At 40.2% G+C, this 144179-nt stretch overlaps 7 protein-coding genes across 8 annotated transcripts in view; 3 read left to right on the forward strand and 4 right to left on the reverse strand.

Annotated features, from left to right (window-relative positions):
* The window catches only part of fgf10a (fibroblast growth factor 10a), an 18634-nt gene extending 8003 nt beyond the window's left edge, over window positions 1-10631 (reverse strand). The window contains exon 1 of the mRNA XM_083929903.1: window positions 9960-10631. Within this exon, the coding sequence (XP_083786029.1) occupies window positions 9960-10407 (448 nt within the window). The 5' untranslated portion in view covers window positions 10408-10631. The remainder of the gene's footprint in view (window positions 1-9959) is intronic.
* A 37288-nt stretch (window positions 10632-47919) lies between these two features.
* Window positions 47920-84673, reverse strand: rai14 (retinoic acid induced 14). Of its 2 annotated transcripts, none has more exons than XM_083930183.1 (21): window positions 84463-84673; window positions 82071-82152; window positions 64905-65035; window positions 63308-63396; window positions 62637-62701; window positions 61766-61823; window positions 61332-61402; window positions 57555-57661; window positions 57226-57410; window positions 56512-56537; window positions 56056-56142; window positions 55517-55606; window positions 54988-55125; window positions 54347-54448; window positions 52555-53214; window positions 51513-51985; window positions 51040-51208; window positions 50788-50955; window positions 50496-50654; window positions 50286-50351; window positions 47920-49884 (listed from the first exon to the last, which is right to left on the reverse strand). In XM_083930183.1, exons 2-21 carry the CDS (start codon window positions 82104-82106, stop codon window positions 49798-49800), a joined length of 2967 nt encoding a protein of 988 aa, XP_083786309.1. In that variant the 5' UTR covers window positions 82107-82152; window positions 84463-84673; the 3' UTR covers window positions 47920-49797. The 2 variants fall into 2 exon arrangements, with proteins under 2 accessions (XP_083786309.1, XP_083786308.1); XM_083930182.1 differs by having other exon boundaries at window positions 50283-50351.
* Window positions 84674-87423: 2750 nt separating this feature from the next.
* scarb2c (scavenger receptor class B, member 2c) lies at window positions 87424-98917 on the forward strand. Its single transcript, XM_083929635.1, has 12 exons — window positions 87424-87644; window positions 88797-88954; window positions 89722-89866; window positions 90264-90455; window positions 90607-90698; window positions 91690-91809; window positions 92829-93007; window positions 93171-93289; window positions 94890-94963; window positions 95373-95424; window positions 95599-95751; window positions 96222-98917. Exons 1-12 carry the CDS (start codon window positions 87522-87524, stop codon window positions 96258-96260), a joined length of 1446 nt encoding a protein of 481 aa, XP_083785761.1. The 5' UTR covers window positions 87424-87521; the 3' UTR covers window positions 96261-98917.
* A 4686-nt stretch (window positions 98918-103603) lies between these two features.
* On the forward strand, window positions 103604-113859 carry LOC310958861 (AP-4 complex accessory subunit RUSC2; the record flags this gene model as incomplete). The annotated part of the gene is made up of 10 exons (XM_083929996.1): window positions 103604-103661; window positions 106188-107576; window positions 108416-108707; window positions 108854-109846; window positions 111287-111363; window positions 111725-111899; window positions 112040-112145; window positions 112241-112287; window positions 112980-113628; window positions 113748-113859. The coding sequence occupies exons 2-10, from the start codon at window positions 106230-106232 to the stop codon at window positions 113857-113859; spliced, it is 3798 nt and encodes a 1265-aa protein (XP_083786122.1). The 5' UTR covers window positions 103604-103661; window positions 106188-106229.
* A 2105-nt stretch (window positions 113860-115964) lies between these two features.
* On the reverse strand, window positions 115965-120168 carry cimip2b (ciliary microtubule inner protein 2B). Its single transcript, XM_083929263.1, has 6 exons — window positions 120083-120168; window positions 119179-119378; window positions 118483-118637; window positions 117861-117987; window positions 116189-116401; window positions 115965-116100 (listed from the first exon to the last, which is right to left on the reverse strand). Exons 1-6 carry the CDS (start codon window positions 120145-120147, stop codon window positions 116006-116008), a joined length of 855 nt encoding a protein of 284 aa, XP_083785389.1. The 5' UTR covers window positions 120148-120168; the 3' UTR covers window positions 115965-116005.
* Window positions 120169-122677: 2509 nt separating this feature from the next.
* LOC310958863 (uncharacterized protein) lies at window positions 122678-128701 on the forward strand. The gene is made up of 6 exons (XM_083929998.1): window positions 122678-123371; window positions 126578-126739; window positions 126928-127114; window positions 127243-127328; window positions 127495-127583; window positions 127885-128701. The coding sequence occupies exons 1-6, from the start codon at window positions 122754-122756 to the stop codon at window positions 127970-127972; spliced, it is 1230 nt and encodes a 409-aa protein (XP_083786124.1). The 5' UTR covers window positions 122678-122753; the 3' UTR covers window positions 127973-128701.
* Window positions 128702-129253: 552 nt separating this feature from the next.
* On the reverse strand, window positions 129254-138056 carry rnf208 (ring finger protein 208). The gene is made up of 2 exons (XM_083929940.1): window positions 137360-138056; window positions 129254-131343 (listed from the first exon to the last, which is right to left on the reverse strand). Exon 2 carries the CDS (start codon window positions 130285-130287, stop codon window positions 129511-129513), a length of 777 nt encoding a protein of 258 aa, XP_083786066.1. The 5' UTR covers window positions 130288-131343; window positions 137360-138056; the 3' UTR covers window positions 129254-129510.
* Window positions 138057-144179: the final 6123 nt, after the last annotated feature.

A 144179-nucleotide genomic window follows, 5' to 3' on the forward strand; every position in this document is an offset into this window, starting at 1 on the left:
GAATTCAGAAAGGATAGAATGGACCACCAAATCAGATATCAGTTGAAATATTAAACAGCCTGATACAAAAAAACAAAGAGCAGAACACATGCTAACACGTCTTCTTGGCCGCTGCTGCATTCAGCAAACCTGTGGTTTTGACAGGATTAAATGATTTCTTTTGCATTATTATTTGAAGTCTGAGAGACTATAAACACTTCTCGGTTGTGCAGTTTGTTTGGTGAGTGCTGGTGAAGATATTGGGTTGGAGAGAAAACTGCTGTATATTATGTGTTTTGAGTGTGTTGAAGTATTGGTTTAGACTGATGTGGTTGACAACAGTATCGTCCCGCGCTAAGTGGCCACATCAAAGCCTGCCTGGCCGACGGTTTTGACTAGGGCTGGGAAAACAGGCGTCTGTTTTCATATTTATGACTATGGACACATTTATTTAACAATCTGAATTTTTGGTAAACTGATTTCTTTTTTAAATGTGTTGTGCTTGTATTAATGTTCTGCACCATGAATTGGATTAAACAAATATTGTGCGCCCTTTTGTGCATTACATTGAATGGATTTCTTAAGTGTTTTTTTTATTAGCAGAATTGTTCTATTTGACTGTCACTCAAAATATTGTTAAGCTTGTTCTTACCCCAAAAATGTTTTTATTTCCTCCCAAGAACTGGCGCCGTTGTTTACACACGTTACAACATTAAACCATGGAGAAAAGTGTCTTTCATGGTAAATTAAATGGAAATGATGCTAACAACGTTCCCACCGGTGTTTACTCCAACGTGCATATCTGTTTTGCAGTTTGTTGACACTTTGATTTATTATTTAGACAACAATAAACTGTTCCATTATTGTTAGGACAGCGCTGAGATGAGCCAGAAACTGAGCTGAATGGGGTACAGACTCTTTTTGTGCACAATATTGTGTGGGTTTCTTCTTAAGTATTTTTTTCATTAGCAGAATTGTTCTATTTGACCTGCACTCACTGTCTTATTTAGCTGATTCTTGCCCCCATAATGGTTTTATTTCCGTCCCCGACAGGAACACTCGCATCACTGTCTTTCTTGCTGGACAGAAATAGCTGAAACCGCAAGCTGTTCTTCAAGCTGTATGTAATTTCAAAACTGGCCGGGGTACGAAAAGAAAAACAAACCCAGATTATTCCAAAATCAAACAAAAGGGATCACCTGAGTGAAAACCATCAGTTTAAAATACCAGAGGTCTAGCCAACAGATAGCGTTAAGTTTCTCGTATGCGCTGCTCATCATTCCAGCACCGCATAATTTGAGATCACTTTACCGAGCACAGCAAGACCGCAGCAAGTTATGTCACACACATTTAAGAGCAGCTGGGAGGAAACCAAAAGAAATTCCCAGCGATGTTAATGGTGATTTGATGGAGAGGAGCAAAAAAAAAAAGAAAAAAATCCATAACCACCTGAGATATTGTGATTCCTTTAACACAGTTGACTTTGTAACATGATAAAGTGCCAAAACTGCCAGTTTCTGTCAAAACATTTCACAGGCCTGACACGGCAGGAGTTATGTTTTCATGCAAAGTGCTGCGACGGTCGTCTGCATTTCACACATTTTTCATTTACAGTTCAGCCACCAGTGAGATGTTGCCCAACTGTTGTGGTTGAAGATGTTGGCGTTGGACCTGCAGCTTTAGAAATCCTGTTATTTTACACCACAGACGTAATGCACAGACATGCACAAATATTATTCAGTTTGTCACATGCGACTTTCTGTATTGTTCTCATTTTCTTTGTTTCTCCTCACATGAGTTCATGTTCGTACATATACAGTGCAACACACACACACACACACATACACACACACACACATAAACACATACAGGGTAATTAGCTGGCATTCCTGGCTGCTCTGTTCAAACGTCCAGGCTGTCCAGATGCCTCTCTGGACTCAACTCTCGGCTCTCGGCTCTACCTTTGATGACTTCATTAAGAGCCTCACTTTCATGCAGTGAGTGTGTGTGAGTATGTGCCTGCGTGTGTGTGTGTGCATGTAGCAGGGTGAGAAAGTATGGAGGAGCAGGAACATGAGGGGTGTGGGTATTTGGTGGGGGGCTTCTAGAAGACGTGGTGTCTATATGGCAGCAGCCCTGGATGTGATCTGTCACAGGTGCTATTCTTCACCTCCCGCTGCTTTACTGGCCATCAATTCTGCCTGTTCACATGCACCAGGCAAACACCAAAATGACACATTCAGTACTAGGCTTCCAGTGCAACACAGTTGCTGGTAGAGAATGTATGATAAGAATATATTGCAATACAATTAAGGCTCATTGTTTTTGGTTTTGTGATTTGTGTAAAGGGCTGCCAATTACTATTATTTTCATTGCCGATTAATCTATTACTTTGTTGATTAATTGGTCTTTCTATAAACTTCCCATCCCAATTTCTTAGAGCTAAAGGTAACATCTTCAAATGTTGTGCCCCCTCAACAGTCAAAACCCAAATATATATTTAATATACAATTGAATAAAACAGAGAAAAGCAGTAAATCCTCACGTTGGAGAAGTAGGAACCGGAGAAAGTTTGGTACTTGAGATTAAAAAAAGTAAAATAAATTCTGTTTATTTTCTGTTGACTGCCCGATTAATAATCTACTAATTAAATTACTTTAAATTTTCTCCTGGAAATTAGATTTACATGAGTCAGAAATATGTTCTGTCTCCAGCTACAAGAGGTCACTGTTCAGCCCACTTTACAGTCTAAAGGTCCATCTCCTGTAATTATGATTATGCTGCAGATGCATCAATTAAACTACACATTGTTTGAAATTATTATAATCTGTTTCACAGTTTTTTTCTTTTTCCTCTCTAGACTGAAGTAGTACTGACTTAAATTTTTCTGAGATTAGCATTATAAAATTTAGCCATAGAGAAAAATGTCTTGCTGACATGGCAAATTAGATAAAAAATGATGCTAACAAGGTTTCCCTCCTTGTTTATTCCAACATGAATATTACCATTTGTTTCTGAATGTAATGATTTGTAATTTAGACAACAACAAACTGTTGGATTATTGTTAGGACAGCACTGAGATAAGCTAGAAACTGAGCTAAATGGGCAATATGTTTGCATTCAGACAGCAAATGCATCTCTGTATTGATAATACAGACTCTGTAGTTGTATAAAACTTCAACGATATGCTTCCATACAGATGTATCCAGAACTACCACACAACTTCAAGATGCATATATTGGTAAAGTACAACTTTGCTCATTTTGCAGATTATCTACCACATACCAGCTACAGGGAAATGATGAATCACACTAAATCTTGATAGTTGTTTAGAAATCTGGTTGATTACTGAGAACTAGTTGTAAATCAGAGTATTTAACCCGGTTTCTCTTTCTCTTCCTCTCTCAAGGGTATTCATGATTGTACTCTGCAAGAATCCTCCACATAACATAAACAATGAAAAAGGCCGTCCATCAAAACAAAGATGTCCAATTTAGGATTCTTTCTCTGCGGATAGTAATCGACTCTAGATGTTTGGAGACATTTTCTCTTGAGAGCTGAAATGCTCCAACGCAGTGAAAGATCTTACAGAAACATGATTTGGTGCTGAAAACTTTTGTTTAAGGTGGTGCCTGACTGGTCGGGTTTGTGGCAGGGTCTCCCTCCAGAAATCTGGCTCTTATTTCAGTCACATTGTAGCTGACACATTAATGGACAGGGGAGGGAATTAATGTGAAAATATCAGGCAGCGACGATAGGAAAAAATGTAAACAGTGATGGGAAAATGAGACAGATCCTGTCATTGTCCTCTTGGTAAAAACAATGAGCTTTCAAAAATATGAAAACAGAGCTTTAACAATACAAAAAAATCCTCACAACATCTTTTATTAACTTTGAAGAGTTGTTCTGATTTTTTTCAGCAGGTCATTTTTCTTCCAGTTTCAAATCCACATCCAAAAGCATGAAGCATGACACACATGCTCCGTAAATTACCCTCTTTGTGTGGTTATGGGGTCAAAGGGCGCTCATACAGCTGGACCTCTGAACCTTCACATTCACCCCCGTGTGGGAGATGGAAAATAGTGCTGACTAAGGTTGGTAGGGATAAGTTTTACTTATCTTGCCTTAGCCAGAATATATATATATTAAATCAGTATTAACATCTATTGCAGATTTACAAAAGATAAGCTTTTTAGATTAACTTATAAGTTACTCAACTGTCTTGTTATTACTATAACATCACTTGCAGTCACGAGGAGATGAAAATGCCAAACACCAATGAGCGCTGCATATCTTGCCACAATACGGGCCAGAGAAGTTCTTGCATAACTCATATTGGAGCCTTTGAAAGTTTCCAAAGTCTGAGACTGTCTAATAAAAGCAAGTTGTACATTTCATTAGAAGGTAAACTTAGCAAGACTTAGGACCTCACAGCCTTTGTTTCACCTGTACATCAGAACATGCAGGTTTTGTCAATGAAAAAGTAGATATGGACGGCCTGGTTATGATTTGTAAAATTAGATTATGTAATCATTTGAGTCCCATTAATCTTCCAATGAATACCAGTAAATGGCTTGTTAATCCATCTTTCTTAGTCTACAACAATATTATCAATGCTTTGTCTCGGTTTTAAAAGAACCTTGTTCTTACATAAGATAATCAATATTGCGTAATGTTTATTGCAGGATGGTTACGGCGTTTGCTCCGTAGATTCCAGCAAAAGGAGTCATGATTCAGAAATTAGATTGATTTTATCCAGACAATCACTGCAGACATCATCATAAAGAGTGGCATGTGAAAATGAATTGATGATTTGCTTGTCCACACAAGCAAATTGCAGCTCATGAGCTGATATAAAGTGATCAAGTAAAAGAGCCTAACTATTTTCATCCTTTCATCTTGAATGGTTTTACATTAGTTTTGTTTACAACCTATCAGGAGCCCTTCCTATGTTTTTCAGTCATTAGCAAAATGTGTAGTTGTAGTTTGTCAGTGTAGTTTGTGGGAGGATCAGACGCAGTATATGTCTTTTGTATGTTTTCAGAGTACAGCTGAATGTAATTGTTGATGTTAAAACTTGGCTGTGGCAGCTTCAGGAGTATTGATGACAGGTCCCGTATTTCCTGAACAAGCTTGTGCATGGACATTTGCCACCGCTGTTATTTATGGCTGTTGGACAGAAGAGTCCATGAATATGTCGAAGTAACTTTGAATAGAAAGCAACACTGACACTAAAGTCTGGTGCGTACAGTACCTTCTCATAACTCTCTTTTATGGGCCACAATGTTACCTTTTCCCATGAGAACCCTAAACAAGCTCATCAAGCAGAGCACTGGGAGAAAAGAACCAAAATGAAGACGTACAGAAACTGAAGAAAGGGGAAAAGTCTGGGACTCATTTTAAGATGCTCAGGAAGAGCAAGCACGTGCCTCATTTTTGTTTTGCGTTAACCTTGCTGAGTCATCGGCGTTTCATGGATGCAGAGAAGGATGAAGAAGTGCTTGTGGTTTTGAAGACCTCATTCAAATGTCCCCTAAACACACATTTATATTACACTAGTTTTAAAAGAGAAAGAAACTGATAAGAGCGTTTCTTGGTGCTTTTTGCTTCTTGCTTTTTTTGTGATATGGAGTTTAACTGTACAAATCACCATCTCACAAAGTCATTTTTATAATTCTTAATAGGCAAGTAAAAAGTAGAAACTGAAGGGCACTCAGCCAACACAAGCCCTATCTCCCAATGCATGTGAGTTTTCCCAGAGGGGAACTAATGTTTGTGATCATTTCGACACCATATGAAGGCAGCACAAATGCTATATCTCGCAATCTTAACCAAAATAAGAACATAATGAGTGTATCTGCCCTGTGATTCGGATCCGCTCCAAATCCGCTCCCATTCAATGGGTTCTTCCTTCGCCTGTGCTACACCTTTCCTCCAAGTTTCATGAAAATCTGGCCAGTTGTTTTTCAGTAATCCTGCTGACAGACAAACTAACCACTAAAAAATGATAACAGCTGTTTTTTCTGTCCTGGATCAGTCATTAAAGATGATGATTTTGATGATGATGATCTTTATATTGCTAGTATACAGATGAGATGCTTTGCTGCGACTATATAGCTGGCGGTGGTGGCTCTTAACTATCTTATTGTGTCTTGTTCCAAGATACTGACACTTGCAAACACTTCTTGAATTATATTATATTAAGGAAATAAAACCTTTAATCCAATTATGGGCTAAATTATTGCCGAGCTGATTTTTGATGTAAAGATAATATTGGAAATCTAAATGTTTTGTAGTCTTGCATGCAGAATGTCAAACATGCATCCTCCAGCGACACCACATCACTAACAATGGCAGAGTAACAGGGCAGCCACAAGTGATGCACTATGTGAAGCGTTGACCTTTGCATTAACAAAGCTTCCTGACTGGGGTCAATAGGTAAAGGTCAAACCAGAGGGGGCAGACCTGCGTAATGAGTCTGGACATGGAATAACCTCTGCTAAATCAGAATAATGTCCAGTATTAGAGTCTCCATAAATTGATTCATTCATGTCAGTGGGTAATGTGTCTACTGTGATTTATGTGAACAATAAGTATGTGTGGCAGCTTTTACAATCCGGGTGGCCACAGTGAGAATCAAAGCTCCAACTGCGGTCAAGTTGGCATCATTCGATACTAATTGAGCTACACACGACCACATGTTTGTGGTCCGAGTGCAAACACATGTCCATTTGTTTCATTGCTTTATTTGTTTCATTGCTTTATTTGTTTCATTGCTTTGTTTGTAAACAAGATGTGACAGTTTGAAGAGGACATCGAGAGACGAAAACACGGACAGTTTTGTTGCTTACGGTCAGTGGCGGGATCAGTGCTAATCACGACTGCCTAGTCTATATTTACACGAGAAGCGCTTTTTTTTGAAGGCCTTATGAGGTGATATGGAGAGAAGGGTACTGATCACATGACCACAAGTGGACAAACCTTGACGTGCACCAGTGGGCACACATTCATAATCCAGGCCCTAAACCCTGAATGATGTACCGTCCCCAGCTTTGACAAGATGATTAGAAAGGCTCGGCTGTGGAGGAGAGCCTCGACCCCGGAGCTGAGGCTAAAACTTCTTCATCACCTCTGACACCATCTAATGACGCTCATTTACAACCTGACCTCCTGAACATTACCAGACTACTAGACCATGATAACAACACTAACTGCCACCTCGCTAGTTTTCGATTTGATGCTTTCCTAAATGAGTGGTCATTTTTTGACATAAGATCTTGGGTCAACTTATAGATGTGCAACACATAAGTTTGCACATTGTAGAAATGTTCTAACACTGTGTTATGTAGGTATATTATATGATATAGTATGTTCTATGTAGAGGATTTTTGCATGTGTGTTTAATGAGCACATAAAGGCCAGAAAACCTGCATCAAAGACCTAATTTGTCCAAACGTCTCGTCAGCTTCCAAGAAGTTGTTTTGGTTCTTTCAGCTCTACGACGATAAACTATAAATGGACAATGTTATGATCTTTAGCATATAGAAAATACACAGTGTATTGGAACTTCTGAGAAGGAATGATCATGCAAAAATGATCTAGTATGTCAAATACTGCATCCATGTTCTCAGTTATGGGAGGAGAATTTAAACATGTTTTGTTTGGTTTAGTTTGAAGGGTACAATTTGTTCTCTGCTGATTTGAGAGTCCACACAAAATAGCAGGAGGTGGCACATCTCTCTAGTTTATCACCAAATGTCCACTCATTTTCTTTTAATCTGAAACATGTTGCACATCTGCACTTGACGTCAGGTAGATTTGACTTGATAAAATTGCCCGCTAAATATACTGCCAAGACAACCCTTCATGGCCAAGTCCTCATATTTAAGATTTTCCTTTTCCTCTGGGAAGTTCTCACCTGTTTCCCCCCACAATGAAGCTGTTGAAATTGATGGATTGTGCTTCTAATGCCATGACCTGATGGTGTGTGTGTGTGTGTGTGTGTGTGTGTGTGTGTGTGTGTGTGTGTGTGTGTGTGTGTGTGTGTGTGTGTGTGTGTGTGTGTGTGTGTGTGTGTGTGTGTGTGTGTGTGTGTGTGTGTGTGTGTGTGTGTGTGTGTGTGTCACAGAGGACTGCAGGCAAGGGGAGGGAGGAAGAGACGCTAATTGAAATTCCTTCAGCCATGTCTGGCAGAGCCTTGGTGTCTGAATGGCACACACACACACACACACATGCACACACATATTCACACTGGCCCTGGCCCTAATAAAAGTGGGCTTTGCCATATGGAGGCCATGTGCAAGACTGGCCTCTCTGTGCTCAAGAGTGTGTGTGTGCGCTCTTAGCAGGAGAGGCTTGTACAGACCCACAGACAGATGCATACAAACCTGTGACATGTGTATGAAGTTGTAAGAGTGATAAAGAGCCATTTGTGAAGATTACATTCCCATACGCACGCACGCTTGACATGCTGTGACAGATTCAAATGCATACAGTAGACGTAATGCAGCAAGAGCTTGTCGTATAATCTTAAAGAAATTAGCTTGTGTTTTGGACGTCACCCATCTTAATTTGGTGAGCTGGCAGGGAAAATCTGGGCAGGTAGATGTGGGAGTAATGTTCTGTTCTCCCTCAACAACTACTGTCAGTGTGCCCTTAGGCGGTGTGAGACCAGAAGACTGTGGCAGTCCTGGAGAACTTCCAGATGTGTTTAACTAGAAGATAAAACTGTGGACTACAGAATGATAACAGCTGATTTTCTGTTCTGGATCAGTCATAAACGATGATGATGACCTCTACAAGAATATATATATTTGCTAGTGTACAGATGAAATGCTTTGCTACTACTATATAGCTATTGTGGTGCAGTTTGGTTTTTAAGTGTGATAATTGTATAATAATACACACTCTACCTCGCCTCTAACGTGCATCTTCAGTTCTATCATTTTACCAGAGATTCCACAAAACGTGTGCATTTAACATTCATCATGTAATCGTATTGTTTCCTCACTCAAAAACAAAAGTTAAGGTAACTCAAGGAGCCTTAAAGGTGCCGGTGGAGCCCTCATTGCCCCACAGTGGAGGACAAGGACCTGGGAGTTCACGCTGTGTGAAAGAGTGTGACTGTGTGAATGTAAAGGCTGAGTGGTGCTGACAAAACAGCATGTGTGTTCAGTGACCCTTCTCAGGATAAATAAAGGTTAAAATCATACTTCACAGCCCTAAAAATGCACAACCAGAAAAAGGAGCATGGAATCAAAGGTTATTACGTCTTACGTCTTCTGAATTATTACAACTGAGTTTGTGTAACCTCATACTTAGCATGCACCCACCACCATTATAGCTGCAGCACAATTTCAGCAAGGAGTAAGTGGACTTGTCATTCTCTCCAGGGGTTTGGTAATGGCTGTGTTTTAGATATTTCCTCAAAGATTCCTCAAAGAAGAACTTTCTCTGGGCCATTTCTAATTGGTTCCAGTGGATCATCTCTCTTTTTTATCTTCTTGGCTTACTCATTTTGTTTTTTCCTCTCCCACTGTCATGCTCCCCCTTCCCTAACTCTCTGTAGTCTGGCCTTTATCTACACATGGTAAAAAGGCTGAGAAGCACGCAGCTCTGTTATTTGTTCTTTTGCCCAATCACCTGGCTCAGTCTGCTCGGTTGCCCAGGGTGGAAAACCATCTCACACATCAAACATCTCTATACACAGATCAACACACAAGACACAGTGGGACAGAACCTGTCCATAATTTCTCTGGCAGATATGGGCATACAGATGAAACAAACTTTTCTTTGCACTTTTCTATCAATTTGTAGTGCAACTAAAAATAAATGAATTAGCTCACTATTCTGTAAAAGCTTATGTAAACCCAAGATAACCTTCTCATTCTCACAAGTTGCTTTCGCCATGTTGATATACATCTCAATATATATAAAAAACAATTAAATATATTTTTAAAAAAGTAACAAAGTTGACTTACTGTATGGATCATCCTCAGTTTTGGTACCATTAACTTTTCCCTTCTTGTCAATGCGAAGGAAGAATTTCTGGAAGGAGAACAGTTTCCTCCTGCGCACATCTCCTTGTAGATGGTTGTAGCTGCTCCGCACGTGGCGCCCGATGACCGTCGCGGAGTAGGATGACACATTGGTTGCCCGCGGCAACCTTGCAGAGGATGCGTGCAACGGTGCGGGCGACGAAGAAGGTGGCGGGTGTGAGATGAAGATGAGAGGAGGAGTCCGTCGCAGTGCATTGTGGTTCTTTTCAGAGTCTGACGATGCAGCAGACAGAGGCGAGGATGAGGAGGGTCCGAGCAGGAGTAGCAGCAGAAGGAAGACGAGAGAGAGGATGAGTGAAGGAGGTCTGAAGTAAGGGCAGGTGGAGAACCAGGCGACCGGTGCACCTTGTGTCACTGTCCATCTACACATGGTAGTGGAGCTGGGAGAGCTGTGGATGTGCTCAGGGGCTGGTGCATGCTGAGCTGGGTGCAGGGAGAGGGAGCGAGAGTGGGAGAAACTCCCCCTGAATGACCGACTGCACCTCCTCTGTCCGGTGACCCAGAACCTCACCTGTAGAATAACTGACTGCGTTAGATGTGATGTAGCGTTATTGGTAATATTGACGATGATGCTGGTGCAGCTGCCGGTGGGGATGAAGCCTACAGTGTTGCTGCCGACTCCGCTGTAGTTCCCCGGTGCTGTTTATTCCTCAGCAGCGCCGCAGGAATGCGTCAACATCCATAACTCAGATCACCTCGCAACGGGAACAACTGGGGGTTTCGCCTCAAAGACCTTTCACCACCTCCTCCCTCCCTTCCCAAAACTGCTGCTCTTTGCTCCGGGTCGCTCTCTCACACACACGCACACACACTCAAAATCCTGTTTTAAAGTTTAAGTGTACACTAACACTTTCACATCCAACGACAAAAAACACAGTTCATTCATATACACTGCTAAATCTACTCCACACACATGTCCCAAACCACTGATCTTCTCCAGTCCAGGGAGGTGGATAGTAGGAAGGGGGAGGAGGTCTGGGTAAAAGATGTCAAACTGCTCAGTACAAAAAAGAAAAGAAAGAATAAATAAAAACAGGAAGTAAAAAAAGGGATTAATGCTGCTTCTCATAAAATGTTCTGAGAAATCCAAACAAGGCAGGCCACAAAAAAGAGTCTCAGAATCCAGACTTTCTTCTTTTCTTCTTTCTCTGTTTCTCTTAGGTTTGTTGGAGCTGGTTTGAAGTCACTTGAGTATAACTGAGCCCGGGAGCTCTCGTCTTTCTCCCCTCTCTTGTTGCGCGTCTTGTCAGTGAGCTGAGCTCCCTATCTCTCCTCTGTCCTCTTGGAGTCTGAGCGTTGAAGCAGTGCGTTGCCTCTCTTCTTTCCTCCTGTGTGTGGCTCCCTCTCCTTTGGCCCCCTCCCTCTTTCCTTGCCTCTCCCTCTCTCCTATCTGTATCAGTGGTGCGGCTGTCTGGTTATCTGGAGTTTCTCTGAGGTGACTGAATCTTGTCTTTCCTTTCACCTTATTTATCTGTTGCAGTTCCCCAGATGTCATCTCTTAGTGTAATTGGATGTCTATGAAAACCACTTGGCTTTGAAGAGCAGCGTGCATTTATGTTTGCGTGCATGTGTGTCTGCACATGTACATGTGTGTTTGTGCGTGTGTGCAGGGAGGGGGTGGGGGGGTCTGTCCCAACCCATTTTCTCTTTCCCTCCCTCTCCCTCTTTTCTCTGTCTCCTCCCCTTCCCAGACAAAACTCCACCAGTTGAGCACAGCAGGTCCAACGGAAAACCATTCTTTATATGTCCATTTTTCTAATATTTCTGTAGTTTGAAAATGTTCAGTACTACTGCTGATAAGGCATCTGAGTTTTGGTACTTACAGTTAAGACGGCAACTGTTTTCATTTCCAGATTAATTGTTGCTCTATAAAATGCCAATCCCAGCTTCCTGATGATGATGTCTTTTAAATGTTTTGTTTTGTCAGTCAATTTGCAAGAAAAGCATGAAATCATCATGTTTGATAAGCAGAAAACACCATTTTCTGCTATTGTTGCATGAAAAAGGATTAATTTAACAATTATCAAAATGGTTGGCATCTTACGAGCAATTGACCACTGCAGTCTATTTACGGTAGGCCTACCACAATAGCACAGTCTTATTTGTGAAATGCATACATTGTTTCTACGTTCTGAAATGTTAAATGTGCGTTACAAGAATAATGCCTAAATACAACTGTGAGCATCCATCCAATGATATCTTTGGATGTTTTTTTTAATTCTCTAGGCTGGACTAGGGCGTATTTTGATCAGTACCAAAACAATAGTGACACATATCATAGTCTCTACTAGTTTTCAGTACATATTAGTTACTGGGGAGGTAACTTAAATAAATGCAACTCTAAATAAAAGATGAAGCGTAGCGTCAGTTCAGGCAGAAAGCTGAAGTCGCTCTTGCATTAGCTGATTGGCGTCAGCTGCTTCATTCATGCTTCACAATCACTGGCTCATTCAAAGCTCTGCGGCTACCAGCTGACTTGTAACATCCAGTCATATTTATGCATGCGCACACAGCAGCCATTATTAACCTGACACCTCACACTATTACTTCCATCACAGATCCAACCTCTTCCTTAATATTTTGGAATTGTTGATGTTTAATTTTAAGAGGCTACCTCAATATCTTGAGCCATCTCTATAAATGCTGTCTCTGACTTACATTCCGGATTTTTTTTTCTTCTCTAGTTGAAGAGATGATCATTAGTAAAATTACCTCCTGTGTTTGTGATGGCATTAAAAACCTATAAATCCTCCATCCTCCATAGCTACATATCTCTGATAATGGCTAAAGGCTTCGTCTCTGTGAAGATGCACAGGCCAGTTTTGAGCTGATTCAAGTCCCCCTCAGCTATTTTGACAGATACTATAAAGTGATTTCTTTACTTGGACCTTAATCTTTAGATAAACATCACTGTTAAGTTCAAGTTATACATTACGTGTGTTGCTGCGTTTCACCTTTCAAGAATCTAGGTCTACTGTCTGGTTTCAGAATTGTTTAATTTCCTTTTCACATTGTCAGACAACAGCCATATCTCCACCCTTCCTTCTTCTCTTCTCTTCTCTTCTCTTCTCTTCTCTCATAAGTTTGTCAGTTATTACTGGACCTACTGACTCCTGTCAGAGGTATGCAGCAGATAGATTTGAGTTATCACGTTCTTCTGTCTTCCTTCCTGTAGCCCCTGCTGTCAATCCATTAGTACATCAGGATTTTAAAATAAATCCTTTTGGCGGTGCACCAACAGCACAGCAATAACTATGTCAAAAGAAAAACATGCACAGGATTAAAGGTGGTTAACTCTCACTGAGATTAAACATCTTTATGTATGCTGCCAACAATCTGTCATTCATGTCAACTTCTACCAAACATTTTGTGCTTCCAGCTTTTTAATTGTGAAGATTCGTTTTCCTCTCTCATGTGTTCATAAACTGAATTTCTTTGAGTTTTTGACTGTTGGTTTGACAAAACAAGCAATGTAAAAGTCACCTCAGGCTCCACTGCTTTTCTTTTCTATTTTATAAAGCAATTATTAACATAGAAAATCATTTTTTCAAATACACACACACACACCTGCAAACCTATATCAGCACTACGGACAGCACTTTAACGATGTAGGTCTTTTGTATGTAATTAAAGATTTACGGCTTGTATATCGTAAACTTTGTGTGGTGTCTTAGCAAGCTTTTAAACATTATTTGGACTGAGTGTGCTGCAAGATAATTCTCTAAAGCAAAAATGTACAGACAGGATTTCATCTAAAGAAGAAACTAGCAGTGTTGATACATTGGCGCTCATTTATCAAACGAATGTACGGCAGAAAAACGGCCTACGGCCATTTCCTGGCAAACTTTGGCATTTATCAATTTGGACTTGAGCGGGAGCTACGATCAAATCTCACGTCTGGTCTGAGATCGTGTACGCACATTTCAGCCTGTGTATTTGTGGTGCAGCACAGCAAAATCTGGCTGAAAATAATTAACAAACAGTCACATATTAAGAACAAATCAAAACGGATTCTTAAAACAAATTAAAAAAAATAAAGCAATTGATTGTACTCATGTGCGTCTGAAGGCACCATCCATGAATGATTACGCATTCATCAATCGCCAAATTACCACTCGATAAATGTACAGGTGATCTGTGATGCCAAGCTATCGCTTTTAAACATGGTGGCCAGGTGTCCAGGGACACACACACACACACACACACACACACACACACACACACACACACAATTCTTTTATATTTCAAAACAGCTCGGCTCCAGCCCCCCGCGACCCCGACAGGGACAAGCGGTTGAATATGAATGAGTGAATGAATGTGTTGGCGTGCGGCTGCAGGAATGCGCACTGCAGAGCCAAAGTCATCTCCTCGGTAAGTGGCTACCCTCGATAAATTGCATTAAATCAAACAAGGTATCAGATGATTAACATTTTGGTATGGTTCTTCTAGGTGACAAAGGTTATCCCCTAACAGAATACCTAATAACCCTGATGGCAAACCCCACTACAGAGCAGGAGCGCAGGTTCAGCAGTGCGCACACATGCACAGGCGCACACGGGTCACAGTGGAGCGCTGCTTCGGGTTGACTGCCTCCGTTATTCTTTTCCATACAGCGTTTTTATGGGCCCCTTTTATTCCACTCTTAGGACTGCCAAAAAGCACATCTTTATTTGGCTCCATCGTGGATGTCAGGATGCCGATCTGTGTGTCGGAAAAGTTTCTTTTCTCACCAGCGTTTCTCCTCTACATGTTTGACCTCAGAGGGCGAGGCCTTCGAACCAGGGATATTTAAGGGCGTAACATGTTAATGACGATCGAATTTAGCCGCCGCATTTATCAAGGCCCGCTCATTCATACGCTGAGATTGGTCAGATACGAATGTTTCATAAATGACACGTGGGTCCTTTCCTACGACCAATTCTGCGCTCAGATCTGCGCCCGTTTCCACGCAAGATTGATAAATGAGGTCCATTGCGACACGTAGAAAAACAAGATTTTTAGTGTGATACAGATTTCTCTTTCACATTCAAGCGGCATGATCTTTTGTGGTCAAATTTGATAAATGGGCATAAAGGCAGAACACTGAATGAATGAATGAATGAATGAATGAATGAATGAATGAATGGGAACTTGTGAAGCAATAAAAAGGGAAACTCAGGAAAAGAACAAAGGAGTGAGAAGAAGAGACCGAATATTGCCAAGAGATAGAGTGAGGAGAGAATAAACATCTGGTCAGTGGCTCTGTGGCTTGAATTTCGAATGTAGAATGACATCACTCACACACATGGACAAACACAAAAACAAATACAAAAAGTATGTCTTTGACCCTTTTATTGCAGGGAAATTAATTGAAAACAGTTTAATCAATGCTATGTTATAATAAGCACGGATCACCATTGAACTAATTATCAGTTGCTGATCAATTACTGTCTGATCTCTTCATTGCCTGCCCGGCAGCCTTGTTGTTCTCTGTAACAGTTCTAACAAGACTCAGATGTTGGAAGTCAGTCGTCCGTGAGAGAAAAAAATATTTCGTCACACCAGAAAACAATTTGCTGGATGCAGTGATCACCACATATTCGTATTTTTTCCCCTGAGAGGGCTGTAGGGGCTTCCCTCTCTTGGAAGGATTGAAATTCAAATATTGTTTACTTTACTATAAGCTACACCCAGCTCAAAATGATTTATAATACATGATTTTAATATTATTTTTATTTTCAAGCAATTTCAGTTTATGGTTTGTCCCATTTGAACCGACTTCTGAGGTAAATGGAATGCAGCACAAGGTCTCATCGATAGACAAGTCAAAATAATTCGGAATACAGGCACTGCCATCTTGAATTTTTGCAGCCAGAGTCTGCACTATTTTTGTATTTACAAAATATACATGAAGTGATTGCACTTGCCTTAGTAATATAGACCATTGCATTAGGAAATACACAGACAAGTACTTTAAGTATATTTTAAAGCAGGTGCTTTCTTTCTTTTACTGAAGTGGGAAGGTTGGTGTAATACTTCATCTTTTACTAGTGCGCCTGTGTATTTGTACTTTTACTTAAGTGTGTTTGAGTACTTCCTTTACCATATATATATATATATATATATATATATATATATATATATATATATATATATAAAATAAAAATATTAGTCAGTTTCATTGGCTTAAACTATTGTTGCAATTTGAGGCCAAACTTAAAGTCAACCAGAGTGGATGTGCTGATCCATGGTCAGCACCCAAAGAAAATGGCTATGATCTTTTTTATTCCCAAAAAGTGACGCAGATTTTAGATCAGAAAATGTGAGCAGCTTTGCGGATTTCTGCCCAGGTGAGCTGACGCAGGATTCCCTCTGGCTCTGCTGGTCATGCCTTGGATAAGTCTTGATTGCTCATGCCTAGGAGGAGAACGCCATTAGGGACCAGCAGTTCGACTCAGTGATTCTAATTGTTTCATTGCGGTTGAGCTGGTGGCTTTGAACGCATTATGGTCTTCAAACCATCTCTGCAGAAATGGCCCTGGCAGTTAACTGTAATTAGAGACACATTAAAGCACTTATAGACAAAAGGGAGGTCTTGCGATAACGTACAGATACATTACAGTTACGGTCAAGCTGCTGAATAGATCAAACTCAGTGAATGCAAAACATCAGTGACAGTCTTAATAATGCAGAGCACTCTGATTACGATCTGCTTTGAATAAGCTTTTCAACTCAGAGTCATGATTTTAAATTAATCAACACAGTCCTTTTAAAGCTCTCTGTTGTTCCTCTTCCCACTGAGCGTATTATTTTTGTCATTTCATTGGAATGTACCGTACTACAAGTACTCAAAATGGAAATGATCATGGATCAGCGTGTTAACTGCAGCAATAAGAGAAACACGAGTAAACACCTCCTTTTTCAGGCAGCCTCAGAAGGTATGCCAGACTCATGAGCGAAAAGACACAACCTTTAGTTTGCATTATGCATGCACATCTTCTGAGACGGTGACATAAAACAATAAGACTGGTGCTTTGGTTTAAGGGTATTTTATGATTCACACACTGCAGTATTTCTGATGGTCTCCTCATGCTGATTTTCTAAAAAAAACAAGGCAATGTTATTATTACGATCACGCATCTTTTAAACTACAAATGACATCAGGCAGCACTGTCTTCACACAATAATGTCAGTTCGCGTCATGATCATCCCATATTAGAGTCTGGTTTATGTCATTGACAGGAATGTATTATTGTTTTGAAATTATATCATGCAACATCATATGAGACAAACAAGTGTTTCCTTTGGGGTGAGCATTTTACAGGGCTGATCTAGATGATTATTGGATAAAGATACTAGGGAATTCTTGAAATGGACTGTCTGATCCATCCAATGCACCTGCAGGTCAGAGGGCTAAAGCAGGGCTGTCAAACTAATTTTAGTTCATGGGCCAAATACAGCCCAATTTGGGCCGGACCAGTAAAACCATTGCATAATAACCGATAAATTACAACAGCTGCAAATTTGTCCCTTTCTTTTAGAGTAAAGAACTACATTCTGAAAATGTCTACAATTAATGAACAATCTATTCACAAAACAGATGCTGAATGGCCTGAGCAATTTGCAATTTCAACACTGTCCTTTTCTCCTTTTCAACAAAGACATTTTCTACCGGCGACTCCTGCGTGAATAGTAGCCTACGCTTGAGTGTCACCTGTACACAAGCAAGTGACATCTATATTAGTGTTTCCAGCAGAGGGCCTGCTTCTCTTATTAGGACAGCATGAAAATATTGAAAAACGGAAATGGATAAGGCACAGAGGCTAGAACCTCTGGACTTAAGGGTCAACACAACACAAGGGACAGACAAAGAGAGCAGTCTGATGCAGGCCTCCTGTTCTTCATCCACAACTGTCATCTAAAATCCACAGTGAGAAGGAAGTTTATTTCTTATTAAGGTCATGCTGAAAATTATGACTCAATATGAAGTCATAACGGACTTAATTATACATTTGAAGGAAAGTGCTGCCATACTTTGGTTTTTAGACACCAAACTTTGCATCTGTGAAACAGACACAACCTTCTGACATCTGCCTTACAGATACATGCATACACCAACAGCACTGATGCCACAATGAGCTATACAGTCAAATAAGTAACAGTTGGACACACAGACTTCACAGAGCACATAAGAAGTGTGTGCAACAGGTGTTGATTTTATTAATGGCTGTGGACCTCCTAAATCGGAAATATTTGTTGCAGCTTTTGTGTGTTGGCTCTGTAACTCAGTTTAAACTAACATTAACACGAGTGCTGGATGTGTTTTTTTTTTAGAGAATTACGGTCAGTGGAAACAGCACCAACAAGGCAGTCTTAGAATTAAGATGGATGAAACTGGTTTCTTATGGCACAAGTGGAGAAGCAGTAAATCCTATGTTAAGGCGAAGAGTACATTAGATCAGTTCAAAGTCTGACATCTTGAAACCTCATCGGATCCGTCTGCAGCCAGTTTCGTACTTACTTTGTCAACTAATGGCTTAAATTACAAACTGTGATTCCTCATATCAGATGATGCCGCTTCTACGGCTGAGTTTACATTTTGAAATGTAAACCTAAAGTTTTGAAATGGTGCCCGATGCACCACTGACAGCTTCTTCTAACAGTGCTTGTACAAGCTGAGATAGCTTCCATACTTTAATAACTACATGGAAGTAATTACTGTGTCGCCCATGCAGGAGTCTAAATAGCTGAAATGTTAAACACAACTGCCACTGGAATGCTAAATCTCATGATACATATGCCGATAACAAATTACATTTCACCAAGGCTATGATAATTTCCATCACTTGGCTGGCTGTTAACTTACTGGCAACCACAGAGTTGATGAAATGAACTCACTGACCTGGAGTGATATGATATATATGAATCTGTTGCTGGAAATGTCTTCTTTACCTTAGACCAATAACAGAATTTCAAACTTTGATACAATACTTGTACTACATGTACAATTCTGCACATAGTTTACCTTTCACAGCCGCCAAAATCTCACAATTGTCTTCAGATCGAAAGTGAGCCGGCCAATCAGCATCCTGTCGGTAAGTTTTCTCTCTCCTCCTAAGTGACTTTGGCATGAGTTTGATAGACAGATGTATCAACCAATCACCTGCCAGGTATGTTTTGAAAGTGCCTGCCCTTTGCCAATCAGTTTCCAATTACGCCTTCTCAGATGGTTCTGTGAAACATTGTTTCATCTGTACAGCCTCGGGTTGAAAATCTGACTGTAGAACTGCTTTCTTTTCATAGATTTGGTACTTTTGATACCATTGAATGTGGATATTGTATCATTTTGAAACACGTGGTATTGACATTATCAATACGTACACGTACGTACGTAAGACAAATTTACGTAAGACTTGCGTAAGACACATTTTTAAAAAATATCTTTAAGACCCACTTAGCCCAATAGAGTAGATATCATCTCATACAATTGGAAAAATGTAGTCATAAAGGTACATTATAGTTGGATATTTAAAGCATTTATTAATGTACACTCGCTCATGAATGCTAAATAGGGGGACTTAAAGGGAAGTGTCATCTCTGGGCATATGTAAACCTCATTTACAGAACATATAATTCAGAAAAAGATATGTAGGGGGATTTAGTAATGGTGTCATATTGCTTATTATTTTATTTATTTAAATGTTAAACAATTGACACTGAAAATGTTTATTTAGCCATTTATTTAATTTTTATTTATTTATTTTCTCAGTGTTCCTTTCTAGAATTGATTGACAATATAATACATTGAATATATAATGTATAATAATATTAAATATTATTTAAGTTATTTGCTTATGAAAAAAGCCTTCTGAGTAACAAGAATCATATTGGTGCAAAATCTACAGCTATCTCTCAATCTACAAAAAATGTACTATATATAGGCCAACATATTGGTAAATTTCTACCCTCTTTAATCGGTATCGGTCTCAAAAATCCCATAATGGTCGGGCCAGCATCCACATCTCATCATGCTGTCCAGTGGAGGTACATGGTCTTCACTGAAATATTGATGAAGGGACTGGGAGTGTTGGTTCCGGGTAAATAATGCAACAGGTGGATAAGTTCTTGTTTCAGAGAAAGCGAGCGGATGGATGGATAAATTAATGATTAAAGCTCCTTCCATCCACCTCTTTGAAAGAATTAAAAGCAAAAAGGGGGAGATAGAGAAGAAGAGAAAAATCCTAGTCCGACATCACAGAAACAAAAAAAACGCCTACCTTTGAAATTCAGAGAAACTCTTCAAAATATAAAGGTTTTGCGGGTTAAATATTTATGACAAATTCAAGGTATTTTGTGTTTTTGCTGCCAGTTTGGGCCCTGCAGCTTTATTTGAAGGCATATACTAACACGACTCATCCTTGGCCCTTTTGTTGTTGTTAATCTACACTTAAATCTATTGTAGTCTAAAGCCAAGCAATCATTCGCTACATTACATTTAACAGACTTAAGTGAGCACCTTTTACGTGACCATAATGAAGTTTGACATTAAGCATAAACGGGCACATCTGTCACAGTCCAGACATGTGTGTAGCTAAAGAGAGACTAAATAAAGATATACAGCATGAGTGAGAAAGGGGGAGGTTTGAGGGGGATTAAGGGAGAGGGAGAGAGGGGGAAAGAGAGAGATAATTGTCTTTGATGACTGATGATTCTCGCGGCTTTCTTGTTTATTTCACCAGGCAGGAGGTTGAAAGCAGAGTAGGCCTGTGACCAATCAGTGGTCATCATTAAAAGTGGGATGAAAGCCAGAACCAATCAGAGGCTGGTTCCTTGGAAGGTGGGACAAGTGTGAGGCAGAAATGTTGTCTGTAGAGGGGTGTTTAAGTCTGTTAAACTCTTTTTAAACTCTTTACGTGCTACATTACCATGTCGAATGCATTAGTGATACACTACTAAAAGCAGGCGCCGCCATCAGGAAGTTCGGGAATTTTCCAGTAGAGCTGGTCTTGTGAGGGCCATGTCTGTTTTCCCCAACCCTGGCTTTAGCCTATATTGCAGATCAGTCCTCTTAGCTGCAGTGACACAGCTGGGGCAATCCAAGATAGCAGGAAGCAGTTACCATTACAGCTGAGACTGAAAGTTTCTAGCATTCCTATGTTGCAATCGTCAAACCATGGATAAATGGAGAAGGCTGGCAGTGCAGAGGTGTGCCAAAAAAGGCTTTGTTGGCTGATGCAGAAAAGTGTGCTAAGTAATGTTAGTTTATTTTAGCACTTTATAAATTAGGTGCCAGGTAATCATTACATTAATTCAACTTTTTAGCCTCTCCGGGAACCATCACCTTATCGTGGTGGAGAGGTTTGTTTGTCCCTGTGAACCTGAGGGCTGTGTTGTCTGGAGCCTAGTGCTCCTGGTAGGGTCTCCCATGGCAAAGTGGTCTCAGGCGAGGGGCCGGACTAAGAATGGTTCACAAAGACTCAATGGACAAACTAGGAAGAGGAAGAGAGACCCTGCCCGGAGGAAGCCCGGGGCCCCCGTCTGGAGCCAGGCCCAGACGGAGGGCTCGCCCGCGAGCGCCTGGTGGCCGGTTTTGCCACGGAGCCCGGCCGGGCACAGCCAGAAAAAGTGATGTGGCACCTCCTTCCTCTCCATCCTATGGGCCCACCACTCGCAGGAGGAACCACTTGGGTCGGGTGCGCTGCTAAACGGGTGGCAGTGAAGGTGAGGTGCCTCGACGGACAAGACACGGGCAGCAGAAGCTGGCTCTTGGGACGTGGAATGTCACCTCTCTGTCGGGGAAGGAGCCGGAGCTTGTGCGGGAGGTGGAGCGCTACCAGTTAGATCTGGTGGGGCTTACCTCCACACACAGTCTCGGTTCTGGAACCGTACTCCTGGATAGGGGTTGGCCCCTATTCTTCTCTGGAGTTGCCCAGGGTGTGAGGCGCCGGGCGAGTGTGGGGATACTCACAAATCCCTGTCTAGGCGCAACGGTGTTGGAGTTCACCCCGGTGGACGAGAGGGTCGCCTCCTTACGCCTGCGGGTGATAGGGGGGAAAACTCTGACGGTTGTTTGTGCATATGCACCCAACAGCAGTTCAGAGTATTCTGCCTTCTTGGAGACCCTGAATGGAGTCCTGCATGGGGCTCTGGTAGGGGACTCCATAGTTCTGCTGGAAGACTTCAACGCCCACATGGGCAATGATGGAGACACCTGGAGAGGCTTGATTGGGAGGAACGGCCTCCCTGATCTAAATCCGAGTGGTCGTCAGTTAGACTTCTGTGCTAGTCAGGGATTATCTATAACTAACACCATGTTCGACCATAAGGATGCTCATAAGTGTACGTGGTACCAGAGCACCTTAGGCCAAAGGTCGATGATCGATTTTGTAATCGTATCATCTGATCTGAGGCCGTTTGTTTTGGACACTCGAGTGAAGAGAGGGGCAGAGCTGTCAATTGATCACCATCTGGTGATGAGTTGGATCAGAGGATGGGGGAAGATTCTGGACAGACCAGGTAAATCCAAACGAGTAGTGCAGGTGAACTGGGAACATCTGGAGGAGGCCGCTGTCCGAGAGATCTTCAACTCACACCTCCGGCGGAGCTTTTCTGGCATCCCTGTGGAGGTTGGGGGCATTGAACCGGAGTGGGCAATGTTCAAAGCTTCCATTGCTGAAGCTGCAGCGGTGAGCTGTGGCCTCAAGGTCTTAGGTGCCTCAAGGGGCAGTAACCCTCGAACACTGTGGTGGACACCGGTGGTCCGACTGAAGAAGGAGGCCTTCCGGGATATGTATGTCTCCCTTAGAGATAGGGTGAGAAGTTCAGCCATCCATGAGGGACTCGGAGTAGAGCCGCTGCTCCTTTGAAGGGAGCCAGTTGAGATGGTTCGGGCATCTAGTAAGGATGTGTTCCAGGCACGTCCAGCTGGGAGGAGGCCTCGGGGAATACCCAGGACTAGGTGGAGAGATTATATCTCCACGCTGGCCTGGGAACACCTCGGGATCCCCCAGTTAGAGCTGGTTAATGTGGCCCGGGAAAGGGAAGTTTGGGGTCCCCTGCTAAAGCTGCTGCCCCCGCGACCTGCCCCCGCGACCTGCCCCCGGATAAGCGGATGAAGATGAGATGAGATGAACTTTTTACTTTTGCATTCCATTAATTATTTGTTGATTGACAAACATGTCAGTTTGAATTTGACTATAAGCCTTATAATCTGTAAGGTTTTTAATAACTTAGTCTGCTAAGTTCCTATCTATCAAAGAGTGAGCTAAAACAATGGTGATCATATGAAGCACTGATGAAAATGCTTGTACTTGCCTTTCTGCCAAGTATTCCAATCTGTTTATCTGCGGCGACATTCCCTCCTTATTCAAATGCGCCGCCATGCTAGTGATGCTGCCGACAGCGGTTTGTCTGCCAGTGGGGCTTGCCACTGCCGGTTATGCTGCGTTTCATTGTAATCAGGAATCCTTAACTTTCAACTTCTGAGTCAGGCTTGAAGTGAGGGCAGAAGGGTAATAGGAACGTGTGTGCGTGCGTGCGTGCGTGCGTGCGTGCGTGTGTGTGTGTGCATAAGATGAGTGGTTACAGAACTGAAATAATGATGGACTACTGTCGGCATGGGACAATAATAATTTGTTTTAGCATTGTTTGGCGAGATTGTTGAGGCATCAGTAAGAGTAAAGCTGTTAAGAGGGTAACATATAGGGGACGGAGTGGAAGTAGAGAGGTGAATGTTTTTCAATAAAGTTTACAAAAGAGCATAAAGAAAGTCATAGTCAACAGGCATATCGACCTCAAACGTGACAAGATGGAGGGCTCTGAAAGAACAGGCTCTCCTGCAATTACATCTTAAAGCCAAAGAGGCTGCTAGAAACAAGGTATCTCAATTCTTATGGATTATGACGTTAACACCTTTTAATGTGTATATTTTCAGCCATGGCTCTGTGGGTGGCAATGACAGTCTGACGTTAGCATTAAGCTGACTAAAGTGCAGCCTCGCAGAGCTGTATCCTGTCTTGTGTCTCTCTGCTAATATCTGCGGTAATCACACATAATCAAAAATATAATCAAGCAATTGATAATGTAACAATAATCTATAATCTAATTACACATTTAAAAAAAATGTAATCTGGGCTGATAATATCTACTTATTTTTTGTAATCAGTTACGATCCAACACTGCAAACATGAGAAAAATTCATAAAATCCTAATTTTAGAAGCTGGTACCAGGGAATTGGTTCGGCACTTTTGCTTAAAACATTACTAATATTAATAATCGATTTTTTAAATAGTTGCTGATTAGGTTCCTGTCAATTAACTAAGTGATTAAACGCCTAATTGTCGCAGCTCTTGCTTTCACAAATACATCCAGTTCTATGATATTTGTCTCTTCTGGTTTGATCAATGTCACCATGCTTAAACCAAAGTCACCAAAGTTCACTTGAGAAAAATCCTCTGTAGAGCTACATCTACGGAGCGGCTGCCATGACCTGCTGGATTGCGTCAGGCAGGAGGTAAAATGGAGGCCAGGTGTGCCTGCGTGGGCGGAGGCTCGAGAGTTATTTGACCAAAATGCTCCCAGATCTTTCAATCGTGAAGAGCATCCTGCTTTACACATCACAGTGCGGCAGTCTGCTTTGTTTCAAAGATAGCTTTCACTGCTCCCTTGACCTTGATGCTGCCAGAAATGCAAGCACCTCGAACCTTACACACTCACTGACACAGACATTTGCGTAAAGTTCAGCTAAGGGTGAGAGGTCAGGGGAAAGAGTGAGACATGGGAAGATCCATCAACTCCTTCCTAATGTTAACGAGGAGCTTCTCACATCAGGCCCTAACAAACAGACACGCACACACGCACACACACACGCACACACACACACGCACACACACACACACACACTACCCACAGCCACTCACGTCCATTACTTTGGTCATAGTTGGAACCAGACACCTGTCCGGTTCCATGTCCTGAGGTTGAATTTCAGGTATCAGGTTTAAGTGGGCCAATAACCCCTTCTCCCCCCTTTCCTAACCTATCTGCACACGTTCAGTTAGCAGGTGACCAGCGTACTCTTATCCTCTACTTACATTCCACCTCCCCTGCACGACACATTAGTGAGGAGAAGAGAGGACGACATGAGTTGAAAGGCAATTATGTCTGGTCGCTGATGAGAGAACAAACTCAGGCAGACAAAGCCCTGTGATGTGGTGAAGCCATCCAGCCGTCCCCAGATACACAGGTAGACAATAGACAGCCAACTCAAAGCCCCGCAAAATGCATTCTGTCTAGACACGCAAGCAAACCAAAGCAAAAGAAGTCCATACAGAGAAGAAAAGATATTCGTTAGTAGTTGAGACAACATCAAAAAATAGTTGAGCTGAAAAAGCTTTGAATGTACTTTGAAGCACTTGAAATGCACTTGAACTAACCTGTTAAGCAGAAGATCAATCAAGAAAGATATTGTATGTTTTGAGTAGGTATTTCAAAGAGCACCCAAAACCATTAACGTGACTCAAGTGAGCACCTTTTACCTGACCGTAATGACGTTTGACATTCAGTATAAACTGGCACATCTGTCACTGTCCAGACATGTACGTAGCTAAAGAGAGACAGCATGCATGAGAAGAGGGGAGGTTTTAGGGTGACTAAAGAGAGAGAGAGAATGAGACTTCTTTCTTGTAGGGGTGTGCACGTCTCGCTTATAAGACAAACGGATACGTACCTAGATACAGTACATAGGCTACGATACGATTCAGGGACATTATATTTGAATATAGAACAATTCAGTTCAATTCAATGTTGAATCGATTCAGTGTTATACAATTCAGTTAATATTTGTTATATAAACACATTCATTTTCCATTATGAATTAAAGTAAGCCAGGGAATGATACTTTGTAATATATAACGATTCGCTGCGATTCTATTCAATATGATAAAAGTTCTCAACATTTGTTTAATGAAGAAATTCATTCTCTATTATGAATTAAAATAAGCCAATTCTATAGAAGTGCCTTGTTGCTTATCTTCAAATAGGTATATTTCATGAAAGTATTTTTGTTCCTTTACATTATGGCATGGGAATAAAATGAAAGACAAAAGTCTCATTTCAGAATAACAAGTCATTATGTTTATTACTTTTCCAATAAACACAGGTAGACAAAAACGGTTAGCCTACTGTATGAACGAACAAACTAACGTATTTACCATGACACCAAAGACATGACTTTAATTCCACTGTAAGGGCTTCGGTTTTGAGCAATAAAACGGCTATAGATGCTTTGATTACCTTAGAACTTGCACAATTGTGCCTTGAAACTCGTCTTTGTCTTGCGTATTCTTGCTTGTGCTTGCTGTAATGTTACTAGCATCCACATAATCTTCGTCACCCGCAAAGCTTCCCTTTTGTCGCTCAGTGAAGTGGAGATGCTGTGTAGAAGCAGCAAAGCTTCAGTCAACAGATTCATAACTTCATAATCGCGCCATTCACCGGTTCATGGTACATTTTTATTGGACCACGGGTCCACGTATCGATGTAGTTGCATCTTTAATGTTTAAACCGGTTACGTTTGGAACATTGCTGCCTAGTGTAGGTAGATTGGGGAATGTGGAGAATTCACTGCAAGACTGCTGTCTTGAGCCTCTCTATCTCTAAATCAACATAGCGGATGCAAATTACACAGCAAGTTGGGCTGCCAGTCAAAAACTTGTACATATTGAAAGTAGAGCTGCAACGAATCGTTCATTTTTGACACACAAAAATAACCAAGAGTCGATTAATTAAGTTGTCATTTGTCTGTTATAATTGTGTTGGAAGTTTTTACAAGGCCAGCGTGAACACCTGCAATCGTGCTCTAACACTTTGATTCAACACTGGGGCTCCCAACAACAAATGCATGTACAGCATTAGAAGAAGCACTGCTACCAGAAATGGCTTGCACAGACACACACGCAACACACAAACACACACACACACACGCAACACACAAACACACACACACACACACACACACACACACACACACACACACACACACACACACACACACACACACACACACACACACACACACACAATGACCTGTGTTTTTTTAGAACCACAACAAACACTTACTACAGGACTAATCCCATGTCTGTATAGTTTGTTTTCACCTGTTTACACTCTCCAGTAATGACAGGGCCATTAGACATGAGACTTGTTCTCACATAAAAGGGATCATCACGCTTCATCATCACAACGGTCTGTTGCCTGTAATGAGGACAGTAAGGGCTTCGCCTTGTCTAGCTGCTGATGTCTTTACTCATGGGTTACCCAAACGGTTGTCCCTCACATGTACTGACTGAAGGTAAACCTTGCTATACCCTAGCTCAGTGTTTCTCAACCTAGAGTACAAGAGCCCCACAAGGGACCACAGGATCAATCTGAAACATCAGTTGCTTTCATATTGTGATTTGTTTATTTTTGGCATCGACGTGCTACCAAAGTATTGTTCCTTGTGACATCCCTAGTCATGGGATCACCAATGTCAGCATAGGGACCATGAATGTCTGTACAAAGTTCCAATACATCCAGTAGTTAACCAACCAACAGGCCAGCATTGCCATCCCTATAGAGCCATGCTGCAAGCATAGTTATAAATAATTTATTACGTTTATCTCTGTAACTGTTTTTGTGCCACAGACCACCTAGGAAAGTCTGAATGCTTTGAGTGACGGACTTATGCATTATTGGTTTTAGTCTCTTTTTTGGAATTTGTTGACAATAAAAATAAATGTAGAATAACTCCAGCCTTATTCTTTAGAGAAAGACTGAATAGTCTTTCTTTTGAGTACACGTGTCGACCCCCACCCCCTGTGGGCTTTAAAGATGACTGTGAAAAGTCTGTAGCTTGCTCTTTCACAGAGGATAGCAGCTGTAGTCAGCTTGGATTCACAACAGTGAACGATGTATTTAAATTCAGATCTGCATGCACATTCTCTTACAGATACGACAGTGACATACAGTGTTTGGAGGTCAAACATATCTGTAGATTTCAAAGGATTTTTTTTCATATGGTGGCCAGTGCAACTGGCATTCTGACTTCTCCATCATCGCCATCATATGTGTCAACTTTGGCCAAATAACTCATATGGCGGCAACATAACATAACGTCATAAACAACATTGTCCTCTCTCTGGGGTCCGCTGCCTCTCTCTCACACCCACACACAGTCTGTAATACCCTTTTGTAGTAAAAGAAAGTAAGAGAAGTGTCTGCTGACGCCAACTCCCTCATATGGAGGCAACAACACATCTTTGATGTTTTGGATGCAGACCTAACTGAGTCCACATGTTTCCCATAGAGACGATTAATGACTAATAGAACAGAAAAGGATTAACCGCAATACAGGTCATGAACTTTATACACTACAAACAAACATGTCATGTCACATTTGTTTGTACAGTGGTTTTGATTGTTAGTCTTGTCTGAGATGTTGAATGAGTGATGAGGCAACATAGGAGCTTCCAGAGAGACAAACCGCAGTGTTTGCTCATGTAACACACATATGCAAGCTTTCCTGTCCAAACTTAGGTAACTCACATCACTGCTGGGGCTATGGCCTACTTACTCAAACCAGAAATACATTACCCTGCACCTGTAACTAATTTTTATTTAACAAAATGACAGAAATCCTTTTTAGGACTAATAGGCTACATGAATTACTATCAAGCTTTCATTTATACCCTTGCAATTCTTGATCATCTTCACAGAAACAGGGATTATTGAGGAATTTTAATTTCCTTTTATTCTCAAACTGCACTGCAGACGAACAGACGGCAGCGCATGTACAGCAGCAAGTATCTGATTTTTATATATAATAAAAGATTAGGCACTTTTCAGCTTTGCACTTTTTATTGATTGATTGATTGATTGATTGATTGATTGTCAGTAAATACATGCTACAACTCCTCAAGACATAAGCCAAGTTCCTCTATCTTGTTTGCAACTCGCTAATTACAGTGAAAGGGGTTATCCCTAAAGTGAGCGCCAACATCGGCCTTGGCCCGCTGACTTATGTCTACTAACTCCCTCACTGAAACCGACAACCACAAAGTTCTATGCAAATAATTGCTTGATGACGCCACCAGTATGCAAACCATAGTCTTGCCTCAGTCTCCTACATCAGCTCAACACATTCTGTTAAGATGTGGCAGGATAATAATAAAACAACACAGAGATTGGACAGAGTCAGCAGAGTATCTTTGATGTGATCTGTCAAGCATCTGGTGTAAGTAAGGCATATCTTGAGCTGACTAACGAGCTAGCCTTAGCTTAGGATCTTTGTTAGCCATGTGGACTGACAAACCCAGACAGCTGAGCAGGCTACAAAATGAAACTGTGTCATCAGACACACATTAACCACCTGCTGCTGTCGCGGACACATCCTTTCTTCAACAACAAACTCTGCACAAGTGGTTTCCTTCTCTATAAAATGTCTCAATCTCTCCATGTTGGTTCTGTAATTTTCTAGCAGCTCAGCTGACTCACTGGGGACACTTGTAATCTTGCTGCCTGGAGGCTTTGCATTTTCACACCTGCAGTAGGCCTCTTCTCTACTGAAGGCAGTATTTCCTGCAAATGTGCAAGCAAGGTGTGTGTTCCTGAGAAAGGTCAATGTCTGGTTTAGTTGTTTTGGTTTTTTTACGGATTTTAGGAAAAACATAGTAGCTATTTGCTTGTCATGTGTATTTTCATAAACCTTGAACTAACTCTATTTGAAGGAGAGGTATATCGGTCTTTATCTGTCTGACTCTCTCCTGTTGTCTTTATTTTCTAACCATGGCTTGAATTCTTTACTGATCAATCACTTCCATTCAACTAAAGAGACCACACAAAACACACTTGATTGTCGTTTTCTGATGGCGGACATCAACATTTTCTTCTAGAATATGAACATATTAACTGATTTCATTAACTGTAAATCGTTAAGATAGACTTTTAGAAGCTGAAATTTATAATGATCCTTGACAGACAACATTTATCTGGCGAAAGGCAACAAACTAATCTGAGAAATTACATTATTGGAAGCCATTTCCCACTGAGCCTAAAACAAACACACATGATTCAATGACTACTCAACCTTTCACTGTTGGGGATTACAGTACTTTGTCCCAGTGGGTTGCTGGTTTGAAACCTCATTATATCATGTCTGATTATGGATTTAATCCTGAACCTGACATCGACTGGTCCACTGGACCGAGACAAGACATCCGCTCACTCAACAGGAGGGACCTGGATCATGGTGCACTGAAACTCCACTCTCGAACTCACACATCTTTGACCCATCACGGTGATAGACAGCCATGCTGCTGATTAAATTAATTAGCATAACACATTTTTAGCAAGAACGCATGAAATTCTTTAAAGTGATCATAATGTTTTACCACGTATAGAACAAACTGTAAATTCAGCCCAAAGACGGCGGCCTCAAGGGTTTGCAGTGAACCCAAGTGTAACATTGGTAAATCAGGCATTCATGAAGAGAGGTTAAAGCAGAAAAGTGGAGACAGTGGAAGAGGCTGGCTGAGGAAAAATCCTTCTGGACTTTTGCACAAGAGTTTACCTCTTTCTGGCACAAATTACACAAAAACATTCCCTTTGTGCACAGGATATTACATAACAAGTCTTCATGCGCACCACTTGATGTCTCTGTAGTGCAATGACACTCTCACGGCATGGGCTGAAAGGTTCAACACTGAACTTAGAGTGCCGATACTGAAAACTCGTCTGGGACATTCGGCAATCGAACGTTGTTGAGACTGTTCTTCCAAGAAAAATGACAGAATCAGTTGTTTCAGCAAATGCCCCCAATACACCATCTGCTTGCCCTGTCGGACCCTAGAGTTTATTTGCTCTGTCAGGAGAAAAAGCACTGTAGTCCGCAGAATTTGACATGGGAGTCAACCGTTCATCTGCCGTTTCCTTCTGACAGTCAACATTTGGTTTCTTGTTACCATGACCAAGATTGTTCCCTGACCTTAATCAAGTGGTTATTTTTCTAACCATGACGACAAAGTTCCCCTAACTTTAACAAAGTTGTAATATGAACCCACTAACCAGAATGTCTACTCAACCACATCCAACCAAACCTCAAATATAACTGTCAACCATGAAAACGCTTTTATTCTCGCCGAATTGTACCGGTTTTGGAAGGCACAGACAATTGATGCCATCCTGCTGATGTGTGCATCAAACACATGCGCTCAAGTGGTTGTACTGTAGGTGTCAGCTAAATTTAGTAAGTTTAGTAGTTTTGTAAAGTCATTGTACTTTAACTACTGACGTCTCATGAAGGGGGAAATGTGCCTTTTTAACATTTTTGGTAGCTGCATTGGCTGTCATTAATTGGTGCCAGTCATGACCAAACCTCTTTCACATGCAGCTGCATTGCAAGATGTGCTTGGTTTTGATTTCTGAACCTCATTTGTCCAAAGTGGGTAGTCCTACCAGATCCTAAAACCAGCTGTTTCCTTGTGAAGGTGGATCTGTCTGATCCCATAGTTTATTGTTAGTTACATAATATAACAATATTCATGTTTTCTCCAGCAGCACTTTGTTTTACTTTGTTGTTGTTTTTATGGTAACCATAAATCTAGTGTAGTCTTCTCCATGAATGTTTGTTGAGAAACATTGAAACATTGTTCCCTTTTTTAACATTCGAGAGTAATCTTGAATCGAATCTTGTGCCTGAAGAAGCACACTTTGAGAATGGATATATGCATATATCTATTCATCTAATATATAAATATCTATCTATATCTAATTTAAAAATATGCTGTAAGGTTTGGGGGGAAAAAGAAACCTTTCAAAGCAGCTGCCAAATCAATGTATTTACATGTCCAATCTTTTTTTTTTTTTTTTGATTAATAATAATGAAACCATTTGTTTGGCCTGTGTGGAGCCTATTAAAGCCGTCTGATATTCAGTGTCTGTTCAGAATGTAGGAACCTCCAGCAGTGGGTCAATAGGAAAGGGTTACCCACATTTTTGTCTGTTTTTTTGCTTATAGTGTATCTTTGTAAGCCCGCTTCCCAGTCTTTTCTGCTCTTTTGTTCTTTTTCTCATTCATGCATATGCAAACACACGCATAAAAACAAACACATCATTGGCATTTTCTGTTATGGTTTCTGAAAAGTGACAACAATCTTAATGCACTGAAATAGTGTGATTCTGTCAAATTATGAAGTCAAACCAGTCCAGAACTCCAGTTCCCAGCATGCTCATCTGTTCCACTGTTAACCCAGCAGATGCAGTGATCCTAACAGTGGTAAATCTGTCAGTATGTCTGACGTTATATACTTCTGTCCCTCACATCTAGCATATCCAGCCACTAGCGTGAAATCAAGAGGAGTCTTCTTGATGTTGGGAGGTTGAAAAATGGTACCTGTCAGTGATACAAAATACTTGTGAAGAAGGAAAACTATGTGCATGTTTTTAAAAGGAATATGAACTCAGATTAAAAATGTGTTTTATACAAAAGTCTGGGTAATCAAATTGTGAAACATTTTATGTTTAAATACTCTGCTTCATGAAAACAGGGACCATCCCAAAGAGTGGTGAGAAAGATGATGGCTGGTGATAAACTAAGCAAATGAGCTAAAGCTTTTAGGGATGTGGGTTGGGAGGGGGAGTGTTGAGAAAGAGTGGGTGGGCTGTGATATATGTAACAAGCAATGATGTCATGAGAACAATTTGTCTGGGAGATAAAGACAAGTGGTGAAGTTGTTATCTAAGAAAGATGGAGAGACAGAGAGACACAGAGAGAGGTTAAATGCAACAAAATATATCACCACTAAGATAGATGACAAGATAAACCAGAGCCAGTATTTGCACTAGTTATATTTCAGTTCAGATAGGCTTGTAATGCATCATAAAAAGCAATAAAAAACCTACCTAGTTTAAATTCTTGTTATCGATATTATTTTTTATCATTATTATTATTTATAGTTGCCATCTGGTGGGGTTATGGGAGCTTAAAATATTGTGCATCAGCAAATTTCTACTGGCAAGACGTTTCTCTACTGTTGCAACACTGCACCGCTCTTTCACTTCTTCCTTTGTCACTCCCTTGCGGAGAAGAGAGATCTTGTAAAAGTCCAGCTGTGAAGACAAATTCCAGAGCTTCCAGGAAAAAATGCTATCAGACAGCATTAGCCCAAATAACATTGTTGATTAATCATTTACTAACAGGCTCTGACGTTGCTTCATGTGAGAGACATCCAAAGGCTAAGGCATTACTCACACCGCCTGGTGTTTCTGGTCACACGCTGACACACACACACACACATACACACACACACACACACACACACACACACACACACACACACACACACACACACACACACGTAGAGAAAAACGAATGCATGCCCTCATGAACAAAAATACCACTTAGAGCTTGTACATGTGTGCATACCGCTCTCAGGCTCCTTTGGCCTGTTACCTGACCGTAGCTCACAGACCAAGTTTGGTTTGTAATTCAACCCCTCTATCCTCTGATAATTTGACAAGCAAAGCTCCAGCAGGTGACAGAGACAGAGAGCATGACATGGAGGAAAAGCTGGTGTTTTGTTTTGTGTTTTTTTTTTCTTGGTTTTTTTCCCAGGGAGAAGTTAACCTTACCCAGATAAACGGTGATTAATATAACTGATTAGAAACACATGGTTAAACTGCTGTAAGGCCCTGATGAGAAGTGAGTCTAAGGGCCAGATATTCCAGATCTAATTCATTACTGTAAGTACATGTAGATTTATGGCCTCAGCTACAGCAATGAATCAAAGCAATATCAGCAGATTGGATTACTGAACTTACAGTCATGATGATTACTTTTTACAACAACGGAGAGGGAAAGAGGTAGGGGGAGATTAAAAAAAAGAATGATATCTCTTTCTCAGTAATTCTTTGTGCGATGACAACATTATTTTCAAGTTGGTGTCTCCCTCATTACAGTAAACCAGAACATATGTACGTGGTGTCGTTTGTTTGTGCTTGTAATTAAAGACCCGTCACTTAGAGACATTTAGGTCTCCCTAAGCCAGGACACACACAAAGAGAGATGTCTGTTCTGTCATAAAACAAAATGAATCATTGTAATTATTGTCAGACGGGTGCTAGGAGGGAATACCTCAGAGGCCAATATTATAGCGATGCACGTTAGCACGAAAGTGTCGCTCATTCCCCGGCTGCAGCGATGGTGCAGAGACGCAGAGAGCGCAGATGCCGAAGACCTGGAAACGCTGACCAATCACAGCAGAATGATTGGTAGGGATGGATAAAGAGGCAGGCACTAAAACAGCGTTACAAACAGAGGGTTAATATAGATACATTTAGACAAATGGTATGAGAAAAATGTAAAATTACAATGGTGAAACTGAAAATGAACATAAGGGACTAAACTGAGTGTGTGTGTATGTGGTCAAAGAAACGCAATTAAGAAGTGAAGCTCTCAATGCAGTTGACAAGAAAATGGCAAATACAGAATATTATGAACAGTAATTATTCTCATAATATGCACAGTGCTCCAAGAAAGTCTCTAGATATTTAATGGAATACCTGCTAACGTATCATTACACGAGACAAATGGTTTAAACAGCGCTGAAATACTCTTTCAAATATGGAAAAAGACACATAAGCGCCGCGGGCCAAGTTGATTCAGCTACAAATGATATTTTCATTTTCATATTTTGGTGCTGTGGTTGGGTAAAATCCCTCAACACAACTGCTGCAAAACCATCTGTCCAACAAGAGGGTAATCAGTATCAGGTGAAATAACATGGATGGACCATGAATCACTGGAAAAGTTCTAATGTTGATTAAAATCTGTATTGTAAATCTTAAGCAATGCTTTGAACAGCTCTTTTGAGAGCCCTGAAGTCAGCCATTTCTTTGGTTTTCCAGGATTTTAACTTTACTGCTCTTGCTGATGTGACCTGCCACTGTGTGCCGTGTCCCATAGAGCAGAACAGTTGAAAGGTCTAACACCTGGAGTTATTTGACTCACTGTTTTCTACCTCCCAGAGTGCATAAGCATAAGCATAAAAGTGTTTCACATTTTGGCAATGGATATGAATTATATGTTATTTCAACCATAAATTTGTAACTGTGCTTATTTGTGTGTTGCATTTGTGGTTTCAAAGGGTTGTGATTTGAATGATTTGTGAGGACACAATTTGTTCAGTAAAGAGTTTAAATTCCATTACATTATTAATCTGCTGTGGGAGAGCTGAGCGATGCAAACTTTCCTCACTGGTCCACAGAAAGACTGCAGCAGTACAGAGTCTTTTGTCCCAACATCTTTACACTTCAATGCTATGAATGTCACTGTAAAAACCTCAGCTAAAGTAAACACAACAACAACTGATCTAGCTGGGGAACATAGTGGAGCATTCAGTGCCTTGAAAAACAGATAATTCTCTCAGGAGTTGGCCGAGGCCGAAACCTGGATGTGTAAATAGACAACTGTTGCTAACAAATTGCCATCTCAACTTTAATAGGTGATTTCATCGGCCAAAAAATTGGTTATTGCAAGTTTAAGTATCAAATACCCATTATGCTGAATGGACCCATAGCTGTAGGTTATACCGTATACATCTAATACAAATTGTAGTATTAGAATATTGTTATTGATGCATCAACATGTAAGCAGCATATTAGCATTTTTGTGGAATCATTTTATTACAAAACTTCTGGCAAAGTCACATAGTAATCTGTAGAAAATCTTTTTCAGAAAGTGAAAAGAAAAAAAACAGCAAGCGTGCATCTGCTTCTCCCTTCTGATTATTTTATCACATGCCATTATTTTGCCAAGAAGCCATGTCACATTTTTCAAACATCAAAACATAATATTTTAAGCAAGGAAGCCAAGAACTTCTGAAAAAATAAACAAATGCATACTTGGAAAGAGCAAACTAGTGAATGTTGTAACAAAAAGTACCGCTGTGGTTCCTCAGGCTGCTGCAGTGGGTCCTTTTGCCATGGAGACTCATCAAAGCATTATTATCAACTCTACTGAGCAGAAAATCTTGTATCTCTGATTTTCATTACTGCAATTTATATTATCTTTGATGGGTTCTTCCCAAAACCTGTTGGATAAACAGAAATACGCATCATACGATCATCACCCCAAAAACACAGATGTTTGTCTTGGTCTCTAAAAAGTTTAGTTATTGGAGATGTGAGGTTTTCAGGGATATCGGAGAATGTGAATCCGTCTACTCTGGCTCTGGAGTGTTTAGTCTGAGAGCTGCACTCCTACATCTGCTATACAGCTGCCTGTTGAAGGGGGTAATTAGAACAATGATAATGTCCAATCATCTATGCTACATAAAGCTAACATCTAACACAGCCAATCAGGAGGTCAGGGAGCACGAGGCTTCAAAGCTCATGAGAGGAGCCGTTACTGTCAAAGAGTTAAATGAATCATCGGTTAAGGTTTGTAACATTTTGTCTGCTAATGTTGACCGAGTAACCAATAGGAAAGTTTTGTATGGAATAATAAAGAGCAGTAGCCCGATTGCTCATAAATAATGATGACCAGTAGATACTTTATTGAGCTTGTTTGGTGTGTGATGTGCGCACATGACAAGTCTGAGGCTATTCAAGTATCTGGCAACTCAAATAAAGTCTAAACTAGTGCTGAAATTATTACATGTTTCATCAGTTAGTTGATCAACAGACAGTTGATTTACAGCAATTTTGATAATTGGTTGTCATTTATTAAATGACAAGGTTAAAGGTATACAGACACCCTATACATGCATCTACTGATTTCATTCTATGTACAAAAACTACATTTTTACCCATATTACCACAAAAAAACAAGACTAATAATCTAAAGGTGCTTTGAGCTAAATGCTAATGCCAGCATACTAACATGTTGATGTGTAGCAGGTATAATGTTTACCATGTTCACCATATTAGTTTGTTTTTTTTAGAACGCTAACATTTGCTAATTAGCTCTTAACACAAAGTACAGCTGATGGGAATTTAGTCAGATTTGCGGTTATTTGGTCATGAACTCAAGTATTTGACAAATAAAAAAATTGACCTGATGATGGCGCTAGAGGAAAAGAACAAGAAACATTTGGAACATTAATATCAGCAAACATTCGCTAGATTAAGATAGTGGGCTAATGGTGTCCCGACCAGAGAAGTCACTTTCCATCTGTGTGTGTTGTAATCTGAGTTTCTCTTCTGTTTGTTTTGATAGCGTGTGCGTGTGTGTGTGTGTGTGTGTGTGTGTGTGTGTGTGTGTGTGTGTGTGTGTGTGTGTGTGTGTGTGTGTGTGTGTGTGTGTGTGTGTGTGTGTGTGTGTGTGTGTGTGTGTGTGTGTGTGTGTGTGTGTGTGTGTGTGTGTGTGTGTGTGTGTCTATGCAGTGCTGCGTGGTCACCCATCTGGCTACTGACTGAGTTCTAATTTCTCATCTGATCTTATTAAAAGTATTATTGTTATAACATAAATGGGTTTTGTTTGTATCTTTCTTTGATCATAGCTGACGGTATATTTAGAACTGCAGTTTCACTTTCGCTGTGTAGGACTGATGGCACACCCGAAATTAGCCGATAATTTATTGATTTCACTGAAACACTGCGGCCTGTGTTGGAGTCACACACGGACAAACTGGTCTATGGCTAATGGCTAATGATGCACCATTCACACCTACGGGCAATTTTAGAGTCATCAATTAACCTAACACGTGCACGTCTTTGGACTGTGGGAGGAAACTGGGGAACCCGGAGAAAACCCAGAAGACACGGGGAGAACATGCAAACGCCACAGATTATTACTATTATTTCTTTAAACGTACATTGTGTAGTTCCCTGCTGCTAGGAGTTTCACTAACACATTTGTGCCATACATCCAGTGGATTTTAAGATATTTGACTGGAAAAATCAAATTGGGTAAAGTCGATAAGACTCATCCTATGGGCACCATGAATGTTTACCAGATTTCCAATACATGTAATGGATTTTTCAGTCAAGACCAAAGTGACAGCCTGAACTTTGTGGCTTCCATCCCATCCCTTGACACATCTTCTCTTACTCGGTCTCCTCATTTTCCTTTACTTTTCCTCTTCAGAGCATCTCAAAATCATTGCTATATCCCCTACAATGCCCTCCCCCGAGTTCTGCCCTTTCCCTGCTATTCCCATGAGGCCTCGACATCAGTTACAGTATCTTTTCTACTTCTTCCTCCTCCTCCTCCTCCTCCTCCTCTTCCTCTTCATCATCTCTCACTCCCATGCCCCTCAGCTCTGACACCAGCCTCTCTTTGAAGTCCTCTTTTAAGAGCACAATTAACCCCCTCCTCCAGACACTGCACTCACTTCTCACCTTTTTAATAAGGCACTCATAGACAAGTGTCAGACCGTTTTTTTTCTTTCTTTCACTCACACACACTTTGTCACACACTCACATGCATACTTAGATCTACAGGTCCTTACAACGCCTGTAAATTCTTTGTCACTTGGCTGCAAACTCATAGACCCCTTCCTGTGTATATGCAGTGGCTGTGTGTGTGTTTGTGTGTGTGTGTTGTGTGTGTGTGTGTGTGTGTGTGTGTGTGTGTGTGTGTGTGTGTGTGTGTGTGTGTGTGTGTGTGTGTGTGTGTGTGTGTGTGTGTGTGTGTGTGTGTGTGTGTGTGTGTGTGTGTGTGTGTGTGTGTCAGATAAAAGAGAAAGACAGAGGTGTTTTCTGGCGGTTTGACTCGGCCTAAATGTTTAGTTTCCGGTACTTGGATACAAAGTGAATCACTGGTGACTGGGGGGTGAAAAAAGCCATTAAACCAGAAGACCACCTAATTGTCGCTCAGCATGTGTACAATACCTGCGCAGTTCAGTTCAAGAGGAATTATTTGTCCAAGTATTGCAATGACGTGTGTGTGGACACCCAAGCCTTATCAAGACTTATGTTATTCTGTTAGCACGATTTTTCACCTTCACCTATCATCTTAAAAGAGAAGAGGTTGCATCCATTCTCTCGTAATTCAGGCCCCATACTTCCAGGTTTTGTAAATGCTCAGTGTTTCCTGCGCTGGCTGGATACCTGGCCTCAGGCTCCCGGAGTAATTCAGTGCAGGGAAATACAGCCTTTGTGACTCAGTCTGTAGCACAAGGATGTTTTCCTTGTAATTCCGCTTCAGGGTGCTGATGAATATCGCCTGATAGCAGTAGACATAAGGTAATAATAATGAAATCTCTTCTTTTTTCTTGTTTTCATCTTTACAGGAGATAAAACTGCCTAAGATGGTGCAGTTCCAATACGGATACCGCCTAAAATGCAGGTACGGGTATCAACTATTACACAATATATACACGGATCGGATATTATTTATATACATTTACAGCATTAAAGGTTCATTATTAAGCTTATTTCAAGGTTCATACTTGTATTTTGGTTAGTACTATAACATGTTTAGAAGCTTAATGCTCAAAAATTGTATTGTTTCTCTCATACAGTTTGTCTGAATATTACTGTATTCCCCCTCTGTCTGAAACTCTCTGTTTTAGCTCCTGTCTCTTAAAGCCCCATCCTGAAAAAGCTTAGTCTGCTCTGATTGGTCAGCGTTTCTGGGTCTTATGTATCTGCGCTCTCTGCATCTCTGCACCATCAATGCAACCGGGGAATGACTGTTACTGCACTGTAGTGGTTTGTTTAAATGCACAGTTTCTGAGGCTTTCTTCAGGCTGTGCGTTTCTCTGTGGATTGAGTGTTTTGATACTTTCACAGATACATATAGCACCTCAAACTGCTTTTATAATTTAAAAAAAAGGCTCTTTATAGTATCTTTAAAGTAGTCAAAACAGTGCTCCCATTCAGCCACAGGATCATTAGTGAGGTTGAAGCTGATGCTGGGTGTTAAGAGCTGCTCTCACAAAGATGAGTGGTCAACAGCTATTGGGTTTAGTGCTGTTGAAACAGAGAGCGCACAGTTAAGTAATATTTTTGAAATATCATTTGAAGCTGTAATATTAAGATCAGCCTTAATTACACTACACTAAACTGAAAAACAGTCCCGGATCAAAAGTACACAAAAGGGGAGTCCACATATTTTTAGGCATCATGTATGCATGAGGCTCCACAGTTCAGTGGCTTTAAGAGGAGTGACATGGGGCTAAGCCGGCTGAGTATTGAGTTAGATTGAGAGGATATTCCATATGCAAACACAGACGTGCCGCCTTCCTATAATAACTTCCTCAGAAGCAACGGCAGCTCAGCGTTGAGCTATTTAAGACCAGCAAGCCTTTGAGGAGGGAGGATTTTCCTTCCCCACTTTGCTTTCTCTCCCTCCCTCTGTCTCTCTCTTTTCTGTCATTAATAATATGATATTGTCCCATCTGTCGGGGGAGCCAGCGTGGAGCACGTGTTTCCAGTTAGGCTCATCAGAACCTGATGTGGGGAGGCCGGAGTGAACGCGAGGGACTGACACTGGGAAGCCTGGCCTAGAGTGGGAACGCCGGCACAGGGCAAGCTAATCAAATCACAGGGTCTCCACTATTTCAGAGCACAGGTATACACTTCAGTGATATATAAAAACTCAGAAAATCTGTTTGGAATAAGAAGGACTCTTGGGAAAGATAGTGTGAGCTGCAAAACGTTACATTATTCAGCGTGAACAATAAATAGTCAAATAAAGATGTTTTTGCTGACCTCTTTCTCATGTTCTGACACAAAACATTTTCCCTCCCAGGTTCTGTAGTCTCATGCTCACATGCACATGTTTTTCACAATATACAAATGATCATATAATTAGGTTGTCTTAGATTGATTGGTTTACAAAGTAAAGTGCCCTGGGACACAAGTAAGTTGACATCACTATTAACATATTTGTAAGATACCATAATGTAAAATACAAATAAGAAAATAGCCTGATCAAAGGCCTTGTTCTTCCCACTGTTCTTACCCCAACCTCCAGACAGTATTGCTGCAATCATTCTGTGCTAAATCACATGCAGAAATAAACATCTCTGGGGTTTGGATCTGTAGCCAAGACTGGCTCAGATCAGGGATCTCATCCAACTATCCCACATCTAGACAGAGGAAAAGAGCACTTCTAATCTGGGACGCAGTTCATGACAATGCATTATTGAATATCATCAATACACATGCAAAAAAATTGTATACACTGAGGAAAGAAGTCGCTGGTTCATGAAACTGCTGAACTGAATCATGTTTAGGAACAAGAGGAATAATGAAAACACTTAGTCTCTAAATTCCCTCCGTCCTAAATCAACACACAGACAGACAGGCCCAGTCACAACCTATTTGTATTTATATGATCAAAACCATGGCTCTTACTGCTTTTCACAATACACCACTTGCAGTGTTTCTGTGGGGGACTTTACTGGTGAACTTCTCTGTGGTCTGCTGTGTTGTGGTCTCACAGTTGTGAGTGTAACTGTATCTCAGTGACCTGGGTTACCGCCGCCAGCAGCTCAGTGATGTCAGGGAATGCACCAGCGGTGCCCAGAGATGGTGTAGTGGTTGAGGGGAATACCCCCTCAATTTAAGAAATCACATCTGCTATCATCGTAGCACCGTCAAATCTCTTTTGTTAAGGGGAACCAAATAGCGAGAAACCGGAGAGCTGAGGATGTAATCTGTGAGGTCATCCTGGTGCGTCGCCCAGAGCGTCAATCAAGATGAGACTGAATTTTGTGATCTTTTACTGATGTTCAATTTGAGTCATAAAATGTACATTTTCCCGGAGGAAATGTTCCAGCGTACAGTTACAGTCATCTATTCCAACTTTTACAATTGATTCTCTATGGACCTTTGCATTACTCACAGATTATTTATCGTTTGACTGCATTAAATGTTCACATACATTATATGGCTTCAGCAAGTCTAGAAATATTGTAATGGTGTAATTCAGAGGAACTCGCTTTGTGACATCAGCGCTATCATATCTAAGATCGTATCAGGCCTGAGTTTCTCCCCTGTCTCTCTACCCTCTGATCACTCCCGTCATTTTTATTCAGTAATGCTTAATGGACTCTACATAAGAGCCAAATGTAGATCACTCCAAAGCATCTTTGCATTAATATCATCTTTTATCCATTAGACTTTGGTTCAAAGGCCGCCTTATGATGCCTTTAGGAAACGAAACCCGTAGATTTTTTAATCATTTCGATTTGGTTTGATTCCATTTGGTTTGCTTCAGAGAGAAGGACGTTTTGAATGTTCTCCAGAAAATTATAGCCTTGTAGTAGAATTAAAACCTTGTTTTTCACTGGCAAACAAACAAAAAATGTGTCTATGAAGTTTGGGCCCATGCCTTGAGCAACAAATCGTACCATGTTGTAATTTAGTAAAACACTTAAAGCAATTTGTGTTTTCTTTACTGCATATGCGTGTACACATGTCTGATTGTGTGTTTGTGTGCTTTTTTTTTCATACACATGCTTTCATGTGTATGGATGTGTGCTAGAGTATTTGTGGGCCACAGTAGGCTGCAGGCGAGGTTACATCTTGCAGCAATTAAGCTGCATACGTCTCTTACACCCCTCCATTCGTCTACTGCAGGGTCTTGTTTCAAGGCCAGCCTGCATTAGACCAACTGAGAACATTTGACGGCTTGGTGGCTTGATGGTTGAGCACAACAACAACATGTTGCACACATCAGTTAATTACTTGACAATAAAATGTGGTCATATTAGATGGAACATAAGCATGACAAACCATAAAGATGTGCAGCAGAAGGAAGAGATGAAAAGAAAGAAAGGAGGAGGAGGAGGAAAGAAAGAAAGCAAAAGAGAGTAAAGAGTGAGAGGTTAGGTGAAGGCTGTAATGCAATGACAGTTGCTGAAAAATAGTCACCAGGAACGAATATTTCAATTTGGAAATGTGTCAAGCCGGTTTTATTTTCTCGCGTTCATTTCAAGAATTTACTGTCAGACCTCCCATAAAAATACATATGTAAACATACAATGTCCTGCCAAGGAGAGAGCCACGGAGCCGTGATACTTAAAAGTTCCCCGATGACAACATGAACTGTAACCACGCAAGTAGTTACCGTGGCAGAGATTACTGACATACCAACCCCCCTCCGTTTATAGGAGCCTGGATGCCAAAAGCCAATTGTCCTGAGCATTGCTAAGAGGCACTTAGCACAGCTAAATGTAACAATTTAATTAATTTCAACTGTTGTTCAACAGATAGTCAACAAATTATTGTAGATGTAGACTTGCATAAGTATTATGTAGACAGTGTGTACAGGAAAAGGCCTGGGTCAGCTCTGTGCGGTTTTGCAGTAGACGTAGATCATTCTACACTGCCCTTCTTTTCACTCATCCATCCCCCGTTAACTTCACTACATGGTCAAAAGTGTGTGGACGCCTAAAGATTACACAACATGTGATTGTTAAATATCTGAGGTTAAAACATGGGCGTTAATATGCAGCAACCACTTTTCTGCGAAGGCTTTCCAAAGGATCGGTCAGGCACTGATGTTGGGAGAGTGAGGCCTGGTTCCAAAGGAGGCGCCAGAGATTTCTTGCTGGGGCTTGTCATTGGTGGGGTTGTGGAATTTTTCTTGAATAAACAAATAAATGTGGCCAGGCGTGGACGTATTCAGAATGATTAAATGCCTTCTACAAAACTTTAAAATGATATTAATAAATAGCCACTCTAATTAGAGTGGTAGATAGGCGCTGACAGACTTGAGTAAATACATGTTGTGTGCTGTGAGTACTCGCCCATGTGGTTTTAGTGCACAGGAGCTTATTATGGCAGTTGAGGTAGGAAAGTTAAGGAAATCAATTATTTTATGGTAAATATCTGGTACTTCACTTTCTAAGTGGAGCTACAGTCCCAGGAACACCTTAGCACCTTGCATGCCTTGCTTGCACCCGTAAGGTGTTTGATAGGGCTGAGGTCAGGTGTCTGAACAGTCCATTCCAGTTCTTCAGAAAACTAGCGCCAGACCAAAATTACATTAAATACAGAAAGGGTTGTCTGCATACTTTTGGTCATATACTGCAAGTTTAAATGCTCTTTTTTTAAATCTGAATATACTACTCATCATGATGTAGCACATATACAATGACATTCTGTGCACATTTTCACATAATGTCAGACTAATCTACCATCCAATCAGAGGAAAAATCTGACATATTAGCACTGTGACACACATGTTGGCGAGTGCACATATTTTTATGCACAGATGACGATCTGTATATTTGCCGGGGTGGGAGGAAAATGCAAACCACAGTGAAGTGATGCTCTTTAACATTCTTTTTGATCTTTTTTTATACACTGCGTTTTAATGTGGGTACAACACACCACCAGTTTGATCAGTGGTGGTGTTCAGATGCAGCCCAGATACTGTATGTCAAAGGTTGTCACCAGGCAGAACAAAACTCTCAGCTCAAGTTTTACAACTCGTTGGCACATTAGAAATACATGTTAATAACCATCTCTGTAAATATGTGATGGTTAGCTAAGATATTCCCTTTCCAGATGTCTTAGAATAGCAGACAAAAACATTAGGAAATACTTAATTAAAGCAACAGCAGAAACAACACTTACTGGCAGATACAAGTACCAACACTTGAGCAGATAACGCAGGCCTGCTCACTGAGACCACGCATACGTCTTATGACGCACATTAGTGAGAAGTCATTCAACAATATTTACTGAGCCCACAAACCTTGATTAGAAGGAAATACACAGTATAAACAAATAGTTAGCAAAGACACATAGAAAATGTTAAAAAATGTTTTTAAAGTGGTGAGTTGGCAGCTGAAACTGCTCTCTACTTCATCGCTGCCACGCCTGGTCTCTCACTAGTGAGGTATAGTCACAAACACTAACTAGAGAAGTCACCTCTTCATCAGCAACTTCCCCTTCTCCCCCTCAGCCTGTTCCTCTCGTGCTTCTGGCAGCTTATACAGATTTGTAGGCCACTTCAGAGGAGTCTCTTAGTGGCAGATTAGTCATCCTTCCAGTGATTCAACATATACACTTGTCCCTCTACTGATCTGCTATTCCTGCTTCTCCATGTTTTTTTTCTTGGCCACAACCTCTTCTCATTTCCTCCCCTGAATGGGCGCCTTCAGCCGCAATCTTCCTCTCCTGGGCTTTGAACTTCTGCTATGACTTCTTAACATCGTCTAAACTCTCCACTCTTCATTTCTGAACTATTTCTTTCGACGCAGAATTATCTCAAATCAGTTCACCTTTTTTGGCATTTATATGTCATAAGTTGTGTTTCTTTATCATTTTTGTAGGAATTGCGTCAGTCACAAAATACCTTATTTCTGCTCCGGGGTTCCTCATGGTTTATTTTCGGCTCCCCTCATTGTTTGCTGTCTTTTAGCCTTCAATGGTCTAAATTCACCATTACAATGGATGTATTTTAAATTGTAGTCCAGATCTGCAAATGTCCAAACTAAGAAACCTAATGCTGGGTTACAGAGGTGTCAAATTAAGTGCAAAATCGATTGGATGTTAGCTCGTATTAATCACATCTGTTTTAATATTTAAATCAAGAAAATAATGCTTTGAAGTAGGGCAGCCACTTATGATTATTTACATTGCAGATTAATGGGCAGATTATTTTCTCAGTAAATCATTATTTATTTTATTTGTGAAATGCTTATATAGATCATAGTCTTCTGACATTTTCCCAGAGCCAAAGGTAACGATCAACAGTCCCTATAAAATGTCAATCTTATAAGATAAAGAAAAGCTACAACCAGATATTTTTTCTTTAAATTTTTGCTTGCAAAGGGATTTAAACAATTGATCATTAAAGGTTTATGTTCATCAATAATCCATTAATTGGCCGATTGTTTTAGTTCTACTTTTATCGGAACACGCAGATAAAAACATTGTGTTAAAAACGTTTCTTACTTTGAGCCACTTTAAAGACATTAGACACTGATGGAAAACACTGAAAGGTTGATTTATTTTTAGTTAAAGTTCAATAATCAAAAGAAATATTAAAATGATGATGAGACAGTCCCATTTTTGAACACCCTCATCAAATAACGTCAAATTGAACATTTCCGTTTAGCCAAGGAGAGTTCGTCCTGCCACTCTGAGATTCTTGACAAATATGGGTCCTAGATCTCTCTCCACTAACCCCCGAGGCCTGAGGGCAGAACGTGTGGGAAAGCAAGATTGACAGGAAGTTGTCGTGTAAAGGCAGAGGTGTGTGTGTGTGTGTGTGTGTGTGTGTGTGTGTGTGTGTGTGTGTGTGTGTGTGTGTGTGTGTGTGTGTGTGTGTGTGTGTGTGTGTGTGTGTGTGTGTGTGTGTGTGTGTGTGTGTGTGTGTGTGTGTGTTTGCCCAGCGGGCAGAACACAGGGCCAGGGCAGGAAACGAAGTGGTTGTGCCACCGGTTAGAGGAAACCGAACGGCAGATAAATTACCCAGAGTCGGGCTGGCAGGACTTCTAAGAGCCAAAGCTGAGTGGACACTGAAGGAGGACAGAGTGTTGACATGGAGGATGGTGTGCCTAACCCAACAGGAAGATAAACAATACATCTAATTTTTCTTTATTTTATTTGCCCAGTATTTCAAACTCAAAGTCGATATTTCTTGCTATGATCCTGGAGGAGGTTAGAGTAAATACAGAACAAAAACTCCACATTAGATGTCATGTGTATGCATATTTTAACAAATTAAAGAAAAAAACACCTAAAACCGTCTCTTCAACTTTACTGAAGGGACAAAACACCATTCTCGATAGATATTTTATTAAGTGGTTAGGTGGTGGTGGAGAATCTTAACATTTAAGTAAAAAATATCAGCAAGTTTGAGATCTGGTGACCATGAAGACCCCATCTTCACACTTCTCAAAATAATTTAATGTCTTTCATTAAGCTTTTTCCCACAATGTTTCAACCATCTGCAAAGTGTGGGAGCAGGAAGGCCCCTATGGAGGAAATAAGTGATCCACTTTTGGCAAAGTCTGCCATCTAGTGTTCATATACTGCCCGTTCAGTATTACTGCTCTTGTTCTTCACCAAACACTTGCCACAAGTTTGTTTAGAAACATCTGATTTCACTCGATGTAACCTATCTACTATCTATAATGCACAAAGAAACATTGTGGCCCATTTTGGGGTAACAGAGTAACAGGTTCGGTTGTTGTTGAATGAAATGCTGGAAAGCCCTGAATGATTTGTTGCATCTCCTTATCTAGAAGCCAAGGGTCTTTATTGGTGCACTGTTGAGAATTGGTATTGTTTCTGTGGTGTTTAAATTCAGGAGGAAAGGTCATGTGATTTGGGAGAAATGTCTCATTATCTTGTGCTGGACATACATTATAAATAATAATAATAAACAAGACAGTTGCTTAGGTTTGATGTTTGAGGTTTTAAAATGGCTAATATTTTGCCAAAAGCTTGGAAAATAAGGCAGTGTTGTTGTGTTGTTTTAAAATGTATATGCATCATTCTCAATTTGGCTTATATGTATCTGCAGTGGCTTGTAAACTCATCGAGGCAGGGCGTACTGTAGTTTAATGCATAAGACAATGATGAAAACCTAATTTTAATCACTTCCCATTTTATGCTTAAATGTTACGGCTTCAAATGAAGTTTCTCACAGCATTCTTTGTTTAGTTTATATGAAAAGGGACAGTGCTGATGAATAAATACACATGGTATAAATTGAATTAGCCAGGAGGCTATTTTTCATCCGTAGTCCACAGCCAAGGTGTTATAAAAGGTCCATGCAGTTTAAAAGACTGCCTAAAATACACCGAAGCAAAGACTACGTATATTAGCATAAAGTTTAAAGATTAGAAAAGTTAATAATGTGGTAATTCCCACATGATATGATATATAGGACATGGGAAACACCAAGCTGACACACAATGGTACAGTATCTTGAAAATGTATTTATGTGGGCAAAGCAGTTGGCATACAAGTATTTCTTCACGTCACTACAAAACAGTCAGTGAAGAAAAAACCAGCAGAACAGTTTTTATGTTTGTGTCTGTTTTTTTTTTTCCCTTTCTTGTTACAAAACATTTCTCAAAAGGCCTAGAGAGAAAACGAAAGATTGGTTGTTCGTGATGTTCTACAACCTATGAAATAAAGCTAAAGCTGTCCTCAGGGCCTTACAAATCTCAGTCAATTGGAAATCATGTTCGATAAAAAAAAAAACAAAGTTCCTGAGTGAGAAATAAGGGCAGGAGCTTCAGTCAGTCACAAATGAATTTAATCTGACTAAAGCGTAACACCGTTAGTGTTTGGTGTGTTTCTAAGTGCGAATGGCTCTAAGTACAGTACGAAGGCAAAGGAGTGTGATGTAAAAGCAGTTCAGAAGCCTCTAGAAGACACGTTCAAAGAAAGTCATTTGAAATGTATTCTGTATGGCGTATATCCGTACCTACAAAGAAACACTGAAACAACCTCAAAAATGAAAAAAACAAACAAACATCCTGGTAATAAATTAATAAGGAATTACAAGGGAAACTGGTGAAATTGGCATCAACGGCAATTGCGAATTACTGAATATGACGGTAATTCTTAGTTGAAAGTACTGCAGAGCCGTAAAAATACTGTCTGATTACAGTCATGTGACAGTGGACTCAACCATTTGCTTTCGGCCAACACATTTTGCATGCTTTTCAAGTAAGGAATTACTGAACAAAAGACTAAAGTGTAAACCAAGTATAAGATGAGATAACTTTCCTGTCAGTTAAGCCCATACTGTTAGACATTTGTTACAATTGAAATGTTAAGGTGTTTTTTTTTGTTACAGTAAACAATCCTATTCAACCCCATATATGTAAAATATGAATAATATCAGGACATGAAACTAACTTAGGTGTCACTAGTCCAAATAGTGCATTATAGTAGGAAAAGGATTTTCATTCACACACAACAAACAAAACAAGGCCATCAAAAATACAGCTATCAAACCTCTTCATTAAAGTACAGTATCTTAGAAAACATGGCATGGTAATACAATTCAGTATAATACATGTGTATAAAGGTTTGTGCTAATAGGAAAATAGCAATACAAACAGTATCATGCTTTTTCTTCATAGAAGTGCGGCCAAAAAAAAACATTTCTATGAGATTTTTTGGGCTGGTGTTGAGCATAGTCATGCATCTTTAAGAGGGCACAAATAATTTAGGTTTTATCAGGAACATGTTGACAAGCATGAAACCTTTAGACAATAAGTAAAATAATACTAACACTGTTGTATCATAAAATAGATACTAGCAACAGCAGCGCCGACTGAGTCTTTTACTTCTCTAAGCGCACATTGTAACAGAAACAAACCGCATCAGTCACGGTTTTCAGTGGACTGATTAGTGCCGACATACATCTATGTTTATGTCAGTACAGATATGTTTGCATGATCACACTTGTCCAGCTGCATGTGATTTAAGGTTACTGTACATTGACAGTGTAGTGTTAACGTACACATACTGAAGCTTGGCTGGAAACACTTGGTTCACTCATTTAAATGGTCACTTGGCTGATGTATGGTATCTGTATGCTGGGCTGGGGTTTCCCAAAAACATCTTCCATCAGAAGATTGCTGACTTTTAGATCTTTGTTGGTCAAAATGACAATACCAAAGGCAATGAACAAGGTTGTAAACCTATTCCTCATTAATAACTACTCAAGGTTTATCCAGAGGCACCATGTGTCGGCCTTGCTTTTAATCTGCACAAGAGACTGTGTATGAATTTGGGACGGGAGGACGTGGGCTGACAGCAGCAGTTCACTTCACTTTCGTTCACAATGTGTTTTTGGGAAACCAGTGCATCTTAGCAGGCCTCCTTGGCTTGGCTTGGCATCTTGCACATCATCAGAATCTGCTTCAAGGCTTTCTGGACATCCTCATCCATCTGACCCTAAAGGCACACAGCAAAAGTTCAGCAAACTAACTAAAATAAATGAGCCGCCAACTCCTTATAAACACCAAAAGTACTACGGGATTTAAAATGCCGGTTCACCCTAATTAAAAACTGAACTTCTGGGTTAATTTGTAAAGATTTTGAGATGTCTGATCTCTGTTTCCAAACCCAATAAAATGGAGGACCTCAATTTGAACAGCTTTCAATGGAACTAAGCGCAAAGAAATTATCCCATATGCTGTAGAATATTTTAGTATTTTTTTTTTAGGTTAAAACCGTGGCAAATCAAACCAAAACTATTTATATGGCTTGATAACACAACTGGTAAGTGAGAAAAAAACATTTCTTCATAATTTGGGTGAAGAATTCCTTTAAAATTTGAGTAGAAAACTTACTACCTGGACAGCGTAGAGGAGGTGCATCCTGTAGACAGACACAATCTCATGGTGCTGCTTCTTTGACTCCTACAGAGAAAACACAAGGTAAATATAAAAAAAATGTCACCTTTACATTTAAAGATTAAAAGTATATTGTTGTACGCTTGTTTCGAAATGGAAATGATCATGTGTTCAGCCTAAAAATAAATAACTATGTTGACCAAATCTTACAGCTAGCTGGTACTGTAGTTGTTTGATTTGTTGCTGCATCGTCTCCAGCTGCTGGTTTTGCTGCAGTCTCTTTGAGGGCGAACCAGAGCTGTAGGAGAGCTGTGATAGGCTGTTTAAGGCATCCTTCAGCTTCCCCACCTCCCTTGACAGGTCATCTATCTGCGAGGGGAAACATGCAGTCAACGACAACTCACTTTAAAAAGAGATTGACTCATGCCTGAAATTACATCACAAGCAATTTGTAAGTTCAGTGTTAGACAAACACACTGTTATGATGGTAGTTATTACTGACCCTCTTGTTCTTCTCCCTCTCTGAGAACACGTGGTTCTCCACCAGCTGTTTAAGCTGACACACAGCATCCTGGGACTCAGCCAGCCTGGTGGTCAGCGTCTGGTTCTCCTTCTCCTTCGACATCACCAGCTCCTGCAGGGCCTCTCGCTCTGCACCATTCTCCCGTGCCTGATGGGTGGATAGGTACATTTTTTTAAGGAAAATATGGGATGGATCATTTTGAAAGTCATTTTTATCCTCCTTTCTTCTCACCTTCTGCCATGCATCAGCAGCCTCCAGAGCCATCTCATCTTGCTTCCTGAGGGCCCCCTGGAGGAGCTGCGTCAGGTGGTTCACCTCGCCCTCCAGTTGCTCTCGCATGGTCTCATGCTCCACGCAGGAGACTGAATCGTCTGGGGTGACATCTTTCTCTGCTGTCAGCCTTTTTGTAACATAGACACAAGAATCCCATGATGACAACTGATGCATGCTCAGCTTGATCAGCCTATTATTTCAGGAGAAGCCTAAATCGCCTTTTTAGCCCCCATACACGTGATTGTAAACAAATTATGAAGTTAAGAAAAAGCAAAAAAATGAATATACTAAGTAAAGTATATGTACATACCTCAACGTTACAAAATACAGTATTTAAGTTAATGTATTCATTTACGTTCCTCCACTGTTTTCTAATTGCAGAAACAGATACATCTATCAACCACATGTGACATCATAGTTTTCTTTCTCACCTGTTTTGAAGAGCCTCCACCTGCAAGGTCTTCTGGTGCAGGTGTTCTTTCAGGGCCTCTGACTGGCTTTCCAACTCTTTGATGGCATTTCCCAGAGATGACATCACCTGCGTGTGGTCAGAGAGGGACACAGAGCTCTGAGCCTGAGCTTCTGCCTCCTGCCTCAGCAGTGAAATGTCCTCTTGAGCAGCTGAGTGCTTCTTCTCCGTCTCAGCTAGCAGCACCTGCAGCTCCTCAACCTTGCTGTTTAACACTTGGACCTGCTGTTGTTGTTCTGAGGAAGGAGATGAGGCTGCACTGCTCTCAACCAGCTGTTTCTGTGCAGCACTTAGCTGACTCTTGGTTTCACTGTAGGAGTGTGAAAGTTCCAGCAAGCGGCGCTGCAGCCCAGCAATTACCTCGTTTAGCTCGGTCTTCATTTCTTCAAAGTCTTTGGCTGCAGCTTCAACTGGCACTGTGCCTCTCAGAGCCTCCTAAACAACAAGGAGGGACAAGTAGAAAACATGTCATTCAATTCAAGAAGTAAGTGATATACAGTAACTAGTGTAACAGAAAGAATGACTGAAAGAAAATTAATATGGATGAATCTATTTTTAAGCAGTTTCATCTGTGCTCTTCTATACTGTATGTCTAAAAAGTCATAGTATAGTATGTCATTAAGAAAATTCCTATTTTGTTGAAAAACAAATACACATTAGATGTCAGAAAGTCAGAAAAAACTCAGTATAATGTAGAATAAAAATTGTTTGCAAAAAAATGTCATAGTGCAGTCAAAGAGTGCTCCACCATGCTCCACATGTTGCACTCATGATGAACTCCCAGATACGTTTCCTATTTAAACGTCTCTTGTTCAACCCCAACTGACTCAAGTGACATAACTTAAGTCAATTTATCAGACTTCACACAGCCCTCTGGAGCTACAAAATACTTTTTTCACATAACATATTCCCCCGAGATCTGTAAACAGACTTTGATGTGTACAAAGGTTAATTTCCTTTTCAGTCTTACAGAAGTTCAGAAATAGAAAGAGGCCCATATTCACCTGGAGCATCCTAATCTCCTCTTGTGCCTCCTTGAACAGCTCCCCAATCTGTGCAGTCCTCTCTTCTTTCTCCTTTACACTCCGTCTTTCCTCCTCCAGCTGTTTGATTTGTTGAGCTGCTTTCTCTTGCTCGGATCCCGACTGGACGAGCAGGGCCCTCAGCTCTTTTACTTCATGCTCAAGTGCTGACGGTGAACGTTTCTCCATCGGCTCACCTCCGCCCAATCCCATCTGCCCCCTCAGCTCTTCCACCTCCTCCACAGCCTGGTGGTATCTCTCCTGAGTGTCTGTCAGCTTCGCCTGAAGCTCCGCCAGACTCTCCATCAACTCTTCCTCTCTTCCTTTCTCGCTCACGCTCTCATGCTCCTCCCTTCCTGTGCCTCGCTCAGGTTTCAGCTGGGCCTGAAGCGAGCGGTTTTCCTTTCTGGTTTCTAGCAGTTTCACTTGAACGCTCTCTAGCGCCTGTCTCAATAGTCTCATCTCCTCTTTGCGCTCTTCTTCCTCCTTTATGATGGAATCAACGCCTGAACCGTCTTCCCCTACCACTTGTGACAGCGACTCAAACTCATCCTGCGTGGAGTGGAAGGAGGAGTTGGAGGCCATGCTGTTTGGACGACTGGTGTCCCCCAGGTCCTCGTTTCCTTGGAGGGATGGATGTTTCTGTTAGGGATTGGAAAATTAAAATCTCACTAACAAAGCACGGCCCACTTATGAGTTAACATTTTGTGTCTGAAGTCTGTCATTACATGGAGGGGACCAAGAAATGCAGCAAATACTCACATTCAGTTTGGCATTTCCGACTCTTGACTGGTTCTCAGAAATAGTTTTCAACTAATTTCTGTTGATCAGCTAATCTATTCATCCACTAATGGTTGCAGCACTTATGAAATGTAATTTACTACATATGTCAGTGAAAGGACAATTGGGATATAACTTTGACTGATGATTCAATTGATACATTTTCCAATATTAACAATTTTTACATTTAAAGAGTGCAGGGCGGAACGGCCGGTAGAACATTGGTTAGAGCAGTCACCCCATGTAAAGAGGCTGAAGGTCCTCAAGGCAGCAGCCGCAGGCTCGACTCTGACTTTCTGCATGTCTCCCCATCTCTCTCTCTCATTCCATTTCCTGTCTGTCCTATCCAATAAAAGGCTTGAAAACTGCCCAAAGTAAATCTCTAAAATGGGTCAGGGCTAATTTGTTAAAATATGGGAGCAACTATTACACAGTTAGTACATAATTTGTTAATGTGATTGTTTGTTGTTATAAATATTAAATTTGCTACATCAAAGTTCGACTATTTTTTTCTTCCTTAATTAATAGACAGGTTATAATCAGCACTGTAATAAAGTCTGGCAAAATAAAGACTACTGTAGTTCATAGTTAGTCCATTGACAGAAAATTATTTTGCAACCATTTTAATTTTCGTCATTTTTCAAAATGTATTTTTTTCATATATGATATTAAACAGAATATCTTTAGGTTGTACTCAATATTGTAATAAATTAAGGGTAAATTCTGTTCTAAAATCACAGCAACTTTGGAAGATCCCGTTGATTTGACTACCTCAATCGTACTCTTATTTATTATTTTAATTTGCTATTATTAAACATTATACATTGCCTTGTTATATTTAAATAAAATAACGTCTTCTGCTATAGTTCAGGTTCTAAACCTGTGCAGCTACTGCTTATGTTAAAGTATATATACAGTGTGCTGCCCTTACCTTGACTATGTTCATTCATTGCATTATGGTTAACTCTTGAACGTGAATGGAGGGGTTACATACCTTGAGTTTGCTTGCAAGTTGCTGATTCTCCAAAGTAAGAGCTGTAATTTTGGCTTGCAGAGCAGAAACCAGAGCTGCAGATGCTGTAAAACTGTGATCGACCTGTCAACACACACACACACACACACACACACACACACACACACACACACACACACACACACAGACACACACACAGAGAGAGAGAGAGCGCAATGTTAAGGACCACTGGCAATCTACTGCAAAACAAAACGAGTTGTGACCTGTCTAAAGCTTAAGTTAGACCTCCTTCAAGAATGCCCAAGGTGAAAAGGTTCAACAGTACACAGCTGCCTGTTGTCAGAGTATAGTATTACACTTACAAAAGCAGTGAGGATTTAAGATTTTAAGAATCAGAAGGATTAGAAAAAAAGGTTTAAAGTGAATCAGAATAGCCAGTATGTCAAAATATCCATCTATATCTAAACGTTTTTGAATTCTCTTCATCCAACTATAAAGAAAGTTAGATTGGGTTAGAAGATTCATTTACATTATGTGTATACACCTATAATTTAATACAATGCTGTACTTTTCACACTAAAAGTCTGACGTCATTTACTTGTACTGTTTGAGTCACCACATCTGTTTTCAAGTGTGCTGATCTGTAATATAAAGTTAATCACCTTTGTATCCGTTTCGGGACCAGTCGCCGTCTGCTCCACCGACTGCTTCAGGTCTTCGATTGTCTCCAGCAACATGTTTCTCTCCTCATGGAGCTTTTCAACCTCCTCTCTCAGTATCGTTCCTTTAACCTCATCCTCCTTTGAGAAAAAGGAGGAGTGGCGGGAAAGAGAAGTGGGAGGGGACAAGAGCAAAAAGATGGATAAGGAGAAGAAAGAGAGTGAAGGTGAGGAAAGGTATAAGGGTTGAAGACAGGAATTTGGCTAATTGGCAAATGAGATTCAATAGTATCATAAATCATAAGTTATGTAAAAAACGTCCCTCTGGAGTTGAAATGTAAGAATGTTGCATATTTGATGTAATTTGTGTTAATGCAGTTTTATTCAGGGATGTTAATGCTGCTTTCCATCTGTTTTTATCTGCCTAATACTCAGCAGTTAGGAGTAGCTAACGTCATAACTAACTGTACATTACCTTACTCAAGTTATTGTATTTGTTTTGTTTATTGTTGTTTTATATGCATTATATAACCTTGTAGTTGAATCTTTTGGGGGTGTCACTTTTGTTGGATCCAGGGGTTCCAGCGGAGGTAAGGACTGAAGGAGAGGAGGGTCCAGAGGTCTGAAGAAGGAGAAACTTGATCAGTTTTTGGATTTGTTTTCCTCAAACTCATAAAAAGTCAAAATATACAACAGACAAATGAGTTCAGTATGTTTATAAGAAGTTGGTACAGAAACCCCAGGGACTAAGATTCATAATTTTGTCCTTTAAATCATCTAGGTGCCCTAGATGTTCGAATTAAGTACTTTAAAAAAAACTAACCTCTGGAAAACAAAAAGCAGATTAGTACATACATCAAATGAAAATACTACGAGTGACATACTTTGCCAAACCATAAACCAATGAGAGACTGACTGACAGAGAACAATAATATAACAGATTATATGTACACAGACCAGACGCATAGAGGTCTGACTACTCGTTTCCTGAATATACCGCAGACATGCATTAATATAAAGAGTGGCATACTGATACAAGCAGACAGATACAAAAGAGAGACATGCATTTACCTGCAGTGGGCTAATAGGAGGTGGAGGTGCTTTTCGTTTTTTGGGAGTTGTGATCCGTTCATCACTTAGTTTAGCTACTTGATCATGCTGAGGAGCCAGCAAAGAGAGAACAGAAGAGAGGAAGGCAATGGAAAGAGAGAAAAAGAAAGGAGGGATTCAGTGCTGGTTAGTAAGAGGAGGGCCAATCAATGAGGGCTACAGTAAGACTTAACTTTTGTTTTCCAAAAACAAAAAGTTGTTGGGTTTTTTTGCAAGCTGAGGAGTTTATCGACACATAAATACTAAACTACATTCCATGAGTTGTAGCTACACTATGAATGACATTGTGGTAGTAAAAACTAATTTAGACTCTCACTATTAACAGTGGATTGGTTGTTGTGAGTGCAGGTGTCTTAGTAACTGCCTGTTTTTGAGGACCTCGAAAGAAAAGCATTAAAAACAAGACCGGTGTGTTACCTGAGGACTTCTAGAAGACTTTGTATCTGTCAAAAAGGAGACAAGAAGAACATCAAAATGGACACGGAAAATCAAATAGAAGTGATCATTTCTCTTTAGATCGTTTACATTTTTCTAATACAGGTTACATCGCATTAATTGAGAGGCGCTTTAACCAAATGTGTAAAGAAAAAACTATACTAACGGGAGCTATCCTCCAGATGGCAGTGTTGACTTTGTGTTGAAACCAGAGCAGTACCAATCACTTCCACAAAGAGGCAATACACTTGTGTGTGTATGTGTATTGATTCTATTGTGGGGACAAATATCTAAAAACAGTAACATGAGAACTCAGCATATGAGAAAGGCATCATTGAAAACTGATTGGTAAAGGGCAGGCACTTTCAAAACATACAACATGGAAATCTACCTTTTTCACAGGGGTCAGATCTGAGGTTAGGGTTATGGTTAACCTCAGTAAGAAGTAAATGCAATGTCCTTAAGTCACAAAGCAAGTGTGTGTATGTGTGAAAAGCAGGCGTTTGATCTTAAAAAAGTTATTCAAATAATGTAAATACACACCAACAATTGCTTTTTCTGTCTCAATGCTAACACAGTGTGTGTGTGTGTGTGTGTGTGTGTGTGTGTGTGTGTGTGTGTGTGTGTGTGTGTGTGTGTGTGTGTGTGTGTGTGTGTGTGTGTGTGTGTGTGAGAGAGACTTAGCATAACTCTTACCTGAGACATGTTGTCTGTTCAGGGCGGCGGTGAGAGAAGTTTTGACCTCAGAGTTGCCCGACAGCTTGGCGTAGTGTGCGACATCGTGGCCTTGTGAATCTACAGCCGACAGATCTACTCCTCGCTGAACCAAGACTTCAACAACAGAAACAGCTTGGGACTCGCTGGCAAGCATCAAGGCTGTCCTGCCACACAGAATAGAACAAATACTGATCATCAATGTAACATCTAGCCAATATCCAAAATCTTGGACTTGAATCAGCCATCAATACTGTAACACTCATTTCTGAATCGTGTGTGTGTGCGCGTGTGTGCGTGTGCGTGTGTACCTGCCGCTGTTGTCAGAAGTGTTTATTTCAGCACCACAGTCCAGCAAAGCGCTGCACACCTCAGCATGAGCGTGTTTGGCCGACAACAGCAAAGGGGTGAACCCGTCCTTTGGGACAAATAGAGATTGTAAACATTAGATACGATTGAAACAATCCAATGGAGGGTCCACAAACCAACACAACTACATAACTTATCTCTTGTGACATCAGGACGTGGGCCTCAACATGTAGTATGCTAAGTGTCTGTGTGGTGAGAGAAATCTCAGATCCATGTGAAAGGGAGCTGATGTCTCCTACATGAATTTCCCAGCAGATAAACAGGACAGCCAAAGTTGTTCCACTTTGTGGAGAGGCGCAGATTTCGGGAAAGTCCCTGAAATTATATATTGACAGTTCTAAATGAATGGGCTGACTCAGTAGAGTTTATTGCCCTGAGTTCAGCAACTGAGGCAGTATTTCTTGAAACGTAATCCAACATTTTTCATCTGGACTGACAGATCCTAACCCCATGCAAGCCTTTTAACCTAACCTTAACCCTCTATGACCTAAATCTAACCTAAACATTTGATTGGCTGGGCAGGTGGGGGGGTCAGCCTGGAAAGAGCTACTGCCTAGAAGGCTGAGTTCAGTGCAAGAACTGAGGACAATAAGGAACTCAATATTAAACTGTATGAATGGACATTTCCGCAGGTCATTTATATCGTTACAAAGTGAAACAGGGAAAATAAATCCAAAGTCATGTCCAACTGGGAAAAAGAAGAATGTCAAGAATCAGAAAGAGTGTGAGCATAGCTTTGTGTTTTATATTACAAGGCTGCTCTTCTACACACCACAGAGAACAAAACTATGTTGTGGGTTCCTCTGAGCTCTGCTAAAGACTTTAACAGCCCTGTGTCTGCGCTGCTCAGTCTGTCTTTCTACTGAACTGTTCCTCTTGGGAATCTACAAGACAGAATTTTTTACTTCTGTTTTTCTTCTCTGATAGATTCAGTGTCTGTGTGTATGAATGTGAGAATGTAGGTGTAGAATTGTTTGTCTACACTTGGTATTTGCGTTATGTTTACAATTTGCTACCATCTTGCCAGTGTAAAGATTGGGCAGAGCTGACGTAGAGTCGCAGCTGTCACAGCTAAGTGTTATAATTTGAGAGGCCTGTCAATCAAAGGAAACACACTTTGTGTGTGTTTCCATGCCCCTGTTTAAAGCTTAATACACTCTTAATGGGACAATGATAATCAAAATTGCCACCAAAACACACATTAAAGGAATTGAAACTGTAAGTTACTAGAGATAAAATAGACAACTGAATTTCAAGAGAGAAGAAGCATAATATCTTTAACTCTCTGTGGTGTTTGCTACTTTACATAGACATGTGTACAAACAGTACATGTTTGTGTGTGTAACAGCCATGTGAATTTATATTTAGTAAGTACAATATTTGACAGACTACTTTCCTAAGGGGAAATGAAAGCCCTTGTTGTGCTGGCTCTATCAGTTTATGTGCTGCTAAAAACTCCATCCTAGACCTGACTGTTTTACCATACTGTCTAGAATACACGTGCATACCGTCATTTTTTCTCGTAGAACTCTTGAGGGCTATGATTTAAAATCAGCACACTGCCAACTGTTATCAAAATGAATGAACCTATGAAATCAACACTCCCACAGAGCTTTACTTTTATTGAAGAGATATTTTGCTGATTTATATCTGTAGGTCAGTGTGTGCACATGAACAGTGTTTGGTTTCCCTCTGTGGTTCGCAGAGAGGCTGACGAAATCTGTTGGATATCACCCCGATCCGCCTGACCACTGATCTGCGGGAATAGAGGGTAGCCAAACACCATTCATCTGCACTCACTGCCATGACCCAGAATGGATTTAAAAATCGGGAATGTATCCCTTTAAGATGTTTATCTCTGTATAAAAGTTGTCTGTATTTAATCAGCTACAGGGCTCTTTTCTGGGATGAAGAAGGAGGAGTAGGATCATGTTTGTAGCAGTCATTTTTATTTGTGAGCCCATATGTTTTGGGTTTATGACTTACTTTACATGGTTAGGTGAGAAAAATATTTTTTTTTATTTATAGTGCTCTCTTATACTATTATTGACTTACTGATAATTATAATTGTGTTGCAGGTGTCTGATTAGTTAGTTAATACAGGAAGACACCAGTGCACAGTTTTTCAACCAATCGAGGAGTGATCTCAGTTTGGTGTGGAAAGTGTGTTGGAATCTCTCCTCGGCATCTAAAAGTGGAAATTGTGGCAATTAGAAGCCAATACAATGTTTAATCCAAATGGTCCCTTCTGTAGTCTTCCAAGCCTCTTTGACCCTTTCAAACCAAACACATGGATATTTGTGAATTGTGTCAAATATGTGCTTAAGTTACTGAGAAATATATTTCTTTCCAACTGAAAACATAAGGAAACTTTTACACTACATAATACCACTGACTCTGAGCAGAATTTAAGTTTACATTCGCTTGATTTTCTATAAACATTCTCTGTCCGACATATGTGGGATCTGGCAGATGTTTCTCTGTTTCTTTCTATATCTTGCTGTGTGTTTATTTAAGTCAAATATAGATCAGGTATAGATATTTGTTACAGCCATGATGTATGCCTGAGGCTAACAAGCTGGCATGTTCTGCTCGGCACAGAAACGGCAATATGTTCCAGACGACTGTGGTTCTCGGTCTATATGTCCGCTAACAGCAAACAGAGCTCCTCACATCTCTCACACATATTTCCAGATGTTTATAGCTGGAAAAGTAAATGATCACATTTCGTCTTCCTGTCAACTAAAGCATCGCCTTTCTCAACTACAAAAACATGCTTTACTATTTCTGGATTGATTAGGAAGAAATGTTTGAAGAACACATGTAAATGTCAAAAAAAAGAGGTTGGGCCTGCTCCAATTTTAACAGGATTACAGAAACACTATACTTTAGCTTTAAAAAACCTTACAGTCTGTGGTACAAGGCATTAACTTGTTTGAAAAGCCACAACATACAACGTGTGAAAGGCTTAAACAAGCATGAGGTGGCAATACATTTTAATTAGAAATAAACACAACATCTTTGTGTGAGTGCGTGCATGCGTTTATCTCCAACATGCCAGCTGTGGCGTGATAAGAGGGAAATAAATGGGAAACACAGTCTTGTCTCTATTTCTTTTCTCTCACTTGCTCTTTCGACACATACACCGAAAAAATCATGCTCACGCAAAGCACTGGTAAAAACCACAGGCATGGAACGTCACTGCAATGGAGACCACATGTCTGTGGCTTCAGTGCAGAGTTCCCACAGTACACTGACCCCCCAATGTCACAAACGCGCACATGCACACACACAATGTACAATATCAATCAATCTTTAAACAGAGGACACAAACAAGAGGAGATGTCAGTAAATGAGGATCCTTCGTATTGTGGATTTAAAACTGTGAGTGACGACTGCAGTTAACTCAAAACAATACTGTTTTACCACTCAAACAATAAAGGGATGGAGCTCAAATATGACTAGGAAGATATGTGACAGCAGATAAATACAAAAGCATTGTGTTGCACACACAGGACCAATGGACAGGTAAATCAAAGAAAATCCAAAGCGAACAAACACATTCCTCTCTGGAAATAATATCGTAGAAAGTGATACGAACGAGACTGGAAGGAGCATTTCTGTGGTCTCTATCCTGTTGCAGAGCCCCCTTACTATCCTGCCAGGAAAAATAAGTCTGGGAAAGAAAAGAAAATGGAAGCAATAATGAAAGTACATACTGCATCTTTCAGATTGACGGGACTTTTGTGTTCACACAGCAGCTGGACGGTCTGGATGTTCCCGCTGGCAGCTGAGGAGAAAATCAAACAGTCAGAAAGTCAGTCATGAAAAGAAGATCGCAAAACATTATTTTTAGAGACAAAGTAGAAGATTCCTGAAAAAACTGAGGTATGCGAGTCTGTGAGAATCTTCCCATCACTCTGACAGTGTTTGAATAAAAACCTACAATAGTGTTACGGGAACTTTTGATTAGAACAAATTGGGCTGAAATCACATTTAATCGCTTAATTCCAAATGGGGTAAAGGATTTTATCCAATAAAATCAGAGCTAAAAATTTATCCCACAAGAATTTTTCCCAAGTTCTTGTCGAAGCAGACTAATCTTAGATAAAAGCACGTTTGTTTCATTAACTCTGAGGACACAGACACTTACCAGCGTGATGCAGAGCCAACTTCCCTGAGCTGTCCACAGCATCGATGGGACATTTACTCTGGACAAGAAAAAGAAACATATCACACTTGCAAATTCAATAGTAAAACATGAATTATGAATGATTATAAAAGGTAAAGTTTGATTGTTAAAAATATTTTTACATTTTGGCCCTTAGAGTCAGTTTGTGACATGCAAAACATTTCAGTGCATATTATGTGATAAACTGCTGTGTTTACATTTAGCCTCCGCTCTCCATCAACCTGTTTACTGCAAATTTGGTGAATTCTTACATTCTTCTGAATGACTTTGAAAACTTTACAGAAAAGGTGAAATCTGCAAAAGTCAAAATGTTGGCAACTTCATCTCTAGTGAAGACACATAGTTGTGTCAGAATGTTACAGTAAAAGCAGTTTGGGCCAAAGGGCAAACAGTGTTTTAAAATTGTTGCCGTGTGTACCAGCAGACTTGTATGGATGTTTAACCAGTAGGTGTGTGTGTGTAGCTGAGATGCTACAGACTGTCATGGGATAGTTAGATCAGCAGATCAGAGCAGGAAAAGTGTGTTTAAAAGTCTGTGTGTGTGTGTGTGTGTGTGTGTGTGTGTGTGTGTCTGTCTCCTCCTGCTGAGATCTGCTTATCTGCACACACACACACGCAAACTCAGCAGACTGAAGAAATGAAGCAGTGAAACTGCCTGGCTTCAGACATCTTAACAGAATAGTGATACTAGTGTACAGGAGGTTTCATAAGGTTTGTGCTGCTTTCACACATTCCTCATTGACTACACTACTACAAAGTTATGTATGACAAAATTATTTTATAGATCAAATCACAATTTATTACTTGTTAGAAAAGTCTCTATCCACCTTACCTGAATGAGTTTTTTGCAGCACTCTATGTGATTGTTTTTGGCAGCCAGGTGTAACGGATTGAAACCTGAACATAAATCAAGAAAGTCCTGAAGTTAAGATCTTCATTAAGCCAATGACTTGAAACTATAAAGCAGGGCTGGGCAATATGGCCATCATTTTCTATCTAGATATGATACATATGATACATATCTTGACATCAATTATATGTATATAACAATAAAGCATGTTTTCTGGTAATTAATAAATTAATATGAAATGAGTCTATACGAAATAACCGCATGGTAAAACCTAGTTCTGTGTGAATTCAAATTACTGAATACTTTCTAGATTCAGTAAGAACTTAAGTGAAAAAGTAACATAACGTCTGAGGGTCAGAACATCAAGCGTCGTCCAAATGATGTACATATTGCTGTGACGCAGTTTGGCCGCTGGTTTTTCAACATCTTGATAGAAACTATATCGAAAAATACATACAAAAGACATTTTTGTGTTGTTTTGACAATACATATCTTTATATCACCAAGCCCAACCAAAAAGTATGTGGACACAACATTATGCTTTTCTACTTCCAGGATTTATTGCGAAAAAAAAGATTGAATTTATGCAGAAATAAAGATTCAAAACAATCCCTACATGTTATATCACTGCTGTATATAACTACGCTACATACCTGCAGCATCAGTGATTGACAGGTCAGCTCCATGGGCCAGGATGACAGATAGGCAGTCTGTCTGTCCACGTGCAGCTGCCACATGAAGACTGTACACAAACACAAAGCAAAGAACAAGTAAGATGTGCAGTAATTGTGAGTGCTTATAAAATCACAACAGCAGAGATGTTTGTTAGACAGCTGTTTTACATATTTGCTATTTTTTTCCAGAGTTGAGATCATGATGTGTGGCCTTGAACTTCCGTGAAAACTGCTACTTTGCAAAATAGTGCATATAGCCACTTTGAAACCAAAACTTTTAATTCTTGCACTTTATTGTCTGTTAGTGCATGTGTGTGTGTGTGTGTGTGTGTGTGTGTGTGTGTGTGTGTGTGCAGTAGGCAATCAATACAACCCCTGCTTTTCCAGCTCAACGAGCAGAATGAAAAAGAACACTACGCATGCCCAGCATTCCCTGTGTAGGATACACACTTGCACACTCTTACACACTCCGCACAACTATGCCCACATGCCTTTCAATCAGGTTTTATCACCATAGAGATACTGCAGACTCCTCCTTTGTGCGTCCTGAAAAGATTGGAGTGTTGAGATCCCAAACCGCCACATTCATCATGATTTACAAAGGCTGGAAAGTATGCATCTGTGTGTTTGTTTCAGCACATGGGAATCTGCATATGCGTTTCTCCTTGTATTTTTTCCTGTGTTTTGATGTTCCTGGCTCTGCGTGAGCTGCTCAACACATTGAGGTCAGCGGGTGTTGTGTTTCAGAAAAAGAAAGGAGGTCAAATATTAACACTGAGCCTCTGTGTTATCAACAATCTCTACTGGTGGTGAGGCAGCGAGCTTCACCGCCTCTACAGAAGTGAATAGGCTCTCAAAACACTGAACGTCAGGGAGGCTGAATGAGCGGTTGAAAATGTCGACCTTTCAGCAACTAAGAAAAACAGTTGTATTTTTAGATTGGTCATTCATTTTTAACAAAGTGCTGTGGAGCATGAAAGTAGTTTCATAAGCCCAAGGCTTGAGAATTTGAGCATATGCGGTAGCGATGCGTAATCCTAAAACTGAAGAGAAAACGCAGGTAATACTGGATGTTTCCCTGAAAATTATTAGAATCACTTTCATTTTACCACAGTCACACCATTTTTTAGCACACCTTTGTTATTAAAGTGTGAGCCAAGTCCCAGAGAGTGCTTGAATAGCTGCACTTGTATTTACAAAATGTATTCTACTAAGGTTTTTTGTTTGCAACCTTGTCAGTATAGCAGATGAGTCAAAAGCCCCTTTCAAACAGCCTGCTCCTTTCAATACTGTCTAAAAATCACGCACTGGGGAAGCACTATGCCAGTGTCAGTTTAAAAAAAGCCAAGCTGGCATAATGACAGATCTTTTTTGCAGCAGTATTGTGGAATATGCGTGTAAATAGAGGCTATCGTAAAGCTGCTCCCCCCAGCTCATACAGTGTGCATCCCAAAGAAGCCAGTGCAGACTATTGTCTATGTCATTCATCACTATTCAGGAGTAATTTTGTGCTAAAAACTGAATTTCCTTGATTGCTAAATCTTTGTTCTTTGTAGGTTATTGTAAGAAGGCTTACGCTGATTTGCCCTCGCTGTCCAGCTTCACAGCACTGGCACCTTTCTTGGCAAGAAGGGATGCCACCTTCTCCACCTCGCCATGCTCCACCGCAGCAAGCAGGCGCTCGTCATTTTTGTTCCACTCATTGACCTAAGGGGAATGGTTTGTAAAAAGGGAGAGAAAGATAAAAAACACCATCAAACACCATCATCAAGACATTTGACAAACTTTAAGCTAAATTGTTATTATTGTGATGTATGTTTCCATGGCTTTAATTATAAGAAAGTATATTATAGCAGTCATTTACTTTGACGTGGATCATTAGACATTAACAGATACGTTAGAAAAATCGTACTCTGCAGCCCAAATGGCTGAGATGCCCTTAATGTGAGTAATGTTTCTCAGAAGGAGAGAAGGTTTTTGCACACACACCCCAAATGGCCCCACAGCTGACAGGCTGTTCAGATACAGAGATGTAAGCGATTCATGCAGAGGCTGGGTACACTGCAGTCTGACAACATTTACCTCTGGTGAAAAAACTTTCATTAAGAAAACACAACCATATAAAAACACATGACTATAAAACAACAATGGACTCAAAATAATCAACCGAAATTCGGAATATCAAACTAGGAAAGAAGAAGCCACTTGTTTGAAGGAGTACTTATTATATTAAAGACAGATTTGAAAATGTATTTAAAGAAATTGTTGTTAAAGGATCATGTTGTAAATGAATTAGTTGCCTTATCTTGATAAACAGAGTGAGGGGCCGAACTAACCCCAAACAAGTTGGCAGCACAAGTTGATTAGTCAGCTCTCCCTGCAACCATCTGTGCATATGAGGATGCCACACAGTATTAGATTTGACCCGATAGCCCACTGACCTACACGTGATAAGGTGGTGAACTCTCTGACTCCAGAAATACTGGTGGTGGCAAACTGTACCCTATTTTGAGAGCGCAATAAGCCAACATAGCAATACATGGTGTAAATAGCCTCCGTGGCAAACAACCAAATGCAATCACTGCAATACATTTTGCACAGCTGATGGAAAAATGCTGAGCTATAAAAATCTATCAACCAAAATTCGGAATATCAAACTAGGAAAGAAGTAGCCACTTGTTTGAAGGAGAACTTATTATATTAAAGACAGATTTGAAAATGTATTTTAAGAAATTGTTGTTAAAGGATCATGTTGAAAATGAATTAGTTGCCTTATCTTGATAAACAGAGTAAGAGGCCGAACTATCCCAAACAAGTTGGCAGCACAAGTTGATTAGTCAGCTCTCACTGCAACCATCTGTGCATATGAGGATGCCACACAGTATTAGATTTGACCCGATAGCCCACTGACCTACACGTGATAAGGTGGTGAACTCTCTGACTCCAGAAATACTTGTGGTGGCAAACTGTACCCTATTTTGAGAGCGCAATAAGCCAACATTGCATTTGGTTGTTTGCCTCGGAGGCTATTTACACCATGTATTGCTATCACTGCAATACATTTTGCGCAGCTGATGGAAAAATGCTGAGCTATAAAAATAGCTTCTGTCAGTGAAACAGCTAGGATGACCAGACCACTGTGCTTTGCAGCTTAAGCCACAGAATCATTGATCTGGACCAGTGAGGCGATTAAAAATACAAAATGTTTGGTGTTTTGTAAATTGAAAATAAAGTCTAAAATGACAGAGCGGAGTAATATTCTTGCATTTCTGGCATGGAGCTCTAGAAAACTGTTGTATACCCACAATCCAGGCCTCAAACCCTAAGAGGTGAGATACTATTTGGGAAGTGGTGTAAGACGAGTAAGTTCTCTGGCAGACTGGAAATAACAGATTGGATATTAAAAACACACAGCTATGCACTGACAGACATGTGAAAAAGATATATGAATCCACCAGGTGCCCTTTCATGTCTGTGGTGAGCAGTGATGGGCATACCTCACCAAGTATAGAGTGCAGCAGGCATGACGTATTTTTGTAGGTCGACCCGGAAGTTAGCATCGCCCTGGGTGCCCTTGACAAAAAGTCAATGGAATTTCTCCATTGGATTTTGGACTTTTGCAGGAAATAAGTTCTGTGGCGAACAAAAGTTTTGATACTTATACATTTTGTTTAGCATTATAATCTTCAAAAATGAACACTGTTTCTATGATTTTTGAAATGTTAACCAACTCTGCAAACAACACTTTTATAAAATTCAATGAGTTTAGCAAATGTTTATGACCTCGGTGGCTTACTACCTCTGCTTAACTATTTCTTGGGAGAAATCCCTGTGGTGCAAAGCTAAACATTGACAAAAGGGTAAGTGAAAGTGGCACAGAGAAGACAGAAAGCGTGCATCTGTCATCGTGATGACTGATGTGCAGTGAAACATGACACAGCAGGAGATAACTAAAGCTATGATGGACACATATCACATGTGGTGCAGTGTTTAGGATTTCTTGTTTTCAAAGAGGTGGGCTGGATTCGCCTCCCAGGTCTGAGAAGTCTCATGATTTTCACACAGACAGTCATGTGTTGTTCAAGTAGCATGCAGGGCACTGAAGCGAACAAAATACTAAACATAGGGAAACTTAAGAGCTGGTAGAAGAACTGAAAAGAAAAAGATGAAAATACATAACTCTGGCATAGCTGAAGAAAGTGGAAAGAAATATGTATGCACGAATGTACCATGTTTCTTTTGAGTTTCAAAGAGATGTAAAAGGAACTTGGAGAGTGGGTTGTTTATATAATTCAACACGGTACAGTACTCTTCTTATCATGTTTTGTGGACATCAGGAAGGGTGGTACTTGCTTCTGTAAGTGAGTGCCTTTATGATCCAGAAACATCAGCAAAACAAACAGACTCCTATACTGTACATGACAGATTGAATAACAGCAGCGGTCACATTTTTCAGACGCTGAGGCGTTACTTAATGGGACTTAATTCAGACTGCTACAGTTGAATTTCAGCCTAACTTGTACCTAGCGTGTATATTGTACACATGGATTATTCACAAACTTTCAAACTCTAAAAAACAAACAAAAAGAAAATGGTTTACTGCATATTGTCACTCATATTGTCATTTGCATGAAAGTTCTTCCAACTAAGTTGATTAAAATAGATGGATCTGAATTTTCTTATTTAACTGAACTTGCTTGAATTAGACTCTTCTCCATGATATCTGGGTTTCTGGTTTCCACTCAGGCAGCAAATATTTAACTCCTGGTATGAAATGATTTTCAGAGGTGCTTAACCGGAGCAGCATGTCACAAATGACAGAATGCCACCACAAAATAATGGTACAGTGCAAAGATGTTGGAAAGTATCTCACAGAAAAGAGACACATGCTTTTAAATGCACAATGCATTGAAACTACTACCAATGGTAATCCTCTAAAATGTACCCACCCAGGATTTAAAGAAAACCCCAGTGGAGACTGAGAAGAGATGCCATGAAAGATGGTCAACCGCATGAACCTGTTTAACCTAAGAGGCCAGTAAGAGGAGTAACCTGGAAATTAGTAAGTTTAGAGTGTGGTTTTACTGAGAGAGAAAACCAAAAAGAAAGGTATGAGCTAGTGCAGAGTTTTAAAACTAAGGTCCAGAGATCTAGGTACTGTATATTTTCATGGTTCAGTGCTTTCTGCTATCGTTAAAAAAACTGCCAGTAACACTAGACAGCCAGCTCTCTGTATATTCGCTTGCTTCAGTAAAGATTTGTTTATGCTGTGGTTGGTTGTCAGTTGCTTTGAATCAAGAAACTGCACAACATTTAGTTAAAAAAAAGAAAATGGCAGAAAGCCCCACTACCCTGTGTTTTCTAACAACTGCCTTAGAGGCAAACGTTTCACTCTAAAAGTATGCAACTCTACAAAAGCTTTTTTGGAGTTACCTCATCTGAACCTCCACTATATCTACCGAGTAGATTCAGCACTCCTTTATTCTTTCAAACTGAAATATGAACTGTATTTATTGTTAGTGTGCCATTTATTATTACTCAAAGAGTTGATATGACAGAGAAAGCAGTACTACAATATCTACAGTTTGGGTACTTTTCACACATTTGTGTCTCAGAAGTGCACAATTTCCAGTGTTCACCTTTCATTTCACTTGGTTCATATTGATCAGGACTTCCTCTTTGTGCACTGAAGCATCATGCTGGTCACGCTTGAACAAATGTTTTGGTCTATCGATGAATCGGCTCACTGCAGTTGTACAAATATCCATACTGTAATTAAAAAATGGGTAGGTGACTTTTTTGGTCAAGGTAAATCGTTTGTGAGTTCCTTTTATTTTGATTATTGAACACTATATTGCTGTAAAAGAAACAGCTTTCTAATATCATTTAAAACCTGACTAGTATACAGATGATATTTGCAGTGAACGTTTCTATCGTCAGGGCTGTAGTCAAGACCAGCTCATTTGAGTCAGTAAGTTAAGTCCAAGACCAGGTCAAGACAGAGTCCAGAGCAAATGCAGTCCTTTTAAGGACCATAGTAGTCAATAGTGTCTTTCCAATGCTAATATAGTGTGTAAGGGGTTAGTATGTATCTATACACAGGATTAAACTGTCTTTTAACGTCAAACAAAGCAATGCATAGAATTAAGCCAACATTCTGTACATCTGATCTTGAATCAGCAGCCAGGAACAACTTGACCAACAAAAGCACTAGATCAAGAGAAGTGCAAGAATTCAGAAAAGTGGCCTTGAGGCCGAGACCGGAAACAAAGTTCTACAGCCCTGCCTACCGTGATTTGTGGTCTCATTTACAAGAATTGCATGTGGGAGAAAAACTTTAATGGACTTTGAATTCCTAAATACACAAATACCCCATACCAACCTGCACTAATATAAAAAATTGCAGGGGAAACACTGATGTACTGTATCGCATAATCCTGCCTAATGGTCTCTGTGATTTTAATAGGCTGGGCAAAAAATGAAGGGCAGTCACAACGGAGCAGCATGACACCGATAGCATTAGACTTTAGTACATTGTAATGGACAGGTTTAAGTGGAGCGGAATGCACTGCTCCAGTTTCAGCCACATACACAAATAGTGTCATCACAGGGGGGCTGATGAAATAGTCATGTGCTGGCAGAAATGGTGCAAAATCACTACAGGCTTGGCTCCAATAAAAAAGTGATGGAACAAAGTTTACTTAAGAGATTTTTTTTAACCAAAAAGGGGCCTAATGAAGGAATAATTGCCTGTTGTAAGAGAGTGAACCACAAACTTGCAGTGCAGCAATAGAAAAAATATCTTCATGGCCTGATAGTAAATTACAATTTGTAGTGCTTTCTTGTATATATCAAAGTTTCCACGATACCAGCATTTTGAACTTTGATACACTACAAAAAAGCAAATATAGTAAAAAATTTGCCACTACCTGGCAAGTAAGTAATAATTGCTGAACAAACAATTAGTCATATAATTGCGATAACAAGGCTATGGGAGTGGTGAGAGTAAACCTAAACAGTACATATGTGTGCTGAACAGCTAAACAATGAGCTGAAACTTGCTATAAAGCTCAGTAAAGCAGAGAGGACCTGCTAATTCAGGTGATAATTATCTGTAGCTTCATACAGTGTTATTATATAAAGCCACTCTCAATAAAACAATTGTGAGCTGCAACCCTACCCCTCACAATGTGTTATCTGAACACAACACAGAGAAGAGACAGTCAAATACATTACAATAATTGCATGTATTGAATTGTGTTGGCTTAGCCTACATTGGTATGCACTAGGCAGCATGGGTTTAGCCCACATCGGTTAGCACCAGCAGTAAGTCATGGGTCACTAATCCTGTGATTATAAACCAGCAAGATCACCGTGTGGTGAATGTACCTCCAGGAAGTGAAAAGGATCACACTTCAACTCTTGCTTTCAGTTCTGCCCCCCTCCTCCAGCTATGTCTGTTCGCCTATCTTTCAGCTTCTCCCTCTCTTTCTGTTTCGATAAGTGTGTTTACAGTGGGATCAGGGTGTGGACGGTAGTGCGTGTTCTCTCTCTGTCTTTAGCCTGTCTCATTAAGACACACAAAGAGTCGGCTGATAACACTAAGTGTTTCCTGTTTGTCCAGGCCTGAGGCTGGCTGCAAGGGCAAGGGCAAGAGAACAAGGAGCAAGAAAGCAGAAGGAGGTGAGGTAAATAGAATTTATAAACAATTAATAAATTGGTAGAGACATGCTGAGAGATAAAAAGAAAGAGAGAGACATTGGACTGGGATAGATCAGAATTTGTATTAATGTTCTGTGTATTGCTTTACAGTTTTAATATGACTGTATTATACTATATACTGTCACTGTCCCCTCCTCTCCTTACATGTCTCACAGGTGTTCATTTCTCTCTATTTGTGAAGTCAAATTACGGAATCAAGACTTCAAACATCCGGTGTTTACTACAGTTTTAGAATAAATTGCAAAGAAAGCAGATGCCCATCGAGTGTGTGGGACTGTTTGTTAACCTAATGGTTTCTTCATAAACATGTCTGCTCAGTGTTTTTTCTGTTTCTCTGAACTTCCTCAGTTCTCTGAAGGAAAAACAAACAGTAATTCCTACATCACATTCTGTATGTTTGTAGAGTTCAGCAGCTAAGAGCCGCTGGAGTTTAGCCGAAAAACGTTTACTTTAGAAAACCTTTAGTATTTCCCTCCAACGCAGACAAAATAACATGTTTGTAGATCTATGGATAAAAAGGTGTGTGTTTTTGTTTGATTTTCTGGATAGTTGTTAGCCACCTTCACCATAGGCTATTTCAATGCAGCTGCTTTACTTCCACATAGAAAACGCTTCAAAAATGTATATGTTTTCTGTGTTATTTCTCCCAATGCTTTTAATGTATTATGTGAAGCACTTTGAATTGCCTTGTTGTTGAATTGTACTATACAAATAAACTTGCCTTGCCTTGCTTATAAAACTAAGTTAAGCCTGACTTGTCAAGCAAAGAGCCCGTGTGAACCCAGGTGACACTGAAATAGAAAACAAAGCAAATCCTTTCCCCAGGAATCTAAAAATTGGGGGGGAAACTGTGAAAGGCAAAATGAGGACTACGCATATCCACAGCAAATTTCATAGAAATCCAGAAATTACTATTCCAGATGCCTTGTTATGTTGTTTAAGGGAAATCTCGCCTGACGGTGGCACCAATATCACTCGTAGTCATACTCTGGGGATGAAAAATAACCCGAACAAATTTCACGGTGATCTGGGCAGTAATTGTCAGGAAATCTTACTCTGGACTTAAGTGCTGGACAGACGGACCAACAAAAACTAAAAACTTTGAGAGAAAAACAGAGTGGACTGAGTGAGGAAGTATTCTTTTAAAGATGATTCAAACAGAGACCAATTTAAGCATGCAGAGGAAACATGGAAAGAAAATGGAAAGTGAAAAAAAACAAAAAAAAAAACAACCTAAGCAGATTATTAGGATGAAAATATGAAAGTACTTTCTTTTCACAGGTTCTCAGCGAGGTGACTGAACATGAATATACAACACCATTCACTGTTCCAATTCACACACTGAACCAGATTCGTCTCTCATGTAAATGAGAATTATGTTGTTTGTGGAATACCATGCAGAGATTAAAGATAAAGCTAAATAAATGCAGAGAGAAAAGTAGGTTAGCTGGGAGGTAAGACACACAAGCAACATGGACTTAACTCCAGAGGGGAATAACATTTATAAAGGTTACAAAAATGTCCTTTGTTTGAGAGACCGGTTGAGAGACAGAGGAGGGCAGTACAGGAAGTAGAAGAGAGGATGGAAGAGTGAACAATGTACAGAACAAAAAGGAAAAGACACACTGAAGGAACAACAGAGATTGACACATCTACAATAATAATCTCTGCCCTTTGATCAGTAGTGGCTGTTAACTTCAAACCCCTTATCTGCAACAAAGCAGATGCTCAAATGTCCTCAAACAATACATCCTTTATTTCGGGCCACAGCTGAAACCGCTTACTGCCCTCTGTCACATACAAGCGCACAAACACACACACACGCACACACACGCACACACACGCGCACACACGCGCACACACGCACACACACACACACACACGGTCACGCACACACACACACAATAGTTTACTAGACTCTGAAACTCAAATCCAGAATAAGAGAGTTAGTAGACAGAAACAAAGTTAAACAAAATGTTTAACAAAGACCAGATGGTTGTGCTCAGGATGAAAGATGCTGCTGTGTATTTCACAATACTGCCCAATCTAGACAGCATATTTAGATAATGAAACAAATTTACATCATGAGAACAGTTTTCTGATTTGGCAACTTTGTTTTGGATTAACTGCAATTTTACTGGAACAACCCTCCCCTAAAGTCTAAATGTCTTTTACCACGATAACTATAGTAAACTTTGGTCGCGTTGATATATTGTCCATATATTAACATTCGCCGATGGTGTAGGAAAGAGTACTCTGTTGATTTAGCATTCAGCTCCTATAGCACTGTCAATCTGATGGTGGACAGTTTGAAGAAAATGATCAAAACTGATGCATCAGAACCAGCAAAAGATTTATTTATTTATTCTTCTTCATTCACAACCTGGCACCTACGTTACCCACAATGCAACCAGCGACAGATGGTTTGGAAATTCAGGTGTGGTACGCTTGTAGGGACTAATGTAGCTTTTATAGAACTTTTACCACATATCAATAGTTAAAGTAGTATTCACCAAGATCTGTAAACAGACTTTGATGTGGAAAATCGGTGGAGTTCCCCTTTAGAGACACTAGTAGCAGCCAAGTTGAATGGCACCACTATTAACAGTGAATGTCGGCCAAGAGTGCTTATTTGCACCAATTTTGCCAGCATCCGAGACTGCCAAGGAGAATATCTGTGCCCGAGACACACTGATGATTAATATATTTTTTAAAAGGAATACATTTTCATTCAATTTATCTTAGATCATCATCTCTTATATGATCATTAGTAAATGGTAAATGCAGTGTCGTGGAGACTTTCAAATAGAAAAATAAGCACTGTTTATGCTTCACACATATAGTATTACAAAGAAGTCTGCTCTGTCCTCCTTAAAGTGGTAAAACTTCATTGGAATACCATTGTATTTGTTTTCTAACCAATAACGTAAAGATATGATGTGATCTTGTTATTGTTTTAAGTCTCTTTCTTTCTCTCTCTCAGCCTTTCCACTGATGACATGACATCAACAGAAAGGAACACAAAATTGTCATCACGTCATTCATCAGCCCCCCTTACCCTTTCTTCTCATCACGTCACTTCAGCGTTGAAACTTGAAAAACTCCCATTAGTCAGCGTTTCTCTTTGACCTCTATAATTACTCCTTATGTTACTGTTGTTTCCTGTGTTCCTCTCATAAACAACTTGTGTAGTTACATGACTACAGACCAGCGTGCCTATAGGAACTGAATTGTGACAGTATAAAGTACTATGTTTTGCTTAATGCATTATAGGCTGTCACAAAGAAACAAGAATATTACATGTACATGATTTTACTGCTAGAAATCTTTACATACAAATTATGGCACAGCCTTTTCATAATAGTACTTATTTTAAAGCTGAAGGATTGATGCAGAAGTCCAGGGCAGGACATTTATGGGTGCAAGAAAACCACTAGTAAAACATAGCCCTCATGCAACACTTCCTCTTGACACAAATAGCCTTTCCTGCCCTATAAATAAACACTGCTGGACTTGGAAAGCAACCAGCCTCATTAAGCTTGAGGGTTTCTCATAAAGTCAGTGGAGTAGGGCAAAAATATACTATATCCCTTACTTCAGTCAGGATAGAGTAGTTCATGCACACAGACATCACGTCAGCGTAAAAAGAGTCAAAGTAGAGTCAAATAAAAAAATACATAAGTTGCACAGTCTCACTGATCATTCTGTTGAGCTCCAAGGACAAAATGTTGGGCAACAGAACTAAAACAGAAAACCGTGTTTGCCTGGCTACACAACTTTAAAGTTGTATTCATAAAAAAACTGTCATGTCTCATCACTTAAGTCATTAGACAGAACTAAAAACACATCTTGCAAATGTTTGTGAGAAAAAACAGCTCCTGGAAGTACAATGCAAATCAAAGCAGTGCAATGCCACAACTCGCTCATGAAGGAAAGTTCTCAAAGTTTTTTCGGGTGAACTGAGTCTAACCCTCCCTCCATTCATCTCCTAAGCATGGATATTGTTCCAGTTGTTCGGCACAGGCCAAACTAAACAACCCATCTGAACCCCACTGAAGGCGAGGAGCCGGACAGCCTTTCTTGCACATATAGAGTTTCTCTTCTCTCCTGTTCACATACTTCTCCATCATCCCCAATCGTTCCTCCTTTATATAGTTTTTGTTCCTCATTATTCCCTCATCTCTGTCTCCCTTGTTATTATTCTTGACAACTCCTCCCTCTTTTCCACAACCTTTCAACTGAACTCCCATCATCCACCTTATCTGCTTTTGTCTATCTCTCTGGTGCCGCCATCATTATCAGTGATTAGTTATGTCTCGCACCATTACTTCATCTACATGTAATTCTGAACCATGTCAACAGTCAGTCTTGTGAGTCATGCTACACTGGATGTACAGCCACAATTTTCTCAAGAACTTGAAACTCACATTGACGGATATACCTTCACAAACAAATCCTCATAAACATAAACACACAAAGCAGCAGAAATGCACCTTGGATCATTTCCTCACACCCACACCAGACAACAAACAAGCCGATGCTCAAACACACACCCACACATAAATGAGCATGCAAACACATGCACAGACAGCTTTTACCATGCTTGGTGCTTCATGTATTTGCTGACGAGCAGGTTTCCTGGCTGTATGACTGTAGTTCATGTGCACAGGGGATAAGGAATAAAGAGGTACCATAGGCAGTTCCTGCTTTAATTGGATCCATGTTTAAACAGGCTCTGAGCCATTTTCCTCAGCTCGTCCGTGGATTAATTCTGTATTTTTTAACACTCATTTACAAGCCCTTGGGATCAAAGTTAAGGGTGCAACTTAAGGACAAGACCACAGTAATCAACAACTAACTAGCCATGCCATGGAGAGCATACAATTGGTGGGACTGGCCAGCTGCATGCTACATACAGTAAGCTACTGTAAACAACAGAACCACTATCATAGACTATCAAGCCAGTTCCACAAAGGAGACATAAATAATTATTTTTCTGCTTACACCTTATGTCAAGATTGACATATCGTACTCATGACAACGATGGCTCAAATACCTTTGAATGTGCTGCATGAAGTTGAGAATCTTATGATTCAAGGCCGGTGGTTCGATCCCTGGCACCTGCGGTCTACATGTCGATGTAGCAGCTTTTGCCACTAGTGTATGAAAGTGCGTTAATAGGGGAATGCTGGCTTGTGTGGTAAAGCTTTGAGTGGTTGCTTAGACTAAAAAAGCGCTATATAAATGCAGTCGATTCCCCATCTAGTTAACCCGTATGAGCCTTCATTTACCTTCCCTGCATTGTTTACAAATGTATTTTTATAATCAATGTTGACACTTTCTGTTGGATGCAGACAGAATCTAAATGCACTGTATATTCAGAAATGAAAAGTGTGAACAGGGCCATAGTTATCCCTTGGACCCGTGCTGACAACTGACAACACATCTACACAGACACACTCCCTTCCTCCACCTCATCTCCCAGATTAATGCTGGGCTGTCCCTGAAGTCTTACTGTCACTCCCAGTACTAATACCCTTTCACTACACCCAGCCAGAACAAACCATTCCATGCCAAACCCAACAGATCCAAGTGGTGGTGCTTCAGTTCAAAAAAAATTAACGTGTTCCTATATAATGTGTTTTATTTTGTGACTGCAGTATGTTTTAACTTTCATGGAAAAAGTAGGGTGTAACATTTTTTCCTCAATGTACTAAAGAAGGAGGGGAAATATTATGGTTTAATGTTTTCAACCACACCGTTTTTTCCCCAGATGATCAGCATGTCATTTTCTTTGCAGCGCTGCTCCAGTTAATACAGTACACACATTTCATAACTCCTGATAAGGACTCCATTCCTACATAGCCAACCTTCGATTCTATAGATTTAGACAAAAAAGTGCCAAAAATTATAACAGAGATGAATTGAAGCCATAAAACAGCTGTGTGGAGTGAGAGGAGACAACATAATCCACACATCAATTAGACACAGAGAGACGGGCTGATAAAGGGAGGGTGGGTGGGTGTGTGTGTGTGTGTGTGTGTGTGTGTGTGTGTGTGTGTGTGTGTTTGTGCATATGCTGTGGATACTGGTCCATGCACATGGATGTGAAAGTTTGTGTGTGTGAAAGCCTCAAGTAATCCTGCTTAGTCTAGCAGCTGGGGGAGCAGGTTTAAGTAGTGTGACAGTCTGAAGGGCTGGGTGAGGGTTTAATACTAGAACCACGGTCGACAATAGAATACACACATAATAACAAACAGATTGCGTACATGCACGCAAAACAGCACAGCCAGTGAGTCATGTGCTTGGGGGATGGTAGTAAGGGGCTGAGAGTAAGATAACAGTGTAAGTAAATTAACTAATTTAGAGCAGCTCTGCTCAAACAGCAGGGGCAGAGTTGTTAATGTGGTCTCAAAGGGTCGACGCACACTACAAGATTTAATTAAGATCTCTCTCACTAATTACTTGTTCTAAAATTAAGGTTGTTCCAAAAAGGTTGTTTATAGATCGCTTTTATACTTTAAAGTGTTTTTATTTTTGCATTGTTTTACTCTATGTAAAGTATTGCAGAGTATTCAGGGCTCAATACCTCAACCTCAACCTCAATAACTTCTCAACCAAAATGTGTCTGTAGCACAAAGTATTGAGAAGTACAAAAAGCTGAAAATGAATCTTTGTGCAGATCTGTAGTTTTGTTAACATCATTTTATTTGATTCTTGTTCCTTAGACTGGCAAAGATCTTGTACAGCTTAAGATATGGAAACATTATACTTCACAGTGTTTCAGAAAATAGACTAGATTAAATCAGTAAGCATTTTGGTGTCAGTGCCGAAACTTAGATATAGTTTGGCAATAGCACTGAAAAGTTTCAAACAATATCCAGCCCTAGTTACACTGAACTAAGCTAAATCTTGGTCTTGTTTTTTTCAAATTTAACATTACATAAATCAGACCAAGACTGAACACAACAAAGAGAAACATTCATATTGATACTGGCGGTGCAGGTCACAGCCAACCCATCTCTGACAGCTGATTGTTCAAACATGGCTGAAGCAAAATGCCTGTAAGTCTCTCTGTGGGCGATCGCCAGCTACATTCCCAGAAACCAGATTACAGCGTCTGCTTGTTTTAAACACCCTCACTGACCCTCATTATACTGACTGTTAGGCCAAATAGGATTAGCCCAAATGATCAAAAAAAAAAAAAAGAATCCCAAAATGTCAACAATATATTCCAAACAAATATTCAGGCAGACACAGACAAACAGAAACAACATTCAAATGCAGACACATACATGGACACACATACACACACACTTAAAAGAATTCCTCTGATTCACTTTGACCTTGCATAACTGCACACCTGCTGATAAAGCAACACTGGTGTTACTCCCTTTTAGGTACTGGCATGCGCAGCATTTTGATGGACACATTTAGTGTGGAAAAAGTCAGACTACACCCCAGCAACGACGATCTCAGTGCAGAAATACTATTATTACCGCTGCTATATAATCTGTGAGAAAAATCACACATTCAGTTCTCAGTTAATCTTTATTAAGGTTGGTAATGCATAAGTGTAGGCAGTATTTCCACTTAGCCTAACAATGCATTCACAGTGTAGCATTTGAGAAAACCGATCTACTTGACCTGGTGACCCATTCTGCTGAGTCTGCCTGGCTGGCTGGCTGTGCAGTTTTGAGGTCGTTTTTATAGTCTTTCTGCAGCCAAACATAGTTTTGTAAAACAATAAAATATACTGAAAGGTCAAACAATTATTAATTAACATGGTAAGAAAGGTCTGTTTTCATCATCTTTAAAAGTGGAGGAAGCAGGAAGGTTATTCAAGCACAGCTTTAAAGCCAGTTCCATTTCAGCGATGACCAGTCTGGGAATGAAATTTGCACTCTACGGACTACTTCCTCAATCATCGCAAGACAAACATTAAGTGAACCAGCACAGTACAATGGCAATGCATGTATGGTGTGCATTTTTTTCAGAATAAGTGTGTGTGTAGTCTCAGAGGACTTCACTTATCTTCACAGAAACTGACCTTCACATCTTTCCTATCAGCAATAAACACATTTATGTCTGTGGCTGACACAATCTGGTACAGCAGGCTAATCAATAAAATAGCACCTCACAACATAAAGTATAGCGTAGGGCAAGTGTTAACCTTAAAACACACACACACACACACACACACACACACACACACACACACACACACACACACACACACACACACACACACACACACACACACACACACACACACACACACACACACACACACACACACACACACACACACACACACACATTAAAGAAAAAAACAAAAAATGGCCACTAGACAAAAAATACATAATAAAAAGTGCAACAAAGTAAAGAGCATGGGCTTGTGTTAAGTTGTTCATTAGCTAATGGTATAAATGGAAGTCTGTGTTGTATGCATATATTCTCTATCTCACTTTATATTGAGTTAAGTATTCAAACCCCAAGATATAATTTATGGCTGAACTACTTCATCAAATCGAAAGTTCTAGATATTTTCCGGTTCGTCCATCAAGGTTTTATTATCAGGCTATATCATCCAGCTCACCATGTAGTATATGTTTGAGTAAAGGTTTGGCTGTCCTGATGCATTCAGTTTACTGGGCTGGAAGTGGCTCCCCAAAGTGTAGCATTTAGAAAAGATTTGACACCAAAGCACAGATTCCATTACACGTTTTCTGGAAATGTCTTTACTTCATATTAAAGCTATTTACGAAGTCATTGAGTTTCTGTTATTTTGTTCAAAAAATGCAGGGCTAGTTTTGGGTTTGAGGGGAACATTCCTGAGAAATCTCACACAGCCTAAAATAGAATCCAGGAGATACTTTATTTCTATTACAGTTGTTCAGGGTTTCTATAAAAAGCAATGGAATGACTTTTGGCTCAGAGGATAAACATGCTGGCCTGTGAAACATTTTTCCGCATATCTTAATCATGACCATTAATTTTAATCACCAAGTGTGTGCACTACAATACTGGCACTGTTTTGCCCAGGATCCCTCAGCATAAAAGAAAGTTGTGTTTTTTAAAGTATATATATACTGTATATATGGATCTGTCGTTTAAATAAAAAAAAAAACATTTTTGTACTGTATTTCACAATATTTACAAGGGAAAATCATCCAAACACAGAATATAGTTGATTTTTAAAAAGAACATGAGTTTGCAGTCATATCATTATTATATAGTGTGTGCAGCTTGAGTGCAAGAGAACTGGTACATGAATCAAAACTGCCCTAGGTGTTTGTATATGACTAGTACAGCATAAACATTCAATTGTCCCTTTCCCGAACAGTATCATATCAATGCACAAATATGAAAATGAGGATTTATTAAGAGAAAAACTGAAAAATGATCGGACGTCAATGTGATCATAGTGCGACAATGTGTGTGGGTGTGAGGTCTGCAGAGGCATGCATCGCTGCAAATGGCTTCAGTCGTGTTTCTAAGCAACATTCACATCCACTGCTCTTCCCTTTCTTCTCTCTTTCCGCCTACGACTAGCTATTTCAGTGAGGACGAGCATTCAAGTCCAAAAGACTCTAGCTCAAACATTTTACAACTCTTACTGCAACAATACAGGTTTGGACTGGAAAAAACACCCAGTAAAGGTGAGACAGCACACTAAGGGGGGAACAACTGTGACCTTGCTACCCAATGCTGGACTCAACATTTTCTTGAACAATGGACACTATTGTACTCCCCCACATAGCGACTCAATTTGCAATAATTTACTAATATTAGGCTGTGGACCCATGTAAAATTGCAGGCTGTTAAAGATCAAATCAGACACTGGAAATACATTGCTGTTTTTGACATTTTCTATTGATATGTTGTATCTGTATTCCTTAACTTTACATTTGAATGTTCTTCCAGATGATCTTTGGGTAGATGGGTCTCTGGTGGCTCGATTTTGCTCTCCACAAGCAGACGTCTTGCTCTCCACACACACACACATCCATGAACTAGTTGTGGCTTGCAGTATGTTGTGGCTATAATTGAGTAAGAGCAGGGATGTACTCCACCTAATTCTTCCCCTGTGGGACAGTCTCTCTCTCTCAACAGAGCATGCCATTTACCCAGAGCTCACCATCCTGCCCTCTTAATCTCCTGGAAACTGTCTATGTAAACCAAGTATCTCATTAAGTAGGCATTCTTCTCTCTGTTCGCCAACTTCTCGACTTCTGACACTCCCTCTCATTCCCTAAAATGTGTCTCATTCATCCTGCAACGCTGCAGCTTTTTCCTGTCTGGCATTTGGCCCTGTGTCATTACGGTCACTGTGACAACAGATGAGTCAGACGCTGTGGAGACGCCGCACTTCCTGTGAGAGTAGGATATCTTCGACTGTGACCGAATGAATGACTGAACCAACATGGAGAAATCCCTCCCTAAACACTGATTCATAGTCAGCAGAATTAAATCCTCATCTGGGGCGGTGCAGAGTCATAGTATCTGAGGAAATTTCTGGTCTTAGGATAAAACGAAAAATATGCATCACATCCCACAGACAGGCACCTTCCAAAGAGACTCAACATGTCTGCATAAAAATTGTCGTTGTATTGCTAACGCCATAAATCATGGTTTCTCCAACTCATCTTTAGATCCTAAAATTCTCATGACACCCGCAATTAGATCTGACAAGCTGCCATATGACACTGAGCATAGCATACTTTTTCTGTTTACAAGAGCACAGAGAAAGCTTTACATGGATAACACGGACATTATGATTAAAATCTATTTATTTTATTTCTCCTATTTTTTTTCTTAAATAGCAAAATATCAACAAGCTGTAGGGTTCTGTGCTGCTGCTGACCCCAAGGTTGAGAAAATCTGCCATTAATCACCCGCAACTGCTCAAGGCATACATACACAGACACTGACTCAGCCATGCAGACATACACATGTGCACACATGGTTGCATGTACACACCCTTTAAACAGCCATGAACACATGTTTCAGTACTTACATCAGTTTTTCTAAACTTCGCTTTGAGGCTCTTCATGTTCAGTCCGTTCCATGCAGTCACTCAATCAATCACTCAGTCAAGGCTGTGAAGAAAAAAAGACACAGATGTTGGAACTCAGCCGCAGTGATGTTTGCCTGCATTTCAAATGTGATTAAGTGTTTCTGAAAGACTACACTACCTGATTTATCGGCTATTTTGTGACACTACATCCACACATTTTACAGCCAATATGAGGGGCAAATGTGTAGTGCAGCAGCAGAGATTTACTGTACAGTGGCAATAATCTACAGCCTTAATAAATGTGCTATTTCCTCAATGGGAGTTTGACTTGAAGTACAACAGGAAGTGACAAAAGTAAATGTGTACAAACTGAAACTAATTTTCAGAATGAGTTTGATCACAGCACTCTATACTCAAGCTTTAACAAAACTGAAGCACTTGTACAATCTCTCTTCCGCTCCAATCAATGGGTAGTTGTAGGAATGGACTTTGAGTACCACATGCAATTCTAATTTAAACCTGTTGCTCGAAATGATATCCGGCTTTCTATTGTTTCCGATAAGGATGTTTTAAATCACAACAGAACCCTTGGGGATATCTGGTAACTGTATTTTTGTGGCTTGAGACCTCAGGCTGAGTTTTGGAGATAGAGGGAAGCTATTGGTGTTACACAAAACTAGATGACCTGAGGAGTCCATTGGTAGCTTGTTGGGACGGGGCTTAACAAATTGTGTCTGATTGGAAACCTGAAGCTCTTGTGGATTCAATGAGCCCAGTTGTATTCATGTGTGACGTTGCCATTTAATTGTAGAGACCATTTTTTAAAACTTGAGCTCACTGTATAAAATGAGCTGTTGTGTCCTCTAGGATAATCACAGCCTCATGAAACGTAACAACCACAAACTAGAGACTTAGAGTATAAGGAAGATGGATGTCTTTCCTAGGCATACTGACAATAAGGGAGTTTCTGAGCTGTTTCTAGAACAGAAGTGAAAATTGAAATTCTTGCAGAAATCTCCCAATGTCAAGTTTTTGATACCAAATCACATTCCAGGAGGTCTAGGAGTCTTAATGTGGTATTTAGGAGGTATTTTTGACCATTTTTATCAATTCTCGAGTGGTTAAAAATGGTTAAATTTAGCACCAAATCTGTGAAACAAATGGTATCAACCCAAAAAACTGCTGCAACAACTTTTAGTGAGCATGGAAATGGCTTCCATGTATTTAAATCTTATCGTAGCAAGCCCATATACACTTTGAAAATATATTCATAAAATTAATCATTTATTCATGTTTTCATTTTTTATTTATGACTAGAAAACCTTGGCACACAGTGCTAAGCCTCACCTCAAATTAATCTTCAGGTTTCCAGCGTTCAGATGCTGCACACCACTTCTATGTGGTATCTACTATTGACCTGCCATCTCCCCCTGAACATCCCGTCTCCCACCATAGAGGGCTTAACTGCCTTAAGCAAGTTCTAATTTTCATGCCTGAAATAACCTCTTCGTGATTTACTCCCAAAATATAATTTTGTGCATTTCAGTCAAAATTAGTCTACTCACTTACTTCATTATTAAAATTCCCAGGCTCCTTTGTATGCTTCTATTTCAACCAAGAGCACCATGTGAACACTTTGTGCCTCTTTGCAGTGGTAACTGGCAATTAGGTATTGAATGATATTAACAAATGTATGCAATCATAAAGGCTTTGCAGACACAAAGCATGAGTTAGGAAGGGTTATTACGATTTCAAAGAGTCTTTACGTGAGCAGATACTGATGTGGAGCCTAGGTGGGTGCATCAAGGACAGCCATGTCTGGGCTCCTCTGGCAGCATTCAAGCCACAAATGAGCATTTGCCTACCACATTTATAGGGGAAATCTTAATTGTATGTAAATATATAAGCAACCCATCAGTGACCAATGGGTTGAAAACAACAATTAGGAAGTGTTGGTAGATTGTGAAGCTCAGAAGCTCATTTATAAAACATCAAGAGGGAGATTGCCTACAACAAATGTGTTGTCTCACTGGCCGTGGACAGCAAACTTAACTAAATCCATTGTCAAACTTTCTGTTGGAGCACCGCTACTAACACACATATCAGACCGCAGTTTCTCAACTAGCTACCTGCGCATATTTGCATACTGCCCCTAAAACAATGGAAAAGTTATGCATGCATACACGCGCACTCGTTTAGCACACAAAAAGTATAAAATGCGCGCGACGTGCATCAATGTACACAAACAATCACATCGGACGCTTTGTAACGGCAGCTGTACGCGTTTCATTCCCCACCGAGACTTACAGCAAGTTATGAGGCTTTGTAAAAATGACTAGGCATCATTTCGACCAACAACTTACATGATATGAAGATTAGTGGACACACTTACCCAGTTATGAGTCGCAGGAGGGCTGGACACATAAAGGAACTGACACACAACCGCTTTTTGTGCCAAAAAACCGACTATCTACCGAACCGGTGAGAAAAACAGCGAACCGTTGGTGAGCTAAGGAGTCGAGCAGGAGGATGCATAAAGGAGGAGAAGACTGTGCGACCCGACACACACTGGCCCGACTCGGCCCGCATACATTAAAAGTTGTTCACGGATTCCTGCCTCTCTCTCTCTCTCTCTCTCTCTCTCTCTCTCTCTCTCTCTCTCTCTCTCTCTCTCTCTCTCTCTCTCTCTCTCTCTCTCCCCCTCTCTCGCCGTTGCCCGATTTAGGAAAGTGACGTCACTCGCAGTGCTCTCGTGACCGCGGTGAGCGAGCCCTCGTCTTCTGTTCTCCATTGCGCCCCATTCATATTCTGGTTAAAGGGGTATTTCCCACAAAACCTGTGTGACACCCTCCCTTAGTGTAGAGCGGGGGTCCCCTACCACATAATGTAGCCTATACACATACCTTTTTCTGATGCATACAATACTAAACTATTACAATGTAATATATTACATTTTCATCTATTTAAACCTCATGTTTTATGTTAAACACAGGCCTACATGTGGAAGGCAGTGTGAATTCTTAAGATTAACCATTTAATGGCTATACCTAAAGGTCAGTGAGCCTTTCATCAATGGTGTGTAAATTGAATGTTTCTTATTTCTTTCTTATCAAATTATATGTTGGATTCATGTTAATGCATAATTTATAAAAAACATTTTAAAAAGTGACCAAACCATATTTTGGCAGACCCCCATGGAGCAACTCTGAGGACGGGTTCAGGGCTAAATGAGTCAATATGTGTATTTGCTTAAAGGGGTATTCAAGTATTATTAATATTATTATTACACCTCCATAATTTGGGAAGTGGCAAGAGACATGCTTTAAGAAGAAAAGTCAACATTAAAGCAACAGGGGCCAAAATATTCTAATTTTTAGTCCCTATAGCAGCCAAGCTCCAAAACATTGGATCATACATTTCCCATAATGCATCTCAGACCTGACAAAAGACACTTCAACTGTTTTTATATGCTGTGTTAACTGATCTTCACATGTAAAATTAGTGTTTATCATCTCTACGGTTGAGAAAGTGCCAGTCAAACAAGTCAGGTTGACGATATGGGCCCTGTCGCAACAGCACTGCGATGAAACTTATTAAAACAGGTAAGAACGTGTCTGAGCTGCAAGGTTGTAATGTTGATGTTATTTGGTAAGATGAGATAATGCTACCTGGGCTACCTCCCTGTGTCTTTCAAAGTAAATGTTTCAATATATAATTCATACAATCTGTGAGTATAAGCAGTATCTTTGAAATTATGGAGTTTGGGAATTTCTGTCTCAATAATCAGAGAAATAAAAGCAAGAGAAAAAGGAGACAGTGTGACACAGAAACGCAGACGCCTGCTCATCGGTTATTCAGCTTGAGCTTAGCCAAGGTGTGGCCCCTTTTATTATGAAATTTGGACTCAACAGGTACTTTGACTCCAAATTATAGACCAACAAAGTATGTAAGCAGCGGCATGAAGTTTTAAAATACCCAGACAGTGACATCTAGTGGAGAGATATTTACAACATTATTGTTCTGTATCACTATTTAATAACAAATAATAGGTGAATGTTTTTCTAAAAATATAGCTAAAATTGATCGCCACACAAAAGAGTCATACAAAACATTAAACAAAGGCTATTTTGCATATGTGATGAGTTTTTAGCCTAACCATAACAAATCTGGTGGAGCTGTCTTTTCTTCTAGATCCTCTCTGAACCCTTTAGGTGTAGGCTAGGCCTCAATGATAGGTAGGAAATTAGTTATTAAGTCAAGACATTATTATAGGCAATTACGTTGCTTGCTCAAGGGTATATAAGCACTGAAAACGTAGGGATGCCAATGTCAATAGCTTTTTTTATATTCTAATGCAAATATTCCTTCTCTATGTGGACTGTGCACTGATTTAATATGACTTTGCAATATATTATTATACTATAATTATTGATATATTAATATGTATCACTTCAATATTGCAGCTGATAAGGTGGAGCTTATTGTATCTACTTTGTATACTGCTCTGTAGCCTAATCTAATCATCTGATGATAATATTTTGCATAAATAATCTGAATCTGTAAAGTAACTAGAAACTAAAGTTACCAAATAAATGCAGTTGAGTAAAAAGTACAATTTTTGCTTTGAAGTGTAGTGGAGTAGCATAAAATTTAATTACCCAAGTACAGTACTTGGGTAAATCTACTATATATTAGACAGATAGTTAACCTACATTACATTTGGCCTTTTAACAACCAGCTTATGTGGAGAAACATTATGTAATCTACCATCTAATTAAAAGCCAGTGGTGGAAAGTAACTAAGTACATTTAGTTAAGTACTGTACAATTTTGAGGTACTTGTACTTTACTTGAGTAATACCATTTTAAACTACTTTATTGCCTAGTCTTACTTCTACTCCACACATTACATTTTGTATATATTAAACAACACAACAGTATTCAAAGTAAATACAATTAGCCTCAGCTGCAACATTAAAGTGATTTTACATCAATTATAATACTAAATTCTTAAATGGCCCGTCTGCATAATAAGTTATTTTACTTTTTCTACATTTTGATGCTATTACTTTTGCACTTTTACTTAAGTAACATTTTGAGTGCAGGACTACAGATTAATTCTACAGTGTGGTATTACTACTTTCATTTAAGTGAAATAACTGAGTGCTACTTCCAACACTGGTTAGAGCGCTGTCACATTTTAGCATTATAACAATGTACATTAAAAAGGGTTTTTTTAAATACATCACTGTTTTGGTCACGGCTGCACGCTCCGCGCCGCCGACTGTCGAAGAAGGCGGAAGTGGTCACAGGGAATTATGTCGTTCCGGATGTTGTGTGCGCTGTACCGAGAAAGTTCCTGGGAGTGTCAAAACAAAAACAACAGAACAGACTGTTGCTAATTTTTCAGCGAGGGCAATACTGCCGTGAGACCCCAGGCTGCTGTTTGACCATGCTGCTGAAATCATGTTGCATTTACAGCATCGGAGTTTTTTCTATACTGCTTTTGATCTTTGGTATTTCTCTGGTCTTGTCCGGCGTGTTTACACATTTCCTTCACTCGGTGGTCGAAAAGGTAAACATCTTATTCTGGTTATAACAGGCGTTAAATAAGACAATGTTAGACATTTTGGAGACTGTTAATGTTGGCCAGCGTTATTTGACAAAACTGCTAACAACAACAACAACAACAACAGTCTGCTGTGTTTCGATTTCGCCACTTGGCTTTCTTTTTTCAGAACAGCTTTATGTCTTTGACGTTAGCTCGCGTCTAAAGTTGAATGTTTCACTGATGAATCACATTTAGTAATGTAATTTACAACTGCTCTTGGTAGAAATGCTGTGACAGCTTATGGCAAGCGGCTTTAACATTTAATAGCTAGACTGGTTATGTTTTGCAGATATATGCAATTCAATTCTTTATATTTAATTTCAGATATCCACATTAAAACTATTACTCTTGATATTCATGTGTGTTGGGCTTTCAGTTCTCGATATCTAGACAGAGCTTTCTGGATATCTGAAATGTAATTCTTACCAGGAAAAATCAGTCAGAATTTGAATTTCAGATATCCTAAATGAAAAAAATCATTCCAGGTATCCATAATGTAATTTTGACTATCCAAAATTCTGACTAGTAAAAATGAGATTACGGACATTTGCAACTGCAATTTAACTAGTAGGAATTACATTACAGTTATATATAATGTTCATTCTAGATATCTAAAATGTAATTGTGGATATCTGAAATGACAAATGTAGTTAGGAAGAATGTAAATGTGGATTTATAGAAATGATCATTCTCACTAGTAAGAATTCAATTTTGATTAGGAGAAAAGGTATTATGGATATCTAAAATGTAGTTGCAGACAGGAGTGTGATTCGATTAAAAGTTTAAACCACTTGCCATTGACAGCCAGCTTCTGCCAATTTTGAGATAGACAAGTAACGTGATTCATCCACTTTAATACAAGCGTTTAACTGTTTTGCGCTGGTGGGTGTAGGCTAAATATTATGTCAGTTAAAACTTTGAGATGCATTTTTGTATGTCACTGGCATATGATTATTATAAACTCCTCATGTTTTAAATATCAAAGTATGTAACGTATAGCTGGCAGTTAGTCAATTCCTGTTTTGTGATTTGTGACATACAGCAGCATTTGTCATGTGATGTGAGGACAGTTTAGTCAGCACAAACTATGTTTTTACTGCTCTTTGTCCCACATAGGAAGTGGTTTTGAAGAATGGTACAGCGGCGTTTGAGGCCTGGGAGAATCCACCGGCCCCTATTTACATGCAGTTTTACTTCTTCAATGTGACCAACCCTCTGGAGGTGCTGGATGGGGATCGGCCTGCTGTGGTTGAGATCGGACCATATACATACAGGTGAGAAAGACTGGACTCTGAATCCTCTAGTCATCTGTGCAGTAGAACAGAATTGCAGTTGTCGCAGTAAAAACAGCTTCACAGATCTAAAGGAGAGGGATGCAAACACCATTGCGACAAGATGCCTCCTTCTCCTAACACCATGTGTAGAAATAAACAGAAGAAGCCACATTTTCAAGTCAGTAAGACATTTCCAAACTGAATACAGCTCATACAATGGAAACAAAGTCTGTCATCCTTCAAGGGAGAAAGACGCCCAAAATCTGATGATTCGATTAACTTGGACACAAACAAAGGACCCGTATAAACACAATAAAAGCAGAAAATTGAATTCTTCAGTAAGACAGAGTATCTACTGTAAATAGTGGACAAAATATAATATGTGTGTCTGTCACAGTAGCTCTGTACAGCTGCCAATCAGTCCAGCTAGGAAATAAGAATTGCAACACTGACATATTTGAATGTTTTCTTCCTCATTTTCTGTTAGAAAAAGCACTTCACATCTATAACATAATAGTAGCAAAGTAGTTTGATTTGCCAACCCATTACCTGAAATAACCCTGTGATTTTTCCAGAAATTGCATCACAATAAAAGTCACTATTTGTGGCAGAAAGCCTTACTTCTCCCATGTGCCACTATTGCACAAAAACTGCAAAGACACGTTTCCTCTTTTGTTGACAACCACATGAAATTGAGTCATGAAGGAAACTGACTTCCAAGGAAACCCCTTCTTTCAACCTTAACCCAGTTGTGTATTCCTACACAGAGAGTACCGGCCCATGGAGCAAGTGGACTTCCAGGATAATGGCACTAAAGTAGCCGCTGTCAGCACCAAGACGTACATATTCCAGCGTAACATGTCCCGAGGGCCGGAGAGTGACCTCATCAGGACGGTCAATGTCCCTGCAATGGTGAGCCACAGAAATGGGTGAACTACTAGTTAGGCATGGTATGATATGAAAATGTCATGTCACAACTATTCTGGCCGGAATAATTGTGATTTGCAATATTATACCGATAAGCCTCAAATATGCTTAAAAATCTTTAAATGGCACTAAAACCCACTGTAATCACTTGACCTTACATTTGGTTTAGAAACACATATGTTTATTGTATCCCAGTTAGGACACATCTTTTTTTAGTGAAAAGCACAGAGATTGATAATATGTTTTGTAATGTGAAGTCTCATAGAGATTAAAAAGAATATATTTCAGTAAATGATTCATTTCATTACGTAGTTTTGTTTATGGAACTTTTGCAATCTAGCGCTCAAAGCAACACGTTGTCTTCCCTTCTTTCTCCCGGTAGACGGTGATGGAGCATTTCAAAGACACTGCTTGGGTGGCCAGTATGATATCCTCCTACATGAAGGAGTACAATGAAGGCCTATTTACAACCCGCACAGTTGGAGAGCTGCTGTGGGGATATGAAGACGCCCTGCTCAAAGCCTTACAACTTGTACAACCCGACCTGGATGATGTTTTCGGACTCTTCTATAAGGTCTAATTCAAGCATATGAATAACTTATTGTACACTCTGTACAGACTAGAGTGTGGTCATTCCTAAAACTGTATTAAATGTATCAGATAACTGCACAGAAATGTGTGAGAGCTGCTTGTTGAAAGTATTCCTCTTTTTTTTCTCCTCACAGAACAATGCTTCTAACGACGGTGACTATGTCTTCTTCACCGGCCAGAAGAACTACAAGGACTTTGCCAGGGTGGATACATGGAACGGTGCAAGGTAATTGTCTCCACTCACCTCCAGCAAAACAATGACAATGAGTTACAATAATCTCTTGTTCAGTAAATTCAATCAGTGATTACATTCAGTAACATTCAGAGAGAATGAATACACAAGTGTTTGTATCAGCAGCAGACAGGCAGATGATCAAGGCCTGTTTCACCCCGTTTGATAACATTAAGGCAAATTTCCTTTTGTTGTTGTGTCATAACTGATATGTGTCTTTCATCAAAGTTAATCATGTCAAAAAGCCACGCCTATGTCAATCCTCTCTGTTGCACTTTGAGATTTTCTTTCATTTTTTAAAACCTAACTGTTTCATACTCTTCTGTTGTGTCTGTCAGTTAGGTGTAGAGCTTCAACGGTTATTATCTACAGATATATTAATTATATATTTGTAGATCGACACAAGTTAATTGGCAACTGTTTTGATAATCAAATAATTGTTTCAGTGATTTTTTTTTAAAGCAGAAAAAACAAACAGTTTGCTTGTTTCATGTTTCTAAAATGTGAGAATGTGATGCGTCTCTTTGTCTTACATGGTAATAAACTGAATAGATTTGGATTTTTGGACTGTTGGTCAGATGAAACATACAATTTGAAGATGTCACTTTGGCCACTGGGAAATTAAACAAGCCTCTTTTTTACTATTTTCTGAAATTTGATTGACAAAACAATTCATTTGGAAAATACCGGGCAGAATAATCAATAATGAAAATAATCGTTAGTTGTAGCCATAGTAACTTGGTATAACAACCATCTTCCATAGTGTACTTACTAACCAGCTAGCGCAGTATAGATTTGGATGAGAAGATCGATGCCACTCTCTTATCTGTCAGCTAAATACAACATTACAGTCAGGAGATGGTTAGCTTACCACGGAAATCAAACTGTTCCTCAAACACCCAAATGACTGCTGTTTAGGGAAAGCAGCAGCAGCCTTTTCTAAAATTTTCTAAATCCTTTCATTTTTGTGTGTGTATGCATGTAGCACGCTGAATTGGTGGACATCTGATGAGTGCAATATGATCAATGGAACCAATGGAGCCTCTTTCCATCCAGTCATCACCAAGAATGAGCTGCTTTACATGTTCTCTTCTGACCTGTGCAGGTGAGTACGCTGCAAGGTGTTTTACAGACCATGCTGCTACAGACATGTCCCCGAACATAATTGGGCATGCATCAAATCATTATATATATATATATATATATATATGAATACAGCTTGAGGGGGAAAGATGAAAAGATTTTGGGTTACATTTTTTATGTTATTCATTTTCTTTGCCCATTGAGCACAGTTGTCCATTTCTGCTTTAGGTAATATGAAATTAATTTGAATAAATTGTGGTTTTCTGCTTCCACATGCTGAGTCATTTCTTTTTTTTTTTTTTTATCTGCCTGTTTTGAGTCGGCTAGTGAAATGACTCAGCCCTAAATCATCCTAAGAATGTCCTTAACCTTTCCCTCACCACTATCGGTGTCTGGATATGGATTATAATTACCAGTTTAGCCTGATTGGTTGCATAGCTAGTCAGTGTTGGCCTCTTGAATGAGGTCACCGTTAGCTTACTGCTTATTTAGTGCTGCTTAAAACAACTAATAATGGCTCTCTTTGACTGTTTATGCGTCAGCACTGAGAGTGCACTGACTAACAGAGAGCAGTAACATGTTAGACCAGTACAACATTTCGGGGGCGGCAGTAGCTCAGTCCATAACTTTGTAACCGAAAGGTTAGTCCCTCATACGAACAAAGTATAGAGCCTGGACTGGTAGCTGGAGTGGTGGCAGTTTACCTTCTTGGCATTGCTGGGGTGCCCTTGAGCAAGGCATCAGACTGTTCCCCAACTGTTCTGGGCATTTTTCTATTGGGCAGCCCCCTTGCTCTGATATCTCTCCTTTCATGTATATAGGTCCTGTTTGTGCATATGTGTATTTTGGGCCTTTGTGTGACTAATGAATACATTTTATAAAACACTCTTGGGAAAGCTTGCTTGAGCTGTGCAGGTTTTCAGTAAATCAGCTTACCACACCATGTACAATGTTTGTGCAAACCCCTGTCCTTGGTTACACTTCCAGGTTTACAGAATGTATTTTTGTGCCTGCAAAGATTAACAAGCGTCTGTTTCAAAGGTCTCTGTACGCTGCATACGAGGAGGATGTGACAGTGAAGGGGATCCCTGGTTATCGTTTCAGTCCCACAAGCGAGGTGTTTGCCAATCATACCGTGAACCCAGCCAACGCAGGCTTCTGTACCCCTGCTGGAAATTGCCTTGGTTCTGGCGTTCTGAATGTCAGCACATGTAAACAAGGTGGGAAGTGCATTAAGCAGCTGGTTTGTATGAAAACTGATTTGTGTTATATAGGGAAATATTCTTTAGAAAGCTGTTTCATCTTGAACTGTTTTTTAATGAATCTGCTCTGCTAAATATGATGAACATGATGGTATTCTGACTGAATCTTTTGTGTACGTAGGAGCTCCCATCGTGATGTCTTCACCACACTTCTACCAGGCAGATGAGAAATTTGTTCAAGATGTATTTGGCATGAGGCCTAAGAAGGAGCAGCACCAGACTGCGATTGATATCCATCCGGTAGGAATTTCAACTTAAATTCTAAAAGATCCCCTCCAGACATGTTTTAAGACATATGAAAATATTCTGTGTGGATGGAGTAATAATTAGTGTACGGTATTTTGTTTTTAACCTAAAAGCACACTGAATGTCAAAGATCCAAGAGAAAACACAGAGCAGAGGGTGACATAAAGATGGTCATTTTTGTAGACATGATTCATTTTTCCATGTGGAAAAATAAGGTTCAATATAAAAATGCTAATATGAAAACTTAGGGCATATCATTTTTCTCAAAGAGAAGTGATTTTCATGTTTACCACTGGATGGTGAACTATCTCAGCTCTGTGACTGCTACCCAATGGTTTTCCCACAATGCAGTGGTAAACTGTGGTTAAAGATTAAAGCAGAGGTACATAGAACGGAGCTGTCACCAAAGATAAGCTCCAACAGCTCTTATCATGTGTAATACTTTAATAATTTGATTGGGCCTGTGGTAAATCGATAGTTAAGGGAAGCAGACTAAAAGAAAACACTTCCAGGAGCACAATGTGGACTTTTTAATACAGAGCCATACTTCAGTGCAAGATCTGAATACTTCCTTGCAGGTTTTTTTTTGTCTAGTGGTATTTGGTAGCACCTAAACATTAAAATCCATAAGAGATGTTGCCAACAATACAATATTTTACAGATAGACCCCAGGAAGAAAACAAGGAAAGATGTACCGTAATTAACTATACTAATACACAGTCTTAAAAATATATAAATATAAATTGCTCATAGTGATTAATCCTTGTCACAACTCATTTTTTTCTGGTTCTGTATAAAACAATAATTGGATTCCTGCAAAGTGGATTAAATTGACATAAACAGTTAACGCATAAATAACATAACAAGTGTGAGTCTTTCTTCAGATTGTTATCTCTCTTTGCTGTGTTTTCTTTACCGGCCTGATTGATAAAAATTTAAATGTATTAACTTTTTTTATTAAAGCTAAGTTTTAGATAAGCAAAATGAAAATGGATTGTGAATATATATATATATATATATATATATGTGTGGACATTTAGGCGATTTGCCTATTGGGACGCGTGTACACTTTCACCACATACAAATTTTCGTACACCTCATTTGCACCCATGTGTGAGGTGGTGGCATTGTAAACTAAAATCAGTCTTTGAACCTAGTAAACAAGCTACTGTATTGTCTGTTTATCCTCCTTCTTATGCTGTAATCTTCACTGTGCCACAGCATGAGATTGGTCAAAGTCCTGCGACCTCTGGGTTGCCGTGCCCTGCACAACTTGTAGGGCAGAGCAAACCAAGTCTCCTGCCAGCATCAGGGCTGGGATTTTCATTTCGAGCCACCTACAATAAAGATGTATATGTGTAAGTTGGCGTGTTACCTCTCAGATCTTTTTCTGCCCACCAGACTGATAAAGTACATTTACTCAAAAATGTGTGCAGCATAAAGATCTTGAACATAATGTGACTTGGCAACATGTGGCTTTGGTGCTAAATATGCTCTAATGAGGCATACAAGTTCATCAGCAGTGACAGGTGTGAGTGTGCGTCTGCATACAGGACAGTTTTTCTCTTAAACAAAGATTAAATCTGTTTTGCAGCTAACTGGAATCATCCTGCAAGCAGCAAAGCGGCTCCAGGTCAACGTGTATGTGGAGCAAATCCCCACCTTCAGGTAATCAGCTGATTGCCTTCATCAGACTCTTGTTATTGCACCTTTTGTCATAAACCCCGCTGTCACCATGTTGGCTCGAATGAAACTCTAATAGATGTATGACTACTTTTGTCTAGGATAAGATAACTGTAAAGCAGTTATGCCACCATCATCGTTAAGAGTGGACTTTTGGACAGTCGTGGCTCACTTGTTGTGTATCTATTTGGCATCTGAAGGATCTTGATACTATCATGAGTCCAGACCTACAGTTTAGTAACAGATGCAAATGTTGTCAAACTATATGTACACAAATAAAATGTGTACTACATATATAAACAGAATGCCCAGAAATATTTGAGTTGTTTAAATGTCTAAAAATAAAAGCTTAATTATGACAGTAGGTAAAATATTCATTTATTTTTTCTTTCAGTCAAACAGGAAACGTGAGGACAGTAATGTTTCCTGTGGTATATATCAATGAGGTACACACACACACACACACACACACACACACGGACACGCACACACACACACAGTTTTGTGATTTCGTCAGAAATTACAGGCATGGAATGGCAGAATAACAAAGTATGTTTACTCTAATAGATCTACCTCTGGCACTGCCCTCCTCTAATCTCGCTCTCCCACCATCTCCTCAGAGCGTTGTCATCGACGACACGTCCGCCATGAAGCTGAAGAAGATTATCGTCGAGCAGAACGTCGTGGTGAACATTCCGTTCATGTTCATTGGTCTAGGCATCATTCTAGGAGGAGTCTTCATGTTCCTGATGTGTCGACAGAAGGTCCCCGAGGTGAGTGTTTTAGACATACATTGATGCGTTTGCGTGGTCATTAGAGCTGCATCCAAAGAGGATTTTCGTTATCGATCGATTTGTTCAGGTTTCTCTTTAACTGATTAATTGTTTCATCTATGGAATGTCACAATACATGTTTTTGTCTAACTTAAAGTCCCAAGCTCAAATATAATGAAATTAAAATCACATAAAACAAAACTGTGGCTGAGAAACTGGGCCAGGCAATATTGGCCATTTCTACTTGACTAAATACTGTAATGATTATGTAATCGATTCATTGAATAATGATTGGCAAATATCTAAAACATTTATTAATATTTTTTAGTTATAATGGCAAATAAATATGGCCAATGATAAATCTGTATTATTGTACATTAAATATGTTAGATATTCATGTCAATGAATAGACTGAATGTTCTTCGGCAATGTCTTAAGGTGACATTTTTGTGTCTGGTTTCATTTTTCAGAGCACTGCAGCAGAACGACAGCCCCTGCTCTCATCATAGCACCAAACAGTATGTAAACAGGAAGAGGATGGGCATATTTACTGTATAATACCACATTTCATTTGTACAATTGATCTGCAACCGTTACCATTAACCCCGAGTAATGATTCCCATTAATACCCACAATTCTACCTTTTTAATCCGTTTTTTTAATCAAATGATTTTAGGAAACAAAGTGAAGATGCATGTTGCAGGGTTGGGGTTAAAAGTCAGTTCTAATGATGAAATCCCTTCTTTTTTAATTTATTAAATCTTAAAAAAAAAAATATTTTTTACTTCTCAATATGAGATGTTGAATTGAGTGAAAATATCCTTTGTCATTCTTGAATAATAGCCCATTTTGTGGTGTGTGTGTGTGTGTGTGTGTGTGTGTCTGTGTGTGTGTCTGTGTGTGTGTGTGTGTGTGTGTGTGTGTGTGTGTGTATGTGTGTGTGTGGGTGTGTGTGTGTGTGCGCGTGCGTGCGTGCGTGCGTGCGTGTGTGCGTGTGTGTGTGTGTAAGATGAGTGGCTACAGAACTGAAATAATGATGGAGGAATACTGTCGGCATGGGAAAATAATAATTTGTTTTAGCATCGTCTGGCGAGATTGTTGAGGCATCAGTAGCTGTTATTTTGTTAATCAGCTGTTTTAATGCAAGAGAGTGATCCTTTCTTTTTTCACATCAACATTTCACATTTTTGCATGGCGGCAAAGCATAAGCCAAGTGAATGACAGAGTCAAGCTGCGCAAAATGACCGCCAACATAATGTTTTCTTCTTCGTGTCGTGAAAGTGAACTGAGCTTCCTTTTAGAACCATGTACTCTGTTGTAACCTTGAGTGGAAATCCACTAATCCACAATACATGCAGACAGTATAATGTGGAATCACATCCAAATAGTATTACTTCAATAATAGCAGCATAAAGGGAAGGTTTTTGTCTGGTGCGCAGTACGGTGTCTCGATGGTGTGAAGTGCAGTGCAATACCTTTTCCCCCTAATACCAAGACCTTGCCATGAATGTGTGATTTTGAATTGTTCTACTGATATTATGCAAAAATCAGTGTATAACAGCTTAATGCTAGTGACACCGCTGATGAATATTTCCCAAATAGAAAATTGTGTTTTTCCATTTGACCACTAGGAATTGTTGATACTTTTATGGTTAAATTCTCCACTTTTTAGTATCAGATAATTGTAACTTTGTTTTATTTATTTTTTTCGGAAAAGACATAAGGCCTTATTCAAAAATATGTGTGTAGAAATGTTCTTTGCACAAAATAAGTGTGCACACAAAATTACTGTTGTGCAAAAAGGCCAATTTTGCTCTTACCGCCTCACACATCATCATTACTATTCTAAACAGGTGCATGCCTACTATTTTCATTCATTCAAACTTTTATTTATGCTTTGACAATCATTGAGGTGTAAATGAAATAGAATATTATAAATAGTTTCATAAAAGCAGAAATTACTAAGTGAAAGCAGCTGCACACTGAAGTGGTTTGAGGTGGTTGTCTTGAATTGTCCAGAGTAGAGAGAGTGTCCATCTTAAGAGTGTGTTGTGGATAATTGCATGTGTTGGATCGGTTTATGTAAAAAAAAAATCTGAGCTTTTGCTGCAATTAGTTGATGAGATTTTCAATATGATGATTATATGTAAATGATTCGTCAAACCAAGTACCCAGATATTTATACTCTGTGAATTTCTCAATATTGCTACCATTCAGCAGCAATATAAGTGTTAGCAACTTAAATCAGTAGATGAACTTTGCTTTGCTTGCATTAAGTAATAGGTTAAGATGGACATTTTGTGCATTTTGAAGGGCATTTAAGTAGATTTGTAAGTAGTCAGAGTGCTGTCACACTCCATTACTCTATATAAGTGTGTCATGGAGAAAGCGGTGACGTTTTTGTGCGAGAGAATTTCATTACTGAAGAGAATAGAACAATAGTGCTCGAGGTGAAAGCCAAAAAGGAGAATGAAAGCTAAAACTGTCCACATTGAAATGTGGGCTGCAACACTTGCTTTTTATAGTTGAATATTTCAGTTATGAGGATGAAAAGGCATCAATGTCATAGTTATGTCATACATGTGGCCAGTCCCTTAGGAAATTAATGGTTTTAAATGTTGTCTATTAAAGACTTTTTTTAATGAATGTAGTTTTAATATGCTAAACATTTAGTTAAAACGTGTGTGTTTACATTTTCTAAGCCTTCATCATCTGTGCGTGCGCATGATCTAATGTAGTTTATTCATTTGTTCTCAGCGTACACAAATATTGATAAATCCCAGATTTGTGCGTAAAACGTTCTTACACATTGTTTATGAATGAGGCCCCATGTTTTTTAATGTGCTACATGTGATTAGATCAAAATATATAGTTTTTCTGTCCAGAAATATGTATAAAGTCACTATAATGTGTAATGTGCTATCTGAATAACCACTGTTACTGACACATATTACTGAGGCTGTCTTGTTATCATTTAGCAAGATGTCAAAAATCATTGTTTTGGTCTTTGTTTAATTTGTAACCGATATTATTGTTCACACTACTGCTCATATATAGTAAAATCCATATGTATTCACTGTTTACATACTCTCAATAGGTCACATATCTAACAATTTTCACATTGTTACACAATGCTACAACTTTAATAAACCTTGTGTGCTTCAAATTCCCTCTGAAGGCGTGTGCATATTTCCTCCTTCACACATTGCAAAATGATTTGATAGTGTCGAATAGAAGTAGTAAAGAGGTCACCAGTAAAGCATGACAAACTTCAGGCGTTGGTCTGACTAATTTATTATTTGCAGATGTTGAAAGTTGGTGTTGAAACGTTTCTAATTATAGGTGCACTTAGCGCACACACACACACACACACACACACACACACACACACACGCCTCTCTTGATTTCCACAGATGGGTATTCAATTAAATTCAATTCAAAAAACTTTATTTGTCCCCGGGGGGCAATTCAGGGCACACAGAGCAGCAAATAACGACAGTGCAACCACACAAAAACATTTTAACCTATCAACAAGAGTAAAGTGTAAGTAAGTAAGGGTATATGAATGGCATCAGCTGACAGGACGTTATCAAGGACCAAGGCTGTTGTCTAGCAATGGAATTCCATTAAAAAAAGGTCTGTAGACAGATTTTTTCCATGTCAACACCTGACATTACCTAGAATGCAATTCAACTGGCTGTTGAGTTGGTGATGTGACAGAGGGGTGCTAATAGAAGCTAATGTAGCCTCTTAAAGTGTTAGCTAGCTAGTCTTTAGCCCCAAACTAACGCTGCCTCAAATTTATTTGACACTTAACTAGTGTACATTATAGTTAGAGTAAGAGTTAGAGTTTGAAATGTAACATTAATTGATTATAGCATAAAGACAGGTAAAAGCAGGTGGGAAAAGCTTACTGGCTCTCTCTAGAGTTTAACAAATCTACTTACCAGCACAAATAAAGCTCCCTAATCAGTCCTTAATATCCATGAAAATGTTATACGTGGAGATACACGCTGAAAGTGTTTCTTGGAAGTCACTGCTTGGCCAAGAAATATTTCCAGCAGGTAACTTCAAATAAGATGACAATGTGCCATTTATAAAGACATAACATGTTAATAAACAAGCTTTAAACATGCAGGTTCGACTTTTTTTTAATTATTTTTTTTATTTTTTGCCCCTACCCCATTCCCTCAAGAGGCTATACCGTTTTCTAGGCTGCCATTATAAACAATAATTTCTTCTTAATGACTTGCCTGGTGAAATGATGAAATGATTAAATAAACGCAAATTTTTATCACTTTGGACTGAGCCAATGTTGCCTGCTAGCTTTAGCTTCAAATGTCAGTCATTCTCAGGGACCAGACTAGCTGAGGACCATATATGTATCTGCAGAGCGGTGGCTAAGTGGTGAGCAGTCACTTCTCAGTGTGAAGTTTCAGGTCTGTTTCTTTCTGTGTTCACATGGATTTCCTTCAGTTTCCTCCCACAGTCCAATTCAGTTCAGATCAATTGGAGACTCCAGGGGTTAAATAAATAGATGGATGGAGACATTTCTATAGTCTATGATGCCTGTTAAGGTTTCACTTAGATACCTCCGACGTGGAATTGTCCTCAATTACAGGGTTCAATTTTACCTTGACTCCCTGCAGATAAACTTTGACTTTGGCTGTCATTATAAAACTGATAAGTGCCTCCGTTCAAAGAGATTTGTTGGTTGTCCGCTGGCTCAGACTTGAGATCAGCTTCTCTGCCAAACCTTAACCTTAGTCATTGAAGTAGCAATTTGGAGAATGACCCTTTCATATCTGTCAAACTCCTCCCAACCCAATTAATGCCTTTAATACAAGTGGCATGGGACAACACACCAGCTCCACCTCAGAACTGCTTCTGTCTTGAACTGGATCTGCAAACAGCATGAGGACTCTTCATGAAAAAATCATTCTTCTCTCAGTTCTGTCTGTGATCTGTGCCATTCAGGTGAGTTAAGCACCCTTCTGCAACTGTTTATTTCCTGTGAGTTTGCTTTATCTCTATTTGTGCTAATAAAGAACATCAAGTCTTTTGATTTTTAGTGGGATTTTTATCACCATAAATCATGAGGGTCATCACAGTTCTTAAGGGATGTCTTTTGCCTCCACAGGTGGAATCGATGCCTGTACCAGACAACTGGATTGGTTTGGTCCAGCGGACCAAACGGTCACTCCTGTGGCGGTGGAACAGCATGAAGCCTGTGGGTGCCAGCTGCAGGGATGACTTGGAGTGTGGCACAAAGTACTGCAGGTACAGTAGAGTATTCAGACATTTGGCAGATTTAGGGAACAAACATTTCTTCTGCTGCTTTGGGGACTTTCACCAATAATATCTGCATCTTTTAATGTTATGTCATTGATGTGAAATCAGATATGTTCCTCCAAATGACTTTCCATGGTAATGAATGGACATAATGTTCCTTTTTGTATTTTTTTATGCGATGATATCTCTGTAATGTATTCGCGTAGTGTGTAGTTTTGTCCACGTGTATTTTGCATGCCATGGACAAAGTCAGGAGGTAATGGCACTGCAATAAAGTTGCTTCTTATCTTTACAGGAAAAGTATGTGTTCCTTCTGGATGCCACCTGAAGAGAAGATATACAAACAAAACTCCATTACGGTGACATAACAAACGTCTGCTTTATGGAACAGAGTTGCCTGTCTCAAAATGAACCCTGTATGAAACTACTGCTGTGCTATTCTGGCCTGAACTGAAGACCTGCTTGCACTTTATCAGACTCTATTTTTCTCTATATTTAGTAAAAGTAATCTGATCTGGTATTGCACTGCAGCAAAACAAAGCTGTAAATGCTGCATTTACGTGAACGATCGAATGGCTCCATCTAGAGTGATATTGATTTTTATAATTGAATTAGTCTAAAATGCTTTCAAGACACCAGACTGTATGAAATGTTTTAAGAAAATATAAATATTCATGCACCGTTTGAGACACTGAGTTGATTTGTCCATGTTATTATTATATATTTATTTGTACATATTGTAAACAATGTGGATATTCAACATTTTTTAAAGAAGTTGTATTGCCCAAATTTTGTTTGTCAAGTTCAGAACAAATTAAAATACTCCCCACAGTTCTTTCTGGAAGACAATGGTTGGGATTTTTAAAAATTGAAATTAAATATTTCTGTATTTATTCATTGACCATGTTCCACAAGATGGTGATACTGAACCAATGGACAATCTTTGTCTCACTGCTTTTTACATGTTTTTAATTATTATTAATTATTTATGACCTTTTTCCTAAACCCAAGCTCTTGCAATGAATTACCAAAATATTTAAATTTGGATAAATATGCTTAAATATTGCCCATTTCTGTGAAAAATGACGGGATATTTTTATTATTAATAATAAAATATTTTATTTTCTGAAAATGGTCCTAGTTTAAATTCACAACATAGCTCTAGGGATGTTACACTGCTAAAGGCAGTTATCAGTAAATGGTGTGTGGTTGTATCCTAGCAAAATTAATTATTACTTAAAATGATCATTTCATGACTGAATGTCATCAGCAACAAACCTATCAATAGTACTAGCAAGACGGATGATCGTCCCCATTGTGCTTACTGTAGATGTATGTAATACCAGGAGCAATGAAAATGGTACAACGTACTGAATTAACTAAACTGATGTGAAAGTGTATTTACTCTTAGTGTGTCAAAGGTCCTGAATTGGGAATTTTGAGGATATTTTTGACCGTGTTGATGTATAAAATTCTGTGTAGCGTGTGTGTGGTCTTGTCCACTGCTGTAGGAATGTCTGAGGCTCAGTCCAGCACTTAAACAAGTTAGCACAGTAGACCTAGTAAGGCCTCCTCTCTCTAACCGTGCAGTCATATATGCTCACAGTTGGATGTTTTTATGTCCCATGTTGGCTATTTGCACCCAACTACGTGTTATAACAGACAACCCCTTGTTTAACTACGAAATATATTGTAAGAGAGGAAACCACTTGCCACATTGTACAACCGTCTCTGAAAATGTTGGTTATGCCTCAATAGCTGAACACGGACTGTGATCATTTTCTCCACTGGAGGGCGATGTGAGCCAGGTTTAGTGAGATGAATATACCACCTGCACATTTGTGTTGATTTGACCAACACACTGTAGTATTTTATAAAGTAATTCTTTAAAAAACCTTCAATTGTTTGGTTTAGAGTTACACTATTATCCACACACATGCTCAAATGATTTGTTACTGATGTGGGATTATTTCTTCTTATTATTATATTTTTGATGTTGATGATTATTTAAAGTGATGCTAATTTTAGATAAGAAAGGGGTGAAAACAGGAACGAGGTCTCCCATAATCAATACAATGGCCACAAGCTTCCATATGTGTGATGTGACTCATCATCATTATGAGACACACAATCATAATTTCAGACACTGTGTTATTTAAAGCCTAGAGTCGAGGTGTCTATTATAAAAATAGCATACATAATAAATCACATGCTTTCATAATGAACTCTTTGCTCTTTCGTTGGGGTCTCGGATGCTTTGAGTGGCAGAGCCCTTCTCTCTCTTCATTGGTTAAAACCTCTGTGACGTAACATGTCTGTCGGGCTGCGGTGCTGAAGCGAAGCGGCGGCGTGGGGACCGGACTGCCTGTCCGGACCTTAACGTCAGACCGGTTTCATATTACGCTCCAACATAGTTATAAATTCCCGGTGCAGCCCCTTAATTTGAATCAGGGATATCAGGTAACACAGCCGGGTAATAATCGCTTTGTTATGCGTTTTTGACGTCAGAGACGCGTCGAGCGCTCCTGTGAATTTCTAAAGAATTGTTTGTGTTTTGGATGTTGAGATCACCTGGACGAAGAGGATGAGCTTCACCGTTGACTGACTACAGTGATCAAGTAGGTGATAGTAATAAAGGGGGATCGTCGGGGATGGCGCAAACGCACGAGCGCTTGTCTAATTTTATGTGCTTTTATTGACTTTGCTTTGAAGTCAATGAATCAGCTGTATTGATCTAATCTTTGTCCTAGGCTACTTTCTTTGGGGTTTCAGCCTCTGTATGTGTGTGTGTGTGTGTGTGTGTGTGTGTGTGACAGTAGGCCTATGTGTGGGAAGACAGAGGGAGAAGCTACTTCTGTCATGCGTGGTTCTTTTGGCACGTGTGCATCTCCTTTTGTCTGTATCATGTCCTACTTAAGTCCTATATATATATATATACTGTATATAGCCTATATACAGCAGAGCTACTCTTTAGATGCAGGTCACAGATGTTAACCTATTATTATTGACTTCTTACTGAAACTTTTCCTTACAGCTGTAATGATGTCTTATTATCAGAGAGACGTCCCTGATAACAAGCAGCATTACCATCTGGTTCTGTTTCCAAGCCCCCCAACAACAACAACAACGACAACAACCACGACAACAATGACAGTGTCTCTCAGACTCTTTGCTTCCACAGAACCACACAGTCCCATTTCTCATATGAGATGGCTGACTTGACGTGACCTGACAGACATTTCCAGTGAAATAATCACAACCGTCAGTGTGCCCAGAGGACAGAGCTGCTAGTTAGTGGAACTCCAACAGTGATGATATGCTAGACTTGTATCCACTTTGCATTGAAATTGTTAGTCCTCTGCAGACAACTAGTCAGTCACACTGGCCTACTTTCCTGTGGTTTTGAACCATTGAACTGTTGAAAATAAGCAGGGACAGGACAAATCAAGATTCGATGCAATGCGGCCCCCTCAAGTATTATATTGTCCCACATATTTCCAAACACCATTGTTCATAGACCCTCGGATACACTGGGGGTATTCAGTACCTTGTTCAAGGTGATACTTTCACAGTATTTATAGAGCTCAGGCCTATGTGCACTACCTCCACGAGCATTGCATTGAGTCATATAAAAAGGTCCCAAAACAGTAGTCCTTGTTTTCTTGTTTTTTTGAAAAGCTTAATGGCTAGCCACTCTTAAATATTCAAATTCAAATGTATTATATGGCACCATATCAAATGAGAGCAGTTCAGTTCTTTACATAAAAACACAATAATAGCAGAAATGTGCAAATAAACATACATATCCTCATACGCATACACATAAACAAACTTTAGCAATATGGTGTGTTCAGTTTAAGAAAATGCAAGAAAAAGGACGGTCTTCATATGAATATTGAAAATATGGAAAATACTGGATGAGAAAAAGACAAGAAGAAGAAAACAATAAGAAATATTTGCAATACATGTGTGTGCCAAAATAAAAACCTGACTCTGGTGTTGTAGAACATAATTGTAAGTCTTCTATAAATGTTATTTAAAAAAAAATAAAAGCTATGGTTCTGATACTCCCTCATCCAAGACACATCAACTTTTCAAATAGATCAGATTGATATTCATGCCTATGAGTATATTTTGATCTGTTTACTATTTCCTGATATGGATGTTATTGTAGCTATGTGATGACAAAGAGGATTACCTCTTCTCTGTCATCTGCAACAGATGTTGTTTGTTTACACAGTAGCACAGCAAAGCCCCAAACAATGTCTTCAGAATGAGGATGTTGCATCTAAAATATTTTATTTTCTGAAAATGGTCCTAGTTTAAATTCACAACATAGCTCTAGGGATGTTACACTGCTAAAGGCAGTTATCAGTAAATGGTGTGTGGTTGTATCCTAGCAAAATGAATTATTTCTTAAAATAATCCTTCATGACTGAATGTCATCAGCAACAAACTTATCAATAGTACTAGCAAGATGGAGGATGGTCCCCATTGTGCTTACTGTAGATGTATGTAATACCAGGAGCAATTCGTAAGGTACAACGCACTGAATTAACTAAACTGATGTGAAAGTGTATTTACTCTTAGCAGTGCCAGCGGAGCATCTCTGCAGTGCAGCTGCCCTAGTTACAGAGCAGCTGAGTAACTGTGAGAGACTGTGGTTGGCCCAAGCAGAGAGGAGGAGTTTGCTAATGGTTGACTGAATTATGGAGCCGGGGAGGCTGCACTGACGGCCAGATAGGAGAGAACATAGTAGGACTTTGACTGGAGGGCCAGTGGTGTGAAGTGAGGGAGTATATTCAGACAGCAGTAGCCTGCAGATGTACTTTATGTTTTTATCTTTTTCTATTCTCTTAACATGCTTTTACTCCTTTCTAAAATTAGGTCCCTGAGGCTTTTAGCCTTTCACAGCATGACAGCTAGAAGGTTCATTGAGTCCAAACACCAATAATCAAATCCTGAGGGACATAAACATAAACACATAATATGTTTTTATTATATTTTTCTTTATCCAAAATCCATTGCACTCTCATCCCCTAGTTGTGAATATTTTTCTGCACCCCTAATAAAACATCCAAAGCAGATTCATCATACTTATAAGTGATTTTATTCTATTGTATTCTTTCTGAATTTAATTGTAGGAACATGGAGACATTTTCCGTGGTACAGCCTGATCCAGCAATATGATTGGAGCATCTAGTCTCTCAGGGGACACCCTGTTAGCGTGCCATTTCCCTGGGGTTCAGCTTCCCACTTGGCAACTTCCCGTACAGGGGCTGTGCAGCTCGACCAAGAGGCCAGGCCGGTTGTGCTCGGCAGGGCTGACCCGAGCTGTGTCCCTCCCAGAGCAAGAATCTCTGAACCGAGAGCATGCTTTCAAGAGTGGCCGAAGACATTTTTCCAGCAGCTACGGTAGTCTCAATGAGGACCGGGCGGAGGAGGAGGGGGGCAGTGACAGCAGCGGGAGGTACGACTCAAACTCGTCACCAGAGGAGACAAGCTCCCACCTGAAGAAGGAAAGCTCTGGAGCTCGAGACAGCCTGCGGTCACGCAACTCATTCCTTCCCAATACAGAGCTAGATGAGGATGAAGAAGATGACGATAGTGATGGAGATAATCTACACAGGTATCGTGAGGACTCGTCTTTTGTGTTACATGGACTCTCCAACTGGCCCCTAAGTAATGGTGCCAGAAATCATACAATGTCCCTCAGGGACATGGACAGTGAATGGGGCAATGAAGGTACTATGTTGGAGGCTGCGGGTGACCAAGAGTGGCCCCCTAACCAGCCTCACCAGCTGGACTCATTGCAGACTAAATGTCAGTGCTTTCCTGTGAGCAGATCCGGCATCACGATGATGGATTTTGGAGAGCAGCACTCAGACAGACTGAAGGATAACATGTCCTGCTGCATCCACAGCCAACACAAATGTTCCCCAGAGCTGTTCTCCAACAGTCACACAGAGAATGTCAGCGACTCTTCCTGTAACAGCTCCGATGGCGTCTTGGTTAACTTCTGCACTATCTATAACAGGAGCAACAACCCTGCCACACCTCACGACCTCAGCAGTCCCGCAGTCCACCCCTATCAGTCTTCTGAGGGATCTGTATTCCTCAACCTCCAACCCGTCCCTCAGACTCCAGCCAAGGACTTCCAACATGGCGACATGACGGTTAACTCTCCTCCTAAAGAGGAAGTTGACATGACGCCCCCTGATTCCCGCTGGTCTCCTCAGGGCCTTGACTCCAACTGCAATCTTTACTCCCTGGAGCCGCTACCCCCGGGCCTCTCCTCACTGGAGGTGTCAGACCTGGCCGCATGTCTCCAAAGCCAGGCCACATTGACAATGGGGACCAACCAGAAGTACTACAAGCTTGTGACTTGTGACCTCTCCTCCCAGTCGCCCAGCCCAGCCTGGTCCAGCCTCAACAGCTGCCCCGAGGGTCAGTGCAGAAGCAACCCCTTCTCTCCCTCTGAGCACCTCTTTGTTGATCATAAGAAAGAAGCACAACACAAAGAAGTCAAGAAGGTAATATTGCAATAAAAGCTCTCAAATTGGCTTTTAAATGGTGGTAAAAACAGGATAGTATAGAAAAAATTGAAAGGTGTTATTCTGAGTACTTTTATTTTTTACTTTAAATACATTTTAATGTTGATACCTCTGTACTTTTACACGAGTAACATTTTGAATGTATTCACATTTCTTCTTTTAATTAAGTAAAGGATCTGAGTACTTCTTCCACCACTGCCCAAACACAATTTATATATCTGTAGACACTTCTCTGCGGCGATCCAGAATACAAATGTATGCCATTTAGCAGAATGTTATTTGCTGGTTGTATAAATATACTGTATTAACATTCAGAGTTTTATTTTTATTTTTCAGATTAATTTTTTTAATCTGGGGAAAATCTGTGGAGATGTTGAAATCGGAGTTGAAAAAACATTGCTAACTATTTCAATAATAGAGTTGTCAGAATCCAGTGAAAATCATGTCTGACCAATTGGCAATTTTGAATTTTGTCATATAAACGTTATGGGGTTGGAAAACTTTCCTACTTCTTTAGCAATTCAAACCATTTAAAACCTATTTGATTTTCTTAAAAAATGCATTACCCCAAAGCTGAAAATAGGCAGTGTTTTATATACGTGATGGCGACCACCTTGCCAATAGAAGAAAGATAAAAACACAAGCTAGTAAAACACACAAAGGCACTGTATGTACTGTATTCTGAAGTATAAACACCAGTCTTTCAAGCTTTACCCATCCCAGATTTGTAGTCAGCTATATCTTTGTAAAAAACAAAAAACATATGGGAAGTGGTTGTGTAAACCTAAGCAGTTTTGTCTTTTCTATATGATTTCTAGGAAAAAGAGGATCTACAGAAGGAAAAGAGGTTCTCATTCGCACAGGGCAGCGCTGGGTTTGACTGCTCTCAGTTTCAGACCTATGATTACCAAGTTGCCTCCACCTCCACTGAGAAATCCCTCTACAGCAAGAAACATACAGACAGCATCCAAAACCTCTCCCACACGCCATGTTCACTGTGCCCCAGTCAGTGTATCCCACATAGCAGTAAATGCCAGGGCACAAGCACTGCTTCCACACAGCCATGTGTGATTCTGCAAGAAGAGCACTGTGATACCGATATGCAGAAAGGTAAAGCAATGGCGTTTTTGTGTCTTGTGTTGCTTGCTTTTATAAATGATACAAGATGCAATACCAGGAAAAAAAACAATTTGTGTTAAGTATTAAGTGAATCTAACATTCCGATGATGTTTCTTATCCTCTACTGTACCTCTCAGGAGCATGTTCATTGGAAAATGCAGTAGTGCGCTACAGTAAGGCCCAGAGACCAACCTCGCTGCCCATCCAGCCCTTTGTTCTGGTCCCAGCAGGCAAACCCCAGACGCAGCACTTGGGCTGTCTTCTAGAGCAGTACATTAATCAGAAGAGCAGCAAGTCTGGTAGCTCCCAACCAGGCCTCAAGTTCAAGGGGAAAAGCAGTCAGTGCTTTTCTAATCTGCAGCCATCACCAACGGGCAACCACTGCCCCATCTTCCTGGAGGCTCCATCGAGCTCTGACACCTGCTCTACCTGCACGCCGAGTCCAGAGTTCTTCAGCCGCAGGCGCGCATGGAGCCAGCCAAGCAGAATCCAAGGACGCCCAAGTCCATGTACATCAAAAAGCAGCCTGGATCCAGCTCCCAGCAGCCCAAAGCCTAGACTAGTTCAAGATAAAGCAAACACATACTCGGGCAAAACTCAGTCTACCACTTTTTCAAATCTGATTTCAGCCCCAAATCAGCCCAATCTTGTTAAAATTCCCGTCTACCAGGACCTCATTAACCTCGCCCCTGAGCAGAGCCATGCCGACACAGAGCCCAAAAGTCCCAATCCTATCCACACAACCTATCAGTCAATATTCTCTCACACACCACCCACTTTACTCCTAACCACTGACACCCATCACCCAAACCTGCAGGTGTCCCTGTCTCCTCCCGCAACCATTAAACCAGAAAAGAAGTTCCCTCAGTGCCGGGCTGCACCTGCAGCTGACTCCGGCTTTTTTCACGGTAGTTTTACAGCTGCCCTCTCCTCCGTAGCTCCTCTCTCCTCTTTGAGTTGTCTGCTTTCCTTGGCTGCTTCTGGGCTGCAAAACCAGGACTCTGGTGGGAAGCTGAGTCAGAGTCAACACAGTGAATCTCTGATCCTGAGTGACAGGCCGCCCGCAGAGTTCTGCCTCTCACCCGAAACATCTTATGAGTCCATGTCTATCAGCCATCTTCAGAGGAGAGGTGAGGCTAATGAATGACTGATATCAGTTTGTGTAAAGCATGTTAAATACAGTATATGTATATATATATATATATATATATATATATATATATATATATATATATATATAGTCCTCCTTGATTGGATTGTCTATCCAGTGATGAGCTGGTGAGAGCAGCAATAAAAACTCCCTGTGCTGCAGCAGTGCCTTCAATACCCTGAAGGGGCTTCCTCTCAATCATGACCTATTTTTAACTCTCCCTGTACGGGATTGGCTGAGCCTTCTGCTCTGTAGCCTATGTGCGACTGCAAGCTCCAAGAGAGGATGAGAGGGAGAATGATGCAGTAGAAACTGATGCTAATGATTTATAAACACACCTAATCATTTTGATATACCATCTGGGCCATTTGGTGCAAATTGGATTCTATAAATGTGAACCTTTTATGATGGATAATGAACGATGGGAGACAGTCAGGGTGGTGCAGTGCTGCAGGCAGCATCAACATGCATAAAGAATTTACCGTGACATTTGAAAAGGCTAGCCAGTATGAGACGAAGAAAGAAAGGCAGGGGAAAGCAAGTCAATGAGGATCGCTGCTAAAATGGACTCTTTCATCTTCAGTTCACTTTCACATTTGCATTCCTGCAATATGATAATGAACCCTGAAAGTAATCTCTCATGTTGCTATGCACTGACCCAGTTAGAGCAAGTTTCATTCATTACGTCTTTATTTAAAGGAAGTACATAAACATCTGACAGTGCATTAACATCATATCAACCTTTCCAATAGAAATCACCATGTTTAAAGAAGAAAAATATACAGTGAAATGACAAGATAGGGATTTGTGTATATATTATGCTAATCGTCAGGTCCATACTTGTATTTTGTGTTTCCAAAGAACATGTGTACATGCTTTAATGTTAAAAAAACACAATCTTTTTCTAATCATGTCTGTCTTAATATACCTCTATTCACCCTTTGTCTGAAAGCTTCGCATTAGCACCTGTCTCTTTAAGCCCTCCTGCTGAAAAAGCTGCTCTGATTGGTCAGTCTTTCTGGGTCTGCTTTATCTGCACTCTCGCCATCTCTGCACTGTCATTATAGCCAGGGAATGACTGTAACAGCACTAGAGTGGCACTTTCTACTTATATACAGTGTAGTTGTGACAACACAACTGTACAGAAGTCCTGACAGTTCGTTTAAAGACACAGTTTTTGAATACAGGCTGTGTGAATTTCTCTGTGGGCTTTGATACTTTCACAGTATTTATATAGAACCTCAACCTGCTTTATAATCAAAAAAGGCATGGAATCACACTTTTTACAATATGGGTCCTTATATATATATATATCATATATATATCATATCATATATATATTTTGTATCTGCTCAAACAATGTATAAAGTAATAATTACAGCGTCAGCTCCTCCAACCTCTTTCCCCCCAATGTTTCTAGGTTTGCTGAGGTCTGTGAGCAGGGCGGTGGATTTGATCATGGCTCATTTTGGAAGCAGCAGAGACCCAGAAGAAAAGGTATGGCAGCTTAAAATGTGTGAAGTGTGAATGTGTCAAGCAGCCAACTGATATAACTTTTATTGAAGGACTGGAGTCAAATCATTTGTCAGCAGGAAACATACATAGACTGTATATAAAGATGGACGACTTGACAGCTCCCCAAAAGGGAAGCCAAAATGTCTAAATCTCAAGCCTCCCCCTCCATGTTAGCAGACAGGACAAACTAAAATCTTAAAGTACACCTCAAATAAATTGTTCCCAAAGATGGTTACAACATGTCAGCGCCTGTATCCAGGATATTTCGGCTTCACTTCTGTACAGCGAGAGGAAGTGGAGTCGCGTCATCCAACGCAATCATATTTATTTTCTTTTGCCATAGATGCATCTGGGTAACAGCTCTCGCAGTCCCACAATTGCCGGTCTGGTACTAGAACATTTGTGTCCAGCGATCCAGAATATTTTAGAGGACGGTCTTAGGGATCACAAACTGGATCTCATCATTGGGCAACGGCGCAACCACTCCTGGAGCGTGGTGGAAGTCTCATCTGCAATAGGTAAATGTAACTAGAGTGATCGTGAATGATTCACAGGAAGGGTCTTGAACGTTTTGGCTTGAGGTACTGGTGGAGCAGCATTATTTGTGGTACACTGTATGTGGTGGGCCCTATGATGAACTCTTTTCGGTCTGTAACAGGTCAATCCACCAGGGTCCTTCACAGCCTTGTCTCCAAAATCAGACAATGTTCCCAGCTCAGCAGCCACTGCATGAGAGTGAGAGCCTTCATCATGGGCCTGCTTAAGTAAGGTTACCTCTGATCACACTATGATGCTAATGAATGCTAATGAAATTACTGCACATGTAAGCAGTAATCTTTGGTTATTTGTTCTCTTTCAGCTTGAGAGCGTTGGAATTTTGGCTCAGTCACCTTCAGAGTCAAAAAGGTGAGCGTACAGTCAATTTTCTGTATAGCAGCATGGCAAAATGTCAAACAGCAATGTCCATTGTTCAGCCGGTCCACCACTTGATCCAAATTTATTAACAACTATTAAATGGATTGAAATATCCATGTTCCCCACGGAATTTATTGCTTATGTACTTTGTGATTAGTGCTAATTAGCAAATGGTAGCATGCAAACATACTAAACTGAGATGATGAACACACGGTAAACCTAACCTGCTAAACACCAGCATGTTAATTTTTGACAAAAATGCTTATATCAGTTGTCATTCTGCACACTCGAGAAGTTCTTTCAGGGCTTTCTGCCAGAGAGGGTTAATTTTTACCCGAACCAATATCTTTCTCGAAACGTAATCAAGTAGTTTTGTTGCCTAAACAAAAAGAGTTTTGAAAGAAAGCCCTAAAGGCTAGCTTCTCCCATGTGCTGTCATCTGTGGCAGGTCAGTTGTTATGCTGAGGAAAACTGTGAGATGGTTGAAAGGTCTGGAAAAAGTGTACCTTGAGACACGAGTTTTGTTGCAGTGAGGTTTCCAAGGTCAAGATTGAACTTTTAGAATCGGCATGCTAACATTGTCACTGTAAGCATGTTAGCATGGTATTAGCATTTAGCTTAGTTACAGATCATTATTGCATATGTTTAGATGTCTGCGTTCACACCCTTAACTGTCTCCGCAGATGTGGTGACAACATACTACCATTCTTGGGGGTTCCTGTCCATGTCGCTGTGTCAGTGCCAACCCTTGTTTCAGGAGCTACTACTTCTGCTGCAGCCGCTCTCTGTGTTGCCCTTTGACCTCAACTTGCTCCTGGAGCACCGACTGTTACGAAATAGACAGCTATGTTCGAAGGAGGAGGGTGTTTCTCCACCTCCGCCGTGCTCAGCCCTCCTAGTGACCAGCTGGCCACTACTGCAAGCTGACAAAAAGGTAGACGGCAGTCAGCAGACTAAGATCTTACACCAGACAGGTCTGTATCACCAGAAGTCTCTTGTTTCTCAGAATTGCGTCAAGAAGGATTGCAGCGGGATGCAGACTAACAGGAGTCCATTAGCCCCTATTCCAGAGTGGTGGCCTGACGGTATGGATTGTTTGGTCAAAGGGGAGGACTGTAGCCAAACTTACGCAGATAACTGGTCTCAAATAAGTATGGACAGCAGGCAAGAAGAGTGGAGGGGAGACAACGAGAGCCCAGTTGTGTCGAATCGGGCCCAGGCTGAGAGTCCATGTCAGGGTGGGCTGCGGTGGGCTAAACTGTTTGGAGCAGCTGGTACGTCCACCAGGAAAGAGTCTGTTTCTCAGAGTCACAATGGAGCACAAACCAGAGGGTAAGAACCAATGAAAACAAGTACAGATTTTGTGGTTTGTGGATTTTCTCACTACTTAAATGTATTCTTTGGTTGATTTGGGGATTTAGACCAATACCTCTATATCATTACTTTCATAGGTACAGGCGACCGTCACAGTGGCTGCATTTTGACAAATCACAGCTTGGACTGTTGGCTCAATCCATCAGGTCAATGAAGCTAGGAGGAGCTCAAACTTACAAGAACTGCTGAGAACTAAACCTTCTGAGCTGAGGGCGGAGCACAGAGTGGAGCACAGAGTGGAGCACAGAGTGGAGCACAGAGCGGAGCACAGAGCGGAGCACAGAGCGGAGCACAGAGCGGAGCACAGAGTGGAGCACAGAGTGGAGCCTATTTACTGTAATAACAAAAAGTCTGCATGTTAATTCATACACAGTGCCGAACTGATCAGAGAGCTAATAAAATACAGGATTATTAAAATACAGGCCCTTATTCACCAGGCTTCGTGTTACACCGTTTGTGTTGTAAATGCTAAGTAACTATCAGCTAGTTTCAAAATAACTCAGGTTGCACCATTAAAACTAAACATTTTTTTAACAAATAATGACTTACGTCAAAAGCAATCAACTATTTCCTCATTTTCACTGCAACGACTCAGCTCGACTCGGCTCAACTCACTTTTGGTACCAAGTGCTTTTCTCTGTTATGTTTTACACTTTGGATAGTACCCCCTCGATGTAGGCAGGATTTATAGCTGACTATAATATCGACACTGCGTGACACTGCGTGACACTGCCGGAACAACATCTTCAACGTGACATTCGCTGGCACTTGCTGGACACTCCTCATTTAATCTGCAGCCAAACAGAAGTATATCTGCACTTGGTTAAATTGCGGCGTACTTTTAGTTCTAGTATCTGCTCAGCTAGCTTGGAACCTCGACTGAGTTGGTACCAAAAAAGGTACTAGGTTATAGCCACAACTTTGCAAATGGAAAACCAAAAACCAGTGAGTCGAATTGAGTAGTGCCGTGCCGTACCATGCAGTGAGAATGTGGCATATGCAATCCAAGGAAAAATATGTGTTAAATGTATTAGTATTCAGGCCTTTGTAGAATGAGTGGTAAATATCAGATCTAATGGAGACTATTTAGCTACTCATTTAGTTTGACGTTAAAATGCTTTTTCTAACTGTTGTTTTATTTTTGTGAAATGTGATTTAAAACCTAGTTTACGTCATCATTAAACAACATTCAGATATGTCGACCATAGTTTATATTATCTCTAATTTTTCAGTGTCTGGTTGGGTTTGCTAACACTAGAGTTACACCTGGAAATTAATCAGTTTGTGTGGTGCAACCTGTTTTAATTTGGTGATACATTACTTAGTAAACATTTAGCCTACCTTAAATTTGGTTTAAACTTTTGAACAGCCAGTGCAACCTGCTCCCGTTGTAACTCCTGATATTGATATTCAAAAGTCCCTCAGTCCCACAGTAGATCCTGAACGCTTTTCCAGGAAATAGCTTGATGAATGAGGGCCAATTTACAATTGCAGTTGCACTCTGGAATAAACTTTAATTTTCCTGTAGGTGAATATCAATCATAAAATGTGGATATTGACCTGCTTTAGACTGTTGGACATTCTTGTGGTGCAAAACTGTTAATTTATCATATTTCACTGTTGTTCTCTCCATAGCTATAGCCAACCTTTATCTACAGACTGAAAAATAGAAAGCAATACACCGTTAGTAGTGCCAAATTTGCTACACACCAGCCTTGTGGATTATCAGTGTTAGTCTTATTTCCACTAACTTGCTTCCTTGAGCAGATTCCCAGCATGGATCTACTGTAATGCATGAGTTAACAGTAGCTGCTTCGGTACTTCCTAGGTCTCTTAACTCCCTGTTAATGTTTTAGTTAGGTTTGGACATTTTCTGGCACTGGAATTTTAAGTGTGTAGAATTGTTTGATATATAAAGTATTATGTCTTCCAGTGAAGTTTGTTGAGTTGCACAACTATGAGCCATCTTGTGGCTGTTTCAGGTACTTAAATGTGTCGGGTATATTTTGATAGATTGGTGGTTAAGGTAGGAAAGAACAGAAGATGTTTTTGTTTTCTTTAATGTACTGCAATAATGTGAAGTCTGTGGAATCATTTCACCCAGCGTCATTTCTCTCAACCTCTGAATGCTTCCTTTAATGCAGTGACAATCAAAGTCTGTCAATAAAGACGTCTTCTTGTATGCCAACAGTAAACAGTACAAATGTTTATTCACATGCCACATATTTTTGCAATCAAGCACAAATAGTTTTCATGAAAATGTGATTCTTTTCTGATTAGTTCCTTCATGTTCACCTTGCCTGTAATGATCATTTTATCAAAATGTAATATGTTTTTATGACTTTGCCTGACGGATCTTCTTGATGCCGCTCTTTTCCAGTGCATTCTGAGAAAGTTGGCCGAAGGTATGTCCATACATGAACTGGTATCCTGTGGGATCGTGTAGAGTTAGAAATGCTAGAACTTGATGTAACTTTTTCCTTGTAGTGTGAAATTTATTGCTTACACTGACACTTACCTGGGATGTGTCCTGTGAATGACGGCACCACACTCCTGTTTGATGGATAGATAGTGGGCATGGGAGTTATTGTACTTTTATTCCTCACTGGGAACTCTTGGGACGTGGGGTCAGTCCACTGCTGCTTCCCAAACTGGATCAGTGCCTGGTTGGTCGTGACAGGGAAACCTTTGCCAATGAGGAAGCGGGATTTTGGCACATGACCTGTAAAACCTGTAAAAAGACACCACTCAGTGAGCTACTTGAGTACTGTAGGAAATATTTGGCATGGTATGCAAGATAAATTTAATATAAAACCACTATCAATATTGTATATATATGTTTTTGCATTCCACATGGTTGCATTTCCAGCCACTGCAAGCGGCTGTTTCCAACAAAAATGCTCTAAAAAGCCACTGTAAACTCACTGCTCTGTACCAAATAGCAGACATACATATTTAACAATACCTGTAAAGTCAAATATCTAGCAGCTAAAGAACCAGGTATTTTTTCTTACTTACTGTATTTATCAGGCCAGAAATGCTTTGATACTGTTGGTCTCTGCATGATTGACATGTTAAGTGTTTCATAAAATGTTAGCCATAACAATAAGTCACAAGTCAGTCATATTTCAGGGCTGTGTCTGTCATCTTGCTTTGGTGTATCAAGGTGATTAATGCAGCTTTAAAGCAAGCGGTAACCTCTGAGGCTGAAAAATAAAGTCAACATGTAAGTGCCAAAAACTGCACTTCCTCAAATGGCCACTTGAGGCGAGTCAATCTCCATAGACCCTAAAATGCCCAATTTCACACCATAATCAAACATCTTTTAAGTCTGGAACATAAAACTGTTTTGGTCTCTATGGCTAATTTGCCACCCATTTTAATTATATTAAGTTTTAAAGTTATGTATAATTAAATGAGTGGTTGCTTTGAGTGTCCTTCAGCAACCAAGCTTCATTCAACCCATCTCAGCTCCACCAACACTCTTTGCTCATGTTTGGATTAACCGGAAGCAGGAGGAGTCAGTTGCAAAGATGGCGATGGCTGGAGCTGCCCATAATGAGCTACACAATGGCTCTTCAGAAACCTATGGATGATGTCACAAAGACAACATCCATGTTTTATACAGTCCACGCTTAAAATGTTCAATATTTTTTACATCAACAATGGTTTTAATAAGAAAGGGGTTATTTGTGGTGACTGACCCAAAGAGAATTATCATTAGACCAACAGTTAATTTCAGCTCTTCGGAGCATTTCAGCATCTTTCAGTTCAGCCCATAACTTTCTATATTTGTCCGCTCATTGCTCTCATAGTGTGATTTTTGGCCACCGCAGCAGAAAATTTTCCAAATCTGACCGTACATGCTATCTGCTGGGCACCAACTGCGGACAGAAAAAGTTAGTGACACGCTGGTAAACATATTGGAGCATTTAGCAGCTAAAGAGCCGAACAGTTCCCTCATGAGTGAGTGGAGATAAAAATGAGATGAAAGCAGAGTGAAATACAGTATGTCTCCAACCGCATGCTCATGTAAATGTGTAAATAGGTATCTGTTTGCCATATCAACTTAAAAGTTGATTGTTATGTTCACAGCTCATTTACTCTACCTCAAAGATGCCAAAATAAAGTCTATTTTTGCAGGTTTAATGCATTTGACTGGAAACAACTGTTAAAGTGCTCAGTTGAACCTGAGATGAAGTACTTGTGCGGGTTATCATCATCCATGGAGTATGGTTTTCCAGAAGGAGTGAAGGACTTCAAGGGTCTGTAGGTGATTACTTTGTTGGAGATTGCTGTCAAGGGGGGTCTTGGTCTCTGGGCCAAATGATAACAGAGAACCATTAAAATATGCATCGCTCAGAAATCATTCAAACAAAGATTATATTGTGGAATCTTTGGAATTTAATCTAAATCTGTTGCAGTATAAATTACATCAGTAAGTGCCATAAGAAAACCAATTACACTGCTGATATTCCTTTCAATGATCTAAAAAGGTCCATGTATGTGGATCTCTGAGACATATGTTGCAAATCTTTAGTTTGCTTCTTCTGTAAAGCTAACCAGTTCTGCCTCTCAGTCTTTCTCTGGGTGGATTACATTTCAGTGAACTGACACTGGAGTCCCACTATGGATAATTAAACAAGAGTGAAGCTATTCAGAGGTGCTGTCTCAACCGAATGTCCCATTCAAGTGAATGAGAAAGCATGTCCAAGCGTTTGACTGGTACTGTATGAGTGTGTGTGTAGACTGAGGGAGGGACTGGTAGAGAGAGAGCATGTTGGTGTAAGAGAGAGAGAGAGAGAGAGTTACTTCAAACTGTTGGTTGGTGTAGTTTACATCATCTGCCAGGTCTGTTGATTGCCGGCGGGTCCTCACTCGCCTGTCCTGGTAAAACTCAGACAACGCTTTACGACATGTTTCAGAGTAGCTGCAGGCAAAGTAGTTCTGACTCTTCGGAATGAAGCCTAAAACAGCAACAAGTGCATTTAAAAGGATCGGTTGAGCCACATTTCTTGTAGTGTCTAGCCATCAAGATAGTTTTAGTTTTACTTGATCAGTTTCTATCTCTTTCTGTCGCCCACCCTCTTCAAAAATATGTGTGCAAGCAAAGTAAACGCATGGAAAAAAGGACTTAACTTTGAAATGAATTGTGCAAAAGTTGCTACAAATATGGCTGTCTGGTGTATGCTATCTTGATTTTCAACACTGTTCCACTTAACTGGTCACTTATACTTAATAATTTAGCAAGAGGATACAATTATTCTCATGGTCTCATGTTGTTGTGCTGTGAAAGCTCACATATTTAAAGGAGTATTGCCAGATTTAAAGGTAATACATACAGGCAGGTACATACTGCTGATTGCCATTTCATTATTATTCATCATGACTAAGTCTTTAACATCTTGTTGCTTTAAAAGTTGCCAAATGTTGTCCCTTATAAGAAATAAGTGCCCATGAGGTGTTCGGTTACTCTGCTGTCACTGTGTGTTAGTGTGCGATACCTACCTGTGTATCCTGGTATCTTCAAGTTACTGTCAGGGACGCTGCTCAGTGTGACACACCGTCTGTCTGTGGAGGGGACGTGTCCCGTGTGGAGGACCAGATGATTGGAGTGTTTCACCTCGGGACTGGTCAGCAGCTCGGATGTGAGCTGGCCGTAAGACTTCCCCATATTGTACTTGAGCTGTGGGCAATATCCTGCATACCTGAACACAATAGGTAGTCCGGGGTAAATGCAAACTCTGGCGTCAACTGTGCCTCAGCAGCAGCTTTTCAGTTGGAAACAATATATATTTTTATTATGATTATTAATTTTACTTCTGTAATATCATTGTTGTTACTTCATATTTATTTTATGGTTCACTACTTTTGGTGGCTTTTTATATATTAAAGTATTTTTTTTGCTGATAGCCTATTATCCTAATTCATTCATTTATTAAAAATAAAATTATTGAATTGCTTTTGCCTACCTGTGTTTTTGTAAAGCACTTTGAGCTGCAGTTCATGTTATGGGAGAAGCTATATATATATATAATGAAGTGTATCATCATTATTATTATTATTATTATGATTTAGGAAATTTTATGATATCAATTTAACAGATTTAACACATTTTCTGGTGGACAAATGAACAGGAACACCCTACTGAATAATGCAGAACGCATTAATAATGTCACCAGTAAATACGGCTGCACAAAATATCACACAGCCTAGATTTAACAGCACTCTGACAAAACTTTAATAAAATAAACAAACTCACTTTATTTTAGGATTGCATTATATTTGACATGTTCTTATAATAACTGAACAGTAATAAGGAGCCGGTTATGCTACACATAATATTTTATCTTTAGTATTTAAAGGTTATTTCTCGCCGAATCTAGTGTCAGGAGACATATGTCCTACTTACCCCGGTATATAGTGTGGATCAGGTGTCAGCAGAACTTTGCTGAATTTAGGGGCATATTTCTCCATGTTGGTCCTGTCTAAGGCTGGAGCGGGTTGTCCTCCTGAGCGCGCGCGGTGTTTGCTGGTTGCTACAGAGAATCAGACACAAACACTGATGGAGCTCAGTGTCAATAAACTGAGGCGTGCACCGAAACCGTTTCTGCAGGGACAAAAATAACATCGTTTTTATAATGCAGCCTACATAGTAGAAAGCGTAACAGAACTTTAAATGAAAAGTGATTGTGATCTAAATGTTGTGCTGTTACCCTTTCATCACTTTTTGGCATGTTTTGGTCAACTATGCCTACTACTGTACTCGGACTTATAGTTTTGTTGATGCGTTGGCTACATTTCCTCCTTGAAAAGGCTCCCGGAGTTACCAGGGGAGCTGCTGTTCTCACTTTGAGTGGCCTACTGTGTGACAGACTGACTAAGCACTAAACATCAGTGTACTCCGCTGCTGTAGTGTTAAAAGGGAGCGTGGGGGTTGGTATTGGTATTAAGTGACTCTTAAAATAGATACATAAATAGGTATTCTTAAGAAATGCTCAGCAACGACCCCTAGCGATGTTCTTTTCTAATGGCAGCGGGGGGGGGGGGGGGGGGGGGGTGTTTTCACTGACCACAGCACAAGACATTTCAATATAAAGTGTTTTAGAAATACAGAAGTCAGTGACAACAATAAATAAATACAATTATCTGAGTAAACATAAATAAATGAACGAAGGAAGGAATAAATAAATAGATAATTAAATAAATGATTACAAAGGCCTATATATCAAGCCCACTCACCTTCCTCCAAAGTGCTTTAATTTGAATTACATTAAACATACATTCATTATTTGCCAAACTGTTCAGTTACATTTCTTTTAAATTTCCTCTCAACATACATGAAGGGAAATACTGAAAGGAAAGCCCTCTGCACTTGGAATGAAATGCTGAGTGGAAATACTCACCACTTAATGTATCTATTTATTCACACAAGTATTTAGATGCAGTCTAAAAACCCCATAAAACATCAACTATATTTATTTTAGTTACAGATAAAAAACACAGATTATGTGATTATGACAGATTATTAGCTTTGATATGAGCATGTGTGTAATACAATTAAGACAGACTTGAAATCATGTTTAACAGAGTGGCAGATAAACACCACAGCGAACAATGAAGGACAGTAATTTATGTATTTATATTCAGTGGGACGAGGTAAATCATATGTTGGTTGAACGGGGATACATTTGGTGCAACAGCACAGAAAAACAAGACTTATCTTTGTGGTTTAAGTATCACAGGTAGAATGATAGTGTGAGTGTGTGTGTGTGTGTGTGTGTGTGTGTGTGTGTGTGTGTGTGAGTGTGTGTGTGTGTGTGTGTGCGTGTGTGCGTGTGTGTGTGAGTGTGTGTGTGTGTGTGTGTGTGTGTGTGTGCGTGTGTGCGTGTGTGTGTGTGTGTGTGTATGTGTGTGTGTGTGTGTGTGTGTGTGTGTGTGTGTGTGTGTGTGTGTGTGTGTGTGTGCGTGTGTGCGTGTGTGTGTGTGTGTGTGAGTGTGTGTATGTGTGTGTGTGTGTGTGTGTGTGTGGGGAAAAATACAGAAACAAAAGTCAAATAGAAAAATAAAATAGCATTAACATTCATGACAGGACATCAGCAGCTGTGACTGTGGGCACTGACTCAAAACCACCCTTTTGTGAATGATCTCGTGTGTCTGATCAGATGCGGCCACTTTTCATCTGGGGAATGCAGATCATATCTGCGGAGTGTCCACTCTACACATTCCTGCGCTCGCAGATAAATCTGGGTTTTGTTGAAATGACGAAACAGCGTTTCCTTCTTCAGCATCACACACATACCATAATGCTGCATATCCACTCAGGAATTTTAACATATCACGTTACCTTTCTAATATACTTGCTCACCTATGAATGAATGAGTTAGGTTTAAGGTATGTAGGTCATGAGGAAGTCAAGTGAGTTTTGTCTCCATCTCAAGCTGATGTAAAAATCAAGTTTTATTGTTTATTAAAATGTCATTTTATGTGTCTTTCCAATGCTTTTAATACTTTATATAAATCACTTTGCATTACCTTGTCGTTGAATTGTGCTATAAAATAAACTTACCTTGCCTTAAATGTAGTTATTAAAGAAAGAAAGAAAGAAAGAAAGAAAGAAAGGGAAACATTTGAATGACTGCGCTGAGACTTTTTCTTGTCATTTTTCCTTTGTTTTTACTCCCTTGCAGCATCTCTGAAAAGCACCATATAACTGAAGTGTATGTCTATTGAATTGTGTGTGAGTGAAGACACAGGTTAAATATGTATCCATGTCATAGCTTGTTCTTGTTATGTCTTGGATTTCTCGCAGGTGTGGGAACAAATCAAACATTTCAAACAGCGGTGCAGATGAGTCACACTTCCAGGATTTAGTGACAGGAAGGCGCAGGTATGAACACGCAGCCCCGCGCTGTGACAGGACAGATGATGGGGAGAGGCGTGGTGAAGGAACCGGAGGCGGATCAGAGTGGATGTTTTGAATTCTACTTCACCAGTTCACCTCGGCTCATGACTGCGTGGGCCGTACGGACTCATTCTCCTACTGCAGTTCAGAAGCCGAGGTGTGAGGGACAGAGGGGGGGATGAATCTATACAGGAGCTTTGGGAACCTCATGGAGGCTTGGGTAACTGAGGAAGACCAGTGTTTGGACTCAGCGTGGCTTGGAAATAATGATGAAGACCCCCCTACACCTTCCTCCGACGCGGGGACAAACCTGCGCTCAGAATCCGTGGACTCTGGAGTGGAGACAGCCAGCTCTGTCACGTCCTTCCCTGCTACACCGTCCTCTGTCTCAGCAGATAACGCTGAAATTGACACATTTGCACCAGAAAGAGAAGTCGACAGACTCACTCCAGCCTCGACCTCACAGTCTCCAGTCCTGTCCTCTCCTGAGACGTCCTCTTTCCAGCGCCTCAGCCCCAGCAGAGCTCAGGAGAGATCCACAGCCTTGCACTTAAAAGTAGAACAAGCACTACAGAAGACTGGCTCGCAACGACTGAAGAACAAACGAGAGCCCCTCACAGTGGATGAGGTGCTCAGGCGACGACCTCAAGCGTCTGAGTTAGTGAGAAGTCAAAGGTCAGAGAGTTTTGGTCCAAGGAGGACGATCAACCCATCAGCGCACACGAGGCAAACGTCACACATGTGCAGAAGGCCGAGGTCTATGATAGACAAGCTGCCAGCTCAGACAAGATTAGAGGTGAGATGCTGTTTATATCACAAACCAAACTGAAGTGGTGGAGGAAGATTTCACTTAATAGTACTTAAGAACTAATGCCACACAGTAAAATGACTCTGTTATAAATGTTACTCAAGTATAATCAGAAGAATGTGCTTAAAGTATCAAAGTAAAAGTCCCCTGTGACTGTACTATCATGTATTGTATCATTAGATCATTATTACGCATGCATTAATGTAAAAGCAGGACTTAACGGAGATCAGTTTAAACCATTTCGTATGAGACTGCCGCTTGTGATTTTTCTCATGTATTTATCTGCTGACTATTTTTTGTCCATTTGTAAAACAGTGAGCAAAGCTTTCACAATTACCAAGGGCCCAAAGTGACGTAATGTGTTTTCTACAATCAAATCCAGGTCTAAACCTCTAAAAATACATTAAAATTATAACAAGGGAAAAAAACGATCTTAATAGTTTTCCATAAATTGTTCTATCATTCATTTCACAACATATTTTGTTAGGTACAGTAGTTTAATTGGTAACAAAGCATCATATTTGATATTTGACACTCTTCATATGTTTTGTTTGCAAAAACCTTTTTTTATAAAGTAACTAAAGCTGTCAGATAAGTGAAGAGAAGTACAAAGTGTAATATCTGCCTCCAAAATGTCATGGTGTAGAAGTGTAAACATAAAATTAAATTGTCAAATACAAATTCTTCAAAGTACTTGAGTATGTGTACTTAATTACTTTCCAAGATTTCTAAGGATTTAGTTTTTTTGGGGGGGGGAAACAGAAGGCATAAAAACACTTTTATTTCAATTCAATTCAATTTTATTTATAGTGCCAAATCATAACAAAAGTTATCTCAGGACACTTTACAGAGTTGGTAAAGACCACACTCTATGACTTATTTATGATTTACATAGACCCAACAATTCCTCCATAGAGTACGGTGGCAACGAAAACCTTCCCTATAACAGGCAGGAACGTCGGACAGACCCTGCTCTGTGGAGGACGGCCATCTGTCTTGACCGGTTGGGGAGGAAGAAAAGGAGAGAGAAAGAGAGAAAAGACGGGCAGATGTACAGAGAGAGACAAAGGCAGACACAAAGACAGACAGACAGACACACTTCCAGAGATGCAAGCAACCACAAAGTAACAGTGACTGTAGTGATAGCTAAAGCAATGTGAATATGACTTACAAGTTATGGCAGTTAATACAACAGAACAGCAACAAACAGGCACAGCTAGAGTGACAGAACATGGCAATGATAATAATTATGGTGGCAAACATGGAGTTGAATTAGTTACATGTATTGATGAGACATGAACGATACAGACAGACAGGATAAAAGCTCAGAGTATCAGCAACAGGAGTATCCCCCGGCAGACTAGGCCTATAGCAGCATCATTAAGAATGACAAAATAAGCTTATACTGTTTCTAATTTCTTTTCTTTTTTTGGGAGTAGTTTCAGGATGACATAAGTTTTGCAGTAACATGTACGGTCTTGCTGAACGCAGGCTTGTAATTGTGAAAGGAAAGCCTCAAAGAAAGTCTCGGAAGTGTAACAAGCTGGTGACAATGTGTCTACTTTTACCTTAGTTAAAGGGTGACAACACACATTATAAGTAGGACAGGCATGTCATTACTCATACTGGATCTCTTTCATGCAACATGTCAGGAGTCTGTCTGCGGTGCAAGGGATCGTAAACCAGTCTGCCCAGGTGACTTCACGCCCACAGGCACAAGAGGAATTGGTGGAGACATGTTGGGGAAGCTCATACAGTCTATGAGGAAGCTGAGCAGTCCGTGGGGTTTTTGCTAAAAGAAACAGACATGCCGTTGAAAAAATGATGGAAAAATGTGTTTTATTTTGACCAACAATGTAAACCAACATAGGATATGTCCCTCTTCACATGTACCACGAGTTAGTGTCCTCAGTGTGAAAATCAATGAATTCTGACAGCACACAGAGGTGTGGAAATGACGGGATTAACTGTGCGATTTCATATCTAATTACGTCTTCAAAGTGTCTTTAGACTTAAGGTGTGTCCGTGCACTCTGTTTCCTTGTACTAAGGCATGTACTAATGCATCACTGAGGAGACATTTAATACTAAGTAGACATAATTTCCCAATTATGTACTTATTGTAATTCAGTCGGCTACTGTCATGATTCAAATTATAAATTGAATATCTTTGAGGTCTGGACTGTTGGTCTGACAAAATGTTCAATTTCAAGACAGCTTCCTGTAATGGATGTTTCTTTTTCTTTTCCCCCTGACACTTTGTACACAATTGATAATAAAATAATAAATACATTCATTGACACAAAAAAATAATCTTTAGTTGCAGACCAGATTCTGTTAATCATTAAGACAAACAATCTACAGCCATACTCATGCTCTGTGAGCTAAATGCTCTGCTTTGCTAAACAGAAATTATTGAAATTCATCCTGAGGTGGACATGAACTTATGTATAACTATTTCAATTTGATTCAATTCAATTCAATTCAATTTTATTTATAGTGTCAATTCATAGGAAAAGTTATCTCAGGACACTTTACAGAGTAGGTAAAGACCACACTCTATGACTTATTTATGATAAACACAGACCCAACAATTCCCCCGTAGAGTACGGTGGCAATGAAAACCTTCCCTATAACAGGCAGGAACGTCAGACAGACCCAGCTCTGTGGAGGACGGACATCTGTCTTGACCGGTTGGGGAGGAAGAAAGAGAGAATTTCATGATTGTACATCCAACAGAAATTGTGATGGCTGAAATGTCTACCTGCTGGCGGCGCTAGAGGAAAAGTCAGGGGGTCACCAAAGTCATTAGGGTTCATCGACTGAGCATCATGAATGTGCGTGCATGTCAATCCATCTGGTAAATGTTAAGATACTTCAGTTCGGACTACTTTGCCCTGATGATGATGGTTGAGGTTAGGCATTGACCTTGAAACATAATAGATATACTGTATATACGGGTTGAGGTTAGGTCGTTGGGCGTTGAGAGTTTTCACAAATCTTGGGTTACCATCATCGAGAAATCCGGCAAAAATACAGTTGCTTCTACAAGTGTATTTTGACGGATTTCTCGAACATTTGCAGAAGGTTTGAAGCGCAGCAGAGAAGTGTAACTTTTAAGTTGACTGAACTTGTATACATTGTGTTATTGGAGCCTACAAGGTTATTTTTTTTCTTGCTTAATGATCTGTGCAGGACCTTGTCGTGGAGGAGAGGAAAGGACTGAGTCCTGGGCTCTACTACTTGGAGCAGGTTTGCCAAATGTTAGAAGAGATTGCCAGACAACAGATGCACAGCCGAGCGTTACAGATGGAGATGGATGCCCTGCGGGAGCATCAAGACGTGGCAGTGAGCCAGGTGAACACATTCATGTATCACATCTTTGCAAAAAACAATTAAGTTGTTGTCACCGTTTCCCCAACGCACTGTGTTTTATAAACAGGACCTGCACTTGTCAAGCTGGCGATGACAAGATGTCTCCTCACAGCCTGAGGGTTCATATGAATTAATAACATTGTTTCTCCCATCACTTGACTCTCTTTCAGGCTCTCAACACCTGTCAGAGTGACTCTAAAGCTGCTGAGGAGGACCTCTCCTTTTGCCCAAGTCTTGAAAATACAGAAAGTGTGAAAGTGTGTAGGCAAAGCGCCAGTGAGCGGAGTAAAGATAATTCTCACACACATTTTCGGCAGAGGTCGGCTTCAGACACAGATCTTTCAACGCTGCATTTACGTGAGTCATAGACCACCTGTTCCTTTGCATTTTCACCTATAGTGGTTTTGTATGTTCAATTGCCAGTCTCAAAATAAATATGCATTGTGTAAACTGCGGCTATATCCTTGCGTGTGTGCCTGGTGCAGGAAGGGTGAATGCAGACTACACTAGAGGGCAGCATCTGTGTGCAGATGACCTGCTGGAGGAGGCAGAGGAAGAGTATGAAAAACAGGTAGAATACACTCATATACAAAACATCATTTATATTTAAGCAATAAACACTTCTAAAGAATAAATGCAGTATGTCATGTGAATTGTGTTATCGTGAGTATTCATAGACATATGTTTCCCCCTCATGATATTCTATGATTTTCAAGTATTTGATTGTGTCTTTTCAGGAGTGTGAAAAAGAGGAGACGAATAACACCAACAGGAACTGGAAGTTAAAATTTGGATCTTTCACGAGAGCAGCGAGAGATACAAAGGGGTGAGAAATTGCCTTTATAGCTGTAACTTCTAAGTGGGTAGGGGAGCAGTATTATTAATCTCACATGATGCATGATGCTCTGAGGAAATGTGTGTGCTGCTCCAACATGGCAGCCGGCCACGCTGACGCAGTGGTCCAGAGCTAATGCACAGTAGATGCAGAGGTTTTCTGTTGGTGGGAGTTGATTTTCAGTCTGCAGTCTTCTATTCTTCCTGAGCATTTTGTCCCTTTTTCATGAAACTGTGGCATCCAGCTTGCTTTGGCCCTGTGTGATGAATTAATGATGAATTTATCTGTACAGCCAACAGATGCAGTCATCTGAGAAAAACTCGGCCCGACGACGGCTGAGCCAGCTGTTCAGGAGGAGGAGGAAAACCCTGCCTGTGTAAATGGACCACAGTGTGTCTGTCATGATGGTTAAACATTTTGCTCTCAGTTCTTAAGAGGAACAAGCTTTTCTTCAAAAGGTCTGAGCACTGTCCTCGCTTTCAGACTTACTTCCTATTCAGCCCATGTGATGTAGCAACCTGCCGTGTTTATTTATTGTCTGCTGTATACTTGCCTTTTTTTATACTGATAAATATGATTTTATATAAAACTGTGGGGATTTCTCTGTCATGTAACCTCGTAGCACTACAAAGCTTGATTTAAAAAACATCAAACTCGTATCTGTATAATAATAATAAGTTGCCAATCAGTGAACAATACTGGTAGGCACTGTATAGTATTGCAATATAAGTTTAATGAAAATATATCTCCCTGAAATTCTTATTCATTTTGTTTGCCTGCAACATAAGAGAAACATGCTTTATACTGATCAAATGCTGCACATCTACATATGAAAAAACAATACAAACAAACTGATATGACTTCACCTCGTAGGCCTTTCTAATAACATCTTATTAATCATTTATTCTATAAAATGTCTAGAAAACTGCACCTTTCACAAGGTGTGAAAGAGGTAAACACGAAGTCCTAATTAGCTTGCTTTGTCTGACCAACAGTTCAAATACAAAAATATAATCAATTTACAATGATATGCTCTTTAATGTAGCTGAAAAACTGGATCAGTGTTTGTTGTGTATTTTTGCTTCCAACCCGACTTAAACATTTAATCACTGAGCAAAATTCCTGATGAAACATATTCAGTGAGTGTGTCAGTTTGGAGTAGATGAATGAATAAATCAATTGGTTGAATTAAGGGATCTTTAAAGTTTTTTTTATATAAAGGGTAAAATACAGTATTACTGACTTTGAACCTGGAGACAACCTTCACTTTTGAAGCATCAAAGCCATTTCAAGATTTTCATCTCAATTGCAAAAAATAGGGTAGAGGGCCGTCATGGTTTTGGTACATTTCATCACACCATTTAAACCCTGCTTAAACCGTACAGAAAACCCACTAAATACCATAATCCATTAACTCTCCCCTTATTCAGGGAAAAACATCACACATCCAGCTTCATAGTTCATAGTGCACTAGTCTGAGTAAGAAATTAGAAAACCCATGATTCTGCATCATTTCTGTAGCTTGACAGATAACAAGCGCAGGCCACACAGAGTTACTTTTATCGTTTATTTAATCTTTATTCACCTAGGTTGGGGGGATAGACCTCCCCTGGCATTCCCATGTAAAGAGATGTCAATGACAAACACGTCCAACCAAACGAGAGAGGGTGAATAGGATTCCAGTCCATACATAAAATACATTTATTTACTATTTATTGAACCATCAGCATCCATTAGTCCCACATAGCATCCATCTGTGCTATTAAATATATAGAGATAACATCTGTGGAGGGATTTATTTACTGAATGTGTGTGTGAGAGAGGGGATTGGCAGAAAGGGTAGAGCTTATAGACGAAAAAGACTTGTGGGGGGTGGCTGGGGCAGCGTCAAGTCATGCCTGCGGCGTCCCCCCCTTGTCTACATGATGCCACAGGAGGACAAGGGGTTGGCGATCTGGCAGGTGCAGGCTGACTGGCAGTATTGGCGCACAGTCTGGTAGCAGCTGCGGTCCGCGTCCCCGCCCCACTGCACCGGCCCGTTGGGGTCAGAGGGCAAGCGGCTCAGGATGCTGGTGTTGATGGCCAGAGCAGCCAGGCCATAGTCAGTGAACAGCACTGTCTCACGCCTGCACGTGGGGCACGAGATGAACTTGTACTTGGGACAGGACTCGTAGAGGATCTGCAGGCACTCCTCACACACCGAGTGCAGGCAGGAGAGGATGCGCGGACGCTTTCCCGCAAAGTTGTAGGTGTGGCCGCAGGTGGGGCAGTCCAGGGGCTCGCAGGGCATGACGGGGCCCGAGGAGGAGGAGGAGGAAGTGGAGGAGGAGGTGGAGGAGGAGCGCAGCACGTACTGGTTGACTATGACGTCTTCCATCTTGTAGTGGAACTGGTGGTAGCAGATCTCGTTGGCACTGGTTTTGCGCTGCGCCAGGAAGCTCTGCTCCCTGCGCGTCACGGGGGCCGAGGGGGACACCATAGGCCGGGGAGACGCTGTGATCTCCAGGGTCAGGTCGCTGCAGGCTTGGTTGACGATGATTTCACCCTCACCTCCGCCGTCCCACGCCACTCTGGGGGGTGGGGCATAGCGCGGCTGGGTGACGGGCACAGGGCACTCTCTGGGGAACTTCTCCGATTGGATGATCTTGACGGTGTCCATGGGGATGGTGACGGGCTGCCGCCTGAGGCAGGACATTCGCACGTTTTTGGAGGTGGAAGAGAGAGGGGTTGTGGCTCTAATCAGCGCTGAAAAACCCCTGCCTGGTTCTGGGCAAAGGGAAAAAGATTAGGCTCTTGCTCTGAAGTCAGCCATTCGAGGGAACGTGGGGACGGATGGTTGCCTCCATGTTTCCCTCAGAGATCCCCCCGCCTGGTGGGCGCTATTGTCAGCCTGAGTCTTTATGAGGGGAAGACAGATAGAAGAGCTCAGCCAGAGCACCGCAATCTGCAACTCTTGTTCTGTCACCGCTGATATGTAGGGATGATTCAAAAGTCCAGCTTACGTATCTGACCAGTGTTGACCACTTAAAGGTAATTTTTTTTTGTTTGTTGTTTTTATGCTGATGTTCCTGTGCTGTCTCTGATGGCTATTTGCAGAAACGTATATTGACACACAAGGATAGTTAAGTACTTTAGCACAAAGATATGTTCTCACTCAGTGATGACACTAATAAATAATCTCATGTGCACACAGATGCTCACATATGTACACAAAAGGTTGGTGGATTTCTGCATTCACAGCGTGGGGGTGAGTTGAGTTCAAGCAGTTCAGAAAGAGGTATTGTCTTAAACGATATCCTGTGGCCTGCCAAGGAAACTCAAATCTCAAACTAGCTTGTACACTCGGTTCTCGCTTAAACACCCGCGTACAGTAACTTCCTGTTTTTGGCTGCGTGTGTGTTACACATCGATTCGAACTCGTGAGAAAGAAATAATAAGCTAAAGTGTTTCTCTTCGCTCTTGGTCCAGTTTGGTTAGGTGACCCTGTGTGACCCTCTCAGTAGCTTGTTGATAAGAAACAGGGAGGTGGTCTTTTTTTTGGGGAGGTGTACTATAATGCTCCAGAAAGCTGTTGGAATGACTCCTTCAAGCTCCAAGGCTCCTGAATTCCTCAGAGGTGGGAGTGAAGATTATTCTTCCCAACTGGCCAGAGGAAGTGATAACAGTCTGAAGGATGCCTCTGTGCTTGTCTCCTCTTTTTTCAGTGACTCAGACTCTTAACTTGTCCTCAGGATTCCTTTGATCCATCTACCTGTGGAAACAGTAAAGAGATTTATAAAATAGATGAATAAACACATTGTAAAATGTAGTTAATTTGAATGACATTTAACAGCAGAATATAATGGACAGGGTCAGCTTCTCAATTTTTTTTAATTCTTTCTTATATGTATATTATAGGTATGTAAGCATATGCCATTTTAATTGTGTTTTATAGAAATAATATTCAATGTGAAATAATTATACTCTTTTGACATTTATATGTATGACTGATTTGAGTGTTTTCAAACTCCAAGCTATCTACTGTAGCCGTTTGAAGATCCGTTTCTTTGTGATTATCCGTTGACAGAGGCCGTCACCTTTGCATCCTGGCCTCGACTCAGCTGTGTTTTTCTAAAAGAGTGAGATCATTATCATGTCGCCACATGCTCTGGGGCACAGCACAGAGAGTACGCCTTTCTTTAGACTAGACAGACAATACAAAGTCAGATGATTGTTGTTCATATGTGGTGTAACAAATGCGGCACCTACTGTGCGTCTTTTTTTTTTTTTTAGGACAGAAGCTAGTTATTTTAATTAGATTCATATAGAGTTCATTGTTTAGTCTATAGAGCTGCAGCAAATATGGTCAAGTGCCATAGCCTTTGTCTTCCAATAGCTTGTTTTGTCACAGTGAACAGTAAAATAATTGCTTGATAGCAAACAGAATTGTCAACTTGTTACACTCTGTTTCTGTCCTCAGTCCGCAATTTTCTCCACTCTAACTGATTTCTGTGGGGGATTAAATTTTCAACGTATCCGTCTCAATCTAACCTAATTTTATGCCTACACTGATGCATAGCTATGCTACATACTGGTTTTGCTTTGGTTTTAAAAGCATCGGAGTGAGTAGCAGATGGGTAGTCTCTTGTTGTGCGAGCATGCCCAGAACTCAGCGGTGGGGTTTTTGCATGTACTGCCCATGTTGTAAAGATACAGAGCTGGTTGAGGAGTGCGGTTAAAACAAACTACGATGTAAGGTAATATTGAGAAGACATGGCAGTTGCCAACGATGTTAATCCTGCAGTTGGCGCTCAATGGAAACTGCTGTTTAATGTCACAATGCTGGACCACACAGACATCTGAAGTGGGTGGATTCAAAGGTCTGGACACAGGCCAGTAAAATAACCAAGTGTGCTGCAATGTTTGTCATAATTAACAAATTGATGATAATCGGCTATATAATTGTTGTCAATTTTCTGTTGATCTGTCGATCAAGTAAACATTTTAGCGCTAGTATTTTGAATACAGATACAAGAGAAGATCCCGTTTATAGGCCACCTGTACAGTCTGCAATCCATACAACCGTATTGCTATTAAGTCTACTCCTATGATGCCTGTTATGTTTTGTTTTTGTCGAGGCTGTCACAGAGGCGTTAATTTAATCAGATGTGTAACACTGACGTCATAGTTAGCAATGGTGTTGTTATGTAAGCTAAATAAGGAGGACAAAAACACCTCAATATACTGGAATGTAGTACATTTAAACACCACACCATCAATAATAAATATATAATTAAATTTCAGACATGACTAGAAGGAAAGAACAACACTGCACAAAAACAGCAAATGCAACCGACAAGTAATCAAAAGCAAAAGTCCGCCACCCCGTTTGGTCAGAGCAGGTGATTGTGACACACTTTGCGGCCCGCTCTTGTCATGCTTCCTGCTTCCTGTCAGCAATCCGTCGCATCTTGTGAGTTGCGTCAGTTCGACTCTAACATGAGTGGGAACAGGTTACACTCTGCATGGAGGCTTTGTGTCATCAAACTGTGTGTGGGTTTATGAAAAAGAAACAAGTGTACGGATGAAGCTTTTAAACTTGACCATAACAATAGCTGCCAACCAGCAGAGGAGGGAGGATGACACATCTTTTATTCTCTTCACGGCTGTCAATAGTGATGATTCATTAGAGAGAAAAAAAACTGTGCAGAGGAGGTGACCTACATGGAGGAAAAGAGAGAAATAAAGAAAGAGGAGAGGGAGCACAGCACCGGTGCTGCTTCTATTTATGGTTTGTTTATCTATGCACTTCTCAGTGGTTTCCTGCCCACCCCCACCCCCTCAACCCCTGCTGTAGATTCACACCGATTGAGAGTGATGCACCTCACAGGCGGAAGTGCTTTAGCCCATTACTTCCACGTGATGCAGCCAGTCATATTGGGCAAGCAGGCAGACATTTGTTTCTCCCCCTTTATCCTTTCTCAATGAAGCTGTTGATATATGTGTACACCCCCACACTCGAACACACAGAGCTGTTAGCCAGAATCACTCACCATCTTACCAAATGTGTTCCTCCAGCAATGCAGTGCTGCAACATTATCTCAAAATAGCCTGCTTCGTTCTCATCCTCTTGCACATGCAGTATGCATTCACGCACATTTGATACGGATTCAAATATATTTTGGGGAAGATACTTGGTGCTTTAAGAAGATCTTTATGCGAGAAAAACTCAGAAACGATCATCATGAATGTGTATATGATGGCCTTACAGGTGAAGGCAATAACAGCAAGAAGAAATGTTATAAAATATGCATTAATAACTCAACCTTTAAGAAAAGTAAAAAGACAACCTTTTATCCCCGATATCAAAGTATTATGATAATTGTTTGTTATTAATATAAGACCAATGGCAAATGTTCTAATGGAAAAATCCCATAAAAATAATCAGATTGATATTCAATACAATGAACTGTTCCTCTGTCATGCATTATATGAGACACAACTCTACACAGAAAACTGCCAAACCGCTGCTCAGTCAACATTGAACACGATATCTTTGGCTTTTGTTAAATCAAAAAAGTATTCTGTTAAAACATTTATAATCATCAAAGTACTCTATCAAAAGTACAACATGTTGGTATTAATATCTAAACGCAGATATAGCAGCATCAAACCATTTTTAATCATACACCATTTCCATCTGTATCTATACTTTACTGTAGTATCATATGGATGTTTCCCAGCTCTATAAAAATTTGATTCAGACTACACCAAATAACGGTTAGAGCTAGAGTGTACACACGTTTCTATAAACACATATGTATCTGCTGTTTTAGCTTATTGCAGATACATCTGTTGGCGTATATGTGAGTGAATAATAAATAACAAGAAATCGCAGTACGGAAATGAAGCCAATACTTTATATCCGTATATTCAGTAATACAATTTTTCTCATAACATTATTGGTATTGGCCTCAATAATCGGGTATCAGTTGGGCTATTGTTTTAAAAATAAAAATATTATATGTCTAGACACGTGGATATAAACAACTTGTGAGAGTACGTCTGCATGGTTGTGTGTAGGGTTCGACTTGATAAAGCAACCAAGCTGCATGAGGAGCCTTTGAGTCTGGGGGAGATGCAGCAGCTAAAATTACCCTCTAATTTGGTGAAAGTGTTATGAAAAGGGCTGATAACTGATGTGGGCTGCCCGCTGATGGGCTGGCTTTGGCGCAGCCTCTTGCTAATCGACGGAGCCCTCTCTGATTATGTAAGGAGCTCATCTCCAACCCAGCCACCATATTACCACTGTGCTGCAGCTCTCCCACAGTCTTGACATTCAGTGTTTGTATGTGTGTGTGTGTGTGTGTGTGTGTGTGTGTGTGTGTGTGTGTGTGTGTGTGTGTGTGTGTGTGTGTGTGTGTGTGTGTGTGTGTGTGTGTGTGTGTGTGTGTGCGCGCATTGCTCTGGATCCTCTCCCTGCAGAGGAATTATTACACTAATGAAATCATGGCAGGCATTTGACCTCGTCATCGCAGGCAAGAGGAGGAAGAGGAGAGCTGACCACAGAGATGTCAGAGGAGTTCGTCTCAGCAGCGAATTCCTCATAGCATCAAACACAAACGAAGCTGCATACACACCATGAAGTCTCACACACACATATCCCAGAACCTCCTCACCCTTGGACGACTCCTTGTTACGTACTCGGCACCACCCTTACATTCCAGTGGGCACAAACAAACAGATAACAAACAGATATGAGCCTCTAAAAAGGAATATGTTTTTAAATATGTATATCAGTCATGCTACAGATTAAACTGACCACACCTGATGAGAGAGAAAAAGAGAGCTACGCCAAGAACATTCCTATCATCTCACACTCCCACCGTGTTGCTTCGTCTGTTTCGCACACACGCACACGCACGAGAAGGGCACCATGTTCTCAATGAGTCATAGAGACCTTGCCCATCAGTCTGCCTCCCTTTTCTCTCAATGAAAATGTGTCTATCTATCCATCTCTCCCTCTTGCCATCCATCCATCCCTCCATGTATTTTTTCGAGCAGTCCGCTGACCTGGACAGAACAGACGGTCTGAGTCTTTGTGCCCCTAACACACCACATACCAGCAGTATGTCAGGTATGCCAGCTATGTTGAGATGCGTATCCACATTCATGCCTCGGCCAGTAAAAAAGCATCACTTCACATCTCTACTCCAAACCTGCCTGGGATATCATGTTTGTATTTTGATTGCATAACATGTTACGTGACCTTAGTGTGATCTGAGGATAAATCCCCAGATTTACTGTATGTTTGCTGGCTGCAGCTTCTCTCAGGAAAACATGATATTGTGAATGGTTCAAATACAGGAGGATTTACTTGTGTGGTATATTTTACACGTTGAAAACTATATTAAGTATGGTACTGTGTAAATGCATGTGACAGGTCTTGCTTTGTTTTTTTTATGTTCCTGGTATTTTCTTTGTGCTTGTTACAGTCAAATGTATATTCTTTCTTGATTAGATACTTAGTGGACCTTTGCCTACAATTATTTTCTGAATGCAGAATTTTCCTTCACATATAACATACAGGAGGTTGATGTTATCCATTATTCAGATGCAAAGATTTAAACACATCTAGATATGTTTTCCCAGGATTCAGATCATGACATATTTACAGTCAATCCATCAAGCTGTGATTACATGCAGTTCTTCCGCAGACTACTTTATGATGGCAGTCTTATGTTTGCATGGACAGAAAGTGCTTAGTGAGTTTGTGGGGAGGTGTGGTTTTTAATAATTCAGCTCGCTGTCATTCATGGCAGACATCGGCCATTTTGCCTCGCAATTCATTACAGCCAAGTGCTCTTTGTTCTCGTCTATGTATCTCCCACGGCAACATGGCAGAGATGTACACAGGCAGAACACTAAAAAGCAATAAGCATCATCGCTCTGCCTGACACAGACCTGATGGAAGATTTATGAGGGGAAAGGGTCAGCAAATGTCCAGCTCTTCAATAACAACAGTGGCTTGATTGATTAAGGCCATTGATTTTTCTTTTAAGTAGGCTGTCTCAGCACAGGGTTAAGGTGGAAGGCATTGTCGATGCTGCGTGAGACGAGACTCAGGAGGAACTGTTAGGTAGAGGTGAAGCGGCCAAAATATTTGCTACTGTGCGAGATGGAGCGGCTTTAGCATGCAGGAGGGGTGTGTTCGGGATCAGCAGTTATGTAATCGCAGCATGGTGTACCCAGCGCTTTCACTGCAGCGCCAATGTATGGCCAGAACGGAGATACCTTAAATGCTGCTGACAACTACAGAACAGGCCGTTCCTGCCCCTGTACCTATCACCTCCCTCCTCCCTCCCCTTCCTCCGGGCCCCCCACTGTCTGTCTGTGCAGAGGTCTGACAAATGTCATAACCGCTGGAGACATGACACCTTGAAGATATCATCTGCACCTAGACCTAGACACATCATTACAGTCTATTCGTGGATTCTAACCGCTGATCACTGCAGATAAGTCTGCATCTGTGGGCATATCTGTGAGTCTCCATCCGTGCATCATGTGTATCTGCAAAATGATGCAACAACCGTGTAAATCCCAGCTTAAAGTAACTGAAGGCAAAGACCACCTCTGTCTTGCACACAGAGAGCTAGAAAGAAAAGAACATTAGTATGAAACCCACATACAGGAGCCACACCTCACCGATCTTACAGTTAGAGAATATGAAGACAAGAGCACAGAAAATGCTCAGTATCTCAGATGTTAAGCCATCTTCTCGTTCTCACCTGTCTGCCTACGCACTTGTTCTTGTTCCAGTCCTTTCTCGCCTCCTGTTCCAGCTGTTGCCGTCGACGTTGTTGATGCTGTTTGTGAAGATAAAACCGCTCAGTCTCTTTGTTCAGGGGGATGTTTCACCAGAGGGAGGATGGCTCTCTCCTGTCTGTTTGATTCTAGCAGGATAAATGAAGAGCAGCAGGGGAGGGAGTCGAACATGGAGGAGATGTAAGATGGAGGAAGCCGTTGCAAGGTGGATGCGTCATGTCTCGGGCTGCTTTCGTCGAGCTCCGCATCCCTCGTTCCTCTGCCCCTCTCCTCTCTGGTACCTTTTGTCCTTCACTCTCCCACCCCTGAGCCTTCTCCTCCACGCTGTGGCTGAGCGTCTCCTTCTGGTCTCTCTTTCTCCATCACTCTAGCGTGAGCCTCTCAAATTATTCAGCTTATTCTGTGCAGTGACCTGAGCTTCTGCGTTCTCTGAGTGTAACGTCCCCTCTTGTCTTCCTTCCTGTCTTCTCTGCCCGTCCCTCTCTTTCGGTCTTCAGGTAAACCTCTCGTCTCCTTCTTTCCCTCTCCTCTGTTGTTATCTCTCCTCAGCTCAGTTGTCGTTCATTACTCCTCTCTCTCTGTCTCCGTCTGCTCCAGTCAGTGCGCCTCGCAGTCACACATGCGCAGTGTTTTCACACATACATGCACACTCACACACTCTGTTCCTCTGGCTCCTTCCTTATGCATGTGGCTTGTTTTGCCTGCCCACCCCCTTCTGTCTCTCTCTGTGTGTGTGTGTCTCTCTCTCTCTCTCTCGCACACGCACACGCACACACTCCCTCTCTTTCTCTCGCCTTGCTCTCTCTCGCTGCAGCACACACTGCAGTGCCTCTGCAGGCAGGATCACGTTTTCTAGTTGCCAGAGAAAATATTTCAGCCAATGAGGAGCGACCCCCCCCCCCAAACACACACACACACACACACATATATATCTGAACACACATTTACACATATTCTCAGTTACACACAGACATGCACACAGCCGTCTGAGATACTGTATGTAGGCTTTTCACGTGAATTATACTTAATATGCAATATTACAGTAAAACACACACACACACACTCACACACACATAGTATATTTAATCCAGCCAGGCACACGGGTAATACAGGACGCTAGTGCAAATAGATCTAATCTAAGAGAGTGCCGTATATCTGACAAGGCAAAAAAAAACAACACGAGTTCACTCTTAAATTAATTTTTTCTATGGCTGCTGACTGGGAGCTTTTTCATCTATAAAGGGATCCATCATATTCAACACAAGCACATGTATCTGTTTACAGAAATGGATTCAAATGGATGCAAAAATGTTTACAACATAGTACAGAGGTGTCATTTTTTTACTCATTCCTCTTATCCTCTAAGAAAAGACTTGACTGCTGCTGAAAATTTGACGCTGCTGATTTCCTATAAATTTACCCAGAAACTTGAAAGCAGCATTCTGTAAGCTCTCACCACAGATCTGCTCATTCAGGGATGTTGCATAACGAGGATTTTAATAAGTTTTGTATCTGCTCAGGCCTTCATGCTGACCAATAAATAATCCTCTAATTATTTCAGAAAGTGAAGAAGAAAAAAAACACGATACAAATGTTCAATCAATGTAAGAGGGTTATGCTTATATAATGTGGGAATTGAGTGTCTAATGTAGTGAGAGATAATCTGAACACCAAAAAGCTCCTGATGAAGTGGTTTTAGCAGCGAGTACTGTCCAAACTTGCTCTTCTGTCTGAAGTTTGAGAAACACTTGCATTATGTGCTCACATCATTGATGAAATAGGCCGGAGTTCCGCATATGTAAAGGTTATTTCCTGAGCAGTTTTCTTTTACTCCACCTGTTTAGGCAACTGAGTGTGCATGTTTAAAATCCTCTTTTTAAAGCTCATGAAAACAAATATTTATCTACAACATTAGATATTCATGACCAGTGTTTGGCAGTAGGCTAATTAATTACATAATAATGTGTTTTCAGTATGGACTACTATGACAACAACTCACTCAAAGTCCCCCTATTTAGTATTTTTAAGCTTTCTTTTAATAAAGGGTTTATTACACACTTTAATGTAGGCTAGTTGTTAACCAGATACAAGTGCTACTTTATCAATCTATGTCTCAGTCCTCCTGTGGGTACCTATAAGTAGAAGTGCATACAGGATGACTTTAAAATAAAAGTTGCAGCAAAATGTCTTCATAGGAGACGTTGCAGCTGCTGACATACTGTACACCAACAAGCACTTACCTTGTAACTGCTTACAATTGGATTATAGTCTTAGATATAGTTCTACTAGCTTACTCAATATGTATAGCCTACTATCGTTCAGTGTTTCAATGTCTTTTAAGTGAATAAAGAATAGGCTGTATCTTTGCAGACGCACTGACGTACCAATTAAAAAATGGACGTAGCATACCCGTCGGGGCCCGTTCTCTGAACTTGTTCCAATCGTACCCGCCTACGAGGGCCGCCATCTTATTGGACTTTTACTCCTCCTCGTTTCCTCTTACCAAAAAGGGCATTGATGTGACGTTAGGGGGCGGGAGATACTTCTGTCTAGCTGGCGTTCACTGAATTAGCCATATTAGCTCCACCGCCAGGGATTATTTTCAGGGAGCGGGAGTCATTGATGACTGAATGGGATTTTTTAGCGGGTAGACACACACAGCACTCTGTGTCACAAGTGGAGATTACACTAAGTCGAGTGCAGGCAATCCCGTGTCAGTACAGTGGGAAACACACCGTCTCCGAGAGTGAAGTGCAGGAAGCCAGCATTTATGATCTATGATTTAAACTGATATTCAACACAGTACCATGCTCATAGACTGTAAAACACCAACCCTCACGGCCCGAATCCTCCCGGTGCCCAGATTAGCATCTAGTGTATGTGCCATTGTCAAGTCATGGTGCAAGTGCGGTTATTTAATTAGCATAACAATCAATCAATCAATCAATTACCTTTATTTCAGCTCGAGATACACTGAGGTTTCCCTCATTTGAAGTGGCGACAAGCACACAATTAATACAATTACAAGGATGACATAATAAAACAGATTAAAAACAAAAAACAAAAATAAAATACTACACTAAAATAGAAAGAAATACTAAAAGAGTAAAGAGTTCAGCTAAAACAGTTACAGTGGGATGTGTAAAAATATGTAATCATCGATTTAAATGAACTAAAAGTAGGAAGAGCAGTCATTTTAAAACTGCTCTGCAGAGCATTCCATGAGGTAGGGGACTATATGAAAAGGCAGTCATTCCCAGACTGGAGTGAGCTCAGGGAACCTTCAGGAGGAGCAGCTCACTGGACTGGGTACAATAGGTCCCTGTGTTCTAGTCCAGCATAGCTGACATGTAGGGTGGGTCTTTACCAATAAGAGCTTTAAAAATAAATAAAAACAGTGTTTCTAACGTCTCATTAAAAGAGAAGGCCAACCAACCTTTTCATACAGGCTGCCGTGATGAGTTTTAAAGCAGTCACCTGTAATGAATATCAGAGCTGAATGATCAACTGAGTCCAGGGGTTTTAGGGTGGAAGCAGATGCATGCTTGTAAACTACATCTCCATAGTCCAGCACTGATAAAACACTGCTTCAATAACCCTCTTTCTACATACCATTGGGAAGCTGGTTGTATATTTGTATAAAAATCCAATTTTTTGACGTAGTTTGTAAATAACAGAGCTAACGTTAACATGGTGTGTTCCTTAACCTTCTTCTGGAACTCAAATGGCTGCACCCCTAATTATTCATAAACTTTAACGTCCAATAAAATAAAAACCCCCCTCATTGTTGTCCTAAACATACACACCAGAATGTTTTTTGTACCAGGCCTGAAACAGGTTTAATTATGCTGTGAAAAACAGCACATTGTAATATGTGTAAATTTTTTGCACTTCCTTATTGGAACAACCAGGAAGTCACTGTGGTGGGTTGTGGCTTGTAATTACTACATCACTTGAGAGCCTCCTTGCCGGAAATAGTATTCTATGCATGTCACGTTAATCTCACTGTTGTAACCTAGGCCTACTAAACAGGCTAGTATGTTAGTCATGATTTTCGGATGCAACCTTTGTTTCAAATGTAGCTTAATCTTGGTGCTAATTAATTTTACAACAGTATTTAACGTTAGCCAGTCTTCAACTGGAAGTCTTTCTTTGAGTGGTCTGTAATGGATTGGCTAGCTAGCTCTCAACTCAAAATGATTCCTTGTTTTTGTAGCAACAACAGACAACTCTGGCAACCCGCCGCTATGTCGGCTGCTATTGGCATGTACAATGTAAACAGAACGGGACAGAAAGTCATTGACAAACCCGTCAAACATTTTTTTAAATATTAATTTCAGAATAAATATAATTTTTCAATTGAAAAGCAATACTTTCATTCTGTACCCCTTAACCCCCCCCCCCCCCCCCTGGGTGTAATATTATTATTTAAAATATATATATCTTTTGATATAAATTCAACCTGTAATTTTAATTCACTGTATTCATTCATTATTTTCATCCTATGATTACAATAGTGTGGCCAAGGAGAAACTTGTAATGCAATACAATTAACTAAAAGCAACGACTGAAATGGAAATGTTTACTTACCTTTGTGGAGGTTGGCCGTGGAGCCGTGCGGGTGAATACATGGGGACCTCAGGGCGATATATCTCAGCCTACGCGTACGAAACGAGAGTTAAGTGTTGGTGGGGGCCAACCACAACATGGAGCCCGGTAGTGTTGCTGACTGGAAGATGACTATCGGATGAACTTGTTGTCTAACAACTTGGACCGGATCGGCGCGAAGTTACAGCTGAGCAGACAACCAGCGGCAGAGGTAAAGGATAGAGCCTGCTGTTTTAACACGAGGTTTGTAAAAGTGGCACAGCTAAACTGCCTGTCATGATGCTCAGGAACTATTCTGCTTTCCTTTCCTCCCTTTACAAATCAAAGGAACAGATCAAGCCTGGATGAATATTGGTGAAAAGCACCTTTCTGAAAAAATAAGATGGAAAAATAATATCCCTCATCGATTATTAAATATTATTATTATTATGGCTTTGATTTATGTAGCGCCTTTCTCAGTGTTCAAGGCGCTTTACAGAGTCCAGGTTCCATTCATTCACACAGACATGGTGGAGGTAAACTACGTAGCTAGTAGTCACAGCTGCCCTGGGGCAAACTGACGACCTCCGACCACCTCCTCAAACATACAGCAGTCATACACATTCACACGAGGCAAGTTGGGTGAAGTGTCTTGCCCAAGGACACAACGACCATGACACAAGTAGGGCAGGGCGGGGATGATTAGTTTATTAGTTATATATATATATATATAGATTAGTTATATTCAGCCGACAATGTGACAATAACAACAATGTGCCAGTCATTGTCTTAAAAATATGTTGTTTGTGGTTATTGATAGGAATCAAATAGGGACAATACGAGCTGTGTCTGTGTACGTTATGTTGGTACATAATCTTCTCACTGTTTCTTGCCAGAACAGGTTATATTTATCTGCTTTATTTTTCACAAAGCCCCCCTTAGAAAAATTCAACCAGCCACCACTAGTCACGGCCCTTTACATATACGCAGTTAGGTACAAATCTTAAATGTGCAACAGCAACAATAGCAACATTTTATAATTTCACAATGTAGCACAAAAGGAGGGCCTCCGGTTTTCTCTATGTGAAATTCATCAAGCTAACTAACAAATGTTCAAATATGAGTAAGTGGAAGATTTTCACAGTGTGGCAAGCACTTGCAGCTGGAAAAATGGTTTATTTGTTTCAGAATAGACAGAGAACACTGTTAGGGACTTTTTTGCAAATGTCAGCGGACCAAAACATAACAAAAATGTGAGTGTGCGGTTTACGGTCATGTGAACTCCACCAAGAACAAGGTTTATGGCGATGTCAAGGTCTTTGGAGTGTGCAAGTTGTTTTCTCCTCAAAGAATTCAACCTTATGAGGTGAAATACAGTTCAGACAGAGCTATAAGGAACTGAACACTTCTATAAGCGTAGCTGTAAGGACAATGAGACCTGTCACATGCACAAAGGGCCCGATGTGCCCCGAGGCAAAGGCTGCTCCTTTCAACAAGGACTGATTACTACTTTAACTGTGAGCCAGTTGACGGCTGTTGTCATTAAAGAAACTTTAGTTAAGGAGGAATCTCACACGCATAGCAGAGAGGCTGTTTCAGAACTAAACCACAACCACAATATCATAGCTGTATAGATTTGTTCTGTACATTTTAGTCATTGCTGTTATTAGTATATGTAGCTTGGTAACCTATATATTAAATGTATCACAGTGATATACCATATGCCTGTCATTATGCACTTTTGTTTTTTGTAAATCTATAACTACAAGGTTGTTTGAAACTGTCTATGCTCTCTGATTAGACACCAAACTGCATTTAGTAGCACTGGTATTACTGTGTGTATTGACAATAAAGTCTAATGTAATGTAAGTCCTAATGTAATTAGTGTACATTGATTTTTTCAAAAATACAACATTTATATGCTAAAGTTTAATCCTCGACCTCCAGTTTATTGTCACTGCATATTGGTTTGAGGACCATGAAAGTAACATGGATATAGAGCAAGAATATATATAGTTTTCATTTGGGTTAGTGGTTAGCCGCTTTCCCCTGATTTCTCCCCAAGACTGCACATATTTCCACCGGCATTGTCTCATTTTTTATCAAATGAAAAACCTTTTGTCATCAGATTAAGTTGAACTATACTAAATCACACTTTCTGAATAAAGGTTTGAAAAATGCCGAACAAAACATTGA

The sequence above is a fragment of the Echiichthys vipera genome, assembly GCF_963691815.1.
Source record: "Echiichthys vipera genome assembly, chromosome: 16".
NCBI lineage: Eukaryota > Metazoa > Chordata > Actinopteri > Perciformes > Trachinidae > Echiichthys > Echiichthys vipera.

Excerpts from the sequence above, each read along its gene's own strand:
- scarb2c (XM_083929635.1), top strand. The coding sequence starts at position 87,522 with ATGCTGCTGAAATCATGTTGCATTTACAGCATCGGAGTTTTTTCTATA. Across the intron at positions 87,645-88,796 it reads TTCACTCGGTGGTCGAAAAG|GAAGTGGTTTTGAAGAATGG; the intron begins GTAAACATCTTA and ends TGTCCCACATAG. Across the intron at positions 94,964-95,372 it reads GAGCAAATCCCCACCTTCAG|TCAAACAGGAAACGTGAGGA; the intron begins GTAATCAGCTGA and ends TTTTTCTTTCAG.
- rnf208 (XM_083929940.1), bottom strand. The coding sequence starts at position 130,287 with ATGTCCTGCCTCAGGCGGCAGCCCGTCACCATCCCCATGGACACCGTC.
- rai14 (XM_083930182.1), bottom strand. The coding sequence starts at position 82,106 with ATGAAGAGCCTCAAAGCGAAGTTTAGAAAAACTGAT. Across the intron at positions 63,397-64,904 it reads GACAGCGAGGGCAAATCAGC|TCTTCATGTGGCAGCTGCAC; the intron begins GTAAGCCTTCTT and ends GTTTGTGTACAG. Across the intron at positions 56,143-56,511 it reads AGTCTTCTAGAAGTCCTCAG|CATGATCAAGTAGCTAAACT; the intron begins GTAACACACCGG and ends CTGGCTCCTCAG.
- cimip2b (XM_083929263.1), bottom strand. The coding sequence starts at position 120,147 with ATGGAGAAATATGCCCCTAAATTCAGCAAAGTTCTGCTGACACCTGAT. Across the intron at positions 118,638-119,178 it reads GAAGATACCAGGATACACAG|GCTTCATTCCGAAGAGTCAG; the intron begins GTAGGTATCGCA and ends TTGCTGTTTTAG. Across the intron at positions 116,402-117,860 it reads GCACAAGTACTTCATCTCAG|GTTTTACAGGTCATGTGCCA; the intron begins GTTCAACTGAGC and ends GTCTTTTTACAG.
- LOC310958863 (XM_083929998.1), top strand. The coding sequence starts at position 122,754 with ATGAATCTATACAGGAGCTTTGGGAACCTCATGGAGGCTTGGGTAACT. Across the intron at positions 123,372-126,577 it reads CAGCTCAGACAAGATTAGAG|GACCTTGTCGTGGAGGAGAG; the intron begins GTGAGATGCTGT and ends TGATCTGTGCAG. Across the intron at positions 126,740-126,927 it reads AAGACGTGGCAGTGAGCCAG|GCTCTCAACACCTGTCAGAG; the intron begins GTGAACACATTC and ends ACTCTCTTTCAG.